General features: G+C 35.7%; 14 protein-coding genes and 1 long non-coding RNA gene across 19 annotated transcripts; 8 read left to right on the top strand and 7 right to left on the bottom strand.

The window, feature by feature from the left end:
- Positions 1–9,176: 9,176 nt before the first annotated feature.
- LOC110735853 lies at positions 9,177–10,970 on the top strand. The gene is made up of 2 exons (XM_021916032.1): positions 9,177–10,797; positions 10,933–10,970. The coding sequence occupies exons 1-2, from the start codon at positions 9,177–9,179 to the stop codon at positions 10,968–10,970; spliced, it is 1,659 nt and encodes a 552-aa protein (XP_021771724.1).
- Positions 10,971–16,843: 5,873 nt separating this feature from the next.
- LOC110736615 (DNA topoisomerase 3-alpha-like) lies at positions 16,844–44,753 on the bottom strand. Its single transcript, XM_021916881.1, has 24 exons — positions 44,279–44,753; positions 43,500–43,678; positions 43,341–43,413; positions 42,615–42,737; positions 42,337–42,458; positions 42,179–42,251; positions 41,961–42,077; positions 41,029–41,112; positions 40,682–40,861; positions 40,345–40,473; positions 38,746–38,820; positions 36,901–36,990; positions 36,680–36,784; positions 24,190–24,224; positions 22,931–23,060; positions 22,732–22,784; positions 22,370–22,469; positions 21,739–21,777; positions 20,640–20,718; positions 20,395–20,466; positions 19,356–19,439; positions 18,616–18,786; positions 17,753–17,873; positions 16,844–17,240 (listed from the first exon to the last, which is right to left on the bottom strand). The coding sequence occupies exons 1-24, from the start codon at positions 44,567–44,569 to the stop codon at positions 17,003–17,005; spliced, it is 2,763 nt and encodes a 920-aa protein (XP_021772573.1). The 5' UTR covers positions 44,570–44,753; the 3' UTR covers positions 16,844–17,002.
- A 2,692-nt stretch (positions 44,754–47,445) lies between these two features.
- On the top strand, positions 47,446–52,544 carry LOC110736617 (F-box protein At5g39450-like). Of its 2 annotated transcripts, XR_002514261.1 has the most exons (3): positions 47,446–50,103; positions 50,946–51,032; positions 52,143–52,544. XR_002514261.1 is itself a non-coding variant. In XM_021916882.1 (2 exons), the coding sequence occupies exons 1-2, from the start codon at positions 48,242–48,244 to the stop codon at positions 52,156–52,158; spliced, it is 1,878 nt and encodes a 625-aa protein (XP_021772574.1). In that variant the 5' UTR covers positions 47,446–48,241; the 3' UTR covers positions 52,159–52,544. The 2 variants fall into 2 exon arrangements, 1 of the variants encoding a protein (XP_021772574.1); XM_021916882.1 differs by lacking the exon at positions 50,946–51,032.
- A 1,269-nt stretch (positions 52,545–53,813) lies between these two features.
- LOC110736618 (farnesylcysteine lyase-like) lies at positions 53,814–58,217 on the top strand. The gene is made up of 5 exons (XM_021916883.1): positions 53,814–54,432; positions 55,601–55,774; positions 56,432–56,791; positions 56,977–57,152; positions 57,583–58,217. Exons 1-5 carry the CDS (start codon positions 53,923–53,925, stop codon positions 57,854–57,856), a joined length of 1,494 nt encoding a protein of 497 aa, XP_021772575.1. The 5' UTR covers positions 53,814–53,922; the 3' UTR covers positions 57,857–58,217.
- A 629-nt stretch (positions 58,218–58,846) lies between these two features.
- Positions 58,847–63,508, top strand: LOC110736619. Its single transcript, XM_021916885.1, has 5 exons — positions 58,847–59,182; positions 60,324–60,388; positions 60,708–61,380; positions 62,079–62,177; positions 62,802–63,508. The coding sequence occupies exons 1-5, from the start codon at positions 59,009–59,011 to the stop codon at positions 63,156–63,158; spliced, it is 1,368 nt and encodes a 455-aa protein (XP_021772577.1). The 5' UTR covers positions 58,847–59,008; the 3' UTR covers positions 63,159–63,508.
- Positions 63,509–64,509: 1,001 nt separating this feature from the next.
- LOC110736620 (RNA polymerase II transcriptional coactivator KIWI-like) lies at positions 64,510–67,530 on the top strand. 2 transcript variants are annotated; one of them, XM_021916886.1, is made up of 4 exons: positions 64,515–64,811; positions 64,907–65,012; positions 66,995–67,017; positions 67,144–67,530. In XM_021916886.1, exons 1-4 carry the CDS (start codon positions 64,686–64,688, stop codon positions 67,201–67,203), a joined length of 315 nt encoding a protein of 104 aa, XP_021772578.1. In that variant the 5' UTR covers positions 64,515–64,685; the 3' UTR covers positions 67,204–67,530. The 2 variants fall into 2 exon arrangements, with proteins under 2 accessions (XP_021772579.1, XP_021772578.1); XM_021916887.1 differs by lacking the exons at positions 66,995–67,017; positions 67,144–67,530 and having other exon boundaries at positions 64,510–64,811; positions 64,907–65,041.
- Positions 67,531–77,796: 10,266 nt separating this feature from the next.
- Positions 77,797–82,371, top strand: LOC110736621. Of its 2 annotated transcripts, none has more exons than XR_002514263.1 (4): positions 77,797–77,889; positions 78,520–80,512; positions 81,671–81,773; positions 81,869–82,371. It is a non-coding gene; the product is annotated as an uncharacterized LOC110736621 (long non-coding RNA). The 2 variants fall into 2 exon arrangements; XR_002514262.1 differs by having other exon boundaries at positions 78,520–78,743.
- Positions 82,372–82,517: 146 nt separating this feature from the next.
- On the bottom strand, positions 82,518–83,800 carry LOC110736029 (small heat shock protein, chloroplastic-like). Its single transcript, XM_021916187.1, has 2 exons — positions 83,463–83,800; positions 82,518–83,085 (listed from the first exon to the last, which is right to left on the bottom strand). The coding sequence occupies exons 1-2, from the start codon at positions 83,707–83,709 to the stop codon at positions 82,778–82,780; spliced, it is 555 nt and encodes a 184-aa protein (XP_021771879.1). The 5' UTR covers positions 83,710–83,800; the 3' UTR covers positions 82,518–82,777.
- A 6,054-nt stretch (positions 83,801–89,854) lies between these two features.
- On the bottom strand, positions 89,855–90,829 carry LOC110735854 (small heat shock protein, chloroplastic-like). The gene is made up of 2 exons (XM_021916033.1): positions 90,631–90,829; positions 89,855–90,165 (listed from the first exon to the last, which is right to left on the bottom strand). Exons 1-2 carry the CDS (start codon positions 90,827–90,829, stop codon positions 89,855–89,857), a joined length of 510 nt encoding a protein of 169 aa, XP_021771725.1.
- A 1,166-nt stretch (positions 90,830–91,995) lies between these two features.
- LOC110736622 (small heat shock protein, chloroplastic-like) lies at positions 91,996–93,343 on the bottom strand. Its single transcript, XM_021916889.1, has 2 exons — positions 92,991–93,343; positions 91,996–92,509 (listed from the first exon to the last, which is right to left on the bottom strand). The coding sequence occupies exons 1-2, from the start codon at positions 93,229–93,231 to the stop codon at positions 92,202–92,204; spliced, it is 549 nt and encodes a 182-aa protein (XP_021772581.1). The 5' UTR covers positions 93,232–93,343; the 3' UTR covers positions 91,996–92,201.
- A 1,692-nt stretch (positions 93,344–95,035) lies between these two features.
- On the bottom strand, positions 95,036–96,474 carry LOC110736030 (small heat shock protein, chloroplastic-like). 2 transcript variants are annotated; one of them, XM_021916188.1, is made up of 2 exons: positions 96,060–96,474; positions 95,036–95,542 (listed from the first exon to the last, which is right to left on the bottom strand). In XM_021916188.1, exons 1-2 carry the CDS (start codon positions 96,310–96,312, stop codon positions 95,232–95,234), a joined length of 564 nt encoding a protein of 187 aa, XP_021771880.1. In that variant the 5' UTR covers positions 96,313–96,474; the 3' UTR covers positions 95,036–95,231. The 2 variants fall into 2 exon arrangements, with proteins under 2 accessions (XP_021771880.1, XP_021771881.1); XM_021916189.1 differs by having other exon boundaries at positions 95,925–96,068.
- A 3,743-nt stretch (positions 96,475–100,217) lies between these two features.
- On the bottom strand, positions 100,218–105,418 carry LOC110736623 (NAD-dependent protein deacylase SRT2-like). The gene is made up of 12 exons (XM_021916890.1): positions 105,228–105,418; positions 104,400–104,442; positions 104,057–104,294; positions 103,769–103,834; positions 103,134–103,179; positions 102,520–102,680; positions 102,306–102,435; positions 101,735–101,899; positions 101,474–101,601; positions 101,142–101,241; positions 100,699–100,806; positions 100,218–100,589 (listed from the first exon to the last, which is right to left on the bottom strand). Exons 1-11 carry the CDS (start codon positions 105,261–105,263, stop codon positions 100,750–100,752), a joined length of 1,170 nt encoding a protein of 389 aa, XP_021772582.1. The 5' UTR covers positions 105,264–105,418; the 3' UTR covers positions 100,218–100,589; positions 100,699–100,749.
- Positions 105,419–105,935: 517 nt separating this feature from the next.
- LOC110736624 (psbP domain-containing protein 2, chloroplastic-like) lies at positions 105,936–108,392 on the top strand. The gene is made up of 3 exons (XM_021916891.1): positions 105,936–106,372; positions 106,463–106,618; positions 107,797–108,392. Exons 1-3 carry the CDS (start codon positions 105,986–105,988, stop codon positions 108,055–108,057), a joined length of 804 nt encoding a protein of 267 aa, XP_021772583.1. The 5' UTR covers positions 105,936–105,985; the 3' UTR covers positions 108,058–108,392.
- A 4,535-nt stretch (positions 108,393–112,927) lies between these two features.
- LOC110736627 (amino-acid permease BAT1 homolog) lies at positions 112,928–116,774 on the top strand. The gene is made up of 7 exons (XM_021916893.1): positions 112,928–113,172; positions 113,288–113,470; positions 114,371–114,490; positions 114,584–114,775; positions 114,864–115,166; positions 115,568–115,750; positions 115,969–116,774. The coding sequence occupies exons 1-7, from the start codon at positions 113,092–113,094 to the stop codon at positions 116,458–116,460; spliced, it is 1,554 nt and encodes a 517-aa protein (XP_021772585.1). The 5' UTR covers positions 112,928–113,091; the 3' UTR covers positions 116,461–116,774.
- On the bottom strand, positions 116,722–122,447 carry LOC110736625 (lipase-like PAD4). Its single transcript, XM_021916892.1, has 4 exons — positions 122,273–122,447; positions 121,744–122,080; positions 117,921–118,643; positions 116,722–117,835 (listed from the first exon to the last, which is right to left on the bottom strand). The coding sequence occupies exons 1-4, from the start codon at positions 122,290–122,292 to the stop codon at positions 117,032–117,034; spliced, it is 1,884 nt and encodes a 627-aa protein (XP_021772584.1). The 5' UTR covers positions 122,293–122,447; the 3' UTR covers positions 116,722–117,031.
- Positions 122,448–142,103: the final 19,656 nt, after the last annotated feature.

The raw sequence follows: 142,103 nt of genomic DNA on the forward strand, positions 1-142,103 counted from the left end.
AATTATTATCAACTCGATTTAAGGAAATTATGCCTCTTGGTAGTGTAAACCGGTTTTGTCCACGAAAAATAAAATAAATTAAATTAAGAATAAATGACGAAACAAAGGGAGTAGCATAATAGTACTCCATTTATATTCAACCTAGCTAATAACTACTACAAAAATGAATCATTGCACATAGTAGTTAATTAATTAGCTATCCATACGTAATTTACGTATTTAGTTGTTTGACAAATGTCATTTTTTTTTTTTTGACATAAGTCAAATGTCATTTTTATTGATTAGCAATTAATAAAATTATTATAAGCTAATTAATTTTAATTTGCTTAGTCATCTACGTAATAAAGTATATCGAATTATATCTTCACAACTCACAAGTCGTAATATCATTGTGAATTATGCATGTGTATGAATTTAATTATGTACGAATTGATAAAGAATTATGAAAGTGGAAAGTATTAAAGAAGATCAGATAAGATATAGAAGTAATTATTAAGGATTTAAGGTGAATACAAAAACTTAGCAGATAAATTAATTTAATAATTGTCAGAATAAGCCACCAACCATGGGATGTATAGAAGTTCATCTAAATACTATCATACAAATATCAAAAAGTTGATTTAGCATAAGTGCATAACTTATTAGTCTATTATTCGTACTTGTGAAACACCTACAATGACCATCATAATAGTTCAAAATAAAAATACACGTAAAGAATAAAAAGTAACAAAGGGAGTAAAATAAATAAGGCTAACTAACTACGAAAGCAATGTGGAAACGGAAACGCAAATTAAAGACATAGTGCGGGCTTAGAATAGCATTATGCATGCAAATTACCATTTGTCGGTGGTGCCCTGCCGCCTACGTATGACTTTCATTCTTTCTCAATCCGTATTATTTTGCCTTTTTAACAAGTTAAGAATATAATTACACCTTTATTGTTTTATAAATTAGAGTGTATCCATGCTTGTACGGGATATATATAATATGTATGTTTAAGGGAAAAAAAAAGTAGAAGTGAAAGTTATTAAAGGGTGGTTATTAGTTATTTTTTTTAATTGAGTGATATGGGTAATTATTGGTTATTTAAAAAATATAAAAAAAAAAGAAGAAGAAGAAGAAGGGCTTGATTTTTTTTTTTTTTTTTTTTTTTTTTTTTGGAGGAAAGAAGGGCTAGATTTTAATTGAGTGATATTGGTAGTTAGGAGAAAAAGGGTGGTTATTGGTTATTTTTTTAAATAAATAAATAAATAAATAATAAAAGGGCTAGAATTGTAAGGATGAGAATTTGAAGTGCTATGAATGAAAGTTGGAAAAACAACTCTTAAATTATAAAAAGATAACATTAATAGAGTGCCATTTTTTTGTTTACAATTTGACTTAAAATTTCAGTCATAACTTATTTGATAAGTTTGGATAAAGGTTGGTAAAATGGTAAGGGATATTTGACATCCTAATTCACAAATAAATAAGTTCTTAAAAGTTTGGATAAGTTTATCTAAATTTGGATAAGTTTTGATAAGTATAAATTAAATTTAGATAATCAGTGAATCTAATGACCCCTTATTTTCAATTGCCATGCAAATTTTTGTTAGCTATTCGTTTTAATTCTGCTCAACAGTCATTTCACATAATTTATCATTTTTGCTAACTTATAAGTTTAACACAAATTTTTATATATGGCTGACCACATCATATGATCAGTCATCTAGGAGTTACTTTTTTAGTATAATAGGGGTTACTTCGTCTATAGGGTTACTCGGTCAGTGTTATAGGGGTTACTCGGTCAGTATTACAGGGGTTATTACTTGGTCAGTTTTATAGGAATTACGTTGTTCTTTTATAAGTGGTCACACTGTGTGACCAACCACGCACAAGACGGGCTGTAAATTTAAATCATATCTAACCCTAGGCCATTATTTTTCAATCCAACCCTCTTAGAGATTGCTAGCTTAATTTTCTTTCCAAGTATTTATTTATTGAATACTCCGGAGTATAACTACTTAATCAAAAACTACGGAGTACCTTTAAGCTCTAAGTCAGCTTTAAAAGTAAATAACTCGTACTCTCGATCAAGCTTTCAAACACCATGTATGTAAATTCTATTTAGTTTTTCCGAATAATTTGTAGTTACTAAGTTGCCCTTTAAATTTGAAATACTACTAATAACATAGAATCTAGATTTTAGGAATTTAAAATTAGTAGTTGTAGTTTAAATATCCTACAAAAGATACATTGTTTGAATCTCTAATTTTTGAGCTGAGTAAATCGAGTGAGTTTAAAAGGTCAAATTACTGAATTCGACTATAAAAACTATTGTCAAAGGCACACTTTTAATTTATTTTATTCTATTTTATGTTTTTGTTAACTTAGATTTCATTATTTATGGATACCGAATGACTTTTTATTAATGAATTAATTTTGTGTTAAAAAAAAAAAAGGACACACTACATGAATTTGAGTCCACGAGGTACATTTTTTTTTGAAGGTTTGAGGTGAGAGAACAAATACAATCAACTTTATACTCCGTAATTTAGCTACATATATAGTGGGGATACTTTATAGGTTATTCACTTATTTGTCCCATGACTTACATAAAGTGTACTCAAATTCACCATAATTCTACTCAACCGTACCAAAATTAAAGATGATGAAATAAAGAATAACTTTTAACTTCGCTCGAATATATTATCTCTTCATTAATCATGCATGTTTCACTAAGATAGTGGAGACCCATTTTTAGATGTTATCACAAAATAAGGCATAGTTGTGTTACATGTACGAATATATGATTCTGTTTGTAAAAATTGCACATGGGAATGAATAATTATTTGAAAAATATTATATTAACTGATTTTAAGGGGAATAGAATTGATTCAATGGATCAAAATGAAGCTTCAAAAAGGGGAACCAATGAGCAATGTGTGATAACCTCCTCTTAGCAGTATAATGTTGGAATTTTGACATGAGCACTAATATATATTTAGGGGACCAAAAAGTATAAGAAATTATGGTTTCAATTACATGACTTGTCAATTTTCTTACAAAAAATCTAAACATTTGTAAAATCATGGGCCAGACAAGTATATGTACGTATTGTTAATCACTTAACCATAATCAAATTAAACAAAAAGTGATAATTAATCAACCAAATCAGATTAATAGTTAATTTTTCTTTGTCTTAGATTAATTCTTACTTAGGTGACCAAAAAGCCGAATAAAATTTAATGTATGTGTTACCATGTGTACGTATGTACATTATATGATCAAAATATAACAAGTACCTTAATTTTGTAGACATAATGCACAAACATTGCACATAAATACCGCATCTATCTGGATATGACCATATATACTGAGTATATAAACATATACTCCGCCGTAAGTATTAGAATATGGAGGATGTAAGCATATGATTAAATAACTCGATTCAATTTAATTGGCGAATATTATACCCCATAACTAGTTAACTACACTACATATGTGGGGGTATTAGAGTGCATTGTGCATAAAACAACCATAAATCGAGAAACACATACGTACAAAAACAATGGTAGGAATGCAATAATGCATAAGAATAATAATAATAATAATGAACAATTGAACAATGAAACAGGGAGTTGAATAGTTACTAGAGCCCAACAAGGCAACAACGGAACACAAGCAAGCACATGCTTGCGTACATTGCGTAGTATGCAAAAATATACAACTTGCTTTTCTCAAACTAAAAGAAAAATTAATTACTAAAAAGGATTTAAAAAATAATGTACAACTATACTAAGCCGACCGCATTAAATACTCCGAAACCAACATGAGAGGGAGGGAAGAATAAGTTTCATTTTGCATTGTTTTCTAGAAACATGATCTTTTTAAGATATGTGATTATATATTACGTTATAATTAATATTTTGTGTATATGTATATCTATGCATGTATTATACAGCTTACATAATTAATTATGAATGTATACCATATGTTATGTTATTTGTTTTTACTTAAATTCCTTAGAATTAGGGTAATCTTGGAAGCTAACAACAATTTGTAATATCTGATCTCAAAGATAATGTTATAGGTTATAATTAGTAATAACTGTATTAAAAAAAAAATAACCGTACTATCTATGTGTACTCTATAGTCACTAAGATAATTTTTGAGGTTTTTGATTAATTTACTATACTTATAAATTGGAAAAAACTGAATTGTTATGTCAATGCGATAATTAGAAATTGGAATGTATGTATATATACCATATTACACTTATACTGCTTACATGCGAATATGCGATTATGTATATCACATCCACTTTGCTATCTATAGGTCAGTGATCGATAATCGTGCAATTGTACTATTGATGCACTTTGTAGATTGTAATTGTTTGAATCACAGTTAGCTTAGGTTTAATTTGACTTTTTTTGAGTAATAGCTAATCCGGCCTCTCTTCGTCCCATATATCAAAAATGGATGATTTCATTGTTTGTTGGTTTGGATCATTCCTTTCAATTCTTTTACTTTTAGGACTAAAATAAATTTCTTCCTTAACAATCTATCCACAAAAATCCACTTACAAAAATCCACATGCTTACAAGTGAACCACCGAATTTTTTAAAAAAGTTTGTGATCAAAATAAGAAATACACTATATGACTCATAGAATGACGGTAAGAATTTACTCCATATACTTTGTAGTAAGAATACAATAAAATTGAAGTTAACAGGACCATATAAATACAAAGTATAACTCCGAGCCGTGCTAAAATTAAGGGCACAAGCGCACAACACATCTACATTAGTGACAACTTCGACAAGTACCCCAAAAAAAAAATAAAAAAATAAAAAATAATTCTCATATTAAAGGAAGAGGGGAAAATCAATAAAAGGAGAAAACAATCTAGACAGCTTTTCACATTAGGGTGATAATGTGATATCGAGACCAACTAATTTCTGGAAAGAAAAAAAAAAAAAAAAAAAGCTAATTAGCCTAATAATTTTTTTATTATTATTTTTTTTTTTAGAAATCAGTCTATTAATTTAATTCACACTAAAACTATTACTTCGTATTTTACTTATTTTATATATTTATTGACGTTGCCAGCTAATGCAATGGGATAGTGTCGACTTCAAACGCATATATCTCTCAATCCAAAAGTGATCTTGAGGTGATTCAAGTTGGAGATGATGTCTTGTTTCAAGAGCTTTCCAACGATAGGTCATATGCCCAATTCCAATAAGAAACGAAAAAATTATGGCCGTTTTACGAAAGACTGTCGAAGCTGGGAAAGGGACACGGACGTGCCCTACATAGCACGCCCATGCCTAATTGAACGAGAAGTTTTTGCTTCCTATTTTCGGGTTTTTTTATGACGACTACTAATGATATTCCTTGGGGAATAATTTATGGTTACTTTAGGGTTTTCTTATATTATATAAGGAGTCGTTGGCTGGACAATTAAAAGTGTTAGATATTGATTATTAGCCTAGCCAATTCAAGCCATTAGGTAACTCCACTTTTGAGAGATTTTGTGAGATGGAGAGTGTTGTATCTCCTTTTGTTATCTTATATGAAAGCTAATAAGAAAATACTATCCCTTGTCCTGTGGACGTAGATCGTGTTGACCGAACCACGTATATCTGTGTGTTCATCTCAATCTATTTTCTACTTTATTTCTCAAATTTACGTTTTACATATTGTTGTCTATGTTCTGTATTTTTCAAACACATAACCTAATTCAATTGATCCTCATCTTTTTCCTAACATATCTACTACTCGTAATGTATTTTATCTACAAAATATACTTTTGTCAACTTCTCTACTCGTAATGTATCATCTTAAATGGTTATTTCGAATTAGCAATTATAGAATAAAGAAACAAGCAACTCATAAGGGAACTGAAGGCACGAAGAATATCTTTCAATGATGAGAATTGGATTGAAATTTCAGCTCTTTTTACAATCGTTCCACGTACCATTGTCCTCAAGAGGTCATGCCCTTTTATACACTTCTCGAAAAGGATATATAGTTTAGTCTAGGTCGATGAATTTTTATATTTCACCCATTATACTTTTTATTGATTAACATAAATACAATGTTAAGATTTACGCTTTTGAGTATCAAATCATTCCTTAGTCATCTGGATTGAATTGGACTCACTTCCTGTCGCTAAAAAAGTTATCGTTCTTTTTTTTTATTTTTATTTTTATTTTTTTTTTTTTACTATCAGTGTATATATATGAATAATGTATTGATTTAGTATAAGCAAAATCTCAACCCAACCTAGAACATGAGTTGACATGCAATGCATCACACGTCGAGGTCATCTACATACTACGTTACATGGCTGCCTACTTCCTATCTTAAATTCATCAGAAAAAAATAAATGATCCATAATACTAACAAAAACTTCCCATCATACAAATGATAAAAAAGGCATTAACCACAATACCATAACACCATGCCATGAAAGCGAATGGTAATAATATTAGGAGATAAATATTTATAAATATTTCAGCTAATTCGAGTATCTTATCCTTTTATTTTATTTTTTTTCTATAAATAATAGTATTAATAAAGAAGGTATGTGCTAGATTACTATGATTGTTGTGTATCACGAAATTTGGTAATTTAGTAACACTTTAAATAAATTAAAAGTCGTAGTAGTTCAACCAAAGCATATAGTATTGATATAAAGGCGTAATATATTATTTGTTTTTTGACCTACCTTCAATTCAAGTCTCTTTTTGTCAAAAAAATAAAATAAAAATTCAAGTCTCTCTGTCCATGCAATTCCATGTCTTTTTTATTTTTTTATTTTTTTATTATTTTCTTTGTTTTCTTATTATTTGATCTGTTTAGACGTTTGCATTACACAGAATATGTACGTAGTATTATTCACATATTTAATTTTGGCTTTTTTTTATTTAAGAATTTATATTATAAGGAAAAAAATAGTCAAGTGAGAAATTAACAATAGATAAATTTATACATTAGTAATAAGCAAAAAGTCAATACATTACAATTTAAATTGTAATAGCTACATGCTAATTGCTACGGAGTATTATTTGTTTCACTTGATCAATTTGTCACCTTATAGTGTGTGTATATATATATACTCGTATATGTTTGGCAAAATCAATTACTTGTTCTTGTCTCTTTCATAAAAGAAGTATAGTTCCATTGAAATGGTCGGTAATAAGCAAATAATTGAACATATGAACAGTGGCGGACTTGGGCTTAGACCTGGTGGGTCAAGTGACTCACCAGGCCCAAAAAAAAATTTTAAGTTATTTTTTAAAAAAAAAAAAAAAAAAAAAAAAAAAAAAAATCAGTTAGAGGAGACTTCAAGCCCTAGCCTCTTCGTGCTCTTCGTGACTTCGCCTTCTCCGCCTAATCGCCTCCATTCTTCTCTTCGTGACTTCGCCTTCTCCGCCTAATCGCCTCCATTCTTAATCGCCTCATCTCCATTCTTCTCTTCGTGACTTCGCGTGACTTCGCCTCTTCGCTCATCTCCATTCTTCTCTTCGTGACTTCGCCTCTTCGCTTCGTCCCATCCAGGCAGCCAGGCAGCCACCGTTCTCTTCGCCTAATCGCCTGGTAGTCGGACGTCGGTGACTCGGTGGTCGTGACTCGTGGACTCCGTCCTCTTCGTGAAATCGCTACTCGAAACGTCGGTGCTAGTAAGTTGATTTCTAATTTTTATTTTTAATTTCTAATCTTCAAATTAATTCAGTCTAATTTGTTAATTTCTGTCTCTTTCTTTGCTTATCTGTTAATTACACTCCTGCTCCTGTGATCAGGAGAAACCCTGTTGCCTGTTTCTATCTACAATCTACTTGCTCATATTTGTATTTTATGCTTTGAGGATGTCACTGCAGAACTCAGTGGGTATCATCTTATCAAATGATCATAAATTATCAGCCTTCTTGATTAGATCTTGCTATTATCTGGTATCCACATTTTTGTACGAGATTTCTCTTAGTCGAGCCAATTTAAGCTGCCACTGGCGGCAATTTTTACTGTGGTGTGGTCTGTGACTAGGATTCCTGACTAGGCATGAAGCGTGCTTTAGCTGATGGCATACTTGATATGGGATATAGTATAAGCAATTTAACCTTTGTTAATTTCTTTCTAAGCATGTACAAGGAAAATGAAGCACATAAAAGTTACTTGAAGTATTAATGTCTAGATTTTTGTAGGAGATGAATGGTTTCAACCTTGGACCCTAAAATCTTTTAGTCATGGTTACATATACGGCTCTTGTGCAATATATTTAGTTTTTAAACTATGGTACCATAAATCATGCTATTCATTTTAGAGATAAAGGGGAAGAGAGTTTAATGTTTACTATCTAGATTCCCCAACCAATTTAGCTTCAGGATAGCTAGAATATCACTGGTAATATGTTTGTGGATGGTGACCTTAAGTATGTAGGTTTTTAAGTAAAGTCTTGATTCATGTTTGCACTTTTTACATCATATTTTATCATATATACTGTAAATTGGTCTTTTCTCAGAACAGTTATTACAGCTATCCACAAACCTTAGAGTTAACTTTTTTGTCTTGTGTTGCTCAACTGGAAGTTTTGTTTTGCTAGGCATTGAAGCAAGAGGTTTTATCTTTGGTCCCCCTATTGCCTTGGCTATCGGAGCAAAGTTTGTGCCATTGAGAAAGCCAAGAAAGTTGCCCGGTACTTACTCCCAAAACTTACGCCACTGGAGACTTGAGTGTTGCCGACTGCCGTGTTGCGGTGCTGGCCGACTGCCCGTGGCCCTATTGCAGTGCTGCTCCGCCTGCTCCGCTGCTCGCCTCCGCCTAGCAAGGTAGGTAATCAACTAATCATCAATTGATTTTTTTTGTGAAATCTGTTTTGTGTAATTGTGTTTTGTGTAATTGTGTTTTGTGTAATTGAAATCTCTTGAACTTATTAGTTATTACTTATGTGAAATCTGTTTTGTGTAATTGTGTTTTGTGTAATTGTGTTTTGTGTAATTGAAATCTCTTGAACTTATTAGTTATTACTTATGTGAAATCTGTTTTGTGTAATTGTGTTTTGTGTAATATGTTTATGTGATTATGTCATTATGTGAAATTGCTTGATTTAGACCATTTAGTTGAATATTTATTCAAATAATTTTTCTGGGGAATATTGCTTGATTTAGTTCAATATTTATTCAAATTTCAGAATGAAGAGAAAACGTACTCAAAATGAAATGCAAAACATTACTAGCTTCTTTGCTAAAAAGAATCCTACTCCAACTTCTCTTCCACATCCAACACAAAATGAACAAACTATAACTCCACCTCAAGAAAGTGAGCAACTTTCATCTCCATCTCATTATTCAACTCAAAATTCCCCTCAAAATGAACAAGGCCAATGTTCTCCTAATGCCCCAATCTTTGGAGAAAGATTAAGTGAACATGAATTTGCTAATCTTCCACAAGATCCAGGAAAGAGGATAAAAATGAGTCAATTTCATAAAGATGATAGAGATTTAGTGAGAAGAATTTACATTCAAAGAAAGCCTTGTCAGCCCAAAGACTTTACATTTCCTCAAACTTCTATTTTTGGCAAAAATGGTCAGGGTTATGATGGGGAAAGTAATATGCAAGGTTCTATTAATGGCCTTAGGACTCTTATAGAGAATGAGTGTAAAGAAGCTTATTTTGTCCACTGCTTTGCTCACCAACTTCAATTAACTCAAGTTGCACTTGCTAAAAAGAATTCAGATTGTGCTTGGTTATTTGTTGATGTACTTGCACCTCTCTTGAATTTTGTGGGGGGTTCACCAAAAAGGAAAGAGTTTCTTCGTGAAAATCAAGCTCAAAGAGTGGTGGATGCATTGTCTCTAGGTGAACTTGAAACGGGTTCAGGTTTAAATCAAGAACGTGGATTAGGTAGACCTTGTGATACTCGTTGGGGATCTCACTTCAAGACAATCTTGAATGTACTTGATTTATTCCCTGTAATCCTTGGTTCTCTTGAGGATATTGCAAAAGTATCTGATACAATAGATTCTAATAGAGCTCAAACACTTACAAATCTTCTGATGTCCTTTGATTTTGTGTTCGTGGCACACTTGATGGTTAGTATATTTGCGATAACAAATGCTTTGAATGTGGCCTTACAAAAGCACGATCAAGACATTGTGAATGCAATGGCCATGGTTAATGTAACCAAGACTAATTTGCAAAAAATGAGAGATGAAGGATGGCATTCTCATATGGAAAAGGTAATTTCTTTTATTGGTGACTATGACATTTCAGTTCCAGATATGGAGGCTAAATATGTTGTTCCCGGGAGGAGGTTGTTTAGAGGTAAATGCCCACAAGTGTCTAATCTACATCATTTTCGAGTTGAAGTTTTTTTTGGTGTCATTGATCTTCAATTGCAAGAACTTGAAAATCGATTTCCCGAAATAACTAAAGAACTACTTGTGTGTATGTCTTGTTTGAGTCCTGTGGATCGTTTTTCTAAGTTTGATAAGGAAAAATTGATTAAGCTTGCAAAATTCTATCCTAATGAATTTCCAAGTTCAGAATTGATAGTCTTTGGTCATACACTTGATAGTTACATTTGTTCTGTTAGAGGAGATGAAAGGTTTTGGAATTTGAAGGGTCTTAGTGATCTTTCAATCAAATTGGTTGAAACGGGATTGTCTGAAACTCATGATAGGGTCTATTTACTTTTGAAGTTGGTGTTGCTTCTTCCTGTCGCAACGGCAAGTGTGGAAAAAGTATTTTCTGGCATGAAGCAAGTGAAAGACAAACTACGAAATAGCATGGGAGATCAAATGTTGAATGATTGTTTAATTACTTATTTGGAGAATGATTTGTTTTTGAATGTTAGCATGGAAGATATCATGAATCGATATCAAAACATGAAAACTCGTCGAGGACTATTTTAATAAGTTTGCATTACTATTTAGTTGTCTTTTGTAGTATTATATGAACATTTGGTTGTATTTTGTACTGTTTGAATATTTGAATGTATTTTTTAGTACTATTATTTAGTTGTTTGGTAAAAAAAATTTTTTACATATTTGATTATCGATTGTGACTCACCAGTCGGAAAATCCTGGGTCCGCCACTGCATATGAAAAAGACCATGTTTACATTTACAGCATGATTAAACAGACAAACATTTTGCAATACATGTTTTTACGTGATTTTCATGGCCATGTCACATCACATAAACCAATCACCAATTACTTTTATTTTCTTTTTCTATTTCATGACAAACGTTACGGAGTACCAATTACCACTACTAAATAAAGGTAATTTTTAATACTATTATATAATATTCCATATTTGATTGTCGTAAGATTTCCTGTTTCCAAATCAATTCATGTGAAGCTTGTGTGGATTGTGTTTTGTTTTTTCAATTTTCTTTTATTTTATCATTACAAGCAAAGAGTCACACGCTATGCATATACAAAATAAGAAATTTATTACTCGTACTTTATTCATAATTTTATATTACCTTCATTTCACTTTTTTTTACAACTTTTCAAAATTTTCTATTATTAGTAAAAAAATTAAAATGAAATTACTAAAACACCCTTACTAAAATTTTCATAAACTCAATTACTCAATTAGTCACTTAAAACAAAACTTAATAAAATACTAATACTACCTCTGCCCACGAATATCTGCAACAAAGTACAAATGGGTGGACTCCTAGGTAAAACTTTTAGGGGAGTGTTAATTGAGTTTTGGTGGGTTTAATTAATGAGAGAGAAAGGTAAAAATACAAAATTACCCATATGATGATATATATAAACTAAACATTTAAGTGTTGAAAAATAAGGGTATATTTGATATTTATAGTGTGAACACCAATATTTGTAGTGGGTTTTAAGTAGTGGGTAATAGGTGGTGGAGAGGACCACTAACCAAAAAGTGAGTAATAGTGGGTAATTAATAGTTAAATATTACCAAAAAATAAGGAAAGAAAAAAATTTGTTGCAGAAACTCCAAGCATTCAAATTTGGCAAATGTTGCAGATATTCGTGAACTGAGGTAGTATAACTTAATTATTTTAATTATTTTCCCCGAATCTAATTCATTCCCCCACCCAACCAAATCAATTCACCGAACCAACATCCAGCTATCATCAAATCTTTCCAGTATTCAAACCCAATTCTTGAAGTTCCTTCTTCTTCAATTCCCCAATTTCTTTCTCTATCCTTCAATCTGACTATTTCTGTTTTCTCTTCTCTCGGACAAACCGTCGAGGTGATGGAGATCTACACGTGGACAACGGTGATGGAAAATTCATGCTATATGGTGGTGGTGGAACCGATATTTACGACTGAATTAAGGGCGAGGTGGGTCGGTGGGTTTTTCAATAAGGGTTGCGGGTGCTAGAGGTGGTCGCTGGGTAGGTGGTTTTAGAGGGTGTGGGATGATTTTTGATTGGCTAGTGTAAATGGTTTGGCCTGGGTTTGTGTGGGTGTGTTACGGGGTGGTTGTGTGGTGGTTGTTGGGTAGGTTGCAATGGGGTGGGTAGATGGTTTCTGGTTTTTGTGGGTGTATGGTGGCTACGGGGTGGGTTTTACGTTTAATTGTTGATGAATCCCCAATTTCTCTCTCCTTCCTTAATCACATGCTCCTTCCTTTCCTTAATCTCCATTTCTCATTTTTTGCCTAAAAGTCCATGTTGACTCCAAAGTTACAAAAAATGTGAAACGGAGGTAGTAGAAGAAATTCGAATTCAACTAATGCATTAGCAAATAAAAATTATTTCTACAAAATTACGTCACCGATTAAAAAAAATTGTAATCATCAACGTAATTAAGCTGGAATTTTAATCAACATATAAGAAATGGCAGAGGATAATCAAGCGTGATTTGTAGAAATTTTTTTGCATTCATCAACATCTGTATAAAAAACGGATACATTTGTTTCTCGAGTTACATTCAATCGCTATTGATTTGGTATTATCCATAACCAATCCTCGGCATCAATTACATGTATTAGATTAAGAGCATATTATCTTAAAAGTACGTTAAGTTACATACCCTTATATATTACAACATCTACCACTTTCCTAACATAAATTTTACTCTTAGAAAAGCAATTATAATATATTAGATTAAACATATTATCTAATATAACATGTATTCATTAGAAAATACATTAAAATAAAAGAAAAGTTATTAGCGATGTGTGCAAAATTGTATGACCTCACTTGCTATCGGTAGTACCACCTTGTACAATATGTGCAAAATGCTGGTACGTACACCGGCAACCGAAGATGATATATCGAGGAAATTCCTTCCATATTCATTTTTATATTATTTTTATTTTAAATATTACTTGTACTTTTTTTCAAATACATAATTCCTCTATTTTTATTTACTAGCACACTACTTTGGCTCACACTTTAAGGAAAAAAATTAGATTAGATCAAGGATTTTGATCAATACAAAAGCTTAATCAGACACAATGGTTGAGGAGTTGGTGGAAGTTTATGTTTAAATACCACATTCATTCTATTCTTTCCAATAGCCTGCAAGACGCTTTTCTAACTCTTGCCAATAATACCCACTCTAAGTAGTCAAAGGCCTGCCATATAGTTACCACCTACTAAGACTCCGATAACAAAAGACACGTTTGTATCCAAGTAACTCAATTAACAAATAAACTAGCTATATACATTAGTTCAAAGCATACACATTTCTAGATTAGTTCGATGCATCCATCCTTTCATCGATGTTTTTTCCTGATCACCGTGTGAAACTCATTCTTGAGTAGATAGGTCACTGAAAGTTCTGCAAAGACAACTACATCATTTTACGAAAAGACAATTTAACAAGTCTACATAGATACTCCAAGGTGGTAAAATCATACCTCACCATACCCCAATTAATCCACAAAGGAAACACAAGGAAAATCAGAAACACAGTTGTTAAAGTCAGATTAACCCCCTAACTCCCACAAGCAGAATGGTATTGAACAATAAATCCCAAGAGATTTGTTACCGAAACTTAATTGAACGGTTAAAGAAAGGAGAGAGTTCATCACATCTACAATCCGCTCAGCAAGTCTCCTTATTTCAGCAAAAATTTCGGTTTTTTATTACCCAAAATCTCTTTCTTCCACAGGTCTCTTAAACCCTAATGACTCCAATTTTTAACCCAGTTTTCAATTCTCCAATCTCATATTCCACTCCAGCATTGTCGTTGAAATGTTGTTGTTGAATCTTTAAAATATCAACATATATTTTTTAAATCTTTAAAATTTCGATTTTAATTTTTCTAACTTTGGAAATTTCAGCTTCCAACTTGGAAACCTTGGAAAGTTCCTTGTCAACCTTAGAACTTAGAAACTGATTCCTCTCTATAATACTTAACATTTTAGGTTGGACATAATATTGTAATTTCTTCACAACACAACCAAATTCCATAATTTGCTCTTCTTTTCTCTTAATAATCTCCTCCAATTCTTCTTTCAATGTCCTAACATAATAATAGTTTTGCAAATTTGGCGTAATCTATCCATACGAATAATTATAAGTGTTAACTATGTGCAATGTAATATTTACGTAGTTACACGTAATTTGTTATTTTATAAATAATACAACGTATTTTGTTAATACATAAATACTTTTAATATGATTTGTTTTATTTAATTTTTCATATCTTATTAACTACTTTTATTTCAACTATAATACCGATGCATTACACAAACTTAAATTCAGTATATACTTTATATAAAAATATTAGAGTTACCACATTTTTAGTATTGAATTACTAAACAAAGTTGTTCTTATTGAATTGTATTTATTTTGTAAGTCATTAAAATAATGTATTTATATATTTTTTTAATGAATTATATCAATAAATTTATTTTATTTGATTAAAATTTAATTTTACGGTTTTTTCACCATATACCCCGAGTTTTTTGTTTATTCACCATATACCTCTGAACTTTTTTAAATTTATCATATACTCCCGAGTTTTTACAAAAATACACCATATACCCTTGATGACTAATGATTATTAATTTCGTCAGTCATTAGGGTTAATTATGACCCGAAACCACCCTAAATGCATTCCCCTACCCCCGAAACCACCCACATTCCTTTTTCCCACCCCCAAAACCACCCCAAATTTCCTTTTCTCATCCTCAAAATCAATCAAACGGATATGGTTACAGAGATTTGGAGTGGTTTAGGTGCTTGGAAAAAGGAGAGGAGTAGTTTTTTGGGATGGGGAAAGAGATCTAAGGTGATGTCGATGCATAATTAACCAAATTCCACTCATCTTGTTATCATTAGGAGTATATGGTGAATATTTGTAACAACTCAGGGGTATATGGTAAATTTAAAAATTTTCAGGGGTATATAATGAATAAACAAAAAACTCAGGGGTATATGGTGAAAAACCCGTTAATTTTTATATTTTAAATTCACTCGTAAAAAATGCTAAATCGTCATTAAATAATGGATTTGAGTAAAACTATGTTTGGTGAGTTGTGTAAAACAAAAAGTAGAGAAAAATGATAAAACAAACATTTTGAATAACATGTTTGACTTGATTTTCATGGCCAATACCAATAGCTTTTGTTTTTATTATTAATGATATAAACATTACCAATTACCACTACTAAATAAAGGACCTTTTTATACTATTATACTAGTACTCATATTATATGATATTTAGGGGTGTTAGTTTGGGTAAATTATTCAATTTCTAGTTATAACGGATTAACATGTCGGTTTATATAGGGTTGAAACAATTAGCGGGTCATTTTAGGTCGGTTTTGAAAATTATCAGGCCAATTTGGTTTTGGTTATTTTTTTTTTATTGCGATTTCTATTCAAGTTTGGTTGTAATCGGTTAGGGTTATAATCAGATTGAGTTGAACTGGGTCAGTTTGAAAACAGATTTTGCCAATTTAAAGCAGGTTTGATTCAATATCATTTAAGTGCTAATCGGGTCGGGTTGTAATCGGTTGGGTCATAATCAGTTTGAAAATGGATTGAACTGAATTGGTTTGAAAATGGGTATCAATTCAAAACAGATCAGGTCATTATTTTTCAAGTCAGAGTCGGTTTGAGTTAAAATGGGTCGGTTTAAAAATGGGTTTCGGTTCAATACAAATAGGGTAAAATCGGGTCTGGTCGTTATCGATTTAGGTCATAATTAGTTTTGGTTAAACTAGGTCGGTTTGAAAACGGGTATACCCAGTTGTCAGAGGCTCCGGTTCAAATCATAATGAGTTAAAATCGGGTCAAATCATTATATTCAAGTCTAGTTAATCTAATAACGAATAGGAACAAGTCAAGTTATTATCGAGTTAAATTTTAAATAAGTTGGGTTTATCGAGTAGAGGTTTAAAAATAGGTCTCCATGTGAAAATTATTAATAGGCCTTTCTGCAAAAAAAGAAAAAAAAAATTAAATCTAAAAAAAAAAAAAAAGAGTAAATCCCCTCAAACTGTGGGAAGTATAATTCTCTACACAATTAGCTCGACCCAATCTCGACTATTGGGCCTAAAGGTTTGTTCGATACTTCAATGTTGTGTAGTACAAGATTGGTTGTTAAATTTGTACCGTATCCCCCTAAATAATATTGACGTCTTAAAAATTTAGGCTTTCTTCTCAAGAACTTCCCTACTAATAAAGAGTGCCAAAATAATGTTCCTACTATGTTTAGATGACGGTGTCAAAACACTCTTTCCTTACAGAATGACTTATATAAGAACGTGAACATGTCTACGAGCTTGGACATAAGTTGGTCTGCAAGTTCTTCTGTTAGGTTGATCTTGCTGATATCTGAGATGCAATCTACCTCACTTTTTCTTGACTCTCGCAAGTTAGAAACAATGCAACAGGATTATGAGCTAACCCTCCAACCATAATCTATTATAAGCATAGAGTGTACATGATATAATTTTGAATCATAGATTTGCCAGTAAATTTGGATTACACATTATACACAGAATACTGGATAAGTTACAGGATGTATGATCTAACTGCAGTGATTATCTGGAAAAACACAACCTATATGCCACGGTTTGGGCAAGCATTTGCAAAGTGAGATGGATCACCACAAGTAAAGCATCTTCTTCCGGATACAGGTTCACCTGTTGCTGAAACGAAAGTCGTATCACTTCCACGACCCCCACCACGGCGCCCCCTACCTCGACCACCCCGTCTACCAGATGTAGCATTTGAGCCTCTTCCATGGGTATGCAAAGCATTCTGTCCTCCAGCGCCACCATCAACCATATCTTCCCATCTGATTTCAGGTAACAGAAAAACATTTAGGTGTATGCATAGAACTGGATAGCAGGCTTTGACAACTATATTGTACAAGAGCAAAAACCTAATAACCTAACAAAAAATAAAAGCTCCCTCTTTATACTATTTCCTTAGATAAAATCTATAAGTGTGCTGCACCTAGTGGTTTGCATATATCTGGTTTGGATAAAAGTTGAAGCTTATCAGTCAATCACATTCTGAAATAAGGGTCTACATAAGAATAGGACTGCATATGAGACACCCACTAACCAAATCTTGGTGGGTGACTTGCTTAAGGCCTATGAGGTAATAAAAACGGGCAGCTGTTATTTACACATGAAGAAGTACTGACACAGCCAGACGCCCACACCATCTTAATAATGTTTGGAAGGGAAAAAAGGGTCTTGGTGGGGATACTGGGCCTTGGGACAAGGCAGGTTCAGGAACTCACCATTCAAAAAACTGGGAAAACAGAATATCTTAAGCACAAATTTGAGATTCGGTACATACACAAAAAATCTGCACTCCTGAGATTGACATGAATAAAACTTTCTGCCCCTATTATTTGCAGTATTTGCTGTTCGCAATACGCAGGGTTCTCCACACGAACTACATGATACTGAGGAACTCTCTGTAACAGCAGAGCATTAAAAGTCAGAAAACAGTTTATGAATATCCACATTAGCAAAAGTTGATTTTAAGAACATTTAAGACACTAAATTATACAAAAGCACCACTTGGAATAGACCCTTGAATCTTGTGAGAATAGACTTCTATCACTCAAATTTGACATTCAAATATCATTGTTTTTGTTCATTATTCCCTAATAACTTCTTGGTTAATTATTTTGCAATCGCAGGTTGAACCTCTTTGACAAAGGAGATTATTATTTTGTTTTCATTAAATAGTGACGAGAATAGTACACAGTACGAATTTACACTTGAACCAATGATGAAAACTGTCATCATTCCACATGGAAAATATAAAAGCATTAAAAACAAATAGAAGCAACAAAGATCAAATTCCAAATTACACTTGACACCTGAAGAAAGCAATTACAATGTCTTGATGCATCCAGAAAGAAGCTAATAAAATAGTCTCACAGTGAAGTTGTAAAAAGCTTGATGTAAACAAAGCCAGAAAACTATCATCATTCCATAAATTTGTAAAAATGACCAAAAGGTTTATTTTTTTTATTGGACTAGCCATCCAGGAAGAAGAGAATGCTCTGCCTACCAATTATTATAAGACACGCCGTAAGGATATCTAGTCATTAACTACAGACCATACAAGTTTGGCTGGCAATAGAAAAGCATGATCAGTACGTTAAAAGCTTGAAGAAGGGGAATAAAAAAGTAATACAATCACCATACCATCAGTGTGATTTGTTGCTCGAGACCTAGCACGTCCAGATGTTGAGACCTGGGAAGGGCAATCATTCGAACTATGCCCTGTCTGTCTACAGTGGGAGCAGACACCACACTGCACATTACTTGCCATATTTCTTGCAGAAGTGGTGGTTGGAGTTTGTCCTCGCACTGAAGCTAAATGGAAAGAAAACAGTCTGATAACCACAGATCATATGCGAAAGCAGGAAGCAAGAGTTTCTAGATAATTCCTCCCCACCCATCCAATCCTCTCAACATCCCCCCCCTCTTCATACAAACAGTTACATAGATTATTTAAATCCATATATGTGTGCATTAAGACATTCTAGCAAGCAAGGGAACAAAACATAGGGAATTTCAAGGGGATGAAGCAAGGATGTCCAATAACCTTTCAAGAAAAATTATTATCACAATTCATTGTGTAATCTTCCATTGAAATAACTAAAAGTGAGTAATAATCATCACCAACTCAACTACCCTAATAGAGGTTCCCACCCAAATCAGGATTAGGGTAGGTGAGGGAGGGGTCACTACGTCAGATGTATACAGCCTTATTTCTATAAGAAAAAGTTGTTGTTTTCAATACGTGAATATCTTTGGAGACAACAAGTACAGCACAAACATTAAACTGTAGAGCATTGTATTGTAGAAGAACCTACAGGCATTCTTAATTCTAGGAAGAATAATAAACCTTAAATATAGCAATATAAAGAGACACAACATACCAGATGTCCCAGAAAGATTGCGAGGACCAGTTCCACATATTTCTGTTAACTGCCTGAGTGTGTCATCACATCCACCAACACAGCCTGAGAGGATATTCTGAATTAGTATTCACAGTGGTTCACAAAAAATTCTTTTTAAAGGTCTAGTTTATTGTTGATGATAATAAATATATACTGTATGCAATATATCAGTTAGTCCAGTTACAGTGTTTTTGGATGAGGAGAATTGAGGAGGAAATTCATAAATTATATCAGTTAGTCCAGTTACAGTGTTTTTGGACGAGGAAAATCGAGGAGGAAATTCATAAGTTAAACTTTTTTGAAACATAGCTACGTTCAATGGGAAGGCAAGGAATAGTAGAGATCAGTGTTAGAGATCCATATCCCTTCCCTTTTAATAAATCAGATCCTTTCAATAAGGAAAAGGCAACTCTTCCTTTCTCTCTTCTTTGTGCAATCTAAATAAGAGACTAGTTCTCCTCCCCACACCATCATCCCTCTGCTCCAAAAAAATGGTTTCTTCCACTTTTCTCCTGAAAGTAGTACGGGTTTGTATGAGGAAGTAGTAATGGAGTAATGTTATATATTTCTTGGTACATAACATGACAATTCGTAAATATTTTAAAAAGTAACATTTGGTACCACTGAGATGTGAAATGTACCATTGTTGGTACAATAGTAGTGTAAATGGTTAAAATTGTCCTAAAGATTGTTACAATGGTATACTTATGAAGCTAATATATATACCACTAGGTTGTGAAATCATGCCATTGGAGTGTAATGGTATAATAATTAGTTGTTATGGTACTAAAATGACTAGTGGTACAATTAAAACCTAAAAATTACAGTGATAATATGTGGTCTCATCACCTTTTTGTTGTACTAAGTTACCATTATGCCCTTGTTATGTACCAATAGATACATAACATTACTCCCTTTAAAACTCCTCAGGTTTGTATCTCCCTAAGCTTAATGTGATGAAGGATCATCACCTAAAACAGAAAAAATAAATTGCAAAATATCTTGGCATAAAATGTACCTAAATGATCCACACTGTAATTTGGAGGAATTTCCAACTGCCGAAACTTGAACTGTATTAAGAACACTGGACCTGGATGCAATATGTGATTAGCGATACGCTATGCAAATGTGAAAACTGAAAAGGTAGCCCTCTATAAGGTGAAAAATTAAATAAAAAAAAAAAAATAGAGTACTAAGGATCAACAGTCTATACAATCTCCTAATTGACCACACATGGTTACACAATTCAAAATTTATAACAACCTGGAGAGCACAAGTTGCATATATTAGAGGTCACAGTTGCTTCTGATATAGATCCAGGTAGCCAAACAACATTTCTACACTGCAAATTGCAGCAAAGTCCAATTAGTACTTGCCTGAAACAAAATCTCCATAATGGATGAGTATAGCAACAAGAAAAAAATCATGAAAGATCACGATAAAAGGTTCAAGTTTGAAGAGCTAGTACAGAACATGGAATATTGATTCCCTTCGGAGAAAAGATTTTGGTACTCATAAAATTGATACTGGCACACCTCTTTGTGGAAGCCTTATTATGTTTCACAGTAGGATTTGGCACTCCTCTTCTGCCGAGAAGCCTTTTTACATTTCAAAGTAGGATTTGGCACAAATATTGTGGCGATAATATAGACCGGGAATAGCATGGGATAGTTAAAATATTAAAAAGCGTAAAGTGGACTAGTGGAGCTTGCGGCAATCTTACGGAGCAGGAAATAAAAAAAAAGGCATCAATTAAATTTTGTGCCCAAAAGGTTTTTTTTTTTTTTTTTTTTTTTTTTTTTTTTTTTTTTAAGAAAATTAAAGGTGATTTTTATATCCTAAAAAGAAGTGTTAATCTTGAGACATCATATAATGAAAGTGTGAAAAACATAAAGGGACAGAGGGTGTATACAGGAAGGGAATTATGGCATCTTGTTGACAGACTCCAACGAGCTACAAGCCTAGATTAATGAAGTAGTGAGTGTGGATAATCAAAACCTCAAGCCTTAAAGACAAAGAAAACAAAGTCAATTCAAATTATACCATGAATCTAAGACAAGAGACAGCCGTTCAAATATGGTGCAGTCCAGAGGTCAAAATGCCCAACCTTACTGGTAATTTCATAAAGGCTCTTCCATAGTTCCATGAATAGATAAATTGCAGTCATAGATTACTAGAGCCGGACAAAAAGTACGATCACAAGAATATTTGCAACAATGACAAAGATCCACTCAGTTAGACAATTCCCGTGCAACTAAAAAAAGAACACTTTTACTTTGATCAGTTCCAGGCTTCAAGTTCACTAATTAAATGAGTAAATGGAAATATTCAAGATTCCAACCACCATACAAAACATAATTACCAGAGGAAAGCCCAAGCACGAAACCATGAATTTTCCATCCTGCATACAAGGAAAAAACAGTGAATAAACAAAATTGATATTTTATTCTGTAAAAGCTGCCATCTTCAAATCAGCAATCTTTTATCCTATTAGCAGCTGACAAAGCCTCTATAGTGAAAAAGCACTCCAAGTGACTTGTAAGCAGCACATATCAGAGCATATCAGAATCACAGACTCATAGACATCATCCCATAAGGAAATTGATGGTTGTGGGTATATGTTAAGCATCACCAGAATGCGAAACTGGCTAACAACAAAAACAAATATGTCAAATCAAGGCTTGCAAGGGCAATGTAATGCACTGCCTTCTGTTACATTTATATGGCATGCTCGATGCAACCATGAAGGGTTCAGGGTAAGTGGCACAATCCGGTGCCCGTCCTTTCACGGATTCATTCCATTTCCATACATGTGATAGAATAAATTGCATGCATTTTTTTTGTCATGATTTCTTTAATTGTCAAATCCCACACAAAATGATTTAGTGAAACACTGCAAAACACAAGAAAAGTCACCCTGAAAAGAGGGATAAGTACAATCTAAACACAAACTATGCCTAAAAAAGAGATAATTTTTTTTTTTTATTTCTCACCGGTTTACGTTTCAGTGCCATATCAGCCTGATGGCAAAGACCACAGCAGCGAACAACACCACCAACTGTCTGCTGCTCTTCTGCCCCAGACCTATTAGTTCTACAGGGAAGAAGAAAAAAAACTTAATCAAAGCAAGGACACCAACTTGAGGAATACTCCTTCCATCAGACAATAAAAGTGTAACCTGTCATAGACCAACCCACAATTTAATCAACATTGCATTGACAAATAAGTGAGTAGTAAACATTAAGATATAGCACTAAATAAGAAACACAGTGCACTCAACAATAAACTGCAATTTAGATGTTCCTTTACTTTACATAATCAAAGTATAACGAACTTTTTGGTATGCAGGTTGTACCTGTCAAAAAATATTTCCATGGCTTCAAAGAGTTTAACTTTGTTCACCCTAGCCTGCAAATTCCCTCAAAAAAGCACCAAAAAATTCATAATTTACGTAAGAAAAAATCATATTAACACACATCATAAATTGCAAAATGTTCAATGAAATGGTGCAAAAGCATACAGATGCTGTTTATTTGAGGGTCACAGACACTTACATCTAAGAAACAAGCTTTCATTTCTTGCAAACATGAAGCCAAAATTTCTGCTTTTCTCTTGGTTCCTAAGCTAACAGCCCTCATATCATCCTCCATCTTGGATCTGAGATAAGGTTTCCAGAGCTCATATCTGAATACGAAAACACAAGAAACAAGGATGGACAATTTAACATCCGAAAAAGAGAGTAAGAAAAACCATGGATTGAATGCATTTTGCCACCGAAATCTATTGAATTAAGTATCAAACTTTACAGCCCATAAGTAGGAGATAATAAATGATGGCAACACTAATAAATTTATATGTTTTCTGAGATTAAACTCATTAAAGTCACATGGAAAGCCCATTATGGGACTCCACCCCCCAAACATGTAGTTTTCTTCATTTATGTCCATTACCACTCAATACCAACTCCAAAGTGGTACTGGATGGTAACGGAAAAAAATTGAAGAAAAAAGTTGGGGATGGCATATGATCACTGTCACGGCCATTTACCGCCTACCAAAAGGGAGGTAAGAAGAATAACTAGAACCAACCCTAAAACATGTAAGGGGCACCATTTTAGGAGGAATAGCAAGGGGTTTAATCATTTAACAATGTTCCAAGGATGAAACAATAGATGAATAATCATACATCAGTGAATGTGTTAAGACTCCAACTGTGCCACCATACTCATTATCAAGAATTGCTGCCAAGAAATCTGGCTGTCATCACTGGTCATAAAATCCTCTTTTTAGCGTCTTTAGTAATACAGTATATGGCAAAGTAAACAAGTTGTAACTTGTAAGGGGTGAGCTAGTAGCCAGTACAGAAGAGGAAACGGGTGGAAATACGATGGAGAAGAAGGTGGTCAATGGTGGTTGCATGGTCCCATGGTTGTAGGTGAATATATTTTTAAAATTTCTTTTAATTCCCTGGACAAAGGGGTTTCCTCTAGTAGGGGATGGGAGCGGAGAATTATAATTCTTGTCTAACAAAAAGAGTCCGAGTGGGTAAATACAGCAACAATAATAATATTAATACCTTAATCCCAAAGATGGGGTCGGCTTTATGAACCAATATTTGATCTTATGTCATTCAAGTGGGTAAATGATTTATACTTTTAATTTACTCAGTTTCAACAAGGTATAAACAAATGAGTCCCTATATTTACTATCGTTTCCCGACTGAAATTCCCCCAAGAGACTCAAGATAAGACTAGGTATATAAATTAAATATACTTGTAGATGGTTAGTGAAACTTGTGAGAGCAATTGACTTACCCCATGTCATCATATCCCATAACCAATGATTCGCCCTGAAGCAAAATATAATTCGAAATAATTAAAAGCTGAAAATCAAAGAACCTGGAAAAAGTTAACAGAAAGCCTATTTTCCTAATAAAGTAATCTTCATGTTGAAAATATAGGCCCCAACAGGGAAAATATTAGATAATTAAAAAGCATATACTGAATTGTCAGCAAAAGTTGGAAGACACTTGTTACCTTTATTTCTCATCTTTTCTTTTATGTACATTTCTTCTTTGGAATAACCCAAAATTCACTACAAGCTACTTAGGAGGAATATTTGACATAGATGAGGTTAGAAAGAGTAACATATACACAAATAAGGAAAACAAACTAAATCCAACCCGATTTAAACAGGCCAGCAAGTACAGAAAGAAAAATATAAAAGAAAGCTCAGTAAAGTTATATGTTAGAAATTGGCATGATAATGCAAATTCGTAATCATCAAGCAAGGCATAAGATAAACTGCACAGGAAAGAAATAAAACCATTAAACCTTCTCTTCAAAAAATAATATGTTTTGATCTAGTAACACTAATCCCATCAGACAGTACCAATCTCGCACATATGAGCTCCTGGTATGAGCATGGAAGCAAGATAGCAAACTCACGCTTACATAAACAAGGGTGCTCTAACCATTAGGATACACTTTGCATAGTAACTACAGAGCTTATGATACTATATGTTTGGGGTAAAAATACCCTAAACACGTGGCCCAATGGCCTAGTGACACGTGGCATCCAGCCGTTGGTCAGCAGGGCTCCAATCCTCTGCTGACACGTGTCCTCTAAACCCTAAAAGGGAAACCATCCCTTCCCCACTATAAATAGTGGAAGGACCCTCATTAATGGGAGGCTGGAACATTTGTTGTTCACATTGAATACTCCTCAAAAAGAAAAACACTTACCCCGAGCAATATTAATTGCAGAATTCTCCCATTACGCGAGAAGTAACTTCTACATTATGTGCATTCTACCTCCCGTATCTTTACTAACTTGATCGTCGGAGGCGGAGCTCCTACCCCCAGGAGTCTTCGTGATTTTGCAGGCACAGGCGTCGAAGGGCATTCTTGGAATTGTAACTCTCCCGCAGGACACATCAAAAAAACCCCGAAACATTTGGCGCCGTCTGTGGGGAGAGTACTTCTAAGATGACTTCTGATACTGTGTCACCGAATCAGGGCAAACGGCCTGTGGTCGAGCCTGAGGTCCAGACGGACCATGAAAGTGGAGACGAAATTGAAACATATGTGGCCCCGGATGGGTCTTTCAGAACGAAGCACCCTCGTGCTAAAGATAGAAGAGAACGGGAAATCAGCCAAGCTGCTCCCAGCAACCCAGCCGGGCAACCGGCTGGAATTGCCCAAACGGTGGAGGGCTCAGCCCCCGTTACAAGAAACGAACTCATGTCTTTCATGAATAGTTTCAAGGGTGAGATCAAGAGCCTCATCCGGTCAGCTACTCCAAAGAAGGGTCAAAGAACGAGTTCCTACCCCTCATCCCAAGCCAAAGGAGGGGGAGGGCTTAAGGTTTGATCCAAGCAGACTCCGTTTTCCTCAAGGGGAGCTGCGAAAGGCCATCCGGCACGTACAGCCGGATGGCTCCAAGAAAACATTCTCAGACGCCCGCACATTTCTCCAAGAGAAGCGAGGTCGGGCGTCTGCGTCGGCCTCAACGTCGACCTTCCCGGACAGTTTCCATGACGTCTCACACAGGCGTACGGGAACGAACCTTGGGAGCCAGACGGGCGAAGCTTCTGCCCGGTCTCTCCCAAAGTGATCCAGCCTGGCCTATTCGGCACACCGAATGGGTTGGGTGGATCCCCTTTTATGTCACCGGGTCTTTTCGGTGGGCAAGCGCAGCAGCCGTTCCAACCCACGGACTGGCAGCTGCGCCTGCTAAATTTGGGGGAACAGCCAACGGCGTTCTCACCAGAGATAACCCAGGCGGCACAGCCGCCTAAGATCAAGAATGTTTTGGTGGGGGCCTATGACGGCACCACCAACCCAGAAGACCATCTAATGGCCTACTCTAACCTCATGTACCTCCAGGGTTTAGATGATGCCGTCTGGTGTCGATGCTTCCCGGCTACCCTCAAGGGCATAGCCCAGCGGTGGTTTGGTAACCTACCAGCCGGTTGCATCAACAGCTTTCGAACTTTGGCGTACTTGTTTACGTCAAATTTCTCAATGAATATTCCTGCCAAAAAGACTAGCCTCGACCTAGGGGCAATACAGCTGAGGGGCGACCGGGAGGGCCTCCGGTCATACGTCAGACGGTTCAATCTGATGAGAATTCAGATTCCAGGACTATCAGACGAAGTGGCCTATACAGACTTCTTTCGAGGTCTGAAGGATGGGTCGACCTTTAAGTTTGACCTCGTCCGGAAGAGGGTTGCTACCCTCCAAGAGGCGTTAATTGAAGCTGAAGCCTATATACAGGCGACGGAGCTTTGTGCTGTCAAGCAGCCGTCAGATTATAAAAAGTCTGACAAAAAAGAGAGCCGGCAACAGCATCAGCCGGCAAGAAAGGAAGAAAAGAGAAAAGGGGTTTGGGCAGCTGACCGATCAGGACAGCCGGCCCAGAAGATCAGGCGGAAGTCAGAATCGTATGCTCCCAAATACGAGTTCGCAAAAGATTGCTCCACCATCCTCCTGGAAATCAAAGACCGGATGTCTCTCGACAAACCGGCTGAAATGAAAAGCCCCGTGAATAAACGGGACAAGAGCAAGTATTGCCAATACCACGAGGATGTCGGCCACGACATCGATGGCTGCTATAGCCTCAGGCGGCTATTGGACCGTCTGGCAGATGAGGGGGCCCTAAAATCCTACCTACCCAAGGCTAAGGGTAATACCCAGGCCAAGAAAGGGCAGGCGGCAAAAACCGGCCAGCAAACTCCGAGACGGATGAAGAGACCATCTTCACAATAGCAGGCGGTTTTGCCGGAGGGGGTCCTACCATCCGGGGCACCAAAGACAACATCATGATCAACTCAGTGGATGAGGGCCAGGCGTCGAAAGACATCTTTCCTGAGGTCCTTATTTCTGAAAAGGACCGGGGCAAGGTCAGGCGGCCTCATGATGACCCCATCGTCATCGAATGCAAGGTTGCCAACCAGAAGGTTGGCCGAATCCTAATAGACACCGGGAGCTCGTCTGACCTAATCAGTTATCAGTGCTTGACCAAGCTCAAGTACACATCCGGTAACATGCACCAGGCTCCTCACCCACTAGTCGGTTTTGGGGGTGGAGTTGTGCATCCGGTCGGAAGCATAGATCTTCCGATCTGGCTGGGTGAAAAGGGGCAAGGACGCCACATGATAGTCAAGTTTTTAGTTGTGGAGGAGCTGTCCGCCTACAACATGATATTTGGCCGTCCTACCCTCAACGCATCTAAGGCTGTCATCATCCCGTCCCTCATGTTGGTCAAATTTCAAAAGGATGATGGTACAGTCGGTGCCCTAAGCGGGGACCAGAAGACGGCAAGAGAGTGCTATCTCTCTGACGTCAAGACAACTATGGGTGCAGCCGGCCAGGGCGAGCCCATAGATATTGATAACTGCGACCCAGCAGTCCCGGCTCCAAGGGCAGCCGGTATGAAAAGAAAGGCGGACCAACTGGCACCCGTCAAAAAGGAGAAATAACAATCACTAGCCGGGGAAAGGTCAGATGACCAACGACCTCAGCCGGCTGGTGACTGCCTTGATGTCATCCTAGATGACAGCCGTCCTGAAAGAACAGTCAAGGTCGGGACGGTAGCCTTCGAACGGTTGGGAGAAGGCTTGCTCCAGCTGCTGAAGGAATTCAAAGACATCTTTGCCTTTGAAGTGGAAGAGATGTCAGGCGTCAGCCCGGATCTTGCTGTCCACAAGCTAGCCGTAGATCCCAAAAAGCAGCCGGTTAGGCAGAAAAAGAGGGATCATGGTGGAGAAAGATCTCAAGCGGCAGCGGCTGAGGTCAAAAAGCTGTTGGATGCTGGGTTCATTAGGCAATGCTACTACCCGGATTGGGTGGCAAATGTCGTTCTAGTAAAGAAGCCGAACGGTACTTGGCGGATGTGTGTGGATTACACAGATCTGAACAAAGCATGCCCAAAAGATAGCTACCCGCTTCCAAAGATTGACAGCCTAGTCGACTCAACAGCCGGCCATGCGTTTATGAGCTTTATGGATGCTTATTCCGGCTTCCATCAAATACCTCTGGAAGAAAGATCAGGAGAAGACGGCTTTTGTCACTGATCAGGGGTTATTCTGCTATACGGTGATGCCGTTTGGGTTGAAGAATGCACCGGCTACATTCCAGCGCATGATAAACACCGTTTTTATCAACCAGATTGGCAGGAATGTAGAGGCGTATATCGATGACATGATAGTCAAATCCAAGCTACAGACGGATCACCTAGCAGACCTGCGAGAAACCTTCACCACACTCAGGCGGCACCGGGTCATGCTTAACCCAAAGAAATGCGTATTTGGTGTTGAGTCTGGGAAGTTTCTCGGATTCTTGATTTACCAAAGAGGCATCGAAGCTAATCCGGAAAAAATACAGGCGGTAATTGACATGAAGTCTCCCCGCACTGTAAAAGAGGTCCAGAAGTTGACCGGTTGTCTGGCGGCATTGGGGAGGTTCCTCAGCCGGTCAGGTGACAAGTGCCTCTATTTCTTCCAGGCAATCAGGAAGAGGTCAAGGTTTGAATGGGGTGAAGAAGCAGAGGCGGCATTCCAGAGGCTTAAGCAGCACTTGCATTCTTTGCCAAGGCTAGTGAGCCCCCTACCCCGGGAGGTTCTGTACATGTACCTAGCCGTCTCTGATCACGCCCTTAGTGTCGTTCTCCTCGCTGAGAGAGACGGCATTCAGCTGCCGGTGTACTTCATCAGCCATGTCTTTAAAAATGCTGAGCTCCGGTACCCCATGATCGAAAAATTTGGGTTGGCCTTATTCGTAGCAGTCAAGCGGTTGAAGCCTTATTTTTTGGAACATCCGGTTGTGGTATACACAGATCAGCCGCTCAAGCGTACGATGACTGCTATAGAGTCATCCGGTAGAATGATCAAGTGGGCTGTTGAAATACAAGGCCTTGAGATAACTTTTGAACCCAGGCGGGCAGTGAAAGGTCAGGCGTTTGCCGACTTTATTGTCGAGATGACTAGGCCGGTGCCCCCGGAAAACCCTGATCAGGTCTGGAAGTTATTTGTAGACGGCAGCTCTACGGTGAACGGCTGTGGTGCAGGTGTTATCTGTCATTCCCCGGAAGGGGATAAGTTTGAATATGCACTACGGTTTAAGTTCCAAGCCTCCAACAATGAGGCAGAGTATGAAGCCCTGCTAGCCGGATTGCGCATGTGTAAGGCAGCCGGTGCAAGAAAGGTCGACGCCTCAGATTCACAGCTGATCGTTAGCCAATACCTTGGTGACTACGAAGCCACCCATCCGGCTATGATCAAATATTTGCAGGCGGTCAAAGAGGAGGTTGGGTCCTTCGATGAATTTCATCTGCGACAGGTGCCCCGGTCTGAAAACAATCAGGCGGATGCCCTCTCAAAGTTGGCATCATCAGCCTCCGGTGATGCTCCTAGGACGGTCTTTTGGGAAGTCATTGAAAAACGAAGTATTCAGAATGATCCCATTGGAGTCTTGGACAGAACTGCTACCTGGATGGATCCCATCCGGTCCTTTTTGACGGATGGTACCTTGCCGGATGACCCTTCAGAAGCATCAGCGCTCAAGAAGCGTGCTTCAAGTTTTGTTATGCATCAAGGGGAACTCCTCCGGAAGGGATACCTGCAGCCGTTTTTGAAATGTGTAACCCCGGATAGGGGGAGAGAAGTTTTGGAAGATCTGCACGCGGGGTTTTGTGCCTCGCATATTGGCGGCAGGTCCCTGGCCAGAAGAACCAGACGGCAAGGGTACTTCTGGCCCACTCTTGAAGCGGATGCCATGGATCTAGTAAAGAGATGCGACAAGTGCCAAAAATTCGCTAAGTTGATACATCAACCGGCAACAGAACTCAGGGCAATCCATAGTCCGGTTCCGTTTGCTAAATGGGGCATGGACATTTTGGGACCTTATACGCCTGCATCAGGCGGCCGCCGCTACATTCTTGTAGCAGTAGACTACTTCACCAAATGGGTTGAGGCAGAGGCGGTAAAAGGGATTAAAACGAAAGACGTGATTTCTTTCATATGGAGAAACGTCATCACCCGGTTCGGGGTTCCAATGTCCATGGTTTTCGACAACGGACCGCAGTTCGAAACGCCTGTCCTGAAGACCTGGTTGGGAGACCAAGGAATTTCCCATTGTTTTGCATCCGTTGGCCGTCCTCAGGCAAACGGTCAAGTTGAGGCTTTTAACAAGTTGATCTCAGACGGGATAAAGAAGAAAGTAGAAAGAGCCGGTGGACTATGGGCAGAGGAATTACCTCATGTCCTTTGGGCTATCCGGACAACCGAAAAGGGGGCAACCGGTGAGACCCCATTTCTCATGACATACGGCACTGAAGCAGTTCTTCCCATTGAACATTATGAGCCTACTCTACGCATTATGTTATATGATGAGGAGGCTAACTGGGAAGCCATGCGGTTGGCATTAGACGCTCTTCCAGAGCGAAGGGGGAATGCTGCCTTGCGTCATGAGATCTACCGTCTGCGTATGACTAGAGCCTACAACAAGCGGGTTCGTAAAAGACCTTTGAAAGAAGGAGATTTTGTGCTTCGCAAAATGGAGGCAACCGGTAGGGCCAATGAACAAGGCAAATTAACCCCAAATTGGGAGGGACCCTACCGGATCTTTGAAGAAGTACGAGACGGCACTTACCGCCTGGAAACTCCAGACGGAAGAAAGTTGCCTAGAACTTGGAATGTAGATAACCTCAAAAAATACTACTTCTAAGTATTGTACATCTTTTGAAAATTTTCAAATGATTAATGAGAATTACATTCAATTTTGTATACAGCCGCCATGTCTTGTGCCTACCACAAGCGGCACCAGTAACTAATTTTTTCATCCGGTGACACCCATACGGGTGAATTCATCGAAGAGAACATCTCCCATTTGGGTGGTAAATTGTTCTAAGCGATCACACAGGCGGACAAATCCGCCTGACGGTCCTTCGCACCAAAAAAGGGCAGGCTAGCAACCCCAAACTTGCAGCCGGCTCACTTTTTGGAAGGACAGCCGGTACTCAATACCGCCGCCTGACTCTCTAAGAGCAGGCCTAAAAACATTTGGTCTAGGCCATAATTCATTCAGGGGTATGCTTGCAAAAGCCCAACCGGTGAATGGACATCCTAATCTGGCGTGATCCTTTTGCGAAGTCCCGACCGGTAATTCAGTATAAACCGACTGGCTCCCGAATCTAATGTTGGCACTTAGTGTATATTCGAGCTATATCATATGGATAGTCGCCTGGCTTGCAAAGACCCAGACCGCTATCCAGGGGCAATTACCCAGACGCCATCCGGTTTGGTTTTGGGTCGAAATTTCTTCGCCTAGTTTGCGAAGACCCAGACGGCAGTGTTACCGGTGGGGTCTTCTTGGCAACCCTAGTAAATTTCTTCGCCTAGTTTGCGAAGACCCAGACGGCAGTGTTACCGGTGGGGTCTTCTTGGCAACCCTAGTAAATTTCTCCGCCTAATTTGCGAAGACCCAGACGGCAGTGTTCCCGGTGGGGTCTTCTTGGCAACCCTAGTAAATTTCTTCGCCTAGTTTGCGAAGACCCAGACGGCAGTGTTACCGGTGGGGTCTTCTTGGCAACCCTTGCAAATTTCTTCGCCTAGTTTGCGAAGACCCAGACGGCAGTGTTACCGGTGGGGTCCTCTTGGCAACCCTTGCAAATTTCTTTGCTGTTTGCGAAGACCCAAGCGGTAGTGTTACCGGTGGGGTCTTCTTGGCAACCCTAGTAAATTTCTTCGCCTAGTTTGCGAAGACAAAGACGGCAGTGTTCCCGGTAGGGTCTTCTTGGCAACCCTAGTAAATTTCTTCGCCTAGTTCGCGAAGACCCAGACGGCAGTGTTACCGGTGGGGTCTTCTTGGCAACCCTTGCAAATTTCTTCGCCTAGTTTGCGAAGACCCAGACGGCAGTGTTACCGGTGGGGTCCTCTTGGCAACCCTTGCAAATTTCTTTGCTGTTTGCGAAGACCCAAGCGGTAGTGTTACCGGCGGGGTTCTTTTGGTTATCCTCGCAGAAATATGTATAAAAAAATAACAAGAATTCTAGTATTGAAGTGCAGAAACATAAAAAGCATTCAAAAGCCGGCTCAGCCGGTGAAAATGTTAATATTCAAAATAAAAATTATTACAGCTTAGCCCATCTCATCCGGTGCTATTACAAGATAATGCAAGGCGCGCAGGCCGGGAAGTAGTTGCTACTCCAGGCGAACAGTGAACCGGTCCTCTTCCGGTTGGTTCTGGGTTGGATCAGGGTGAGCGGCTGCGTCGGCTTCAGGAACAACTTCTTCCTCTTCAGCAGCCTCCGCCTGCCGTCGCGCAATCTCCTCCCTAACCCAAGCGTCATAGGGTCCGGACCCTGGCTCATTCGCCTCCTCGGCCAGAATGGCAAGATCAGAATATTTGAAGGCGAGTTCCCAGACGGTGAAGTCCGCCTCCGGGTGGATGAGGGAAAACGCCCGTTGCATCCGGTTTGCACAGTCATGCTCATTCTCTTCAATGAGCCTCTCCTGCTCCGACTCCAAGGTGGCCTTGAAGTTCTCATTGGCAGCAGCCGCCTCTTTGCGCAGGCGCTCATTCTCTTTGGCAAGGCGGCCATTTTCAGTCTCCGCCTTGCTCAGCCGTTGGACCTCCAACTTTTTATTGGCATCATCCAGGGACGCCTGCAGTTGGTCAACTTGGTTTTTCAGCTGATCAATCTGCTGTTGGAGGGCCTTGGTCTTCTCCGCCTGTTCCATGCGTATAGATTTAGATTCTAAGCCATGCATGTAGAAAGAGTAGTCAGCAACATTATGGGCGTCATCAACAGCCCGTTTGCTTCTCCTTACCTCTTCAGACTTGCGGGTATAAGCTCGTTTGAGCCTCTCTACGCGCAGCATAGCCTGCAAAATTACAGCCGGTTAATACTGCATATTTAAAAATGCACGTCAAGAAAATTACCGCATGGTTGTTGGAGCATACGTCGGCCAGGTCGACCAGCACCCGGTCGGCATTAAAGGAGTTGATCCCAGGGATCGCCTCCTTCTCGTCCCTGGGGACGGCTTTCAGCATGGCCCGGGCATATTGTGCCCCGTCCGGCCAGCGGGGAGAATTATCTGCACCAGAAACAGACGGTGAGAAACTCGCATATGCTCTGCCTATAGATTGCCGGCTGATTGGAGAATCCCCCGGCTGCGATCGAGACTGTGAATAAGACTTGACCCGCATGGGCAGGTCAAGCAGTGTAAGGTCGAAGTTACCTTGGCGGCCCGAACGGCCTTCAGAGGGACCGGTTGCGGTCCTCAATGGGATGGCAGAAAGCACATCCGCAGATCCAGGCCCGCCTTGGACCTTTATTGATTTGCCGCCGGTAGTTTGCCGGTCGGCTGTCTTCTGCACCTTGGATGCAGACTCTTGTTGGGTCGGCGGAGGCCTGACCTGTTTTTGAAGGGACCGGGGCATTTGCTTCCCGTCCTGTAAACGAGAAAAATATAAGTTATGGGATAAAAGGATTGAAATAAACGAGAAGGATCAGACGGTTATACCTTCCTCGCCGCCTGGGCAGCAAGTTTTTTCTCGAGATTGGCTTTCCAGATGTCGGCAGCCGACCTAGCCGGTGTCTTCTCGATGGGCAGCATTTTCTTGGCTTCTTCTGCAGAGGAAGGCACACGGTTAGAATAATAAATAAGCAAGGAAATAAAAGCATCCGGTTCGAAAGAAACCGGCTGAGTTCCGAATACATACGTTTTTTAAACATGCTGCTTAGACCACAAGCGGACAAGAAGCATTCGTCCCTAAAAAATTCATGTTTGGGCACCCAGTTTCTAGGTACCCTTACTATCTCTCCGGATGAGAGGGTGTCAGGAACTAACTCAAAAAACCCGGAGTCAAGGATGGTCTCTCTATCATCCTCCGGGACAGGGGGCAGGCAGCACTTGGTCCCCAAGAGTTCTGGTTTCCGGTTGTAGATCCGGAATTCTCTGTTCTCTGCCGTAGTTGGGGCCTTAACCAAGTAGAACCGGTGCTTCCAGTCCGACCATTTGGATGGCTTGTCCAAGGTCATAAGGTATTTGGGCTGGGTGGTCAAGGTATACCAGGCTCTCCAGCCGCCTGGGCTCCTACTCAAGTAATGCATGTGGGCAAACGCCTCCCAGCCGGGGTTGAGGCCCTGCATCTCGCAGGCGGCGATATACCCTAAAATATTTACCCATGAGTTGGGGGTTAATTGCCAGAGACCTAGGCCATACCCCCTAAGTATGGCTTTTATTGTGTCGTGGAGAGGGAAGCGGACTCCGGCCACGAAGGCCGCCTCGTAGCACCCGAACCAAGCGTTCGCGTTCGGTTGTCCATCCTCCCACCATATTGTTCCTAGAGCAGCCGGGATTTTTATTGTATAGTCACCCCCCAGCGGCCGCCGTTTGATAAAATCTGGCAGCGCAGCCCGCATGAGCTCGCGGTCCTTAGAGGAGACGGCGATCATGAGAGGATCGTTCCTATTATCCCAAGAAGGCCTCTCCACCTCCTCGCTATCCTCAGATTCGGTTAAGTAGCTGCTACTGCTACTTTGAACGTGACCGGCATCAGAGCCGGCTGGGGAGTTGGAGACCTCCTTATCAGAGCCTACCTGCTCTCTGGTCTCCTGGAGGGGAGCAGTCTCTTCGTTTAAAATGCTATCACCCGGGGTGCTAGGAGCGCCCCCGGGTGAGCCTCTCTGCTCTACCTCTCCTTGCTCTACTTCACCGCCTGAAGCTGGGACCTCAGGCGGCTGCTCATCTGAGCTCCCACTTCTGTAGTTGGGATCTCTGGCAGTAGACCGGATTCTGGCCATTGTGTCCTGCACAGACACAGAGTCGGTCGATATGGGTGTTGAAAAAGGGTTGTCCCAAAGAACAGAGGCGGCAGACCCAGTTCTAGACTCAGCCGTACTAATAAACCGGCTGAGTTCACAGCTAGGTTCCGGGTATGGGTATAAGGGGTCCATCTACTTATGGGACCAATGAACAAAAATGCGAGTAAAAGACTCAAACGGAAATACATGAAAAAGCTAGAAAGAATAGAGACGGTACCTAGAAGAAAATCTGGAAATTCTTTGGGATGCTTGCGAAGACGCAGGCGGTTCAAAATCCGGCTGGGTTTCTCGGATTACCCTCTCGAAAACCTTTGGCTAGCTTGCAACGACCCAGACGGTCTGTAGACCGGTTGCTCTCAACGAATCTCAACTCCGAATGCTCTCAACTCTCAAATTGCCGGCTGCTCTCAAATTTTCAGAAATTTGGCAAAGTTTGTAAATGAGAGCTCGGGGGACATCTTTTCCTATTTATAGAATTTGTCCCAGAAGGTGAAAAGTCGTGACTCTTCGCCTTCTGCTTTTCCATCCTTCAAAAAGAATCTGAAGAGTTGTAAAAAAAAAAAAAAAAACCTTTCACCGGCGCCACGTGGCACCCTGCCACGTCAGCACCAGTGAGGGGCAAATGTTTGGGGTAAAAATACCCTAAACACGTGGCCCAATGGCCTAGTGACACGTGGCATCCATCCGTTGGTCAGCAGGGCTCCAATCCTCTGCTGACACGTGTCCTCTAAACCCTAAAAGGGAAACCATCCCTTCCCCACTATAAATAGTGGAAGGACCCTCATTAATGGGAGGCTGGAACATTTGTTGTTCACATTGAATACTCCTCAAAAAGAAAAACACTTACCCCGAGCAATATTAATTGCAGAATTCTCCCATTACGCGAGAAGTAACTTCTACATTACGTGCATTCTACCTCCCGTATCTTTACTAACTTGATCGTCGGAGGCGGAGCTCCTACCCCCAGGAGTCTTCGTGATTTTGCAGGCACAGGCGTCGAAGGGCATTCTTGGAATTGTAACTCTCCCGCAGGACACATCAAAAAACCCCGAAACACTATACATAGCAACACCAATCACTCACATGTCATTGTAAGTAGCTCTAGTATCTGTTCCAAACAATACCCCAGAATAATCTTAATAACTGCTTTCTTAAGAGTTTGTTGTGGAAACCAGCTCCCAATTTATTTCCCCCAAACCCACCTGTGTCGTGACTAGGAAAATGATTCTACAAAAAGTCCAAGCATAATAAGCATTAAATATAAAGTACATATAAGATTTTAAATAAAAGCCACACAGCACTGATTTCCGCTCTTAATCTAGGCATTCAAAATTAAGAACAGCAAAATTAGTTTTGATAGCGATAAGAGTAGCTGGATTTTGCAAACAGCTAGAGCAGAGGAAATTGAGAGAAAATAATATAGGTCAAGCAACCAATCCAAAAATGATAAAACATAAGGTAAAGATCACTCACTAGATTAGTAGGCGAAAAACGAGTATTTGCATCTTTCGTAGCATAGAAACGATCTAACAGCTTCTTGATGTGATCATGCATGGTTGCATCAGTACCAATTCCTGCCTATATGATGGCCATGATGCATAATTAATGATTAAGAATATATATATACATCATGTAACATTATAAATCAACAAATAGATTTAACGTATATAAGTTATACTATTAATCTCACACACTTTATCCATGCAGCTCAGCAAATCAGCTTCACTTAAGAGCGGAGGTGGTCTGGTCACTCCTGAATCTAAAGTCAACGTAGTTGGAGTAAACTGCAAAAGGAAATCTCAAAGTAATGATAACATTTTCAGGTAACATAAAGGTGGAAACCATTTCTTAGCACCATGGTTGCCTGATTGGTAGATAGACATATAAGATATAAAAACTTCCAATAGTCATTAAACTAAATGATTTCCTTCCTATCATGAAATGACAACAATTAGAAGGGATCGAATATGATCTTCTAAAGCGATTCTACTGTACCATAATAATTGTCACAACTAATTCTGATTCAGTTATGCCCTTATTTATTCTTAGAGGTATAAATGTCCGATGCTCCAATCATTGTTATGGGAGCTTTGGGTTAGATATTATTACCACTAACACTGAATACATTATTTTTAGGCCCCTGATATATTAAACATAACGGTTTGAAATTTTTCTTATTGGAAAATTAAGCATTTTAATGTGGATCATAATTATTATGTCTTTTTCCTTCCATTTAATTAATTTCGGAAATAATTAGTAACTAGCAGATTTTGTGAGAAGAAAGGGCATAGGGAGTTATTAGTTTATTACCATCCTGGGAAAGATTGTAATGGGAATCTGATGACCTTTCTTCTCACGAAATCTGCAAGTCACCAGATTCCCATCACAATTGGAGACAAGATTGGAGATAGAATTTACAAAGATCTTACGACATAATAGGACTCTTGTTGAATGCAACTCATCACTAGAAGGTGAAGTGCTTGAGTAAAATTCCCCAGCCTTGCCTAATATCAAGATAGAAGATGAAGCCAAACCCATTACTGATGGACCCATGAGAGTACTAAGCATATTAATTTTTCCAATGACTGCTGACTCATATCAGTTTACAAACATCCGTCAATCTGTTTCATATCACCTTTCACTTTAAAAATACCTTAAAAGTACGATAAGGAAAGGTCTTGAACCTTGAATTTCTTTCAAAAAGATAAACTAAAAAGAATTCCCCTCATACCTCCTCTCTTGAAATCACAGAATATCAAGCTGCCTCTTGGCAAGAGCCTTAAGCATAAGTCATGGTGCTTGAAATAAAACTCTGAATTAAACGACAATCCTCCTTGAGAATCAAAATGACAAATACCTTTCAACCGCATGATAATATGAAACTCCCAAATTTCATATTTATTTTCTCAAGAGTGCTCAAACAACCTAACTTAATGAAAATTATAATCATCTAGCTTCAAAATTACTCCTACAGTCTTACACAGTAGGGAAAACCCTTTCTGACATCACCCCCTGTAAAACCGATCATGCAATCTTTTTTGGGCTAATGTAACCAAGGCTTTCAAAATTACCTAAGAACAGCTTTTCATAAAAGGCTCACAACTCTTTGAAAAGCTATTTTTCCTTTTCGGCTTCTAGAGCCCAACAACACCAAAGTAAATACGTAGTAATTAACATATGCCAATTTATGATGAAAATTTTCTTCCTTCTGACAAACACTCCATCCCATCGAGATACAAAGCAATATTTCAAAAAATTTAAAACTCATCAAATTATTATCCAAACCTCCATCCAAAATCACCTACTTCAAGTGCATCTTAATTCTCATCAATATTTCATCTTTTTATTGATAAATAAGCTGGAAAAAATCTCAGCGATCTGTGGACAATACAGAAAATCTAATGATTGATCTATAAATCCTTCAAAGTAACATATTCAGCTATCTTAATATGTTCATGACAGAACCTATAAAACAGTTGATATAAAATTATAAATGCAGGATGACTTTGAGACATATCTGGTGAAGATTGAAGAGCAACCTGTTGTCCAAACATATAAGTTGGAATCATAGAACCTCCCCAACTTTCAAAGCGGTAGACATCCAAATAATTTTTCTGCAAAGCAAGTAAGCAGGACAGTTAGTAATGAAAGAAATTTTATTGTCAATATCATAATCAAGACACGTGTCTCATACCATATTCCAGCTAGCTACCAAAATTTACATGAAAAGAGTTGAAAAAAATATTGCTTGTAGAAGCAAACATGTCTACATCACCAATCAAGTCAGTAAGATTCAAGTATGCTCAATATATCATTAGAGGCCCTTGCCAGGATACGGATTATTTGAAAATGGTATATTAGGTCAGCATAAGTTACCAAGCTCAACACAAAGAGTCAAAATACTTTCTCTTGCACCAAGCCACCAACTAAGCTCTATTTTTACTATACTCCCTCTGATTCCGAAAGATCTACCCTTTTACTGTAATCCCAGTTGGAAGTGTTCAAAATTTGACTACAAATTGTCACTAATATGCAACAAAAAACATAATCACGTGGGGTGTCTTGCTTAAATCTTCTTAATGTGCAGTTTCCAATAAGTAACTTTTAATTTTTGATAAATTAAAAATACTGACGATTAAAGATGTGTATTGAAGAGTGTGAAAAAAAATGTGTAAATCAAAAGAATATAGAGGGAATATGTGTTAGTGTGTTACACAAATGTAATCTCTCTGAGCATGTACGTCAATGTAACTCTCTCCGTATCTAAATAAGTGATCACTAACTTTAAATGGCCGTATCTGAATAAGTGCATCACTTCCTTACATGGAACTATCTCTCTATATTATATAATATCTTTCCTCCCACTAGCCCCACTTGCTATTCTTTATTATTTCTCTCTTCCCATGATCCCCACACATACTCACATTATCAATTCTTAGAATAAAATACCCTCCCATGCATTTTATATCAATATATATAATTGTCAATTTCATCCACTTAAACATTAAAATACCCACTATTTACAAATATCTAAAACTTTGTGCACCAACAAGCGATGCGCTTAAATAGATATGGGGGGAGTAATTTTTTTATTATCAATGAGTATTATAAAATAGTGATATTCAAAAACTATATATTGATACGATTCCAACAAATACCCACAACAATGATCAAAGTGGATAATGTAAATAGTGCAAAAAATCCAAACTGAGGCAATTAGAAATAATAGAGGGAGTAAAACATAATAATTTCATCAAGGTGCCGTGAACACTTTAAGGCCAAAGTTAAATATGATGTTTAAAAAGGGGGAGAGGAAATAAAAGCAATTTTGGCATAAATTTAATTAATCATTGTCATCTTGTGAAGTTAAAAATTGATCTCCCACTTACATCAATAAGAAAGAGGCAACAATGTTTATTTGAATGAACTTCGGGTTCTATAAACTACAGACAATTTGAGAAGGACTAACCAAACTAAGTTTTACAGGCAATTACAGCATCCGAACGTCACCTACTGCCTAGCATGGCGGCTTTATCTTCTTGCTAGTAACTAGAAGCGCAAGCTGGAAATATCATATTTAAAGCTATTCCTTGTATCTAGGTCTAAATATTTTAAAGAAAAATGAACTACAAACTTACAGCAAGGATCACTCTTCCAGATGCAGAAAACATTTCACCAGCTATATCAACTTCTACTGTAGTCTCAGCGCTCACAGCTGGCTGTGAGACACAAGCCAGGAAATGGCGAACAACCAGCTCATATACTTTCTGCAAACATGGGAGCACGCAAAAATCAGAATAATGTATTTAAATAAATAATAAAGCTTCAAAGCCACCCTTAAATAATTACACATCAACGTTCACATTTTTGAGAATAGTGAAAAGACAAGTTTTAAAATCAGTGCATGCAATTTATAACAAGATTACTATTACAATTTCAAACAATAAGGTAATAATGTAATATAAGGGAACTAACATAGTGGTCCTGGCTCCATCCAGACTCCCCAGCAGAAAACTTTGTAGGATGAATTGGTGGATGAGCTTTGTCATCATGGCCACCACTACCAGGATTTTTCCAAAGATCTGCCTCAGGGTCCAATAACCGTTGTGCATAGATACCCCATACTGGATGCGCTTGTTGTTCTTGCACAATTGCCTAAATTTTGGAGGTTAAAAATTTCTAATCAATTCATAAACAAAATCAAAATTGCAGAAAGCAAAGCAAGAGAAAGAAACAATACGTTGGTGCATATGAAGATGTCATGTTTCTAGCGAGAAATGATGACTTAATAAAAAATAAAAAGATAGATCAGAGTTACCAACATGCAGATCAGTCCTAGCCGAGAAAGAGTCCGTCTCAGTTCGAGGATAGCTAATGAAACCAGATTGGTATAGCTCTTCTGCCACCTGAGAAGACAAGCAGAAATTTTAGAAAGTAAATGATGTGATTTTGTAGACAATAGAACCAGCATACAGTCACTAATCTAGCAAACATGTTTTACTTCACCGTTTAGAGGGTCCATGATACAGCATAATACATTGGTAAGACTAAAAAATTGGAAAGTTCTAAGATGACTTTGAACTTGCACATCCACACTTCAGACCAAAGCAGCCAAGAAAGCACTCATTTATAGCAGAATGGATATGTTAGTAAATCTTCAGGGATGAAATATTCAAAATGAATAAGAATATGGGGAAGTTTACATCTGAATAAAAAGATAATGGAATTTTAGGCAGGCCAACAAAAAGTGTACAGCTTAAGTCCTAAGGAGCTCGTGAGCCAGGATTATAGTCATACCAGGGATCCTATTTCAAACCAGAATACTTTGTCCAAAGAAAAAGAGACAAGCAAGTCATTCAGTTAAATATTTGAGTGCACCTCTATTTTTAATTCCATGTAGTAGTAAATTGGATGTAAAGTGCAAATGCCTTCTTGACATAGTGGTCATGATAAAGATTAATGGAAATATTAGCTGGTAGTAAAATAAAATGTCATCAACAATACAGCGACAAAAAACAAATTAAGCACATTACTCAACTATGACATGAACAATAAAACAAATCTAGAAAAAATATTTGATTAATTCTCCCCTTTAACAGACAATCCTTCAAAAATTTCCAGCCATTTCTGTAAATTATATTAAGTTTGCAGTATTGCTACTCTAATCTCTTAAATTAGCAGGATTGAAATATTATTTGACAATACATTTCTTCTAAGATCAATTATGATAAACAGTACTCCTGGCCATACGTACCTTCATGGTGTGTTCTGAACTCAATCTGAAGTATCGTGACGCACGTTTTTCAAGTTCAATTGTACTTAACGGGTAAGGAGGATATTTTAGTTTTTCCTGCTGTCTAACCATTGTAACCTGGCATTAGCATTTTGTGAATAATCAGCTCATGAAACTGTTGAGTGCAACTTAATTCTAAACAGTTTGCTACGAAAGCCAATTAAAATCATTTTACTCACAGTAGCAATTGGTTCCTCAACACACATCTCATAGATGATGACTGCACAGGTATAGTTGAACATATGGCCACGCCTGTAAAACAGTTCAAGATTTAATCTTTGATAGTTATAAATTTTACACAGAACGACAAAACTAGAGAGATGCTGACAAATTTTACATCCAACTGAAATTTGCAATTCCTTCCTCTGAGTTGTGAGAACAATTGATAGTCCAAAACTCTTCCGGTTCATGTGCTTGTATTTCCCAATACCTTTCCACAACAAAGCCAAGTGTTGGAAACTACAAATGACAATAGAGATTCTATGTCAAAAAAATTATAAGGAGAGGGAGAGGGAGAGGAAGAGGGGGAGAAGAGGAGGCTGACAAAAGGACATGCATACATGCGAGATGACCAATGGAATAGGGATGAGCTAATGCAGCAACAGGTGGCACTACCTGACATGGACCATAACTTAAAACAAGACTTCTGTCCTCAGTAGCAATATTGAAGTTGAAAGCATCTTTAAGAAGCATTGTCTGGAACCTGGTGAAAGAAGCACCAATACGTAGATCTATCTCCTGCAGAAGCAATGAAAATAATATCTGTAAAAGGGTATAGAGAGAAGCTACAAACAAACAAAAAAAAAAGGAACACTACGAGAATGACCCAAACGCATTACTTGGCGATTTCAACCATACAGTAGCTATTATGAAGGTCATAAAAAACAAGAAGAGCTTTGAGTTTGAACTTCACATAAGTCTGGCTCCCCCGATTAAACAAGGGGGAGAAAAAAGAAAGCCAGTCCAGAATCTGCAACTACGGCTCACAGGCATCCATGTCATTAGACTGTTCACTATGTATGTCCGGATGTAATAAAAACACCTAAATAATCTTCATTCCAACATCAGCATGTAGTTAATTCTTTCTAACTCTTTCGTTATATGTTCAATTGATTCGCAGCACAACAAGTCAACAACCAGTAAAAGGGTTACAAGCCCTTGCTCAAGCAGAAATATATAGGAAGACCAGCAAATAGGTACAAGTTGTTCAACAACATGCTTCAATTCCACCCACTCGCGTTTCCAATAACACAAAAACAAATGAATAAAGCATTTGAAAATCTGTATAACATTGAATTTACAAAACATTGAAGTTTGAAAGAAATACACAAAGAAACAAACCTGCCTTGCATCTACAGCCTCGGCAAATGATTGATTTGGTCGAACAAGGTTCTGTACTGCTTCATGGATATCCCTAATAACTCCAAGATGACAATCCATTAGTGTAAACCCCAGGGTATAATAAATCCCTGTAAGGGAACATATTATGGAGGTTCATACCTGTCAATCAAAGCAGAAAAGCGAGCCCTCCATGTATTCAAATTGGGGTTAGCTTCTGCGCAAACCTCAATTACCTCAAACGCAATATTTTCTCCTTCCCTATCACAATCAAGCCACAGTATGAGCCACTGGCAGCCCCTTGCTTCCTGTTGCAGTGTTCTCTTGATGTCCAGCTTGTCCTAAATCATAAACAACAGTTATGACCATTAACCATTCATCCTAGAATTACATAAGTTAAGAATTAAGAGAACTATGGAAGCATAACTTAGAGCAAAAGTTGAACAAGGCAGGATACCTCTATATATATCATACCAACTGTCTATAACTAAAATCGATTTAAATTCATCTTCTCCTAATTCTCATAAGACCGAAACCTACATACTGAATCAAGTATTCCAAATAATTTGTCTAACTCGAATCCTATAAAAGCCCCACTATAGAGCAATTGCCACACATACCTTTCAAATCCAAGAGTTGCAAACTCCACATACCCAACAAAAGTTAATAATAAACAAACCAATGCTATTTTTTTCATGAATAGGGAGTCACAAAGGCCATAAATTTAGACGAGATTCAGTTCCAGAGTCTCGGAACCAACCCCGACACTTTAACCAACTAAGCTAGTTAGCATCCGCGTTATATTGCACAATGCTACTTGAAACCAACTAAAACATTTACCAACTAAGATAGTTAACATCCGCGCTATTTTGCACAAATAACAATCACACTCAACCTGAATTCACATAATCAAATTAAATTAGAGGATTTCGGGGGCAAACCTGAGGAACAGTTTTATGAACGGGAGCTTGATAGAGGTCACTAGGATCACACGAATGCCATTTTCGATACCGCTGATCAAACTCGAGCTCCATTAAATGACCGGTGACGGAAGTGAAGAGCATATGAATAGGTTGACCTCGAATTGTGTAGTCGAATTCGAAGATTTTGTTGTACCTGGATCTTCCTTCTCTAACCCTAAGTTGATTTCTTGACAAAATTCCGGCGACGGCTTTTGCTACTGACGGCTTCTCCGCCACATTTAAAGCCCTAATTTGGCGGTTTCCGGCCATCGGAGAGTCGCGGCAGCGAGGTTTAGGGTTTTGTTGGAGAAAAATAAAATTGAGATTATGAAATTGAGTTGGGTGTTTAGTTTAGAGGGTTCCCTTTGATTTTCCCGCCTTTTTCATATCGTAAATTCGTAATTTATACGTGTACTTGTTTATATGGAAAAAAAAAATAGTGTAATTTTGAAAATGTCTGGGGATATGTTAGGCAGAGTAGGGCAGAGCAGATTTCAGTATTATTATTATTATTTTCTCCGTTTTTTTTTATTGCATCATAGGGTTTTAGAGGCAAAATTTGGTAGTGGAAAAAAAGTAAGAGAGAGAAACGTAAAAATACAAAATTGTCCATGTAATGTAAGATAAAATAAAAAGTAAGTATGAAAAAGTAAGGGTATGTTGGGTATTTGCAGTGTGAACATAGATATTTTTTATCCTAAAAAGGAAATGATGCAATGATAAGTAAACTTCCTAAAGTAGTAAGTGATGCGATAAAAAAAAACGGAGGAAGTATTAAATATTACTATTATCTTTAAATACTAATTTTTATTATTATAATTATTATTATTATCGCATTATTATTATTATTATTATTATTATCGCATTATTATTATTATTATATTATTAAATATTAATTATTATTATTATTATCTTTAAATATTAATTATTAGTAGTTTAATCCCATATGTTGCACGGATTAAGTAGTTATTATATGTTTAAATAATTGTCAATTTTATATTAAAAGAAAGTGTAATCATAATCTCACTAATTAATGTATTTATTTATTAGTTTTGGAATATAGGAGGAAAAAAAAAGAAAAAAAAAAGGATGATGTCAATGGTAGTTTAGGCGGGAAAATTATTAATAAGAAATTGACATGTGTCCCTTGTCAACCTGTTTTGTTTTAGTAATAGTTAATAGATAGATTATTAAATATTAATTATTATTATTATTATTTTTATTTTTAAATAATAATTATCATTATTAAATATTAATTATTATTATAAAATATTAATTATTCTTATTGTTTTTAAGCAGAGCAGAAGATTTCAGCAGAGCATAAAAAAAAGGGCCTTGTAGTAGTAGATGATCAACAAATTTAAGTGGTTAAAGTTTTAGGGATTGAACTTAAAATTTTGAAATTAAATGATTTATTCAGTTTTTTTTTTTTTTTTGGAATTACTTGTATCATTTTTAAAAAAAGTACAGTATAATATCTTCTTATTTACATAAATTAGACACTTACAAAATGACAAGAATTTGGTGTTTACAAACACTATGTTAAAAGCTTTTTGCAACTAATTTTGTCATATATGGCTGTATGCCTGTATAGAAGTAAAGGTTACTTTTTTTTTTTTCTTTGAAAACAAGTAAAGGTTGACTTATTTTCTTCATGAAAAAATTATTTGGGCTCTTTGTCGAACTTATTGATACTCATTATAAGTCTCGTAACAATTTTTAAATCATCATTTGCATAAAGATAAGTTTCTTCAGGTCTCTCAATGCACTTTGAAGTATCTAAGAGGGTTGGATAAATGTTGTGTGACTTGAATTTTTGTTGAAAATAATAAGTCTTATTTGCCAAACTTTTTGAAACATAATTCATATGGCTTTTTATAAAGTGTAAAAAAAAAAAAAAAAAAAAAACATATGTGACTTTTTTTTTAACTCTCACTTATCATATTTATCGGGTGTTTTTGAAATACGAGTAGTGCAAGATACCCCTTGTGAAATTATACAAGGAAGCAATTTGTAGAAAATCAAAGTTTAACCTGATTAAAAAAATCATACTACTTTTTAAAAAAAAAAATTGTTTTATTAGTTATGTAAAAAAGTGATAATTATTCTTTGTTTGAAAAATGAGTAATCATAATTTCAGTAATAGTTTAGGTGGGAATTTTTTTCATAAGTTATTGACATGTGATTCATGATGTTAGCATGGCCTATTTTAGTAATAGTTAATACTGTAGTTGTTTTAAGGTGATGCCAAAAACCTATGATCAAATTTTGTTTGCATCATCGTCTTTGCAGCTTTCTCTACAGAGAAAAAAAAAAAAAAAAAAAGCTAATGAAGTAGTGCAAGATACCAATATAATAGTAAAACCATATAAGCAAGATATCAAGTGGAGCATTTGTAGGCAAAAATCAATGAGCATTTGAAACTTTGAATTATCAAATTCTTAGACACAATTTTAATCATAGGAATGTTTATGTGACCATTCTATTTACCATATTAAGTCATTCACTTATATTACAGTATAAAAATAAGAATTATGATTTGTATAAAACTCAAACCCGTAACCTTAACTCCTCAAATGTCTAACACTAAGACTTATTCAACAAGTTATGCCATATCATTTTTTTTCCTACAAATTATCTACACAATATAGAAAAAAAATTGCTAGATGGATGCAATCAAAATATAATAATACGTAATTATTGTAATTATTTTTTGGAGGCATTATTTGAGCTAAAATAATTATTATAAAGAAAAAAAAAAAACTCTGTAATATGCTAATAAATAATTTAGCAATGAAAATTTAACACTATCTATTTATCTATTGAAATCATGATTAAAAATTGAAATCTTCAAAAATAAATCGAGCATAATTAGATATGGGTATCAAAATTCCAATCTTAATTAATAATCCAATTAGCCCCCACACCCACATGAATTCACCATCTCTCCACAAAATATTCCATCCCAAGAATGATTGGAATGAGCATAGCAAGACCAAACCAAAACCAATAATGTGACATATGGAATCTTTAGCTACCTTTGATGGTAGGATAGGTGTCATGGTCTGGACCCATCTTTGGCTAGGACCCACTTAGCTAAGCTAGTCTTCAAGCTCAAGCTTCAAAAAATATTCAACTTTGGCTGGCTCAGCAGTCACACCATCTGGAAAAAAAAAAGAGGAGAGAGAAAAAGAGAGGATTTCAAGAAAAGGAGGGATGACCATTCTAAGGCTAGAAGTGGGCTAGTTTTTGCTGACTATCTATCTTCTATATTTGGAATAGTGTATTTAGTTAACGTCTAAAACAGATTACTTTTCTTTCAAATTTTCTTTTTTTTTTTTGGTTCATTTTTTCACTTCACACATTTTGTTCTTCCCTAATTTCATGGGGTTCGTATTTTGTTTTGATGGGTGTATGAAATCTCTCATTTTTCTTGTGAGATTTTGTATATTGAAGAATTAGAGTAAGAATTTGAGCCGAAGTTTCAATCTTTTTTGAAATGGGTGATGAAGATTGAAGTTTGTGAGGTAAATTCATTTCGAATTGGTTGTGTATTTTTGTTGGTTTTTTGGATTTGATTGGTTGATTATTGAAAATCCCTCTATGAAATGTTACTATATTTAGTTAATTAGCGCTCATTCTGTTACTGTTGCTTGCCCAAATTGGTGTTTTGATGCAAGAATTGGCCAATTTGGGAAAAATATGCGTCAATTTTAGGTTAAATAAATCTATTTTTGGGGAATTTCTAGATGGGTATTACAATTCTCAGCTTATTTGTTGGTTGATAGTCTTGGTCAATGGTGATAGTCTGTATTTCTGGGCAATTAATTTGATTTGAGAATGTTGATTGATACTTGATAGAGGTTTGGACACATGTTGAGTAAAGAAATCAGATTGTAGTTAGATACCGAGATTTCGGTTATCAGTCACTAGCAAACTGTTATGTCTACTGGAGCTTGTGGTTCTAGCTTGCTAGTAGATCTGCCTGATGATATACTTGTTATAATTGGAAAGTCTCTTTCGCCAAGGGACATTTGCTATCTTGGTCTGTGTTGTAGGAGTCTGAATTCTCTTGCAGCATCAGATAAGATATGGCTCACTCAGTGTGAGTTGGTTGGGATTATATCCCCCAAAGATCTTGTTGAGTGGCGAAAGGCTGTTCTATCGTATAAGGCCATTTGCCGGTTTTTAATCAGCGTGAAGCCATTGTTTGGAATTTGGGTTCACCAGAATCCGGAGCTTGGAAATGTCGTTTATGTCATGCCTGGTTTTGTTTCGGTGGTTGGTTGTCGGATTATCCCTCAAGAGCTAGGTCCTTTAGGTATAGAGGGTCCTATTCTTTGGGCGCCTGTCTTTGAGGTGATCTGTGATGATAGTGGGGGAACCGTGTTTATGTTACATGGAAGAGATAAGGATCGTGATTATATTTATCCTGGTTCAGTTAAGTCGGTTGAGAAGACTTGTAATGTGTTATTGCTTGAAGTTGAGCCTATAAAAGGGAAAAAGAGGGGTAACTTGGTGCGCAGTGAGAGCTTTGATAACCATTCGGATGGGGAATCAAGTAGGAAGGCTTGTAGATCAGACGGTAGGATTTCAAAGTCACAGAGGTTTGCTGAACCAAGTGTGCTAACAGTGCCTTTCAGCAAGTTGTCATTTGGAGACAGGAGGAAATTACTTGAAATTGTTACCAGCCAAGTCCGCATGCGAGCTCCTGGATCAGCTTCTGCACCTCTGTTTCCATGTTTGAGGAGCGATGGAGATAGCTTTCCCATAGACATAGTGCACTTAATTGAACGTCGAGCAATGCTAATTAAAATGCATGGGCATGGAGAGGACAACATTGATGGGATTGATAATCATGGACCACCTAGTCTTCCTAATCAGATAGATTTGAGTGAAATAAAGAAGACTCTTGATCGTTCAAGTGGCTTTCGTAATTCTCTTAGTGGAGACGATACTCGCACACAGAGTGCAAAGAAGAAAACACTTGGCGACTATGTCAGAGACTATACTCGACAGATGCTTAGGAAATCAAGCTCATTGAACAGTAACCGTGGTGTTAGGAAGAATAGCACTACCAGCAGTGAAAATAAGCATGCTCAACTTCACGATTTCCTGAGCTCAGGAGATACAATAGGACTGACATTACATGCGTCAACCATGAAGTTGTCTTCATATCGAGCATGGCCAAATATGCATGATAGTCGATTTGCTTTGTACAAATTGCCTATTCGAGTACCTACAGTTGGTCAAGAGTATGCTGGTTTGTGGGGAGGAACTTTTGGCTGGCCTCCAGGAAAGCCTACTGATGACAAACCTGGAAAGGCTTTATTCTTTCTTGTTCTTTCTTACTACGAAGAGTCACCAGGGCAAAAACTACTTATTGCTACCAAAATATTAGAAGGCACCCATTATGTTCTGCATCCAAATGGTTCAGCTATGTTCATTGTTAATGTAAATGAACCTTCAGATGAGCCATTTCCTTGGGATTCAGGCGCAGATGCCCTGCCTCTTACTGTTAAGCAATCATTTTCTGGTGACGGTATTGCTAATGGTTATGGGTTTAGATATCCTGGCTCAAAGCCTGGTTCACTTTTTGTTCTCCAAGATGGAATGCTTGCATTTCTCTGGAAAGAATCCAGGGCTATTTTGACATTGCAGAGGCTTGATTTGGAAGAGCTTTTAAAGAAAGGCGAGAGAGTACCTGTTCTTCCGCCTATCACCAACTTTTCTTATTTAACAAAGTCCTACTCAAATGTGTTTGCAGGCTTTGCCAACATGACAACTTCTGTAACTTCACCAAGGTATGCCACATAGATAATTTTATGCTGTTACTGCGTATGATATGCTTTACGATAAACCTCTAGCTGCTGTTCTTTTAGAAACAGAAATTCATTCTGTATACTTAAAACACCTTGTTCTTGCAAAAGCTAGTAGAACCTAATTATGCATACTTATAACTATCTTTATTGGTAAAGTTGTTTTCTAATGCCTTCAGTTCAAGTGTATGTTTAACTGTCCTTTATTAGTTTATTTAGAGTTCATTTGAGGACATGAGGTTACTGTGAATTAATTTATGTTGAAAGGGGCAAAATCAATTTTGGAGATCCACAAAGGACTCCTCAAGTTGAGCTGTCTATATGCAAAAGAAGAGTTGATCTGTGAGCAACAAGAGATATAACTTATGCCCTGTGGGTGTTAGATTTTTTTTTCTTTATTTGTCCATAGTTGTATCATACATTTTGACCTTGAAATTAATGTTAGTACGTGTAGCTCCTAGTGAATGTTCTTGTTTTAGGTTTGTACTGTCTCTTGATAGGGGCCAGTATTACCATCTTGTAGTGACAGGGTAAGAGAATTATCAGCCAGAAGTAAGATGCAGGGAAGTTTGTAATGAACGGCGTTGTTAATTTTTTCAAGATTCTGGAGCTTGAGGATTGAACCTTGTTTTAGGTGGTTTGAAGCAATATGTATGGTCAATACATCTGATGGATTTATTTGAGTGTATTAGAGTGGGTTAGCAACCTTGTTTGACATAGTTGAAAAGTGTATGCCTTTACTTTACACACACACGCTTTCTTTTAAAAGATAGATATTGCCCACCATTTCCATTGTCAATAATTGAGTTTCCAACATTTCTTAACAGGTAAATAAATACAGCCAAGTATTTCACCCTAACTCAAAAGTCAAAACCAAGGAACGTGAATTTTTATTGTAGAAACAACGACTTGGGGTAAGTTGCATTAGAAGCACCGCAGTTGCAATTCCATTTTCACCTGTGAACATTTAATTGAGCATATTCTGAAGGAAAGTGAGTAGATCTTTATGGTTACCCTGTTTCTGTGATATTTTTTGAAAAAATGGTGAAGGGAGAAGAATAGAGAGGGGACGCCAGTTAGCATGTTTTTTTTAATAAGGACGATAGAAAATATGATGCAGAGTTTGACTGGTACATACATTAGTATTGCCCTTGACTTTTCAAGTCTTCATCACTGAAAATTGGTCACTGAATTATATGTCAAAGCATCCGAACTAAGGAGGAGGGGGTGCAGTGTGGTGCTTGGACTTCTTTACCAAATCAATCATAATTCAGAATCTGTCATCTAGACTTGGGAACGTGTTGGATACAGGTACGTATCAACATATCCTCGCCATAGCACAAAATTAGGGAGATACAGGACACTGTCCTCAAATCAGATGGGGATGTGGGGACAATATCAAGAATAATCTAGTTATACAAAATGAAACAAAATTTATTAGGTAAAACCGTTAACAGGAGCCCTGGCCAACAAAGCAGCTTGGTTCTATGGACCAAAGTATTGATTTTGTAAAAGTATTGGTTGATGGATCCCCTTCATGCACCTTGCTGCAATGCTGCATGTATTAGGGGACACATCAATGCTATAAGAGTATAAGCCTATAACAACATTAGGGTTGTGCATTTTAGTGTATGAATTGGTCAGTTTAGGGCCTTTGGGCAACCCAAAGTTCACAGGAAAAGTAACAGCTGAAACCTGAACCAGAAACTAAAACCATACAAAAACCAAAATTTTTGGTTTGGTTATTTGTTTCAGTTTGGGTTTCTCGGTTTTCAGGGTATTTCGTAATTCGTACAGCCCTAGTACTGGGTCAACTTACTCACTCTGTCACTTTGCTTGGCCCCTGACTCCCTGTATACGTGATTCGTCTGTATGACTGCCCTACCACCATGTATATTTTTGTCAATTGATGCTACAATCACGACTTCATCTGTTATTGCCTTATTGGTATTGCTTGGTATCTTCCACACTATTTAGCAAGCTCATCATTTTACTAATGTTTCCTTTCCTTCCTCTATCTGCAGGAGAAATCCTTCATAGAATGCTTTGAAGACTATGTACAGAAAATAAGTTCACAGCCATTGGTTTTGCTCAACCGATAAGTTTGGATGTTTTGAAGCTCTCGGCAGCCATATTGATACTAGGCTTTTTCTCATGATACTGTAATAATCATAAAGTACCTTCAAAATAGAGTTTGATTTATACTTAATTGTGTAAAAGTTGAGGTAGTATTCAAAAAAATCATGAAAAATGTATACACAAACATGGTTAATATTGCTTAGGTAATTAGCATAGTACCTTAAGACTAGTATGTTATTTTGTTGTCTGTCTGATAACTTACATTTTCCTCCATTGTTAGGAGAGCCTTTCATGTCATTGTTCTTGATAACAAAAATTAACTAGTATGTGAGAGGTTATTAATTGAAGTACTGTCAAAGTCAAACATTCAAACTTAAGCTACTTTTCAATATCAAGGGAATGAAACTCAAGCTACATTTCATTATCATGGAAAGGAGCATTTACTGCCTGCCCTAAATGTGCAAAAAATGTGATCATTAACCATTAGTATATGTAGTTATATGATGCACTCACACTCAACTTACCCTGTCCAACCCAAATGAGAACCGATATTGATTAACCCAGCGGAGATCAGAAATGAATGAAGAGACTCTGCAAGGGATTAAATCAATCAAACAGTGATAATTTAGAGAGAATAGCAGAGAAAAGTTTAGAGAGAGAAAGGGGGTTTTGTATTGATTTTTGCATAAAACTTCTTACATCCAAAACTGGCTTAAATAGCCTTACATTCACTGAATGAAAATAACAGAAATAATATAACAACTTAACAAACTCTTTACAAAATCCAATGCATCAGCATCTTTCTGTTACGCCAATATTCCCTTTCTCTAACAACCTGCCAACTCATCCTCTAGCTCATCTTTCTCCTTTTCTTCTTCATCTGCTAGCTCATCCTCCAACAATATAATCGTTGCAATGCTGCTTGCTTCAGTAATTCCCAATGTGCCCTGCTTTAGGCTGATGCTTGCATCATTTTAACACTTTGATTTCACGCTTACAAACACACAATGACGGTTAATATCTTGAATCAATCTGCAACAACATTTTTAATATGTATAAGAGATATGGTTACAAATAGTATATGGAGTAACAATTTAAGTCTTGCGGTTGGAAAATTGAAGAAAATACTACCTAAATATCACAAAAATGGTTACAGTTGCTTTTCAACGCTCCTCAATGCAATTATCTTGTTAAGCACACCAAAATTTATAAAATAAAAATGTACTCGTAATTACTATTATGAAACAAATAAAGTATATACTTGTACTAAGTTGTATCAAGAACAACATACTCCATAGCACACGATGATTGATAACTAGATAACCACATCAACACAATACAAAAGAGTTGCCTTAAATTGACTCGACTTTCTCTGCGACCTCCGCAAATTCACTTATGTGCATATCGCATTTAACATGCATCATACATTGATACATATTGGAACATGTCCGTGCTTTTCACGAGCAACCGAGCATATGCACAATAGAAATTGAGACGTTAGAAAGTCAAAACCTTAAAAACCTATCTAACATCCCAAATTAATAACTTGACTTCCACTTCCTAGTCACAATCATTATTTAACATTTAATCTAACCTCAAGATCTAAGATCTATCTTCCATTTCTTAATCAAATATTTAGTACGATGTACACAATACAATAATAATCAACACCTAATGATTTATTACACCCTCCAAAATAACCAACTTTGAACTTTCTAGTCCACCATGAAACCACCACAACTTCTCTCATATCTTCTCTCTCTCCTCTTCGTTCTTCTTCCCTCCCATTCTCTCTCCTCTTCGCCACCTCCGGCCACCGTCTGCATCATTGGAAGCGGAATCTCCGGCGCATCAGTCTCCCATTTCCTCCGCAAATACTCGCCGGAACCCTCGCCAATCGCCGCCATTCATGTCTTCGAGAAAAACTCCGTCGTCGGAGGTCGTATGGCTACGATCACAATTGCTAACAATACCTTCGAAGCTGGTGCCTCAATTCTCCACCCTAAGAATTACCATGCCTTGAAATTTACTGAGTTTCTTCAGTTGAAGAAGAAGGTTTCCGAAGATGATGATAGCGAGTCTTTAGGGATTTGGGATGGGGAGAAGTTTGTGTTTACGACGTGGAGTTCGAATTGGGGGTTTTCGATTGTTAATAAGGTTGTTTCGTGGCTTAATTCGTGTAAGCTTTTGTGGCGTTATGGATTTTCGTTGTTCAAAATGCAGAATTACGTTGAGGTAATATACTTTCTTTTCTAAAATTAGATAAGAGTTTTTTTTTTTTAAAATCGGTGCCGAATTTGTTGTTAGATACGGGTATGTGTCCAAGCGTTAAAATTTGAAGTGTCATGTACTCATGTGAGAGTGTCGAGGATTTAACACGGGTACTTGAAGCATAAGTGTAGAACTTGGACTTTGGTTCATCATTTGTTGGATAAATGTTGATTTATTTTATTACCTTGCTAGCTAATGAAATATACTTCTTTCGTGAATAAATGGTTAATGGCATGCTAATGAATTAGGTAGCTCTATAAAAGTCAACAAAGAAGTATTCTGATTTTGTGGTTTATAACTTTATATAGCCATATATGTATTTCTGTTCTGTTTATACAAACGAGTTTCTAATCAAAGAAAGAATAGCTTGAATGGGAATGAATTTCCTTCTCGACTTCTATTAAAAAACTCATAATTAGCGCAAAATCATGTATGCTTTTATACATTGCATTATTGTTTACACAGCTAATTGGGAGCTAAGTATCCTGAATTTGGGGATATAGTTCACTAAAACTGTGTTTGGAACTTTGGATAGCAATGGTGGAGGGAACTGGGAAGGGGTGCAAAGGGAAAAAGTGAGACAGATTTTAAATTTCCCTCCAAAAATTTCCAACTTTATAAGATATGTTCTACATAAGTGGAAATTGGACCCCTCCAATTGACCATTTTCCTTCTGCCAATTCGTATCTGATCAAAGGAAAGTGGATCCATCACTCTCCATTTAACACCTTTTGCCAATTCGTATCTGAACAAAGGAAAGTGGATCCATCACCTTCCTCCTCTTCCTTTGACATCCTCTCATCCAAACACATTGGAAGGTTTGCACAGTTCATGAGCTGATATGAGTATATGTTTTATGCAGCATGTTAAGTCTACAAAATTGTCTTTAATGAAGACGATTTGTGTTACACATCATTGCAAATTTTTGTTAAAAGTAGGTTGAGTGGGCTAGTTTCATTGTAGTTTGATGACTGCTCACTTGGGTGTTGGGATACAGCTCCTATCTTTTGAAATTAACCATAATCTTTTCTCATTCTCTTCAATAGCTTTTGATTTGAACTTCTTGTCTTCGAGGTGATGAGGTGTTCATCTGGTGATGGATACATCACTAAGTATTTTGGTTTTATTGCAGAGTATGCTAGATAATTTCTTGAAGTTCTATGAGGGTTTTGATACAAGGCCTGTCTTTAATGGTGTGGAGGAAATGCTCAAATGGTCAGGTTTATATAATCTCACCAGCCGAACATTGGAGGAGGAATTAATCGATGCAAACCTCTCTCCTTTACTTATTAACGAGCTTGTCACGGTAAGGATTGCTAACAACTACTAACAAATAATTTTCAGGATACCTTTTGGTTTATTAATGCTTTTTTTTTTTTTTTTTTTTTTTTTTTTTTTTTTTTTTGTTTTTTATCAAGCATGTAATGAAATCTGTCCAATTTTGTTTAAACTGTTAATGATTAACGTTTAGCTGATCATTTCTTGTTCATCTGTTTCCCTCACCATCAGTTTTTTTTTTCCTTTTCCTCTGTGCCTCAATTGGTGTAGGCTTTAGCTTATACTTCAGGATAGTGGAAACTCACACATTTGCTTAATAAGTCAATATATATTGAGCAAGCCCCTATACATTTGTTTGACTAGATATCTACATGAAAACATCCTTCCCCTATTTGGAGGCAGGTAATGCTGTCGTATGGTACTCCGTACTTTTATATTGGTGACAATTTAAGAAATGATTGTGAAACAGGGAAAACAGCTCTTTGTGCACATTATTTTCAGGACAATATTTTTAAAGTGGACATTCTTGTACAATCAACATTCAAAGTGAAATTAAGAAATAATGATATGAGAGCTTATGGTGAACCAAGCTTAGCTTGATTGTTATTGTTGAAACTTGAAAGTATTCAGAACATTTTTTATGTTAGTCTCATAGAGGCTAATTGGCTGATTAAATAATTCGCAGGTTATCACACGGATCAATTACGGTCAAAGTACCCGCATGAGTGGATTGGCAGGGGCAGTTTCCTTAGCAGGTTCAGGTGGTGGGTTGTGGGCAGTTGAAGGTGGCAATTGGCAAATGGCTGCAGGACTTATTAATAGTTCAGATGTCAAATTGCATCTAAATGAAGAGATACAGTCTGTCTCCCATGTTGGAACTCATTATGAACTTAACTCGACCAAAGGAAACAGTTATGTCTGTCAAGTCACAGTTTTTGCTACACCACTAGATGAACTAAAAGTTAAGATTGAGCCACCAATATCAATTCCTGATAGAAAGATGCAGCACACTCACACTACCTTTATCAGGGGCTTGTTAAATCCTGTAAGTTTCACCTTTTGTTAGTTCTACTTGTAATTATTGTTGCACAAAGCTGTTTGTAGAACCCTATTTGGCTTTTGGTATATTCTATCTCTCTTGGTTCTTTTTTTTTTCTTTTTTCTTTTCTTTTTTTTTTTCCAAAAAACTTAATTTGAAGTTCTTAAAAAAAATCTTTTCACGTGATTAAGGCATATATTGGCCTGGGAAGAGTTGGTGATATTCCGGACCTGGTTGGTACCCTTGAGGATTCCAAGATTCCTTTTTCATGTATATCTGTTCTGAAGAAGCACAGCAGGGAAGATATGACGTACAAGATGTTCTCACGCAAACCTGTGGATGATGCATTGCTTGATCAAATATTCAGGTCAATATTTATTCATTTCATTCTTTTACCCTATGCTTATAATTGAAGGGAGAAAGCTTGCTTCCTAAACCTTAACAGAACATAGCTACACAAATTATACAATTGCACTGCAAGGACTCGGTATTTTGAGTGTTTAAGTACCTTTTGTAGTGGCAATTGTAGTCTTGTAATGAAAATGCTTATTTGTTAGTCTTTGCTTCTATAATTGACACCCATAGTGGCATAATTTTGTTCTTTTACTGCTATTACTGTCCATGTAATCATGTATAATACGTTGTATGAAGGTGATTTGCTTCTGCTCTGCTATAGATTTCTTAAGGGCTATATGCTTTTTGGTACATTTGGCTTGTTTGCTCTTGTACTTTTTCCAATTTTTTTTATTTTTTCATCTTTGTCTTGGAATAATTAGTTTCTGTTGCCATCAATGCAGCATCAGGAAAGAGACCATTCAAATAGATTGGGCTGCATATCCTCACTATGAGGCTCCAGAGGCATTTGCACCCTTTATTTTGGATGATTTACATCTGTATTATGTAAATGCTTTTGAGAGTGCGGCTAGTGCAATGGAAACTGGTGCAGTTTCTGGTGAGAATATAGCACGTTTAATCTTATCAAGAATTTCTACTGAAGCACTCTCAAGGTTACCTACCATGAAGGGCACCACTTTCAGCAGTAGCAGGGATGATCTGTACTCCGATTTGTAGTCTGATGCATCATGTTATGAAGGATTGTGAGTTTATAACTCATTGCACATGTGTAACAATATCATTAAACTTATCTGTATCTTGTGTGTCAAAAATATCTATGTTACATGGACTCGGGTACTCATGTCCGACATGGGTATATGTCCAAGTGTCCAACTTGGCTATTTTGTGAAAAAAATCCATGGTTTTGAACCGAAAGTGAAGTGCCCATGTGTTATACCCATATCCGAGTGTTGAGGGTCCAAAAGGGGTATTTGAGGTGAAATGAAGAGTTCATGTAACATAGCAAATATGTATGACTTACATGATGTTTAATTTTCTCTTTGCCACTTTGGTATACAAATAAGACTTTGGCGATGCATTTTCCTTTTTTTTTTTTTAGTGTTTTTCACTTAAACTTTTTATTTTGGTAGGTAAAACAAAGGGCTTACTAGGTTAGAATCTCTTGGTGGTGAACTTGACCTAGGTTAGTAGGCGAGGCATTTTGAGAGTAGGGGGAAAGGCCGAAAGGGTAAGGGCAAACATGGTAGTATGACATCAGTAAAAATAACTATTCCTATACAAACATCTCACCTTAATACAAAGTATTTGTCAAAAGTTGTAAGCATTTTTTTGCTTGCTTTATTTGCAGTGTAAATTATTTGTACAAGGTCATCAGACCGTCTTATACTACGAGTAATGAACACAAATTATTTTATGGGGTATAATTTTGTCTACATTATTTACCTTTCACTATACTTTTTTAAAGAATACGGAGTAGTATTTATATAATTAATCTTAATACAGTAATTAGAAAATTAACTAAAAGAAATAATTTTTACAAGAAATATCCATCGAACAAGGACCCAATAGAAAATACTTTTGAACAGTTGGACTATGGTCTTGAGAACGGGAAATTTAAAAGAACAGACACATGTCCATCTTTCAACTGGCAACATATTTCAATCTTTCAACAAGTGGTGTTCTACTACCAGACCCCTCCAAATTTAACCCAAAATCAATGACTTTTCACTTTCAAACCTCAATATTTTCATTTTCTTGTAAGATATTCACCCAAAATAATTACATGTTGTAAATTTTTGTAATTCTATGAATTTTACTGTTAATTCTGAAAAACCCTGAAAATATTGAGAGTCTTTGATTTCTTCATTTATGGCTGCTGAAGAAGAGAAAACCAAGAGACAGAGATTTTACATTGAACTTAAACATGGTGAAACAACCATTGTTTCTTGGAAGAAGTTACTCAGAAAAGCAAAGGAGAAGGATCAATGTGGATCCCGCTTACTTCCTTCTTCAACTGCTCTTGAAACTTCCAGAAGTGCTATGGTAATTGTTCTGTTTCTGCAAATTTGCCTTACATTTTTTTTTTATGTTGATTGTGAGTTTACTTTATGTTTTAATCAATTTGATGTGAATTTAGTAGTTGTTGTGATATATACTTATATGGGTTGTTTGCATGCATTTGATATGCGAGAATCTAAGTCAATTGGGATTATAGGGGTAATATAATGTTCAATTTTGATGTAGGAATTCAAATTAGTGGTTCAAATTACAACATCAACGTGTCAATTAATTCCGGACTTGTTGGACTGAGGGAGTAGTTTGTATTTACTTTAAGCTACTACTAAGCAGACTTGTTGTGGCATAGTATAGTAGAGTGCTAGTAGTTCAGTCAAATTGGTCTATCAACGTGATAATTAATTCCGGACCTAGACGGAGGGAGTACAGTTTGTACATCCTTTCTAGCAGTCTTATTGAGGCACAGCAGTAGCTGGAGTGCTGGTACTCTGGTAGGTCCTTACCATACCATACCAAAACAAGGGTACTTATGCTGGGAATCCTAATAAAAAGCATTGGTGCTCCATTGAAGCTGTATATTGTGAACTCGTGTTTTTCCATTGCAACTTTAGCTGCGATATTGTGGATGATTTATGTAACTGAGAAAGTGAGAATATTGTGCTGGCTATTCCCTCAATCTAAGATTTAGGGTTTTACTTAACTTGGATTATCTATGCATCAGTTTCCGTTTCGCTAAACAGGTGACTGAATATTGAACCTGTGACTGATGCACAGACTTTTGCTACAAGTCTGCCAATTGTCACGTATCTGTTGAGGCACCCGCACCAAGCTTAGCAAGCCTGGCATATTGTGAAAATTTTGCATATTAATGACCTACCTGATATGTTCAAGGGCATCCATATGCATGCTGTAGAGTAAATTTATGGCACTTAGGGGGTTCTTATATAGTTATATGGGCATTAGTCATGTGGCATGAAATTTTCAATCTTATGCAAGATTCGGATTCATATTGGTAGGTTAAATGCTGGCAACTAGGTTTAATTAGAACGGCTTGCAGGGTTTTCTTGTTCACTGCTTCTGATAAAGCAAATTCTATAGATTTGCGCAAGCACCAAATTTCATTTGTTTGATGTTTTTGGTCTTGAGACATATTTCTCTCTGGATTCAGGATGGGAACCATGATGGCGGCCTGTACAATGATTCTTTCATCAGGAATAGAAGCGCCAAACATATGTATGATACTCCTCCTCCTTCTCTGTTATGGTTATATGATGGTCAATAGTTGATGCTTTGCATTTTGAAAAAGCTGTTCTTAAACCTCGTTCACCCCCAAAATTCTTCTAAATTGATACCTTCATTTAATAATTTTTTAAAAAATCCTTCTGCAATCTTTGTTTGAGATGGTTTATACTTGTGCTTACAATGTCATGTAGATGAGTGTCAAGTTTATCCTCTAGCCACAAGAAATCTTTGGGGACTATTTGACGGATTTTTTCTGTTAAACTTTTCGTGGTCCTCTTTAAGACCTTAGAATGTTTCTTCATGTCCTCAGAAATAAAGCCGTATCATCAGATTGCATGCAGCCGGGAAAGGGCAGAGTAGAAGTGGCGAAAATTGAATGTGAAAAGAATGACGGCCATTCATCAATTAAACATGCAGGATGGGAGAGCTTGAGTGCAAAAGCCACTTCCAAGTCCAGCAATCTGTTGGACGAGACCTTTAAACACTCTAGTTCACCTGCTGTGGTAAAAGATCATCGATCCAAAGAGCTGCAAGCATCTAGAATGGATGCCCCTGTCTTGACCTATTCAAAGAAATCTGCCAGATTTTGCAGTAGATCCAAGTGTCCACCTCTGAATGCAATTGACGGGGATGCTTCTATGTTTCCGTTGAATACAACACATAATGTCCTGCAAAAGACTCAGAAGATACCTTCTGAGAAAATGAAAGTAGGAGTTGGAGGTGATTTGTCTAACATTGTGAGTCAGAACTTTGAGGGTAGATGTGTTCCTGTGAAAAACAGCCCTACATCTGGGATATTGTTGCATGATAAAATACCTTCCAAAAGTTGGCATAATGACAAGAGTGGTGAATATAGGGGACTCGATGCTATTTTACCAGGCTACAAGTCTTCATTGAAAGATTCAACGAGTACCAAAGTATCTGAAAACTGTGGCGTAAAAGATGTTATTTCACCGGGCTACAAGCCTTCATTGAATAATGCAGTGAGTACCAATGTGGCATCAAAGATTTTTATCTTATATTTATGAACTCAGTTATTATTGCTCTATCTTTTGTTTTTATGGAAGGAACCTTACATAAGGCTGCAGTCATTTGAACATCCCTACGATTTTATATCTTATAGTTATGAACTTAGTCATTTGAACCACCTTAGAGATTTATGATTCTAATTCCTTTGAATTTGTGTATTTCTGGTGTACACAGTAAAAAGAAATGCATGAGGGTGTTCAGTGTTGGCACACAAGTGAAAGTGTGAAACTGATGTGGTGTTAACTCTGTGGTATTAGAAAAATGTCAGAGCACCTGTTAAATGTTAAGTCATGTCTCATGTGTAGAGCCCTTCAGTGTCGGTGATTTCCTAGTGTGCTACCAAATAAAAATCCTTCAATACCAATCAATCTGATATAGGAATTGATATACATACCTCCCAGAATAGCTTCCTGCACTCTATGTGGGAGCACAATTTTCAAATACCAATGCACTCTCTTTGGTGGCAGTGAGATAAAAATTGTAGAGAAATAGAAGGATATTCTGTACAGAAGACCGGAAGTTAGAATTACTCTTTTTTTTTTTTTTTAATTTACTTGTATATATATATATATTTTTATGGTATCGATGTGAAGTGGCAATTAAATGCATATTGTTGTATTTTCACGGGATTTAATGTTCCCTGTTTTATCAGCTTGTAGGGTTATGGCCTGAAGGAGTAATGGATCACCATACTTTGACAGAAGCAATGAGCAGAGCAAAAAGTAGAAGAGCAATAGCTGATAAAAATCCGGTAAGCTTCATGCTTCTTTCTGGTCTTATTTTGAGGTTCTTATACTTGGATATTATGTATCGTTATCTCTGCAGAGGAAACAACACCCTGGGGGTATATAAGTTTGGATCTTTATGATACTTGTTGATCACAAGAAATAGCATGATACGGATTAGTAAATGTTGTAGACTTGTAATCCCGGAAGATTTTTGTGCTGTTTCTGACAGTATGAAATTTAATTCTTTGGTTAGTGAGTTCTGATTCTTCTGAATATTTGGAATATGCTGCTTTGCCAATATTGCTATAGCCTATTCATACAAGTCTGGGTGCTAACAGAAATGCCAAATTATAGCTTTTGCATCTGTGCGTAATAAGTATATTCAAGAAACTAACATGTCGATGCACTATTACTTGTCAATATTAAATGCCAATACAAAACTAACAACTCCTTATGATGAGTGCACAATCTTAAAAGATGAGCTGCTATTTGCTCGTTAATTTTAAACTAGAGTCATTCTTTAGAGGGATTTAAAGTGGTTGGTTAGTGGGATTTGGCATCTGTTGATTTTCAATCCATCTATCTAGCTCATAAAATTGAAGGATAAGGTTGAACTGACTTGTCACTTGTTTATTTTCTTTGTTCAGGTTCGAAACATGGTGGATGATGTTTCAAGAAATTTCAGTCGTATTCCTTGCCAGAAGAGGAAAGTTACTGATTCGAGCAACATCAGTAATCCCATTCCTTATTGTCCCAGAAAGATAGCTCCTAAGAAGCCATTAATAGAGCAGCCTATCTTTCAAAGCAAGAGTTCTTGTCCATTTCCAAAGAATGTGAAACTGACTTTTAAGCAGAAGCAGCAGATCCCAGAGAAAACAAATATGAAAGTCAGATTCCTTTTGAAGCAGGAGCATGAAACTATCAAATCTAACGCGCAAGTCGCCAAAGACACATTGGATCACTCAAGAACTGCTGCTTCTCTGATGTGCAATCAACCAGTTTGATATGCATGCACATCCTGTAAATAATGCATATATTTCTCAAAGAACAGCTATCTTCGTAGTAATCGATTAGGCTAATGATATCCCTCCGGACAACACCATGCATAATTTAGGTTGGAAATGTAAGTCTAGGGGGAAGTTTTGGCCTTTTTTTTTCTTCGTTTTCGCTAACGGCAGCTTTGTGATTCCCCCTCCCTTACAGTTGTCCTGGCTGGGAAATTTTTGGTGGTCTAGTAATCTTATGATTATGAGTCTTGGGAGTTGGGACTCTTTTGAAGCTTTAATCTATATTCTGTTTATTAAACAATTAAAAAAAAAAAAACCACTAAAACCTTAAGTTAAGGTGTAGTTACTGAAACACACAACTACACAAGCACAAAAATGGGCTCAGGCAAGTCGACTACATTTGCAAAACTTGCTATTTGGACCAGCCCACATCCTTTAAATGCTTGGTACTTTATGGTCCAAAGACAAATTGTTTGACTAAATGAGTACTTAGTCCAATATACTACTGAATACTGATCAGGGTGATCAACTAACCAACAAGAGTTGGCTCAAGTGGTAAGCAACTAAGCAACTTGATGTCGCTTAAGGGAGGTCTAGGGTTCGAGCCTCACCGTATGCAAAAATTCTTGTTGAGAGACTCACCCACTATAAGTCAGGTGTGCGACTCGGGTCGAATCCGGATGTAGTTGGAGCTAAGCTTCGGTAAATTGGGTGGGCATCCTTAAAAAAAAAGAAAGTTGATCAACTGTTTATGACTTCATAAGTTCCATCATTCTCAACTAAATATTGTTACAAGTACTTTATTGTTTTAAGGAGTTCTTATGAAGTACTTCACTTTTATTACTGTATTTATTACTACCTTTATAGATTCACCTATAGGTTGGATTATAGTACCTTTGGCTTCACAAGAATATCATGCTAGTAGACTAGTACTCCGTAGTTGTCATAATTTCTAAAAATGGGTTGCAAAACTTAATGGTCGGTACTTTATAAGTTTGTATACTAACATAAAAGTTATTTAAAGCTGAATTCAAGCAATATTATTTCAAAAATGTGAATTACATTAAGATGACTATAAGGCTGACAATCCGGTTGGGTTCACCCCTAAATTTGAATCTGACTTGTTTACATAAACAGGTCAGAAGTTCTAATCCGACCCAACCTGTTTATAAACAGGTTGACCTATAACCCTAACCGTGACATAATGTCTACAAAGACTACAACTCTACAAGTACACTATTTGTACTTACGTACTATTTTTTCAAGCTTTAAAAAAATTACAGTAAATGAAAATAATAAGGTAATTTTATAAAATTAAAGGCGGCAAGAAAAGAAAGTGAAAAGCCCAAAATGTCATTTCTAAAACTTGGATCAACTTCAAATTTGAAACTGCTCCCAATTTTCACCGCTCACATCTCCACTTTCTCTCTCCTCACACCATTTTTCATCTTCTCCAAAACCGCTTCACTCCCTCTCCTCCTCCACCACCACCACAGCCGTCGCAACTTCCACCACGACGTCGAAATGTCAGGGAAATTCAAGCGAAAAGGCGACGATAACCACGCCTCCGACGCCGATTCCGACGGAAACGCTCCTCCTAAGAAGTCTGTTAAATCCAACGACGATGAAGATGGAATTGTTGTTTGCGAGGTATTTTTTTCCCTCTTGTGATTGAATTTGGAGTTGATTATTTGTTTGTTTTGGTTTTTGATTGAATTTGAATAATTGTTGAACTTAAATCCTAGATTTCGAAGAATCGGAGGGTTTCTGTGAGGAGTTGGCAGGGGAAAGTTATGGTTGATATTCGTGAGTTCTATGTCAAGGATGGCAAGCAAATGCCTGGTCGCAAAGGTATTTTTATATAATTTGCTTAATTTGGAATTATTTTCGGTAATTTTGCTGGTTTTTGAGTGTATATTGGGTGTAAATTGTCAGTTGAGATTTTTCTAGGGTTTATGTTTTGGTTGTTTCGCAAAATTGCAGAGAATTGTGAGCTGGTGGAATTTTTTTGGATTATGTTTGCTCATGTTGAGTATATATGGTGGTTTTGAAGTACTGTTATTACATGTCAGATTTTCTTAGGTTAGGTTTTGCGTTTTCATTGATTTTGAGTAGTAAGTTATGCTCTACTGTTGTTGCTATTCAGTTTTTAGTTGGTTAGGTCTTGCGATTTTAGTTGATTTTCTCATGAGCTGGTAAATTATACCCCTTCGTGAACCAAGGATATGTAGCTATGTTGAATAGAACTCTGGAATTCTCGAATATTTGACTTATAGGAAGTGCTTTCCTCGATTAATAGGAGGATTTTTTCGGGTGAGATTGGTGAATTTTAGCATTGTGAAGACTTAGGTTCTTGAAGGCAACCCCTGGGCTAAATAAAGGAGAAACTGTTCTGTAGTTTTCTGGTGATTTAATTATTGAATATTTAGCTTAGTAAGATCATTTGGATTTTCATGGTGTCTGGAATTTGGAGTGTTGCCATGCTGTAGAGTGTAGACTCTTACCTCACATGCATGAGAGGAAAGGTGCAGCCAAATGCCTTGTAGGATTTGCCTGGTTTTATTGGAACCTTGACTTTAAACCTGTATTATAATTTGTTGTTTTGTGGATTGAGGTTAGGTGGACTAGGGAGGGATAGTGGGTTGTGGAGCAAGCAGATGAAGGGGTTGAAGACAAAATTGCATGTTCATAATGTTATTGTAGTATCAATTGCCTGTTTTATTCGTGGAATAGTTGCAAACCTCTTCCCTTTTTATGTTGGAACTTGGAATGTGATAATAGGAGCATGGTTTTAGCAGAATGTTTCTATTGGATTCTTCTATAGTTTGATTTATGGTTGGTGGTTAGCGTTGTGCTGTTGCTGCAAGCTCCCCAAGTCACTTTTGGTTGATTCGAAATAATTGGCCAATAGTTACCATTTATCTCTGCCTTTTCCTCCTTAAAACTTGGTTTTTTGGATAATAGATGCTTAGACTGGTGTTTTCTCCCTTCCCTGAGGGGGAAATTTGTTCCAATTGAAGAGATTACAATTGCTGATTTGTAATGCTTAGTCTTGTAGTTGTAGTATTATATTTATTGTGCATTATTGTAAGAAACTTGTTCTGTACTCTGGAGTATTATCTAGGCTTGAGCTGCTTGACTGCATGAGCCAGGTCTTGCATTTGGCATCACTTTTGTTGATATCATGCTGATCTAGTATTCTGTAAATAAAAAAGTTACAGAATAAAATTATTTATTCAGTTTTAGAGCTTGCATGTTTATAGTTGTATTGGTAATATGAGTTCTAGCATGCCGAGTTGTACTATCAACTTTGCAATTAATTTTAGACGTTGGGAGTAGTTTGTTACTTTGTTAAGACCTTATGCCCATATTACTTGAAAATCACATACAGTATTTGCTATCATCTGATTTGTCTACATTGCATCTAATATCTACTTCCCATATCATACTTAGCACAATATGGTATTCTACTATATGTTATGTTGCATACATTTTGTATGTTCAGTCATTTCTAGTGAAATATTGTATGGAATAGTATGTTTGTGAATGCACACATGGAGCACAACTAGTTTGAAGCACCAAGGAAAAAGGATTAATGGAGATTTGCTTCTCATTTTCTATGAAATATAGTATACTACTACTGTTTATTAATGTACGCCTCTTTGCCCTAATATATTTGGCTGGGTTCAATAACTTTGTTTGGACCCCTCGGCCCCACCTAACGTTTAGTATGCCTTGCAAAGGGTTTATGTCATGTTTCTGTATGATGTTTTCTGCTATAGTTAAACGAAGCTGCGTATTTTTTACTGATCTGTAGTCATTGCTCATTTCAGGTATCTCTCTTACCATGGATCAGGTATGTATCTTTGCTAACTGGCTACAATTAGTGTCACTGATCGCTATTATCCTTTCTGCTGTGTTTTGTTTGTTGGGGAACATCTATTGGAGATGCTGACCTTTGTTTTTTCATTGGATCCTGTAGTGGAAGGTGCTTCGTGAGCATGCTGAGGAGATTGATCAGGCTATTACTGAGAATTCGTAGGGCTGGAGAGCTGGGCTTTGTTGATATAGTTGATGGATGCTGGTTTTTGGGTTGTTACATTTTGCTGACTAGGACTGCGGCAGTAGGTATTACTGATATTTTCGGCTAGTATTCTGTATCTACGTAGGGTTATTGGATAACGTAATCTGCATAGCTTGGACTTGAAAGAACAATCTTGTCTCATGTCTGTGTCCACCTGTTTATGGATGCCTACAGACTATTTTGTTAAATTAGCAGTATGTGCGTATTATGCTTATTAACGGAATACATTCATGAAGCATGTCCTTAATACGGAGTACACTACTTAATTGTAACAAAAGTTGTTTCACTATTATAGAATCATGTAACAACCAGGTCGTCATACAACTTTAAACATACATAGAAAGCAGATTTAAAAGTAGAGCTTCTTATTTACGTAGAAGAATTTCGAAGAAAAGCTCTTAAAGCATACCCAGCTCGAATTGAGTCTTCAATACAGTTCAGAAGGCATTCCACATGCAATGGCACGGTGAGCTATGAGCTTTAAATTGATCTAACTGGAATGTGGATAATTTTGTGCTCAAATTTGAGTATTTTAGGCACGGTTATGTAAAGAACACCATTCTTAAACACAGCAGTGATCTCTTCCTTCCAAGAGTTGAAAGGCAGGTGAAGTGTGGTCTCTCGTGGACTAAATACCTTGTTTCCGAAAGCATCAATTCCGCCATCTCCCCTGATCACAAGCATGTTATCCACAACCTCTACTTTAATGTTCTCAGCTCCTAGTCCTGGCATGTCAAACCACATTCTTATCTCACTTTCATCCTCGGTTGTGTTTCAGGGAGTGCGCACTGTAAAATAAATACATTTCGATATATTCTTAGTCAATGTTTGTGAAGTTTGACCACAAATCAGATCGACAAATCTACCACAAGCAATGGATAGGCAGTAGAAGATTAATCACCTGGTTATAATTACTGATGAAAAGTATATTTTAACAAACTTGAACAGTATATAGGAACAATGAATATTCACACCATGTTATTAGATTAGTTTTAGAAGGAATGGGAGATTTACCATAAGGGGAAGTTTCAAGTAGGGCAACCTTTTTGTGGAAGTGTTCAGGTGCCATAGGATCAGTCCTCTTCGGACTACCCCCGGCCTGTTGGGCTCTTACCACCAAGGAAGACCTTGAAGAAGGGGTCTTCAATGACGGTGTTGGAGACACCACAGAAGGTGAACCCAACCCAACCCAACTGGTACCGAGCTACGGACAGAGGCTGCCCTGTTGATTGACACCAGAGTTGAAGCAGAACATGCCGTCAACACATTGCTTGCCATTGAGTATGCTTAAGTAGAGCTTACTAAGAATAATTACTTCAGTTAATCAATGTAAATAATATCTCGAGTTTGTATGTTTTAATTCACTCGTTTGGATGTTATTTATAGGTATAGAGGAGCTTTGGGTCGAGTAGAATTCTTAATTCTTGTGTAGCAGTGTTTTTCACTTTTTGCATTAAGAAGCCTCATTTTGTTCCTAACATGCTGATGCTCTTTACCTCATTGAAAGCAAAGTAATTAAGATTCTCCCAACAAAATGAGGAACATATATATACTAAGTATAACAAGTACCAACATTTATATACTTTAAGAGTTGTTTATACAATGTACAGATCTTACAAGATTCAAGTTGTTTGTACTTGCATGTTATTATACTTGAAAGAAAAATGAAGATATATGCCCCTATTATTAACTTTAACTCATGCTTTATTAAGGATATATATTGTTCATATTATGTTTGATGGTGCTAATTTTGGATTACCACTTTTTGGTGACTAGGGGTTTTTTCTTCAAATTTTCGGCTAACATTCGCATTAACGTATGATCAAAATAATTTGTGAAAACTTCTTTCAATTCAAAAAAAATAATAATAATAATAATTGAATAATGTAAGTGGAAATTTGGATTAATGCAGTTATATATAAGAGCTTTTAAAATCTTGAATGCATGCAAATTTTGATCTAAGCCAAGTTCTTTGCCTACGCCTATGAGGCCACCATAATCCATGATCCAATAATTTATACTTATGTAACACCATTAATGTTAATTTAAATTTCGTTGTAATAGAGTACTATATACTTTGTAGTAGGGGTGAGCATGGAATGGGTACGTAACCGTACCGATAGTACTAATGGTTCGGATAACCGATAACCAATATCACTAAAAGTGATATCCATAAACCGAATTGATAAGTTCGGGTACCCAGATTTCGGGTATCCGGATTTTCGAATCGGTTATCGGGTACCCAATAAGATATCCAATAATGATTATTAAACTTAATAATGTAGTTATTATGATATCATTTAACACTAATTAACAACAATACCACATGATCTTGACCAAATTATTAATAATATTACTAATCATTGATATTATAAAGTGATTATGAAGTAAAGTAAGAGTTTAGATTTTGGAAAAATAGAATTAAGTAGGAAAATAAAACAAAAAATTGTTTATCGGATCGGATTGAATAACTGTTAATTTTAAAATGATACCCAATAACCATATTTGATAACAAATTATCGGAACGAGTACTTGAACCATTTTGATTATCGGATCGGGTACCCTAATTTTCGGAACAGTTACGGATCAGATTTTCGGTTTTTCGGGTAATTTTGCTCAGCCTTACTCCGTAGTATATATGGCGGCTATCTAACTATACTATGACTTGGAGTCTAGCTCTCCCCTTTTTTTTTCCTCTTTTTTTGAGAGCGATTCTAGCTCTCCTTTATTAGTAGACTAGATAGAATGAAGCCCGTGCGATGCACGGTTTTTTCATTTAAGATTTTTAATTATTTGATTTATTGTATTTAATAATTTCAGACAAAATTACAAAAGTTTAATATTTTTTTTTACTATAATTTATAATGAATTTATTAAATATAAATAAATTGTAAATATGATATTTTTTTCCGTTACATAAAATCTTTAATGTGAAATGATAAATTTTTAATAATTTAAATCCTAAATCATTATTCATTGTTTTACCATATCTTTTATTTCGATAGAATCACCAACCTCGTCCACAACCAACCTACTACATCAATGGATACATTGAACTGTGAAATGTTAGCCAAACTGAATTTGATATAAATTGAATCTTTACATTTATATAAAATAAATCAATATATTTACCAATAAATGAAAAATTGTTGTGATATAAAATCAAATCTACGTGTTGGAATTTTTTCATCATCTCCAAAAATAACCAAAGTCATCCATATATTAAGTATACAACATCTAATCGTATGCCATTAGATAAAGAAATAATCTTTAAGTATCCTAAATAAATACAATGTAACTAATAATTACAAATATAAATTTAAACATAAGATTTTAAAAATTATCCGGACATTGATGACCTAAAACTAACACAAAATTACTAACACAAAATTCGCTTGATGGGGTTTTATATTGATACAAAATTTTATTTGTGTCGTATGATGTATTAGATCTGAATGTAAAAAAAATATTTAGTAAATAAAACATAAACATATAATCGTTGAGTATCCCAAATTAATACAATATAAGTAATATTTAGAAATACTCATTTAAACATAGGATTTTAAAAATTAAGCTAAAAATTACCGGGCCATTGATGACAAAAAATTGACACAAAATTACTAACACAAAATTTGCTTGATGGGGTTTTTTTATTGATACCAAATTTTATTTGTGTCGTATGATGTGTCAATTTATAATGGTAGGTATCACAAATTTTAATTTAATTATAATTAACGAACAATTTGTATTTCTTATCATAAATACTATCAAAATTTATCTTATAATGATAGGTATCAAACTTTATTACTTCGTATAAGCGTTTATCATTTAAATATTTCTTAGTATATTTTTTTTGGACTTCTTATACTCGTAGTATTGAATTAGTAAATTTATATTTTTGCTTTATTTTTTTTCATTAAAATAATTTAATTCGTGGATTATAATCGACGTGGCATTAAAATTTTAGATATATCAAATCTAATTCGTTACTTTTACCTAGGTGGCGACATACTTTTTTAAGTTTTTTTTCTTAGAAATAATAATCATATGCGTTAGATAGCCAATATTAATTTTGTAAGTTTTTTTCCTTAGAAATAATAATCATATGTGTTAGATATCCAATATACATTCATAATTGCCGTGCATCGCTAATAATAATGACAAGGATTAATATTTTTTAAGGTTTTTTTTTTTTTTTTTTTTTTTTTTTTTTTTTTTTTGGTGCAAATTTTTTAATGTTGGTGCTGTTGTTGTCGTCGCCCACCACATAGCACCATTAAGCTACTTAATCACATTTTTTTAATTTTATATAATTAATCCTATCTTCTTCATTAACCAACCGATAATGATTGCTAATTGTCCTAAATTAACGTTTACGAAGAATGAATTAGTATTATGGTTTAATTAATTAATACGAAGTACTATTGATATCTTTTTTGAGCTTTATCTTTTTTTTTTTTTGGATTTGTTATACTCGTAGTAATGATTTAATAAATTTCTCTTTTCCTACATTTTTTACCATTAATTTATAAAATAATTTTATTTCTTGGTTTTTAATCTACGTGGCACTAAAATTTTAGATATATCAAATCTAATTTGTTACTTTTACCTAAGTGGCGACATATTTTTTTTTAATTCAAAAGTAAAATACAAATCTTTCTTCTTATTGGTCGAAATAAGTATATTTCTTACGTGGCGCTCCGAATGCTCTCCGAAAATGCCTACTTTATTTATATAATATTAGATATTTTGTAATAGCTTTTCCTCAAGAAAAAAAAAAAACTAAATAAATAAAGTTGCAATAGCTTTTTTTTTTTTTTTTTTTTTTTAGGTACAAGTGTGAGTAAGTATCCGATTCGCTAATTAAAGATGAAATGAAGAATTGTTAGCTAGTTCGTTTTAAGGGGAAAGTATAAGCCACTAATGTATAGAGTCCATTATGACTCTAATAACACAGAGTTGGTATTAAATTGTGTTTAGATGATATCATTTAAATACTAAAATACTAATTCATTAGTACTAACTAACGTAGAAATGTTTTGTTGGTATCAATATAATTCCTTGCCGGTATTTAGATGATACCATCTAAACACAATTTAATACCAACGCTGTGTTATTAGAGTCCTAGTGGACTCTATACATTAGCGTAGACAACCTCTGTTTTAAACAGACCTGACAATCCTGACCCAAACCTGATGACCCGAAATTGACCCAAAAACATTGACCCGAAAATGACCCGAAACCCGAAATTGACCCCACCCGACCCATACCTGACTCGAAAATGAAGTTGACCTAATCCTGACCTGACACCCGAACTGACCCGACCCGAAGTTGACCCGACCCAAAATTGACCCGAAGTGTTTGACCCGAACAGACCCGATGCTCGAAATTGACCCGAACAGACCCGATACCCGAAATGTCCCGAACTAAAATTACCTTATAATTGAACTTAAAATGTCTTGTACCAAAAGTAACTCAAATTGTTCATCTTCAACCGTAACTAAGCTCATAAACTGAATTGATAGTTTTTATTATAACAATAACAAAATATATACTCCGTACAAAATTATTCATTTGAGCTTGATTCACAAATGAAACAACCCGAACATGACCCGACCAGATTTTGACCTGACTCGAATATGACCCGAACATACTTGACCCGAAATTAACTCGACTCGAAACCCGAATCGACCCGACCTGACCCGAATGTTAGCTGACCCAAAATGACCTGACCCGAAAGTGACCCGACTCAATCCCGACCTAAATGACCCATTTGCCAGGTCTAATTTTAAGTGGATTGTTTCTCCTACTATCAATCGGTGTTAGGATGAAATAAACCTCACTTGGCTATGTTATCCGACCTTTATCTGCTCTTTAATTTGTTTCTCTCCCATTCCTAACACCTTTTGGCCACGAGTTTATTATTCAAAGCCAATGAAGGCAAGAGTATTATTACTTATGGAGGATATATGTACCTTTCTTTAGCATTTTAGGTCGTTGGATTCTTGGCATGCTTGTAAATAGTGAAGCAATTTGCTATGGTAATTAAGCTTCTGCCGGTCTCACACTCATCAAAACCATTAAGATATTATTGAAACTTATTAGATAGTACTACATATAATATTTTCTATGTTTTCTATTTTTTATTTTTTTTTTATTTTTGTGCTTGATTCTAAATAAGTTATGGATTAGCTTTAATTTGAAAGAAGATTTTCCTAATTTCTCATATATCTTGAAAACCAAAAGTCAACCTTTAGCGAGGACACCTAAAAAGTACTCCGTATAAACTTTTTTTTGGATCTATCTGTAATCCATCAAATACTACAAGTTTATAATCCAAAAGTATATATATTTCCAATAATATTTCGTTTTTCTTAATTTGCTGTTGTTTTTTAAGTCAAATATAATTTCTGATAGATCTTTAGAATCATCTTTAAAAGGGTTATTCAAGGGTAATATATATACTAATATGAGCATGTAATATATAACTTAGCTTGATCATTATCTCTATAATAACAAATTACTCCGTAGATTGCACAGGTGCTAATGCACAAGACACTTAAAGATTATCAACTTTTATACTTGTAATTATTAGGAATAACTCTAATTTCAAAAATATCAATACCTCCAGAAAGGAAATAATGGCTCACATATTACCAGAGTCACAACACATATATATACTTTTAAATAATTAATTATATTAATTAATGTCTTATTATATTAGAATACTTTAATAAGTCATACAAAGTACAACTTTAAACATTGAAAGGAATTGAAATGGATACTTAAGAGAGCTTCTCTATTACATAGCATCTCAAAGAAAAGCTCTTAAAACACACTCATAATACGAAGTATATAATTCAGTCTTCCATATATAGAGTACTGTACTATATATAGAAGACACTAAAGTAGATATTTATTAAGAGATTTAAACGGATCTAACTGGAACATGGATAATTTTGTGCTCGAATTTGGTGATCTTAGGCACAGTTATGTAGAGAACACCATTCTTAAACACGGCCGTGATCTCTTCCTTCCAAGAGTTAAGAGGGAGTTGAACCCTGCTATCGTAAGGACTATATATCTTGTTTCCAAATGCATCAACTCCACCATCTCCCTTGATCACAAGCAAGTCGTCGACCACGTTCACATCGATGTTTTCAGCTGCAAGTCCTGGCATGTCGAACCACATCCTAATCTCGTGATCATCCTCGCTCGTGTTCCAGGGAGTGCGCACTGCAAATCAACAAGTATCTACGTTATGGTTTGTAATAGGCAATTTAGCAATAACTCAATAAGTGAGGTCAATTGAACCTTATTTCTTTTACTTGTATTATAAAATGCACTATCACTAACGTTAGATAGAATTGACAAGACTGACTCGTATCTCATTTACTCAAATCATATTACGGAATACCCTAATCATGTATTATAAATAAATAAATTAATAAAATAAAAGAAAATCATATAACCCTAATTATATATGACATGTACAAAATATGATGTTACAAGTTTACAACCCATAAAAGATTCATGTATGTACGTTTTACCCAAAACTAGATACTAGAAATGCAAGAACCTTTTTTTTGGTAAATAAGAAAAATAAAAAAAAAGGCAATTGTTAGGAGTGGAATACTTACCATAAGGAGAAGTTTCAAGGAGAGCAACCTTTTTGTGGAATTGATCAGCTGCTATGGGTTCCAACTTCTTAGGACTTCATCCTTGTTGGGCTCTCACCACCATCGAAGGGGTCTTCGACGATGGTGCTAGGGACACCATGGAACGTTGGCCGACCCCAGCTAGGGCCGGGCTGCGGCCGGAGACCGTGTGGTTTGACACCATAGTGGCAGCAGCAGAACATGTCAATGTATTGCTTGCCATAATTGAAGAAAATCAAATAAAACTTACTAAAATGATTAAATCACTAAAACAATAATGTAATAGAACTAAATAAATATTGCAAGTTGTTGTATGTATTGTTCAATCATTGGGAGGTTATTTATAGCTATAAATGGAGGTAATTTAATTTTACTTTGCTAAGTTTTAGTCTTTTTTGTAGGAGAAGCTTGTAATCATAACATTGATATTCTCTTTACTCAAATTAAAGCAAAGTAGTGCGGCTTCTCCTAGCAAAAAGATGCAGACACAGTACAAGTTATTAAAAGATAAGACAAATATTAGTACGTACAGATTTACTTTATTATGAGTACTTACAATGTTTATATATTTACTTTTCAAAGAGTTACATACGTGATTTGCGTCAACAGGGGGAAAACATTGAGTAAATAAAGAGAATGGAATTTCTACTATTTGATTTTTCCTCCCTTCTCGATTTTTATATCGACCTTAATACTTTCCATTTTCATTATTGATTGTTAGAATATAAATGTCTTGAATTACCTAATTAGCCCCTTTCGAACGACTATGTAAGCTCGTTTTTCAGGTTTTAGCTTAGGTTCATTTTTGAGCCTATTCCATTTTAGGTATTGGGAGTACTATATATAATTCCTTAGGGTTTAACACTTTAACTAAACACTATTATGTATCTTGTACTTTCCTCAAGATCAACAAAACTCCCCACTCATTTCTTTGTGGACGTAGCTAACTATCGTAAGTGATCCACATAAAATATGTACTCTTACTTGTTTGTTGTTTTCTTTAATAGTCTTGCGTCTGTTATAACATTGATCTTTCTAATTATGTATAATACGGATTACGTAGTACTACCATTTGTGGCTTTGTTAGTTATTCATTTTCTTTTGTTCCCTTTCGCCGAAAACTTCACAGATATACTCTTTTTGTTTTCCATTAAATCGGTTTTGAAGATACAACTGATAAAAAAGACACCCTCAACCTATGTTTTAAAAAACCAAAGGGTACTGAAGAAAACAGGTAATGTTCCATTTTCTCGAACAAAATCATTTCCATGTAAATATATACTTCGTATATATGTATGTACTTTGTACTAGTATTAATTTCAGCTATAGTTTTTTTTCCCCTAAATTAAAGTGTTATAAACTATGTAGTAATTGACTGTTATTATGTAAAATATAGTTAGATAGATTAATCACGTTATTTTTTATAATATCAAAATTTTATAATTTTTGTACTAATAGAGTAACAATCCTAATAAGTATTAAATAATTAATGATCAAAGTTGTACATTTCTTTAATGTTTTCAAACAATTAATACCAAATTACGCGCATTTGAATGACAATACTTGTGTGCGCAATCCATAGAGGATGTTGTTGACTTTGTGGTACGAGAATTGGGGACGAATGAAGTTGTGGTAAAAATTGAACAGAAACATGGAGGTACCTAATGGAAGACAAGATTATGTGATGATAAAAAAAAGGTGAAAAAGCTGGATATGTCACTACGACAAATACGTTTGGAACCCTAAGTCCCCGACCCTTCGTGTCTTCGGTCTTAAACCTGGCGATTCACCACTTTGTCCCTTCGCTTCCTTAAATGACATGTTTTTGAACCTCAAACCCGTCTCCAAATAAATCTCAACATGGCTCGGTAAGATTAATCACCGTATGATTGTGCAATTGCGCTAGCCTGGTGGTTTTAATGTAGTCCTAAGTAGGGGTGTACATAAAATACCTCAGACCGGTAGATTCAGGTTTATTCTCGGTCCTTAAAAATGTCCGGACCGAAAAACCGGTTATTATTATTATTATTTGGGTATAATTAGGAAACGAAAAGTTAAACTCTTCAAAAAATTGAACCTTTCCCCTAAAAAACACCCTAAGGGGCCGTTTGGTTGGGGTTAATAATCAAAGGGAATCGGAATGAACTGATATCATTCCCTTTGTTGTTGTTTGTTTGTCACTTTTTTGATTCCCTTTACCCATTTTTATTTTTGAGTTCACCCATTTTTAGTCTACATTGATTCCCCACCCCCCCTAGACTTTCCCATTCCCTTTCCCTAGCCACCATACCCACCACCGTCTACTAGCCGGAAGTTGCCCAACCACCTCGCCGCTGACCCAGTCTCATCGCCAGAGCCCGCCGCGCTTCCCCCCACATCTCGCCGGAGACCGCGCACCTCCCCCACCTCTCCCCGCAAAAATACCTCCTCTACCCGGAAAATCGTCCACCACCCACGCAACAACCCTAGAAACACTATCCCTCCTCCGAAAAACGTCGGCCGACTAGCCCGCTAGGGTTTTGAGGATATGGGGAAGGTCGGCCGACGTTTTTCGGGGGAGGGATAGTGTTTCTAGGGTTGTTGCGTGGGTGGTGGACACTTTTCCGGGATTTTTGCGTGGGTGGTGGACGATTTTCCGGGGAGGGGAGGGACGGCGAGGGGAGGGGGAGGTGCGCCGAGGGATGAAGATTCCCGTCGAGGTTGTGGCTGGGCGGTGGGGTGGCTCGTGGTGGCTGGAAAAGTGAAGAAAGGGGGTTGTGCGGTGGTGGTGGTGATTCCCTTTGTTTTTTTGAAAACAAACAACATACTAGTTGGAAAGGGTTTCATTCCATTCTCCTACTTTCCCTTTGTTCATTCCATTCCGATTCCCCTAGGCGAACCAAACGGCCCCTAAGTTCGATTCTCTCTCTCCCCGGCGATTCTCTCACCGAAATCAATTCTCTCTCTCACCGGCGACTCCTCATTCATAGTTAGAGTTTTTTTTTCCGTTCGTTTTTTTATACTTTCTCAATTTCTCAAAGTTTCAATCCAGTATTTCTCAATCATTGATGATTATTTACTTGGTTGATGTTTGCATGTTGATTTTTTGAATTGTATTACATGTTTTGAGTGTATTTGTATGGATTGTAGGGTTCCTTTGAATCTGTGGGTTTATGATTTTTCAATTGCTTTAATTCTCGATTTTTGTTTTTTCAATTCCTTTGATTTTGGAATTACAGTCTTGTTCGTATTATCTAAAATTCTTGCTTGGACTATGAAGCCTAACTAATCCTTGTTTCAGAGGAATCCCATTTCTTGTATTCTACCCACTTGAATAATGCCCACCACCTGTTCGACGAAATTACCACATTTGCTACTAAGCTCTAGTTTTACTATGTATGGACTTGGGTAATTCAGTTAGTGATGATTATAAGGTTGTTACGCTTTCGTATTATGAGTTTATGACACTGATAATGAGCATGAACCTAATCGTACTGAGATATTTGTTAATGTTTACTCTGTTAGAAATGGTACTCTGTTAATTTACAACCTGATTGTAAATTCACATCTTCCCTGCCCTAACCTTCCTTTTTGTTTATGCCCGAAAGATTAATTGTTTCATCTCTTTTAAATGTAGATGGAGAGCTCCCAATCCAAACGAACGCCCACTTATTCTCAAAATAAACACGGCACAATCACTTAGTGAAGTGGATGTAGAAGAATTGTATGCTACTTTGCCTTCGGGTAAGAAGTTAAATGTGGGGCGGGAATATCTACTTAATAGAAAGAATAAGAGGACAAAACCTTATTGGGAAGATTATTTCATTGAGTATGTTGAAGGCGGGAGACTGCGAGCCGAATGTAAGTACTGTGACAAAACCTATGCTGCTGATGGAAACTTTAATGGTTCAAAAAAATATTAAAAAAATGCATAATCATGTCTTAGTAATCCTACCAATGTAAATAAGGGCAAAGAAAAACAAACTAAATTGTTTTTTAATACAGAAAATGATAGTGGCAAATTTGGGAATGTTAACTTAAAAGAGATTGGGGAAGCATTGATTTACATGATTATTGTTGATGAGTTACCATTTAAACATGTAGAGAAGCCATGTTTTAAGCACTTAATGCAAGTTGCATGTCCACAATTTACTATTCCCTTAGCTCTCGTGTGACCATTGCTCGTGATTGTTTAAAGCTCTACTATAGTGAGAAAGAAAGATTGAGAGAAATGTTTAAAACTTGTCAAAGAATTTCTGTGACCTCAATACAACGAATCAATTATATGTGTCTTACGGCTCATTTTATTGATAGTGAGTGAAAATTGCATAATAAGATAATCAATTTTTGTCCAATATCAAGTCACAAAGGAGAGGCTATTGGAAAAGCCGTCGAGGCATGTTTAGAGCATTGGGGTATTGAGGATAAGCTTTTTACTGTCACTGTTGATAATGCCTTTTCAAATGATGTTGCTTGTATGCACTTAAGTAGAATGGTTAGAAGAATCGGATGTATTAATGATGGAAAAAATCTTCATGTTAGATGCATTGCTCATATCATTAATCTAATTGTGTGGGATGGAATAAACAACACGGTGTGTGTATTGATAGAGTTTGAAATGCCGTGAAATATGTGAAAAACTCTCCCGCTAGAATATCTAGGTTCAAAGATCTTGTGCAAAAAGCAAATATAGATTCCAAAGCTTCCTTGTCTTTTGATGTCCCCACTGGTTGGAATTCTACATTCACAATGTTGGACACAACTTTGAAATTTCAGCGTGTTTTTAGTGGGTTATCTCTTCCTGATGGAGAGGATTTGAATGATAATTAATGAAAGACCTCCCGAAGAAGAAGATTGGAAAAAAGTACAGAGATTGACTTTGTTTTTGAAGGGGTTCTATGTTTTGACTAAACGTATCTTTGGCTCTCATTATGTGACAAGTAATAGAGGTTTGAGTGAGATTGCTTCCATGTAAAATATGCTGAATAAGTGGGAGAAAAGTGGGGATTTGAACTTTCAAGCTATGGCTATTGCAATGAAACAAAAGCTTGATAAGTATTGGGGGAATGTGAATAAAATGAACAAGCTTATTTATGTTGCTTCTATTCTTGACCCTCATTGCAAGTTCATACTTGTTGAATTGACACTAATTGATATGCATGGAAAAGAAAAGGGTTCGAAACTTGCCAATGAGGTGAAGGAATTCACTTACACTTTATTTGATGAATATAGAAACATGTACACTTCTTCTATTTCTAAAAGTAACCAACAAGGAGATTCGATGCCAATAGATGTTCGATGTTGATTTTGATGTTGGTGATGATAGTGCCTTTGGTATAGAAGGGGGTGCCGATTACATGAAAAACCTTAGAGAAGTGGCAAAAAGATTAGAGGGGACAAGTGGGTATGTGATGAACGAGTTCGATAGGTTCTTACATGAACGCATAGGGCTGGAGGAAGAAGAACTAGATGCATAAACTTGATGGGTTATTAATGGTCATCGCTATCCGGTTCTTAAGTGCATGGCACGTGACATCCTAGCAGTCCCACTGTCTACAGTTGCGTCTGAATCCGCTTTTAGTACGGGAAGTCGTACTCTAGATCCATTTAGGAGCTCTCTAACACCTAAGGTAAAATTATGTTTTGTTATCAGGTTCCGTTTTGTTATTATTATCAGGTTCTGTTTTGTTACCTTGTTGATGACTATTCTTGCAAAATTCTTTGCTCGAATATGACAATGTGTTGATATTCCGTGAGTAGATTATAGTTACTAATGATTAAAGCTAGAGCTGATCAATAGTCCTAGGTGGATTTCATGTTTAACCGACGTTTTGCCAAGATCTCATTAGGATCACTTCACATCAATATGTTTAAAGTTGTGCTCACTTTTCAAGTTTTCATCCATTTTCTTTCCTGTTGTGCTTAGTGATTACTAATTAGGAATTTGAGACTTAGGAACTATAGCATGATTAACAGGATTGTATGAGAGCAATGGAACATATTGCATAAAAAACGGGACATAATTTTTTGGAAAATTGGGGTTGCATTTGCTTGAACTAAGATCAAGATAATTCCTTAGTCATTCATTATGTCAAATAGCCTTATCACGAGATCTAAGTACATCTTGAAGCTAATTGTTTTATGTAGTAATATTCTGCTTTTTGTGTTGAATTAGACTTCAGATGCCTAATTTAGTTAACTGATATATCTACATTACTAGAAGCTGTAAATTACTATCATAACAATGATTTTTATTTCTCATTAACATATAGTATTGGATTGTTATAATAATGAGGACTTTTAGCGCTAATATTAAGCAAGCTGCTGCCACTGAGGTTATTATGCCAGTGAGCTTCAGTTGCTGCACTATATGGTAATCACTTTTGTTTTCTGGATACAAATAATATTCTCAAAATTTCCCTCGATTTGACTATCGCTACTTACTAAACACTTTTTATTAGTTATGTAGATTATTGACAATGCCTCATAATCAATTTTATGTGGAAATTTAGTTGTATAAACTTCGATTTTGTTAGTATCCAAAATTCTGATTCAGGCACTAGCGATTCAGGCACTAGCTATTCATGCAGCAGCTCAATAAACTGCTTTTGTTATGCATCCAAATATTTAATACATAAATTATAAAAGAGTATATATAGTGAAGTAGATTGGACTATTGGAGGATTGGAGAGTGGAAGTTGGCTAGTTCGTCAATGTTGCGTACTTGCGTGTGATTGTTTCATATATTTTTATTATTACTTATTAATTAATGTTGTCTTTGTATTAAGATGGTTCAAGCCCTTATTTGTTCACAAGATTGGTTAAGAGCAAAGGGATTGCTAATTATTGATGTGGAGGAAACTTTGAAAGAGTTAGAGGAAATCGAGAAAGGTAGTTATGTTATTTAGCACTTTTACTTATTTTTTTTATTATTACTTATTAATTATTAATACAATCTAATATAATCTATTTTCGTTTTGATTTAGATGTGCAATGTGGTGATGTAGACAATGAAGTCATTTTTGTACACTCGTTGGTTTGATTCGTTTGAAGCGTGTGATTGACGGGAGATAAGGGGTCAAGCATACAATCTAATATAATCTATTTTGGACTTTATGTAACTTGTTAAATATGCTTTATACTATGTTTTGATGTATATAATAAGTAAATAACTATGTTTTGGACTAAAAAGTTTGTCCAAAAGAAGGTCCCGAAATAGGTCCATAAACAGGTCCAAAATAGGCCTTTATAAAGAAAGAAAAGCAAACCGGTCTAAACAGGTTTAAACCTGGACCGGACCTAATTTTTCAGGTCTGGACCAAAACCAGACCGGCAGATTCAGGTCTATTATCGATCACCGTAAACCGGTTCAAGTTCAATGCGTTTTAGGTCCGGTCCGATCTGGATCTGAACCGGTATTCACCCCTAGTCCTAAGTGTATGCAACTATGCATGTTTCTTGTAATTTAATCATCAAATAAAGTCGTACGTATGTGGTTTGAGTGAGATGCATTCGTAATTTAAATCATGAAATGAAGTCGTTGTATGTGCAAATATTGGCCGGTTTCACCAACTATTATAATCATACTCGGTCAAATTGACCTGATTTGAACGACTCGATTATTGTCACGTCTAATAACCACAAAACATCCTTTGTTTTATTATAGTATGTGGCTCGATCAAGTCCAACAAACAACGAGCTGAGTCATACAACTTAAGTTACAAAATACATTTCAAATGTATGTAGAAAGTGTTTGAGCTCCTTTCTAAATTACAAAGTAATAATACAAAGTATAGCTCTTACCTATTACACACCATTTATATGTATATATGTCTTCCACAAAGTTTATTATTAGAAGATTTATTTCACAAGCAATAAGTTAATTATGAATAATTTTAAATGGATCTAACTGGAATAGGAATAACTTTGTGCTCAAACTTGGTAATCTTGGGCACAGTAATGTAGAGAACACCATTCTTAAACACAGCGGTAGTTTCTTCCTTCCAAGTGTTAATAGGAAGTTGAACGCTACTATCATAGGGACCAAAAATCTTGTTTCCAAATGCATCAATACCCCCTTCTCCTTTGATGACGAGCAAGTCATCTATAACTTCCACATCTATGTTTTCAGCTGCAAGCCCTGGCAAGTCAAACCACATCTTGATCTCGTGCTCATCCTCAGAAGTATTCCAAGGTGTACGCACTGCACACGAATCACTGATTATGTGTGGGTATGTTTGAAAATCTAATCGTAATCTATTCTATATTTAGGAAAAGAGCCTGAAGAACTGTTTCTAGAGACAGTTAATCTATATACTTACAACATGTATGGTAGGCAGAGATAAAATGCGGTAGTTTCTTGTTTAGTTCCAAGTACATTATTTATTGGCATAAATATTAAATATTGCGCTCAATTTCTCAATTAAAGTGACAACATATATTTATGAAGAAAAGCGCGTATTTGGAGAAATCTATGTATGCATCTATGTGGATGGTTAAAAATTTAACTTACCAACTTTAGAAAGTGATCTATTATTGTAGTACGATTACATCTTTAAGGAGACGGGGTTGAATATTTACCATAAGGAGTGGTTTCAAGTAGGGCAGCCTTCTTGTGGATTTGTTCAGCTGACATAGGCTCAATTCTCCTTGGGCCTGACTGTTGGGCTTTCACCACCAAAGAAGGCCTTGAAAAAGGGGTCTTAATCGGTGATGGTGTCACCGAAAGCCCAGAAAGTGGGCCCAACCCAATTGGTAATGGGCTGGACGAGGCCCGGCTCGACACTAGAGTTGAAGCAGCAGAGCATGTTAACACTTTACTTGCCATCGAAGAATCAAAAAACCTAAACTTACTAAAAATAAACTTCACTAAAATTTAACAATTTTGTGAGATACATATAGTAAGTTAATTATTTATTCATTGATTGGGAGCTTATTTATAGATATATGTGGAGGCATAAATGGTAACTTGTTGAGTTATTGTCTTATGATGCTTTTTCTTTTTGCTATTGGAAGCCTCATTTCTAACATGGAGGCTTCTCCTTGCAAAAAGACTCGTACAAAATATGTGAAATTGAATCAATCCAAACCGAATAGGCTAAATTAAATAATTTTTTTATGACTAATGGTACTTGGTTATATATTATTTCCAACTTATTAATGATATTGCCAATGTTACATGATGAGATAAATCAATTATTGTAAATTTTAAATGATATATATATATATATATATATAATAAGTTGTTATAAATCTTAATGCATATATATTTTCCATTTTCCAGATATATAATTTAATCTTAATGCATTAATTATAATAAGTTGTTATAAATCCGCCTAATACAGAGTACTTGTTTTTGAGTATCCAACTCGATCAATTAATTAACAGTTTAATACGATATTACCAATCCAAACAATTCAATTTTTTGCGTGTCTTTATGTTGCGAAATTGGGAGATGCCTTGTTACTTTGCTTAAGTTTGTGGTAAAGACATCAATTCCACATACTTTTATCTTTTTTATATGCCAAAACCCCATTTATAGGAATTGAATATGATTCAAGTGCACATATCACGTGTGTATCATATATAAACAATGAATGTTTTGTTGACATGCGAATTATTATTTGCAAGTTAATAATTTTACGCTGAAAAATAAAAAAGATAAATATGCCTTATCACTTATCAGTGCAGTTAATAATTACTTTTTCTTAATAACTTTTTTAACTTCTTATAAGGCTGCATTATATATCTATATCATTTTTCTATATAAAAATTATGGTGTGGGAAGAAAGATAGTTTTGCCCTTTGGACCGTGATAGAGTATAAAATATATTTTTGGGCCTCAAACTATCAGCTTAACATTTTAGTTAAGTTGATCCTCTAACAAACTATAAAGGGTTGAGTTGGTCCCTGAGATGTCTGGTGTGATTGGAAATATACTAGGGGTGTGTTCTTTAGAATTTGTATATGTATGTGGTGTTTTAACTAAGGATCTGTTCTGTTCAACTTAATTTCATAAACAATTCATTTCATTTCAATTCAGTTCAACTCCAATCAATTCAGTTTAATTCAGTTCAGTTGTTTTCGGTAAATTAGAATAGGTCCTAATGTTTAATCATTGTATTTATTCTCTTTATTTCTTGTGACATACATCGTAGTAAAATTACTACAATATAATGTTTCAAAATAAACATCTAGTATGTTTGACTTGCTAGTATTATGTTCACTAAAAAGTGGCTCACTATTTGTTTTTCATTTCTTCTATAGGTAATTATGAGACTGAAATGAGTAATGATGCTCGATGAGGTTTATGTTGAACTAGTTTGAGTAATTTAATCATTCTATTAATGTTTTAAAGATATGGTTATTTTAATTTGGAGTTGGTTTGAACTACCATGTATTCGGGAAATGATTTTGGTACACCATAAGTTGATTTTGGCATACCCTATGTGAGAAGGCGTGCCAATATCAATTCAGGATGTGCCAAAATCAAATTCCCTTATATTCATATGAGAGTATGAAATCATATACGAGTAACATACTAATTTTTTCGCTGATTTAATATTTAGGAAGACTATTCAATAGACACTAAGGGCCCGTTTTGTTCACCTTATTTTCACTTATATCAGGTCTAATAAGTTCAGTTAAGTTCAAATAAGTTCATATAAGTTTAATTCAGTAAAATTAGGTTCAGATAAGTTCAGTTTAGGAAAAATAAGTCCTAATAAGGGTTAACCAAGTTCAAATTACAACTAAAATAAGTTTTAATAAGTTTAGATAACTACAGATAAGTTCAATTAAGTTCAGATAAGTTAAGATAAGTTCAGTTAAGTTCAAATAAGTTCAGATAAATAAAAATCAGGTGAATAGAACACACCCTAAATTTATAGCCATTATAATTATTTTTTTAATCTGAGCCCATAAATTTTATAGAAGCAATCTCAATTGTTCATTTATTTGACCTAGAGACGTCGAATTATATATAGAAAACTTGGGATATTGTTCATGATTTTTGTACACTATAAAATGTAATTATAGACGATTATATCATGATTCAATTCATTGGAAAATAGTTATATGAGTTGAAGATCGGATGAATATAACTAACACTCCCTAAATAACTGTTATTATATAAAATAGAAAAAATTAGCCACAATAACACCAACTATGATAAAGGTGCGTGTAGCATCACAACCTTTTAAGGGTGCGGTCCACAGCACAAACTATGTAATTGGGTGCACATATTAGCATAAATGACACTAATGAACTAAGGTTCCATGGAAAAAAGTGGAATATTCATTATTTTATAATTATTTAAACATTTTTTAAACTTTCTTGATTTTCCATCATGCGTGACTAAATTAGCCTTCCCTTCTATTTATTTATTTATTTATTCATTTAAGCATTTCTTAACCTCCACCATCTAAGCAGATTCCTTCAAAAAAATTGTGCTATTATTTTCCTTCATTCGATTCTTCAATTACTTTTTTCTAATATTGATCTCACATGATTGACTAAGTTTTCTTTCCCTCTCCACTTAGTCAAATACTAAATTGATAAATAAATAAAAATCATTCGAAAACCTTTATTCTACCAGATTTTCGGATACATACATAAGTAACTTTCTAATACAAAACCCCGCAAAATGATTCAAAATACTTAATTCAAACAACAATTTTAGAATTGAATTTTAAGATAGGCCAAATTGATTTTCTGGTTTTTGATGTACAACATTTTAATTGTGAAGGTTGAGAGAGAATAATTTAAAGGGAAAAAAATTTAATTATAATAGAAGAGGAAACTAAATCAATCACATGAGATGTAAAAAAAGTAATTGAAGAAATAAACGATAGAAAATAATGGCGAAAACTTTTTGAAATAATTCAATTTAATGGTGAAAATTGAATAGTGTTTAAAGTAAAACAATTAATAGAAGAAAAGACTACTTAGTTACGTGAGATGGAAAATTAAGTAGAATGGAATTAAACAAAAATATATATAAATAAAAAAGCATTAAAAATATTTAAGATTCCACTTTATGAAGAAATCTAAGTTTTGCCAATATCATTTATGTTGTTATGTGCACCCAAATGCTTAGTTTGTGATGTTGAGTGTACCCTCGAAAAGTTGTGCTGCTACACACACCTTTATTAGGTGTTGTTGCGGCTAACTTTTCCTATAAAATATTGCTAGATAGATTAATCGGATAAAATTTTAAAATTTTCTGCATTTTCACAAAAGGTATTACAAAATTACTAATGATAAAAGTTATGCATTATTTACAAACATAAAAGTTAATATTTCTATAATTTACACCTAATTAAAGTATGCGTTCGCAATCCTCAGAGGATGGTTGTTTTCCGGGCTATTTAGTTGTTTTGGCTATAGTATTATGGATGGTTGTGTGCAGTGGGAGTTAAGCCCCTTTTTTAAGGACAGTGGGGTGTTTACAATGGTAAGAGAGGTTACAGGTGCGGTTGTTGGGGGTTTGAACAAGAAGTTGGCTATGGCTAAGGTGAATTGTGTAAGTTGTTGGAGTGGTATGAGTTTGTTTTCTCTTCCCTCGGATGTAATGATTTTTGTGGTCATTACTCCTGATCCTTATTATCTGAAGCAGGCGCCCAAACTTTGTTTTGGGGTTTCTCGAGCCTCAACGTTGTCAAAGCTTTCTTGCCAACAAGGAAAGCTATTGATTGGAAGGTCACTAGTTCTAGTGACCCGTTTGATGACCTTACTTGGTGATGAGTAGATTCCGCCAAGTAAGTTAGTGCTAGCCATGGTCAAACAGTTTCGACTCCCTCTGTTGCCCTCTTCTTGGAGTGTAGTATGTTTTTGCTCCTTGGTTTGTAAGAAGTCCCTAATCTGTGACTTATTATCCGGCCAATTCAAGCTTACTTTCGTCTCTAGTCTAAAAAGTTGTTGTAAAGGCTTTAGTGTTAAAAGCCATATTTTAAGTTTTAGTTCTTGTTTTGTAGATTGTAAACTCTGATTTTATGAATACATTTGCTCTTGTCAAAAAAAAAAAAATACAATGAACAGATACATCATACATGGAGGTGCTGTGCTCAGCTAATGGCAGACAATAAGAACATGTGATAACAACGGGGAAAAAGTTGAATATCCCAGGCAATAATGCAGCAGTACGTAGGCCATATATAGAAATGATAGGATGAGAATATGAGATATACAGATGACAATTCAGTCCGGATCTGACCCTACTTCGCCCTGATTCGAGGAAAAAAAATTCACTCTGAGTCTAAGAAAAAAGTAATCCGAGTCCGACTCTGAGTCGGAGGAGGGTCGGAGTCGGATCCTACAAAAAACCCATGAAAAAAATCCGACTCCGACGGATCATATCGTGGATTTGGGTGTGGGTCATGGTGGCAATGGGTGTGGGTTGCAACGACCCAAATAGCCTAATTTCTCAAAGTATATTGAATAACCGAAATAAAACTCGGAGTTGGATTGGAGTCGGAGGCCGAATATTGAAGTCGGATCGGAGTCGGAATCTCGGAGTCAGATGTCGGAGTCGGATTCGGAGTCAGATTTAACGTCCGACTTCCTATAGAGTCGGAGTCGGAGTCGGAGTCGGATTTAACAGAATCCACTTCGTGTCCGATCCGTTGCCATCCCCATATATACCTATTATGCTGTGAACTAATGTACTATTCTCACCACCAACTAAGCTAGGCATCGGCCATAATTACGACGTCCTTTGATTAGCCTGCTAAGTCCCCGGCCCTTCGTGCCCTCGGTCTCAACTCGATCTCATTAACCCCGTCGATTCACCACTATGTCCCTTCGCTTCCTTAAATGAGATTAACCAATAACCATATGATGATTGTGCTTGTGGACTTGTGGTTCTAATGTAGTCCTAGGTGTATGCAACCATGCATGTTTGGTGCACGTTTCTTGTAATTCAATCATGAATAAAGTTATTAATTGTACGTGTTCGTTGTAAAGTGAGGTGCATTTTGTAATTGTTGTGGATACATAATTACGAGTACGTGCAAGTATCGTTTCACCAACCATAATTATAACTATATATTTTAATTGATATGATCTAATCTGTATGCTTTAATTGTCTCCTTTAATAATTAACCACATAACATCTTTGTCTTATAATATACTTCGTACGAATTACTCCCTTCGTTCCTAATTTTTTGCCCCATTGTCAAAATATGGATTAAATTTTGAAAATTTTGACCGTAAATTCTTGTTGTTCTTCAAAATGAAATATAATCATGTGGGATTTTGTTTGATCCGTCTCTTTATAAATTTAATTAATTTCAAATTTATATAATTTTTACGCGTAAAAAAATGGAGATATAAACGTTTTAATACGTGTCTTGGATACCATGCAAAGTCAAATAGGGTAAAAATAAAGGAACACAGGGAGTAATTGATAAGTGGCTCTGAGTCCAACACACAACAAACTGAGTAATAATACAGCTTACAAAATATATTTCAAAATTAAAATGTAGAAAGTTGAGCTTCTTTTTATTACAAAGTAAGTAATACAAAGTACATTTCTTATTACACACCATTTTTATAGGATAAATTTATATTGGTCTTTTGAAAAATTCACCATAATTGTGTCAAAAAAAAAAAAATCACCATAATAGATTAATAATGCATTATTATGCGTGATTGATTGGTTAGTTTTTCCACATCATTTTGGAAATAATAATAAGAATTTCCAAAGTAAGAGTGTAAGACATTTTGAAAATAATAATAAGAATTTCCAAAATAAGACATTTTGGAAATAATTATAATAATAAAAATTTCCAAAATAACAAAGATGATTTTTAAAATTTTGTATAAGAAAAGAAAAAGGAAATGAAAATGATGATATGGACAAACAAATTTAACCAATTATAATTCTCTAATATTAACCCTTTTCAAATGATGATATGGACAAACAAATCTAACCAATTATAATTTTTAATTTATAAATGTAATTATGAATACTATTAAATGGATCTAACGGGAATATGTTGAACTTTGGGCTCAGATGACTTGGTAATTTTAGGCACAGTAATATAGAGAACACCATTTTTAATCACAGCTGTAATTTCTTCCTTGACAGTATTAGTGGGAAGTTGAACCCTATTATTATAAGGTTCAAAAATCTTGTTTCCAAATGCATCAACATCCCCATTTCCTAAGATGATGAGCAAGTCATCTACAACTTCCACTTCTATGTTTTCAGCTGCAAGCCCTGGCATGTCAAACCACATCCTGATCTCGCCCTCATTCTCGGAAGTATTACAAGGTGTACGCTCTGCAAATTAAACGAATTATTGATTAATTTGTGGCGGTATGTTTGGAAATCTAATCTTAATTTATTTCAAATTTAGGAAAAGAGCCTGGACAACTATTTCTAGGAAGGGATAATCTATATATACTTATTACTACACGTATGAATGTATGATAGACAGTAATAAATTGTAAGAGTATTTTTTTTTTTCAGCATAAATAGTATTAAATACCGCTCATTAGTTAATGCATGATAACATAGATTTACGAAGAAAAACACAATTTTTTTGTATAATATGGCTAGTTGAAAAAATGACATACATATTTAGAAAATTATCTAGTACTCCGTATTTTTTTTTCCAATGTTTAAAGAGCAATAAGGACAAGTAATAAGAATGATATCTTATTAAAAAAAAGAAATAAGAATGATATCTAGTATTATGACACAAATTAAATACTACGTCTTTAACATGTATCAAGGAGATCTCACCTATATACGTCACCATTGGCTCAATTCTCTTTGGACCTCCTGTCTGTTGGGCTCTCACCACCAAAGAAGGCCTTGAAGAAGGGGTCTTAATTGGTGATAGTATCATCGAAAGCCCAGAACGTGGGCCCAACCCAAATGGTAATGGGCTTGTTGAGGCCCGGTTCGCCACTGGAGTTGAAGCAGCAGTGCATGTTAACATTGTTAACACTTTACTTGCCATTGAAGGAAAAAAAAAAGTTAAACTTGCTAAAAATAACCTTCCCTAAAAACAATTTTTGTGAGATAAAATTAGTATGTTGCTTGTTTATTCACTGATTGGGAGCTTATTTATAGATATATGTGGAGATATAAATGGTAACTTGTTGAGTTATTGTCTTGTGATGCCTTTTCTTTTTGCCTTTTCTCAAAGTTTTATTTTACCACAAAAAAAAAAAAAAAAAAAAATCTAAAAATTGTTTAATTTTAGATGAGATGGATATGCTCTTTACCACCAAAACTTCTCAAAGTTTTATTTTACCACCAAAAAAAAAAAAACTAAAATTGTTTTTCACCACCTGTCAAAAAAATCATTAAATTTAACGGAATTTCAAAAATTCTTTGATTTTTGTGCCAAAGACATGCTCTTTAATGGTTTTGGGGGTTATTTTATTCCTTAGGTTCCAATTTGAGGTCAGAATTGACAAAAATTTATCACAAAATGCCTCTTTTTGCCTTCTAAAAAATACCTCGATTTGTGTGAAATATGCAAAACAAGACACTTGCGAGCATTTTTTGTCAATTCTGACCCCTTTCAAGATCGTGTGTAGCGCATTCCCTTAATTAGTACTCGTATGTAATAAGTTAAAAACATATCTTATACTTCCTCTTTTTTTATTGCACCGTGAGGGATTTTACGTTTGCCAATGCATTACTTTAGCTATTAATATCTTCGATTATACTTTTGTAAAAATTATAAAAAATTTAATATTTGAAAAGTAGATTTCGAGACGAGTCTAATTAGATCCCATATTAATTTGATATTTTTCCTAATGGATAAATCACAAATAATGGTCAAAGAAATTAAGTGAATAGTGTAAAAGTCCTTATGGTGCAATAAAAGAAAAACGGAGGAGGTATTATGTCATAAGATACCTCCTCCGTTTTTATTTAGTTGACCCCTTTCTATTATCACGCTTGCCAACGCATTATTTTAACGATTAATATATCTGATTCTCGACATTGTAAAATTATAAAAAGTAATTATTAATAAAATATATATTGAGATGATTTAAACAAGATTCTACTTGACTATATTCTATCGCGTAGCTATAAATCACAAAAGTTAGTCAAAGTGTAGTTCGTGAATAGTGTTAAAGTCAAATGACGTTAACTAAAAAAAACAAAGATAGTATTAATTAAGCAACAAAGTCATACAACTTGAAATATTCAAGCAAAGAAGTATGTAGAGAGCTCTCTATCATACAGTAATTATTCAAATACAAGTTTTTTAAACACACACAAAACCTAGTCTCCCATATAGAGTATTGAAGACATTTAATTCATAAATATGCAATAACTTGTGAGAAAATTAATTAAACGGATCTAACAGGAACATGAATAATTTTGTGCTCAAATTTGGTGATCTTAGGCACAGTAATATAGAGAACACCATTCTTAAACACGGCCGTGATCTCTTCCTTCCAAGAGTTAAGGGGGAGTTGAACCCTGCTATCATAAGGACTAAATATCTTGTTTCCAAATGCATCAACTCCACCGTCTCCCTTGATCACAAGCAAGTCGTCAACAACATTTACATCGATGTTTTCAGCTGATAGTCCTGGCATGTCAAACCACATCCGGATTTCGTGCTCATCCTCATTCGTATTCCAAGGGGTACGCACTACAAAAAAAACAAAAAAAAAAAAAAAAAAAAAACACAAATTTAATCGGAGCCTTGGATTTATAGTCTTAACTTATTATCGTAATCTTATGGTATAATTTAACCTAAATTATATATAGACAAGTCCCCCCGCCTTTTTTTTAAATAATTGGACTACAAAAATAGATTGATCCGTACCTAGCTTATTAGCTAGTATAGAGTAACATAATACAACTATATGAACCGAACCCCTTTTTTATATATATATAGACAAGTCACATGTGAGAAATAAAATCAACTAAATAACTCCTATGTTACTATGTACATACAATTATGTTGTCAAAGTTGGTAAAAAAAATGTAACTAGTTAAATATAGAAAGATTCACACAAGAATAACTTACCCACTGTGGTAAAAAAGAAAAAGCAACCTTTTTTTTCATGCAAGTATAAGAAATAATTAAGAAAAACTTCAAAAAGCAGTTGAAGGAGTGGGATACTTACCATAAGGAGAGGTCTCAAGGAGGGCAACCTTTTTGTGGAAATGGTCTGGTGACATTGGATCCATTTTCTTAGGACTTCCTCCTTGTTGGGCTCTCACCACCATTGAAGGGGTCTTCAATGATGGTGTTAGGGACACCCCGGCACGTTGGCCGAAACCAGCTAGGGCCGGGCTGCGGCTGGAGACCGTGTGATTTGACACCATAGTGGCAGCACCAGAGCATGTCAATGTGTTGCTTGCCATTGAAGATAAGTTAGTAAGAGCTTACTAAGACTATAATCAGGATATATTTAGGTAGCTCACTAAAACAATGTAAATAAATGTAACTGCAAGTTGTATGTTTGTTCACTAATTATTAGCTTATTTATAGTTATATGGGGAGATATATTAATTATAAAACGGTTGAGTTTTAAGTCTTTAACTCTTTTTTGTAGGGGAAGCCTCATTATTTCATCATATTGATATATATTCGATCTCTATATACTCAAATAAAAGCAAAGTATATTTCCTAAATAAAAATTGAAATTAAAACATTTAAAGTAAAGTAGTAATGCAGCTTCTGCTAGAAAAAAGATGTAGAGTACATTTTATATACTACTATTATAACATGTTATAAGTGTCGTCCTATCTATTTACGAAGCACTTTAAAGAGTTCTTTACAGTTTGTATTGTCCAAATCTAGGAAGCTGAGATTTGTTTGTCAATGTGTTTGAGAAATTAATGGAGTAATTATGGAGAATGGAATTTCTCCTCTTTGATGATTGAACACAAATTATTTAATTTTACGTGAGAATCTATATTTAGGCAATTTAGTTGTAGGGTACATCTAAAGCTAGATATATATATCCAATATTTATATTTTACATCATAAATCATGATTACAAATTACAATAATTTAATATGTAGATCAAATACTAACAATTCCTACTCTTTAATAGTAATTGTTCCTTCATTCTGAAAACCTCTAATTGCTCTAGAAGCTAAGTGGCGTTTCACGTATAGCACGCTAAAATGATATTGAGGGTGCCCTAATAATGCAAATTGAACAATAAATTCATGCAGAGATTAGTCCGACTTGAGAGTGAGGGATAGCTCAAGTGATTAGAGCTCCCCTCCTGGTTCCAGACGATCGATCATGGGATCGATTTTCATAATTCACCCTTGTGACTCTCTAAAAAAAAAAAACGATAAGGTTCGCTAGATAAGTCAAGTTAGTTAAATTCAGGACTATTAAGTGAAGATAAGATAAGCCAACTTTAGAATATAAGTTAACTTTAAGGTCAATAATCTCGTGTAAAGTGAGCTTAAGTGAAAAAAACATACGAACCCTAATGTACTTAATTAGCATAAACTTTGAACGCAGTAATGTATGATGTATATTCTACACACAATACATGGATCTGTAAGCTTGTCATGAGCTAAAGTAGGATGCGTCGGTGATAAATGGATTGAGCCATGTGTATATCTCTATCCAAAGTTAATAAAATTCCATTTTATAGTAGTATACTTCCTATTAGTACTGTAATACGAAGTATAATTTTGGCTTTATTTTTAGCTTTTGGCTTTTACATAGTATACACTGTATAATCCTATATGCTTTAAGTACATTCTAATTATTTCCTAACTTGTAAATATTTCTTAATACTCTTACGTGGAAAGGAAAATTGCTGTTATGCTTTCCAAATGTTGATTTCATGTCACTTATTGAACTTATCCTATCTAAACATAAGGTATTGTCGTGTTGAGAAATGAGAATATATCAAAGTTTAAACTTATTATTAACCCTAAATTTATTTAACTAGAACTTATATATAAAATTATGTTCACTTACCTTCTTACAATCAAACCTGAAATTATAATAAGTGGACGTAAGTAGGTAAGGAGAATAAAGAGCCTAAGAGGGAGGATAACGATCACATTGAAAATATGCAAGTAAAAGTCCTTGTTGATTGGAAAACATTTATACACTGTTATTAGCAAGCAATTTAAGCACCATGATTAACCAGCAGAATAATGATGAATGAAAATAATTTTCACAACCACATAATATCGATCATTTGTATAATTTTATTTATTATTAGTATAGGTAGCTCCAACAAGCAACCAATTTATATAACTTTAGTACATACAATTTTAACATATGACTTGAGCTTCTCTTTTACACATTTATTCAAAGCATATTTCTTATGTATGAAGCAATCCATAAAGTTCAGAAGACCAATTTCACTAGCAAATGATTATAGTTATGAAATGGATCTAACAGGAACATGAATAACTTTGTGCTCGAATTTGGTGATCTTAGGCACAGTTATGTAGAGGACACCATTCTTAAACACGGCCGTAATCTCTTCCTTCCAAGAGTTATGAGGAAGTTGAACCCTACTATCGAAAGGACTCAAGATCTTGTTACCAAATGCGTCTACACCCCCATCTCCTTTGATGTAAAGCAAGTCATCCACAACCTCCACTTCTATGTTTTCACCAGCTAGTCCTGGCATGTCAAACCACATCTTGATCTCATGCTCGTCCTCACTAGTATTCCATGGAGTGCGCACTGCAAAACAAGTTACAGTTTTTTCAGTAGGGTTATGTTTGAATATCTAATATTGTCCTTCTCTTTTTAAATTTCAGGAAATCAAAGGTGACTAATTAGTATATGTGACTCTTATTTCGAGATAGATAAAGTATGCTTATAGTCTATTTTATAAATTAAGTGTGTGGTGGAAATGAAGCGATTGGGTTCTATTTTATTTTATACCAAGAGAAAATTTTCATGGTATCCAATAATATAACACCTTACACCTTTAATTTGAGGTACATTTTTTTTTCTTAAATTTTTAATTACTTGTATCACTTTAGAAGAAAAACTGAGTGTAATTGATATATTATAAAGAAAATAACACGTATGTGAAAACATAGCTAAACGTTGAACTTACCAAATTTAGAAAGTGACTTATTATCATGGTACATCCATAAGAGATGGAACGAGTAATGTACTTCATATTAAGGAGAAAAAGAATCCTCATCACCTGTGTAAGATAGCAAAGCAGTTGAAGGAGTGGAATATTTACCATAAGGAGAAGTTTCTAGTAGGGCAACCTTTTTTGGGATTTGTTGTTCAGATGAGATTGGCTCAATTCTCCTCGGTGTTCCACTTCCTGCTTGTTGGGCTCTAACCACCATAGAAGGTCTTGAAGAAGGGGTCTTAATAATTAGTGATGGTGCTGTCGAACGGGGGCCCAACCCATTTGGTAATGGACTGGATGAGGCCCGGTTCGACACGAGGGTTGAAGCAGCAGAGCATGTCAATAATGTGCTTGCCATTGAAGAAGATTTATGGTGAACTTAATAAGAAAAAACAAACCTTTGGAGCTTATTTATAGATATGTATTGAGATATGGTTACTTGTTGAGCTTAATTATGTATCTTCTCTTTTTGCTATGAAAAGCCTCATTTCCTAAAGTATTGAGGCTTATCCTAGCAAAAACATGAGCTTCATGTTCGTACACTTTATGAGTATGTACTTATATTATACTCGTAGCTAGCTAGACTGTACCGATTATTGTTTAAATATCCTTATACGTATGATGTAAACTAACAAATATTCTACATAAAATTGAATGGACTTAAAAGAAATTTCCAAACAATATGGCAAAATCTTGTATGAGACAGACTTATAATAATTTATTGTGATATCAAGGTGACTTCTTCCCGTTTTAATTTATTGTATATACTTGTATAACTTTTACAGAAGAATACATTACTTTATAATGTTATCCAAGCATGCACTCCAAGTTTGTGCGTGCCTTAATGCTCGGAGTGTGAGATGCCTCGTTACTTTGCTTAGGTTTGTGGCAAGACATCAATTCCTTCTTGAAGTACTTTTTGTGTTTCTAAATGCCAAATCACCAAACATGTGTTTTTACAAAAATGAATTTCATGTTGACATGAGTGACATGAGAATAATTTATTTGCAAGTTACACTTCCTTGAATATATATATATATATATATATATATATATATATATATATATATATATATATATATATATATATATATATATATATATATATATATAAGCACTCATGAAATAAATTTGAGAAATGTCAATTTCCCTCCATCATATGAAAAACGAAATACTTTACTAGACATTAATGTATCAACTAGACACCAAATTAAAATAGTTAAACCTCTAAACTAATCAATTAGTAGAAGCAGAATTTTTACAAAGAGTAATAGCCTCTTTCAAATCCTTCTCCCTGATAACTTCATCACTACTAGTTCTCTTATGAACTAACGTACCACCTTAATTCTTTAGACTAGTTATTGTTCTTGTACCTAGACTTAACCTCGTGCCATAAACCAACACGACACCTTACCAAGTGAATTAAATTGGGCATCATACAAGTATTACTCGATGTCAATGATGATTTCTTACATTTGCTAGAGCAATTGTTATTGCTTGGTGGCGATGAGAATGTCAATGATGATGGCGATGATAACGACGACAATGATGATCGTAATGACATAGGTGAATCGTAATCACTAGAAGTCGTAGTGGATGTAGACAATGTAGTATTGGAGCATTTACTTGCTCTCTTAGTAGAAGGATAACCTAGATGCATCACATAATACATCTTACCTTAACCCTAATGATGTATATTTTTTTAGGTGAAACATTTTCTGTATCCCTTCCAAACAAGTTTCTAGCTATATGAATTGATCAATTTATAAAAGGAGAAAATTCTTGCTCTTCTATTTTTACTGCTTAAATTCAGGCTAATAGTTTCCATTCAATTTAAATTTAAATTTGAAATAAGTATATGTTTAAATATTTTTGTTACTATATATTTTCCGGATTGGTAAAGCTAGAGTTATGGAAAAGGATAGACTTTTGATTTTAAAATGATATGTTTTAAAGATTTTTGAGCCTTAGTTTAAATTAGTTATTGTTATGAATGTAGATTCAGAGTCCATATTATTAGACTTGTCAAAAATCCACCCAAAACAATTGCAATTAGCTTGATTTTCATATGAAATTTATTTTTGTTGACTTAAATGACCTTTTATAAGCACTAAACTTAATTTTTTTTTTTCTTAAAAAAAGTCTTACTATTGTTGGATTTACCATGGTTTAATTTGAATCAAACAACATTTTTATGGTTTTGACTATGGATGATTATATGTATTATGATTTATGACTACTAATTGGGATCGAGTTGTTATTTGACATATCACTTGTAAACATCTCTTAACTTGTTAGGTGGATGGAAACCCTAATATTTCTAGGCCTCTACAAGCATTCAATCGTCAACTCAAAATTGAAATCAATCATCCAATTTGAAAATTGAATTAACCCACTATTTGATTCATATTGACCGATTGAAACTAATTCTCACCTCCGAACCAACGTTTTCGATGGTGTCATCCGGCTCATCCAAATATAGTTGACACAATAATAACAACTTCAATTAAAATTAATACTAATTTAAATAAACAAAGTACAAAAGATACAAAAAGCACTTACATTATTATCTCTAAACACAAAAATTATAAAACCTAATCAGTTAGCTCTATTCAATCAACTAAAAGCAGCAGATCTCTTACAAAAATCAATAGCCTCTTTCAAATCTTCCTCTCTAATTTCATCACTTCCTTTCCTCTTATGAACTAAAACTCGAGAAATATTAATATCACTACAAACTCCTTTACACTTGCTTTGTTTCTTGTTATTAGCCTTAAAACATCCCATACAACTAGACTTAACCGCGTGCCACAATTTGCCATGACCGTGACACATTGCCAAGTGAACTAAGCAGGGCACCTTAGACGACGATGATGACATTGACAATGATGATCGACCTTTCCTTGTAGATGATTTCTTACTCTTACTAAAGCAATTATTTTTGTTACTACATGGTAACGACGATTGTAATGGTGATGGCAATGGTGATGATGATGATGAGACGGGTGGGTCATCGTGGCACGACTCATATCTAGTGGGCGTACTAGGAGCATTGGAACTATTATTACTTGGGGTGCTTACATTAGTAGAAGAAAAAGATGTCATTAAGTCTAACACCCATTCATCTTGTAATACGTCATAAATCAACCCTAATGATTTCACCTCTTCCATATCTCCGATCTATTAAAGATTGAACCTTTATACTTGTATTTTTTGTTTTTGTGTATTTTTTTTCTTTTGATTGTTGTAGTTAAATTATTATGATGGAATAGATTTATATAGTGTGTTGGTTTAATACAGTAGTTCTTTTTAGGTTGGTTTAGGAAAATAGCAAAATAAGGTGATTAATTTTACTGCTAAAATTGAGGTCTTTTGTTTCCATAATTGAATATTTTGTGCTGAAAGAAATCTTTTCTCGCTATTTTTTTCCGGGTTGGAACTTGGAAATCTATATTTCTGGAAAAGAGATAAACCTCACGATCTTGAGAAGTGACTTGAGTGTTTAATACAGTAGTTCTTTTTAGGTTAGGTTTAGGAGTATCCGAGTATAAGGCCCTGTCCTTTTGAGCTTCTGGGCAAAGCAAGAGTCAGCAGAGTAGATTGCAGCATAGCAGAGCAAATGTCATTATTATTATTATTATTATTATTATTATTATTATTAAATATTAATTATATTTATTATTATTTAAAATTAATAATTATTATCTTTAAATATTAGTTATTATCTTTAAAATATTAATTTTTATTATAAAAAATCTATTATTATTATTATTATTATTATTATTAATAATAATTATTATTATTATTATTATTACTATTATCATTACTATTATTATTATTATTATTATTACTATTTTTATTACTATTATTATTAAATATTAATTATTGTTATAATAATTCAATATTAATTATTATTTTAAAGCAGGACAGGGCAGAGCAAGAACAGAGCAGCTTTAAAGAACATGGCCTAAAAGTGCAACAATGGCATGAGAGCCTACTTCATAGATAAACAAAAATTTGAAACTATTTACAACATCCATATCAAACAAGAAATAGTATAACGTGTAGATCAAGGACATGACCAAATAGTCAAATACGTATCAGTATATAGTGTAAACTTCAAAAACAAAACAGTGAGAAAAAGTGACGAGGATATTTTGAGGCAATGTTCACCATTGATTTAGAAATGTAACTACTTGAGATGTTTTTAATACAATATTGTCAATTAACATAAAACTTACATTCCCGTCTATAGATCCTTAATTTTACAAAGAAAAATGGACTTCTTAATTCATACAAAATACGAAGTAATTTCAATGAATTTCATTGAGTTTACAAAGTTTACCCCTAGAGGCCTAGACTAAATTACTACCACATGAATGTTCATATTTGTAACATGGATCCAAGTTTGTTGATCATAATACACTAATACTAATATCATGGGCAACATCACTAAACAATTTTAATTTATCTCAGAATTTCTCCATTGCGCGCAGTGAAAGCTTGGGAAGCAAACCCTCAATTCGCAAGAATACCGTATTTCAACGTCTACCATGCACTTGCAGATTCATGGGATATTAACAAAATGTAAGCCAATGGATACAGACATACAGTCTACCACTTCTGCAACAGCCGCTGAAAAAGGAAATAAAAAATGTATATTGCAGTGTGCAAACAAAATTTTTGAAATTTTTTAGTAAATTTGCAAAGTTCATTACAAAGTAAAAGAAAAACTTATGATTACCTGTTCACTGAAAATGAAAATCCAAAACGTTCAACCTGAGTCACTTAGGTGTCATGATTGAACAGCCGGAATACTCAGAGATCCAGTATGCAGCAATCTCGGAAGTATCTGCAATGTCAACGAATACATCAATGGAAAACATTCTATACTTCAAAACAGCAAGGACAATACATAAGCTAGCCAATTAGATCAGGTTTGGTTCAGGTTTGAGCTAAATCTTAATCAGGTCATATTCAAATCTATTGTCAATTTACTTATGAAAAACCAACCATATTTAGCCATTTTAATTTTCAGGTTGGATCAGGTCAAATTGAGTTATGTAATTTTGGTTTTGGGTCAAATCATTTCAGGCTGAGGCAATTTCAAAACTTTCACCAGGTCTCACTGGAAGCAATAGCATCATACCTCTTCCATAAAAGTATGTAATTATAAAAAAGGCATACCTCACCACATCGAGCACTAATCTTCAAGGGCACAATATCATCAGCCCTGGTAGTACCAATATTTATAATTGCCGTAGCTGCACCTGCCTCATGTGCTGCTCTGCAACATTCATACAGAAAATCCTTCTTAAGTAAAGGTAGAAGTACTCTTCATGTTCACCGTTCAGTGCATAGAATAAAGTTTTGTTTACATTGAACTTTATAGTGTATATTAATAGTATTATAATAAACATAACTATTAGCAAATAGCTTGCTGTATACGGAGGAAACTAGGTCATCATTCTTCAGCATGCTTATTAATGTGAAATCAAAATAATCATATTTAGTACTACCTCACTAATCTGAGAGCAGAAAATGTCATTAGAGAAGACCCAATAACCAGAAATGCATTACAACTTTTAGCTGCTTCCATTGCTCTGTCAGCTCGGTCCTTGGGTACATTGTCACCAAAGAAGACAACCTATAAATGAACAGGGCCACAACATAATCACAAATATGCTGATATTGCAGAAAATGACTTCTCATCAGAAAACTCAGTCAGCAAGGAAAGGTGTTCTCTAGCAGGGGTTAGAGTATCACGGAAACTATGTTACCTCAGGTTTCAGTACTCCATCACAATCAGGACAAGTAGGAATGTGAAAATCTTCTTCCCAAAATTTCTCATCTATGTCAATATCACCATCAGGCCTCATCCGCATTCCAAAACTTTTGTCCGACCCAGGGTTTTCAAAAGTCAAACTATCAAGTGCTGCTGCCCACTGCAATATATCATCATCTTAGTTTCCCTATAATGACAATGCAGAGTATCTAATACCATCTCCAAGGCCATAAAACTTCCTCCATTAGAGTCAATATAATCACATAGCATTGGAGTAGAGCAAGCCCAATCAATGTCAATACATCAGTATGATATGTGATGAAAAATCACGAAAATCTCCATTGAAAAAAAAAATGTCATAAGCAAACAAATTTTTCTCTGCTGTTCCCATCACTGCTACTCTGCTAGACATAATATGAACCAATAACAAGATGCTGGTTTAATAATAACAAATATATTCTCTGAGGGAATTCCTAGACATCCTGGTAGCAATATACAGCCTCCAGAATACAGCTTATATAATCATTGAATCAATATACAGATTCAATATATAAGTAAGAGCTGACCTTAGGATTAAGTGCCTTCAGTTGGTCCTGGAATGAGTGCCGACAAAATGAATAGCCACATTCAATACAACCCACAGTATATACAGTGCCATGTAACTCGAGAGGATTGCTGCCAGCTCGATGATGCAGCCTGACAAAACCACAAGCACTTGCATCAAGAATTACATATCTAAGTTTCTACATACTTTAAAGCACAGGTTGGGGATCAGAATACCTATCAACATTTTGTGTGATTATATAACTAATTCTTCCAGATTTTTCTAGAGATGATAATGCAAAGTAACCAGCACCTGGCTGCGCTGAAGTGAATCGCCTCCACCCAGCATAACTCCTTGCCCAGTAACGCTTGCGAGCCTTGCCTGAGCGGATAAACTCCTACTTATATAAAGTAGCATATAATAGGGAGTAAACAGAAATCAATTGTTTGAAAAATTAAAAGCATAAACATTTTGAGATGAAAATCAAAGAAAAGTGAAGAACGGAAACATATACTCAGTCCTTTCCGACAGAGAACACAGCTGATTCCCTTCAGTTACAATTTTAGCTTAAGTGATAAAAAACACTAGAAGATGATAAACCTAATTGAACGAAATCGCCTACTGTAGTTGAACTAGTTCGAATATGACAAACAAAATTGTCATTTGCCAAACATTCAGCATAATAGACCTAGACACTTGTTTAAACAAATTGTGACCATTGAGAACCAAATGAAATGCACTCGTGAAATAAGCTACAGTATATAGGAGTAAAATATAAAAGTTATGTGCTTAACTATGAAGTTCTTGAATACTGTAAATTAAAAAAACATGTCTTCAGAATTCAGATCACCTGATGGGTAATGGGTCTGAAACCAGAACTATATGCTCCATTTGGGCTGCAAGTACGTAAACTAGTCAGTAGGTTATCTTATGAGGATTGGTATAAGTGCAAAAAAATCCATATATTATATTCCTTTGTAAGATGCTAAAAAAATAAATCATCAAGATATTAATCAAAATGTTGCACAATTTAAATGATTATGGATTAATCATCTTCTCAAGATTCAACCACATCCCTATGACAGCATGATATCCGTATCTATATAAATTAAGCATCAAGAGATAATCAAAGAATCTCATTCGAAAAAGCCAAACATCTACCATTAAAAATTACAGCAGGGAAATTTCTAGTGCCACGGTATCATAATCCTCATAAACCATTAGATTGCTCTCCGTCAGCCTACAATTGACCTCATTCCGCAATATTACAGGCACAACTCATGTTTCCAAGTGTAAAGATAAATGTTAAAGAACACAATCAACAGAAGCAAACCTGAGTGAATACCCATCAATGCTAAAGTTGGAGGTCAAGCTATATTAGGGCAACCCCTCATACAATTAGGGAGGTTTTCGGAAAGCACATATAGGCATCAACTCTAGAGGATAAAGAGTGGGAAAGATATATACAAGAGAAACTACTTGTACCTTCTATAATCTGGGATTCCACTCTCAGTACTCATTCCAGCTCCAGTCAATACCACCAGCTTATTACTGCAATGGGCAAAGCAAGCATAAGTGTCACGGTCCCGGATTTGAAAGGAGTTGGGTTCTAACAATAAGGCAAGACAAAACTTTTCTACAAGCAAACTCATTAGTCAATTTTATATTACCCTGCATGGTCAACCCCTGCCACACTAGGTAAGGTTACTGACTCATGCTTCTCTAAAAATTAGTCCTAATAAGGATTGCAGATTGAAGAAAATTGCTGCTGACCTTTGATCAAAAAATTGATATAAAAGGTCGATGTCCTTACTGCTGGGAGCAGATGCATCGGGAATCATTTTCTTGTCCCTCAGATAGTCCGGAATCTTATTTTCTTTGATAACAGGTGAGGTTCCAGGGACTGACATCCGGTTTGTTGTCTGCACAAATCTGACCTGCTTTTTGAAGAGCAAAATGTTTCTTCCTCCATTTAATAAATGCCACCTTTGGCTATTTGATGGAATAGCATCTGTAAGCATGACAGCAACTCAATAAAAGGCCTCGCAAACAACACAAAGAGAAATTGTAAAGAAAGACAAAACTCAATCGAAAGAAAATAATGTACAAGGCTTGCCTGCCAGAGAAGTCCCTATAAATTTTCTTGCACTCTTGAAAGTCTGAAGGTTCAAACAACAATTACCAAGTGACATTCAGAATGGGAGTTAATACTTAATAACAGCTTCTCATATATAAGTGCTACAATACTACAATGCAGATGTTTTTATAAGCAAAAGGAAAAGTTTATGAATCAGAAACTCTAGAAATTACCGAAAGTTGCAGAATATATCAATCACGATGTATGTAGTTCAATTGTGTAGATATATAACCATTGACTCAATTTGGTTAAGAAGATATAAAACTGACTTGTTAGGTTTGGGCTATGCCGCGTGGTTCCATCCCAAAATCAATTGGTATAAGTAGCTCCCTAGGGATATAAGACGAGTTGTTTTCTCCCTGCTCCTCCAATGTGGGAAAACTCACATGGGTACACAATAGACGCATGTGATTCAAACATCACTACCTTCAATCAATATATAATGCCCAATTTCAACAGTCTTGTTTCACATATGCAAAACCCTTATTCCAATTTTCTTAATTGAGCTAAGTCAAGGTAACATTTTTCTTTCATCATTTTTTTTTTCATCAAATGGGTACCCATATAAATGGCAATCACCTGAATTTGAAACATTGGAATTCAGAAAGACTGTCCAAACCCATATGGGTCTAAATTTTTTCTTCGTGATAATTTAAGTTTGAATTGTGAAAATCAAACAAATCACACCCAAATAAAATTAAAAACTAAAATATTAACCAATCCAACTCAGTTTGTATCAACAATCAATCAAATAACAGAAATGCACAAAAACAAGTAGTTGGAATTTAAAGAACGGATTAAACTTACAGAACCAAAAGGGTGAAATCTCCAAGCGAGAGGCATGATGTGAATTTGGAGAATGCAATAGTTTCTGGGTGCTTCTCGTTCTTGATTTCTTAATTCTTCTGTTCCCACAACTGTTGGCCGTTTCTCAGCCGCCAAAATTACAAATTACAACCTTTTTTTTTTTTTTTTTTTTTTACTGTATTTTATTTTGGGGTGGGGGTGTTTGGGTCGTTGGGGGTTTGGTTTGAACTTTGAAGTTGGGGTTTGGGTTTGTTATATGGGCTAACAATGTACTCCCTCCGTTATCAAAAGTGTGACTTATGTTTTTTTTTCTAATCTACAAGATATGTCTCTCGTTTATTCGTTTTAAGTTTGGATCGGATCATATTTAGGTGATGAGTCTTTTAATTATAGTACATATTCAATCATGTCGAATTGAGTCAAGTAACTTAGAAGTCTATGCCACGTTACTTATTAAGAGATGTACCTTTATGTCAACCAAATGCTAATTTCAATTCAAGTATGGCTAGATAATTAGAGCGAGATTAATTTTATCAGGTTTACTCTTCACCACTCCAACTTCCATCTATATACTGATATATGTTTGAAAATAAAGATTACTATTAACTTTAAACGACATCACATCTTCAAATCATCTTAAATCAACATACGTGACTAATAATTTCGGACAAAAATAAGGGGGTGTAGGGATATTCTAATGAGATCTTCATATCCTAGCACGGTAGCACCCACTCCCATAAACAAACACCTCCCTCCTAATGGCACTCCAACTAGAGATAAGTCCATGGAAGAAAACAGGGGGAAAACACAAACAGAGATTTCCAGCCATGGAGTTATTCACAATTCACCTTCCTATCCCAAACCAACAACTCCCACATTCAAAATCCCTTAAAATACTACAACCCTTAAAAACCCATCTCCCCAAAACACCAAATTCAATCCAATTATTACCACATTCTTCAATTACTACCAATAGAAGAACCCTAAATCTCTCAATTTTTGCCCTCATTTTATCTTCTTCTCTCCCATTTACTATTCCCAATGCAATTGCAGATGATATTCAAGAAAAATCAGAGCTTGAACTTGAAAGATACACAGATTCCAAAGAGGGTTTCACTCTTCTTAAACCTTCTTCCTACATTAAGGTAATTTCACCCCCATTTCTTTCTCTTTTTTCAGTGGAAATTTGATGGAAATTTTGTGTTTTTTATTGGAATTTGTTTGTTTGTTCAAAGGTGGATAAAGCAGGAGCAACTGTATTGTTTGAGGAGGAGAATAAGAAAGCAAACAATGTTGGGATTGTGGTGAACCCAGTTCGGCTTACAAGTCTTACAGAATTTGGGACTCCTCAGTTTGTGGCTGATAAGCTCATTCAAGCTGAAAAACGCAAGGTTAATTTTGCCCTTCTTTTATTTTAATTTATGTTGGTTTATTGAGAAATTTTGTGTTTAATGAGTATGGATTAATGGGTATTTCCTGGAAATTTGAATGGGGTATGTTTGAAATGTTGATTGAATAAATGATTATTCTGTTCTAAGGTGAAATGGCAATGTTTGCAAGTTACTTGGATTGGAAAGGTGGATAATTGTGAGGATTAATGGGTGTTTGTTGGATTGGAAAAAAGGATATGGATTGATTAAAGAACATATTGTAAGTCCAATTACTTGTGTTTGTGTAGTAATTGTTTTGTTTGATGTTCCAGGTATGATAACCTGCTCATTCTTTGAATGTTGTATGTAGTATATGTTTGGCATTGGATAATGAATGTGGATTATAGTTGCTTGATTGAATAACAGTCAAATGTTTAGTGCTGTCCAACTGTCTGGTTCTTTTGGTATTGAAGAACATAGATGTGGGAGGTCGTTTCTTTTGAGATACTAAGAACGGTGTAGGGGTCTGATTGAAGAGGGTATATAGTTTGATTATTAGAGGACTTAGCTACAAGCCTACAAGTTTAAACACATCTACATGTTCAATCGTCATACTTGCCATGCTCCAAAAAATGTGCGTGGTGTCACCTGTTTTAAAATGTTTATGCTTCCATACCCATTTCTAGAGTATCAGATTTTGGACACAGACTCTTAACACGTAATAAGAGCCTAAGTAAAGTAACTTCAGTTCTATTTCTTGAATCAGTGGCACATACAATGATACAACTATACAAGTGTAGAACACTCAAACTCTATATGGTAAACTGAAGTTTCCTGGTGATGCTGATTTCTATATTAATAGTCTCTATCTAACCATTACGAAAAGACTTTTATATCATCTTACATCTTCGGTTGCCCAGCTTTTCGTGGATGGGAGCTAACCTCATTCAGTGAGCGGTAATTTCTTGAATATCTAGATCCTTGTGGATGTTATAGAATAGGAGGGCTAAGTTATAAATAACTTGACAATGGATGATGTCTTGCAATTTGAAATGTCTGGAGATTGGTTTTCCTCTTGCAAAATTGAGTTTTGTCCCACACATCAAAAAGTCTAATACATTGCATTTCTCAATATGCGCTATGAGTTTGTGACATGGGTTTTCTTCTTTCTGGGATAAAATTATTTTTGGTGTTAATAGGAAAGCACTAAGGAAGCTGAAGTCATAGGAGTAGCAGAAAGACCTGGCCTCGATGGCTTACCAGTATATGAGTTCGAATATGTAGTTGATAGCACAAGAGGAGGAATGAAAAGGATATTCTCAGCTGCATTTGTCTCTAGAAAGAAACTCTACTTGTTAAACATATCTCATGTCGACAAGCCAGACAGTCCTCTTGACAACCATACGAGAACAATACTGGAACAAGTACTTCATTCCTTCGATGCTGCACCTTCTACATAAAACTCGTTTGCACATTCTTCTCACCCTGGTTATAATGTATATTCTCATACATCCTTGAAATTTACAGCTTATTGCTCATCTAATTACATTCTTTCTGAGAACAACAATTTGGAAACAAGATCCAGATTTAGCATTATTTGCTCTATCTCCTTTGTGTGCTGCTAGTATCTGCATTATAACAAGTTTTCAATTCTACTAGCATGTATGGCTCTCGGTGCCTGTCACAAACTACACAAGATCTCAATGCAGAGATAGTACTTAATCTTCTAGTCTCTGTATGTGATGATATATATTACATGAATCAACTGTTGAGGAAAAGTGACTCTTGTGTCCCAAATTTGTGTTCTATAACGTGTCCTCATTCTTTTAGATCATACGTAGTAGTTACATTATTGGCTGCGAAATTAACATGAACCAAATGGTAACTTCTAGTAGTGATGTTAACCATTTGCCCTAACTGGAAAAAAAGGATGACCATTCTGGAGATTATTTGGGGATTTTGCATTCCTCTAGAAGGAGACATGGACTTTGTGTGTAGTTCTTATGTAAGATCCATAGATCTAGTGTAAAGTGAACCTCCTTACCAAAGAGATTACAGCAATACAAACATCAGTCACTTTTTTTTTATGAACAAGTCCATATGGGAATTGCTTCCTCGGTTTCTCCTACCGGATATGCACCTATTCGGACTCATGAACACCCTGAAACCTCTTTAAAGAGATAGAACAAGTCTCAATTGATAGACAAAAACATACACAACAAAAGTCTAATCTATCTCAATCATTATTTATGTATGGATTTCTTTTAGTAAAAGTCTTTACATGGACATTTTCAAATAATGGCTAAAAGTCAAAAAATACCCCTTTGGAAGAGAAGCATATTACATCATTTACATTAGCAACTTTAAGATCCCTACACACTTCAACAAGGAGCTTATTTTAATGACATTATGTTGACCATAATATTTTTATGTTGATGAACATGTAAAGCTTCCTAAAATAAATTTCCTACCCATATTTATTGGGGCAAGTAGAGAAGTCCACATGATGCTTGTCTTTTAACCACTTCCGAACTAGATTAATCTTATTTTTATTGTAGCGTAAGACTAACGGTGACTCATTATACTAGTAATATTGTTACATCATCTAGTAAATTTAGTACTCATTTTTGACTAAATGTTAGTATCACAACTCCAACTTTTTTTTTTAAACATATCTATATATACGTGCACGGAATTCAACCTTAAATTATTAAATTGTCTGCTCAAAATGACAATGTCTTAAACAATGTTTGTCCAACCTCAAATGTGTATATTTCATGAAATACATGAACGGTAAACTTTATCACTTATAGAAATATGTATACTAGTAGATCAGTAGATGTTTTATTTCAGTACTATTATAGTCATCTAAATGATTTGTCATTAGTGTATGGGTGATTTTAAGGGGGACTTCTAATGGTTTATTCTTTTAGTGAGCTATAAGGTTTAGAGTATCTCCTTACAAATGCTCTTTGGAATAAAGGACAGGTAGATATAGTTCTAGTCTACTTAGACAACAAGCTTTTGTTACTATGGTCTACAAATTAAAGAGGTTAACTTTAAACAATTTGTGCAAGTGCTATTGATGGAAACTAATTGACACTTTGGTGCCAAACTGTCAACCACAAACCCAAAACATAAAAAGCATATGGAACATATTCGAGAGAGGACATTATTAGCTAATGAATGAATTTTTATTAATAGTATTTGAAAAGAATCGTTTAATGGAGTCGGAATTTTACATCAATTCACCTCTAATTTGCATCTCATCAGACCTTATGGGAGTGGAAAGAAATGCAAGATATCTGCACCCTAAAGTACCCTTAATGAGAGAATTGAACTTTATCAATAATCTTAAAATCGAAAGGTACAATATTTATTACTCCGTAATAGATCAAGTTGAAGTCAAGTGGAGAAGTACTCGTAAAGTTATAATGACATAATGTATGAGTATGTCCATTAACCACTCTCTAATAACAATATTCTCCTTTTGATTGTTGCGTAAGACTAACGATGACTAGTGACCGATGTTACAAAGAGGTTTATTTATTGCATCATATGGTTATTTGTTCTATGATGATTGAATAATAGCCGCATTGGCTGACTGATTCTCAATCATCATCTGTCTACAACTCTATACTAAGCACAAAATATCTAAATCTCTTATGTTGAATTTGATATGAAATGGATAGAAATTTTGCTATACATATATTCTCCCTAAAAAAAATTTAGTGCACTGCACATTTGTGGATCCACGAAAATTATTCATTCTATTCGAAAGTAGTATTCGTCACATTGGCTCAAGCCCAGTCTCAATCCTTTATAATTAAATAATAAGGCCTTGTTTGGTTGCATCACTATTATGTAGGCACTCAAAATTCCTATACATTGATGAAATGTTGTTTGGTTTAACCAAAAAATTGCTAAATGAAGGAAATAGAAATTCCTAGGAATTCCAATTTCTCACATAATGTGGGAATTCATTTACCTATGTTCTCCCTAGGTCATTCAAATTTCCTAGGAATTGTGATTTTCCTAATGCTAACCAAACAAACTAAAGCAACTTCCTAGGAATTTTTGAGGAGGAAAATAATTTCCCATGAATTGGAAATTACCATGGAAAGTTAATTCCCATTACAACCAAACGAGTCCTAACTTTGATTTTACTAGAAAGTTGTTTATATGATAGATTGCTTTTTTTTTTTTTCTTTTTTTTTTTGAATTTCTCTTTTATGTCTTCTTTGTCCATCACTTTATTTATATGATGTCAAAGATACATTGAAAATCTAATCATTCATAATATTCATTATTATTTTTCATACGTGAGCGAATATCCACCAATTAAATGTAGTTATTAGAAAGTATTGATTTTTTCCCCATAGGAAGCAAGTAGAAAAAAATCAATATATGTGACTATGTGAGCTTGGGGAGTGCCGGTTCCCATTAAGTTGTTGATCTGAATGTTTTTTAACAGTCATTTTAGCAATAGAGTTGATTGGACCGTTAAAACCAAATCTTCAAAAAAAAGCCAAGTAACGACTTTTCAAATTTGGCAGCATGGTGAAAAACACCTCGTTTCCCCACGCTATTCCATAAGGGGTTTGTCAAACGAAGCTAGTAAGTAACATTATATTTTTTTATAAGCTAGTACTCCGTAACAGTTTTTAAGGTGGATGAGATTAGATCTATCAGTTTCTAACCCGAATCATTAAACTCGATTATTTTGAACTAATTCGTAAAGGAACTGAATGGTTTTTAACCTGTTTTTTGGAAACTGAAAATTCGACCCCGACCCAATTTTTTCTAACCCGAAACTAAACTGACCCAAATTTGTGCAAACCGTTACTTACCCGACCCGTTATCAAGCCAAATCGTTACAACCCGAAACTGAAAATAACTCGAACCGATTACGTCTAAACTCGATAGTAACCCGAGCCATTCTAAACCAAAAACCGTTTAAACCCAGCAAAAATCCGATAAACCTAAACCGGTCCAACCCGTAACCCATTGTGATCGAACCATTCATAACCAGTAACCGTTATGACCGAACCGCTTCCTCCCGTAACTCGTTGAGACCGAACTGTTTATGACCCGTAACCCGTTGAGACCAAACCATTTATGACCAGTAACCCATTATGACTGAGTCGTTTACAACCCGTAATCCAATATATTTATGATCTGATCCGTTTCAACCCACTACTCGATAAAACCAACTTATTTATGACTTAACTTGATCATAACATGACCCATTCCTACCTATTATCTGACTAACTCGACTCGATAATGATTCGACTCGATTTTAACCCAATATGATTTAGACTGAAACCCACTTCAAATTGGGTAAACCCATTTTCAAACGGACCAAATTCAATCTAAACCAATTATGACCTGATCAACCAATAATGTCTGGACCCGATCCATTTTGAACCGAAATCCATTTTCAAACCGACCCGATTTAACCCAAACTGATTATGACTCGAACCGATTACAACCCGACTCGATTAGAACCCGAACTGTTTTGAACCGAAACCCACTTTAAACTGGCTAAACCCGTTTTCAAACCAACCCGGTTCAACCCAAATTGATTATGACCCGAACCAATTACAACCTGACCCGAATAGAAACCGCAATAAAAAAAACCAAACCGAACTGACCCGATGATTTTCAAAACCGACCCAAACCAACTTGCTAATCATTTCAACCCGTTATAAACCGACCCGTTATAACCTGAAACTGATAAACCAAACCCAAACTCGAACTGTTTACCCGAATTGAATGATCCAATTATGGAGTAGAAGTGTCCCTTTTGTTTTTTCTTAATATGGTATAACCGTATTCTAAAACACGGAAAAAAAATCATTGGCAAGGGGTAACGCCGTAACGGTTAGATTAATCGACAAAGGTCAATATGGGATTTTCATTCAAGAACCTTTATATACTCTTTCAACTTTGTCTCTATTGAAGTTTAATCCCATGACCTCTAATCTTTAACATGAATTTAACCGTAATTGGTAACAGTTACATATTAAAGAAATGTAATACTTCGTACTACTTTTAATTTTCCTTAAAAAATATACTACTCCATAATCCATATAATTATAACTTTGAGTTCACGAGCTCGAATTTTTTCATTATAGTTAGAATAAGTTTTATAAATCTTCATAGCATGCATATCAATACAATCATAAAATATAGGAATAATACGACAATTATTTCAATTAGAGAATAATATATCTAGTTATTATGAGAATCAACTCAATCTCTTAAAATTATAATATTATTGTATTTTTTTTTATTACTCTTATGTGTCAAGGTGGGACTATTATTAAGAACATTAAATGAAGCGCAGCAAAGCTGGTCTCAAATCATTTGCATCAGTCAACCCTTCTCTCTAAACTCTTTCTCTCTCCTCTTAACCGAAGAAACCCAGCTTCAAACTCAACTTCTAAAGCTGGGTTTCTCAAATTTTCTGTAAAAAACCAAGTTTTAATCCAATGGAGAAACACCCAGAAATTGATTCTGGAGAAAAACGGCTCAATGAGCTTGGTTACAAACAAGAACTCAGAAGAGAAATGGTTAGACCATTAAATTTTACTTCAAGATTCAATCTTTAATCTTGCATGCCTATAAAATATTTGTTGAAATGCATCAATGAAATTTTAGAACTAATTTTTGGTTTTGAATTTGCAGACTTTGTTCAAAACATTGGCAATATCATTCTCAACAATGTCACTTTTTACAGGGATAACTCCCCTGTTTGGTTCAAGTCTTCAATATGCTGGGCCTGCTAGTCTTGTTTGGGGTTGGGTTGTTGTTTCCTTCTTTACTGGATTTGTTGGTATTGCTATGTCTGAGATTTGCTCCTCTTTTCCGGTTAGTCAGCGTATATTTTCTCTCTCCTCTGTTTTTCTCTTTCTGATTCTTGTTCTTGCATATGATTGGTTCTTTTCACTGTGTAAATTACTGTGTTGTTTAGGATTAATGATATGTATGACTTGTTTTACTCCGGACTCTTCGTTTCACCTCGAGTACTCGTGTCAAATCCTTGACGGAAAATCCAAAATAGAATGCTAATCTTCATTTTGGACCAAAATCATAATTTTCATAGAATAGCTGAAACAAACACTTGGACAAGTATCTGTGCCCTGTAATTGTACCCGAGTCTGATTAATATAGTATGTAACAGTCTATTTCTTCGTAAACAATTTCTATATTAATCTTAACTGAGTTAGGAGTGGGAGCAAGGCTGTCTTCTTATCAGAAAATCAATAAATTTTCTTGAATTTGTTTTTTCAACAAGGAATTGAATATGTTGGACTACCCTGACTTTCTAAGAAAATATTTTCTTTTCCAACTGTTTCAGAAACCCTTGGACTCGGTTGCAAAGATCATAGTATCATACTTATAGTGTGTTATCCTGTTAAGTAGTTCTATTTTTGGATTATGAACCGTGGCTGATTGATGTCACTCACTACTATAGTTTAGACTTGGTTTAGGGTATCAAGTATATGCCTATAATCAGTCTTGATACAAACAAAATTAAGAGCTGAACTTAAGTTCAGTTCGTAAAAAATAAGTTACTAGAAAGTTCTGTGTTCTATTGTCATGATTTTTTCACCCCAAAATTATCCATGAAGGTAACAAGATGTAGTACTTATGAGCAGGTTGTAAACTATTAGAATATATACACATAGTACTTCATATTTTTTTTTAGTCTCATGCACTGTCCTTGAGTTACAAAGACTAACAATCTCTTGATTATCTATTTAACAGACAACAGGCTCTCTTTATTTTTGGGCTGCACATTTAGCAGGGCCGAAATGGGGGCCATTTGCATCTTGGTGCTGTGCATGGTTTGAGACTATAGGTCTTATTGCTGGCATAGGTACTCAGGTAAGTAATTTACTCTGAAACCTAAGAGCTTCACTCATCAAAAGGATTGGTTCAAGACCTCAGAACAAGTTGTTTTCATGGGTTGTTTTGCAGGCTTATGCAGGAACAGAAGTTCTGCAGAGCATTATATTGCTGTGCACTGGAACAAACAAAGGTGGAGGATACTTTGCCCCAAAATGGCTGTTTTTATGCATTTATATAGGACTCACTCTCATATGGGCTGTGCTCAACACATTTGCCTTGGAGGTCATTGCTATCCTTGACATAATATCATTGTGGTGGCAGGTGAATTCCATAATCTCTTGCTATGTACAAAATAATCACAGAATTTTCATCATCATGAATTTAGCATAACAATATCTTTTTCTTGTAGATGATTGGTGGCGCGGTTATTATTATTATGCTTCCTCTGGTGGCTATGACTACGAAGCCAGCCTCTTTTGTTTTCTCTCATTTTGAAATGGCAAGCTCAACAGGGGTAACAAATCATGCATATGCAGTCATGTTATCCCTACTTGTTAGCCAATATTCACTTTATGGATATGATGCAGCTGCTCATCTTACTGAAGAGACCAAAGGAGCAGATAAAAATGGACCCATTGCAATTCTTTCTAGTTTAGGCATCATTTCAGTTATTGGATGGGCATATATCCTGACCCTCACCTTCAGCATTCAGGTATATGTTGTAACTTGTTCTAGTTCACAAGTATCTTTTTTCAAGTATTTATTTCTGAGTAACTGAATAAAGAAGATAGTACAGTAATGAGTAGCACTTGCAAATTCTATTTCTGGATACAGAGAATCAATCAAATTGTTGCTGAACACCTTTAAATTCTAGTCCACCAAAAAATGGAACTTTCTAACTAAGCATATGAAAGAGAATAACTTAAGATCTGCATTCACTTTCTATAATGGAGTCTGTTAGACTTTAGTAGGATCTTAATATCTTAGTTCTATTTGATTTTGACTTCGAAAGTTAAATCTTTCAATTAGTCCCTGGTTGAATATTTTTCTGATATTGTTAGAAATGTGTTATCATTTCTAAAGTGTAATCTTGGACCTTACCTTACCATTCAGGATTTGAACTACCTATATGATCCAAACAACGAGACTGCAGGAGCATTTGTACCGGCCCAAATACTTTATGATGCTTTTCATGGAAGATATCACAATGCTACTGGAGCAATTATCATGCTTATTATCATTTGGGGATCATTTTTCTTTGCTGGGCTTTCTATCACTACAAGTGCAGCCAGGGTTGTAAGTAACACAGTCCTTACTTCAATGCATTAGTAAAAGAACGAGACTTCTCTTAGCAGTCTATTAAATGAACTTACAAAAGACATTAATTCTGTTTTTGTAGGCTTCCTCTTTTCCCCTTCATTTCTCATATCCTCTTCATAAATTCATATTTTCCATCCAATTTCTTCAAACTTTCACGAAATACACTATATAAATGTTCATATATTCTTGATCAGGTATATGCATTATCTAGAGATGGAGGAGTCCCATTTTCAACCATTTGGCGAAAAGTGCACCCAAAGCATAAAGTTCCCTCTAATGCAGTGTGGCTCTGTGCAGCTATCTGCATTCTTCTTGGGTTACCCATACTCAAACTCAATGTTGTCTTCACAGCCATAACATCAATTTGCACAATCGGGTGGGTTGGTGGCTATGCAGTTCCAATCTTTGCAAGGATGGTTATGGCGGAAAATGACTTCAGACCTGGGCCATTTTATCTTGGGAGAGCGAGCAGGCCAGTTTGCTTAGTTGCATTTTTATGGATTTGTTACACCTGTGCAGTCTTTCTCTTACCTACTTATTACCCTATCAAATGGGACACTTTCAATTATGCACCTGCTGCTTTGGGTGTAGTTTTGGGTATGATTATGCTTTGGTGGGTTGTAGATGCTAGGAAATGGTTCAAGGGGCCAGTTAGGAATATTGATGGCCAAAACGGCAAATTTTGAAAATCTTCTCTCTTCTTGTAAGCAATATAGTTTTACACGTATTCTACTACCTTTGTTCTCCGATCAGCCAACAACAAGATTCATACGTGAAAATTGTTGTATAATTTTGTTAATGCCTAACAGATCTTGTAATAGGGGGGAAAAAGGGGGTATAAAATTGTTACAGAGTATGATACTTCTGTTGGGTATGAGTTGATCTGGACTTCATTTAACAAATGAAAATCATGCTATGCATTTGTTGTGTAATAACTACAGTGGCAATTATGCGAATTTACGGTTTTTATTAGTATAAACATTTGGCCAGACTTGGCATGAATCTGATCATAAGTTCTGCAAGTAGTATTTAGACAACAACTAATGAGTACATCATAGTGGAAATTGAGTTTGCTTTCTATTTACTTATGTTTATACATCGCACTAATATAGAGCTAAGTATTGGCCTGAGAAATCAGGCCATTCCAGAAAAAGGTCTGTCAGAAAATTGTGATCAGGGTCAGGCCACACCACCACACCCCAGGATATGGTCCGAATGAGCAAAGTTTTGGGCCAGACCATACTTGATCAACTATGCCTACTGCCTAGGAACCATTTCAGCATCTACAAAACTCGGCAACTGTGGGAATTGCTGCATTTGTAATCTCAATTCTCTAACCTCCTCTACCCACATGCTGTAGCTTGAATTCTTTGCTAGGACATCAGATGAAACCTCTTTGTTGCCTATCAATTTTTTTGCATACCCCTCAAATTCATCAATTCCCTGCAATAATTGAGCCACATTGCTTGAATTTTTCTCTTGCCTAATCTTCTCAAGCAACTCCCTAGCTTCTTCCACATGTGCCCAAAAACGCGAATCTTGTGTTAAACTCGCAAGCTTGCTCCTCTTGCTCTCTTCTTCAACAGCATTATTCTTCTCCCTCCACCACTTTGAGAAAAGCTCATGTCTTCTCTCTCGCCCATTTCTCAGGTAATGTCCTTTCTTCAAGTGCTCACCACTTCTGTAATACTCTGCAATATCCAATGGCTCAACCAGAAGCTGATAAAAGTGAGAAGCATTCACCCATTTCCGCCTTTTGTGAAAATCATGAGGAAGTTCATTGTTATCAATCTTATTGATCACATTATCCCAAAAACTTGCTAGCTTGATTCTGAACAAGTTAACTTGATAGTCTCTTTTCGACGCTCTTCGCTTGAAAGAGTCGTAGTATCCCATTTGATTCTCCGACTCATCACAGGATGCTTTATACCACTCTATCTGTGCTCTGTGAGGTGTTATTTTGGCAAGAGCTATAGCAAGTCTTGCACTGTTGAGACTAGGAGTCAAACCTGTTTGCTTCACCATTTTTAAGCTGTCTTCGGCTTGTCTAGAAACTGATTCCTGCAAAGCAGGCCAAAAGTATGTAAGCTGAAGGAAATATATGATGTTAAAATCAAATTTCATGTCAAATTTATAAATCAAGTACCTGACTTGCTAATCCTGATGACTCTACTGCCAACTTTAACCCTGCATCATAGCTCGACGCAGGAACATCTTCATGTATAAACCCTCTTCTCATCAGAAATTGGAAGGACATTCTCTCTACACAATCACCATACTTCAAATGATCCTCGCAACACGATCCTGAGTTGCCCATTGCAAGCATCAAATACAGCAACTTAACAACAGCATCAGCATTGTCAACACAGACAGTCCCTTCTTCCGAGTAGAACAAATAATTTCCAAAAGGCCAGTATAACCCTGCAGGAATTTCCATATTTTCTGCAGATTCTTTTGCTACTGCCTCAGTATAAGCCAGTACAAATCTAAACAACTGATCCTTTATTTCATCAGTTACATTAAAAGGTAGTTGCTCAGATTGAGATGTTATCGACAACTGGATTAACTTAAGCAAGCAATGGAGTTGAGTGTTGATGGGAGCTAAGGGTGCAAAGAGAAGCCTCGGAATTATATCATGTTTAAGCACAACATGGCAGAAGTTTCCTGCCCATCTTTGTCGGAGGAGCGATTTCAAGAGGGATTTGTTGCCTAAGAGGGGTGAACCAAAGGTGATACAAAGGATTTGTGGAGGTGAAGGAATGGTTTGAATGTAGGAGAGAAGCCATAATGCTGTTAGTGATGCTATTGCTCCTCCTATAGAATGTCCTGTGAGTATAATTGACTTGCTTTTCTCCAGTAGTGATTTCATCTGCATGTAAAACTATATGATTAATTGTTTTTTCCATATAATTAGAAAATTTTGGGTAATTGGGTTCAAAGAACAACAAAGGTCTCATCTTGCCTTGTTTCGATTACACAAGACTGAACTTATAGGGCTGTATAAGTTAATTTAACCCAAATCTTTAAAAGAACTCGATAAATTGTACGCAATTTATATACAACCCCGTTACATTTAAAGGTTAACATTTATTATCTGCACGATAATTAAGACAACATGAGAGTGTGTAAAGGTGGGACAACAAGTGTAAAAAATGAGTGGTTATTAATTATCCAATAATGTAAATGTCTGTTAAATCTATTTACGATTTTTTGGGATAAGTTGTGGTAGACCCCAAAATTTTCAAATCAATTTGTATGAAGTACCATTTCGTATCAATGATGCATGATTACGTTGAACTAAGAAGATCACTAAGTGGGTCAAGTAATGGTTGACTTACGTGTTAGGTGGCTATTGAAAAATTGTAAAAGTAAAGTCGTCGCACGGAATGAATGTCTTGAACGTGTCCTTTACTATATGCATAATTACCGTTACAATTTCAACCTTAATTGCATAATTACAAATCACTAATCTAGAAATCATTTTCAACCTCGATGAAGAGAGTGTGAACATCTCATCAAGCGTTATGTCCACTGAATTTACTGAATTATGATTTAAGGGATATCGATTTAGTGCTAATTCTAAACTTAGCAATATCTAAAGTTGTAATAAGTACACAACTAGATATTTAGAGTATTGGGAAGTGGCTTTTATCAATAGCCTTGGTCTATATTGCTTGAATTCTTTCAACGAGGCATGCGTTAGAGTAATTGACATATACAAGTATGGAGACATTTTTTAAGTTATAACTCCGTATAAAACAAGGATTACACCCAAATTATCTTCTAGTGAAGTTATTTGGAGAGTTGTAAAGAACAAGTTTACAGAAACTTGTATCGACTTTTCCAATTAAGTCATGGATAATGTATAAAATCATTCCACGATAACATCAATAATTTTTCTTAACGATCTCGAAATTCCCAAGTCTGGATAATGAATAAAATATTTCAAAACAACAATTATTTCCTATGGATCTCGAAATGTTCAAAACTTCAAACGTATATAACTTTATTTATATTGATCTTTGACTAATAGAGAGATTATTTCCTAATTACTATGGATTTACAGCTATGTTCACAGAAGCTACAAAATATCAATATTTAGTCAAAGTAGTAGCAAACTAAGAGATTCATTTTAATTTCATTGTTGTTTGATTATCCAACAACCAAATCTAAAATTTACCATCAAAACAATAATAGTTAGTCTCTCCTATAACAAAAACCAAACAACGTCACTCTCTCTTCAAAATTCAAGCTTTGCCTCTTTGACCAAAGACTCAAGTTTGTGCCTTGTTCTAATTTTTGCAGTCCTACCACGAGTTTCTTGACCACTACAATCGATATGACAAGAAAAAGTATTGAACCTTTAAAATATGAACACAATTTTTTTCTAAGATTCTAAGTCTAGTCAGTCAATCAACTCCCCTCCATATATCAAACAAGATTTAGTAATTTCATTTTATTAATATTATTGTTTATCCAAATAAACAACAAGGTCACTTATTATACGTTATTTATAGAAAGGAGAAGTTTGAACCTATAACCTATCGTACATAAGCTATCAATTTGTGCTACTAAGCCAATATCACATTGGTTTCATAATCTCATTATGATAAGGAAAGAACATTAACTAGTACTCGTACGTGGTGTTTCAATGTGAAAGGTGTTAATTTTACAAAGAATTGGCATTTTCCAAGGTTAACTAGCTTCTGACAAGTGTGTTATAACAATGTTGTATGATATATCAGTAATTGAAAGAAAACAGTTCCTAAACGTGTCTAACTCTTTTAAGTTACAATTAGGTTTGTTAGAAAGTGATTTTTTTTATGCATGTCATTGTCCTCCAACATTTTTCTTTTCTTTTCAAGTGTGATGTACTAAAAAAGTTAGGGATGCTTCTTTGAAACCAACTATGTAGTCCCATCACTATCTTACTAAGAATGTGAATAGATTCATTTCTTTAACCTTGTTAAGAGGATGAAGTCAATGAAGGATTTAAAAATCTTATTGATAGCTACTACGCTTGTCTGCTTGATTACTTGGCTAGTATAGTGGTATTGCATGTAGGTTTCACACAATAGAAACACCCTAATATTCGGTAACAGTACAATAATGTTTCATATCATATTCGGTCACTTTTTTTGTATCTGGATGGATGAGCATGAGAATCGAATCTTACCAATTGATATAATTGACAAATTTATAGAAATATACAAGGAAGCTTGCTAACCAATTAGAACATCTATCCCCCCGTCCCATTAAACAAATTTGAGATTGTATAATAACCCTCCTAAAAATGCTAATCATTAAAAAAAGATTATTTAATACGTGAAATTATATTGTCACATCATTTGTTAATCTTGCTTTAAATAACCCTGCTAAAAGTCCTAATCATAAAACAAGAATGTATAATTGTACTTAAAAAAAAAAAAATAGATTCGAAATATTATCTAGCAGCCCTATGAATCTATGATCAATACTCAACAGTATCTAAACAAGTAAGATAGAAACTTACCAAGATACTAGTATTTGTGAAGTTTATTTAATTTTGAAATTTATAAGAAGCATTATTTACTTAATGGTATTTTTGAACACTATCTATATATTTCAAATTCACCTCAAAGAAGAATATAGGTAGTACAAAATTTATGTTACACAAACATAGAGGTCTAATAAAAGTATGTGTCTATGTATCCGATTAAGTTATTTTGTGAAAATTTCTCTTAACATCAGCCCAATATAAAGGGTTGGAATTTAGAAGTGTTTTCAACCCATATACGAATGTTAAGAATCCGATACAAGTAGTTGAAGTTAAAGGTGAATTCTAGACAAACTTTTTTTTTTTTTTTTTTTTTTTTTTTTAATGTCAAGTAAACTTTAAGCCATGCAATAAAATACACGTACATAACACGTAAAGTTGTTTATCTTAATATGGACGATCCAAAACATAAGCAAGATAGAAATACACAAACCTGAGCTTGAAAACTAGGGCAGCCATAGATGACAAGGAAGAGCTGCAAAAGGCCAACATGAACCATAACAGGAGCCTCATCTTGATCATACCGGCCCAGCCCGGAGAAAAGCCCACCATTCTCGCCATCTTGAAGGGCAACCATGTCGTTCATGTATGAGCCCGACCCTAACCCGAGATCATGCATGCCAGAGAAGGCAACGAGCCCAACGGGCCCATTATGTTGAACAAGAAAAGGCCCGGATGCAGGGGAGTTAGCTTGGTTGCATAATCTCCATGAATCAAGTAATAGGTTTGTTGAAGCTAAGAAATTTGCCACCATTTCACTTGTTTCAAATCTGTTGTAAAATTACAAGAAAATTATGTATGAGAAAAAGAAAAAAAAAAAAAAAAAAAGGAAAGGAAAGAATTCAAAGTCAAGTAGAAAAGAATGAAGAAAAACAGGGGGGAAAACAGAAAAAAAAAACAGGGGAGTTTATAATTGTTTTTGTTAGTGTTAATGTATTTTAAAGTTTTTCTAATGAACTTACATTGAACCTTCGGCTTCCATCTTCTCAGACTATTTTCTTTCTTTCTTTTCTAAGAAATGAGGTTCGAAAAGATGAAGGAGAAATTATTGACTATTACTAATTTATTTTTTTTGTATATTTAATAGTATTATTGTAATTTTGTGGATACTATGTGTTTGGGTCCAATTTAGTCCAATTGGGCCTAGGCATTAAATGATCCAATTAAAAGCCCAAGGTCAAGGTTCAACTCTCCAATTGTGCTAAAGACAAAGGTCAGCCCTCAAAGCAAGCCAATTGGGCTAAGGCCCAACTTCTCCATGTATGAAGAGGTATAAAAGCCATCAATATTCATATATACACATATTCACATATACATTTACATATTCTCATAGATTCCCATACATTCTCATATATTCTCATATATTCAAGAAAAGCCTCAAGCAACAAATTCTCTTGCATAGTGTTCTCTTTCTACACATTGTACTGACTTTAGCATCGGAGGGGCCTTCCTCGGCAACACCCCCGAGGCTAGTTTACGTGTGTTTACTGTGCAGGAAACCTTCGGCCCAACATTACTTGGACCGAATCTAGTCTTCTCCGTTTCAGCGGACCTTCGGCAAGGTCCCATTGTTTTCACCCGAAACACTATGATTAAAGTAAGAAAATGAATGTTGAGGGTGATAGTTTCGGAGGATTGATAGGGTCATTTGTTGTCTATGTCAAATACTGTGGGAGTGTTGGGACTTGGAGTGTTGTTATAATGATTATCATTTTATTAGTTTAAATTATCATAATATGATTATTCATGGTAAGTGTATCATCATATGCATGTCAAATTGTCAATAATGATAAGATATAAATTTTTGTTTTAGAATGTATTAATTCTCTTTTTGCTCCATTAGAAAAGAATAATAAGTACTCATAGTACATTGAATTGGTGACAAACGTGTAACCATTATTAAGTAGGAAGACAGGTATGAATTTGAGATTTTGCTCTTTGCAATTTTAGCCGCCCCGACTCACATCACCTCACTCGTCATAATTATGACTAGTTTCTTTTGAAAAAAAAAAATGTACATCCAATGATTTACAAATGCCTTTACGAAAGTATTTATAATAATTGCCCTTCATTTTGTAATTAAGTACTCCATGTAAGTTGGTTTAGTAGTACTGTAATAATAACTCTCTCGTCTCTCTGTTCATTCTTTTTGTGTGCACAATGTCTTTCAATGTCTTTTGTGATCTACATAGAGAAAATTATAATCATGGAAGAACTAGTCCAATTCATCTTTTTTTTTTTTTTTTTTTTTGACAAAGGCAAAGGGAAAACATATAAACCTACAACAAATTAGACTGTTCCATCCAACATTTCCTAGCAATGTCATCTCAATATATACAAAATATCAACTTTTAACAATTTTTTATTATTCAGGATTAACTATATTTACAATCAAAATAACTTGCTAGGAGTGGGTGTCGATGTAGAAAAAAACAAGGTTTATATTTTAAAAATTAAGAAGAAGCATTCCGGTAGTACAAAATCGCACACCGGTTTAATATGTAAGGCCCCTTGAGAATAACAAAGAAAAAAGTAAGAATACTCGTAGTCTCCAACTCACAAAATGCCTCAAACAAGAGTTAAATTTTCCAATTATAAACCTTACTTTTAGATCAAGTACTAGTTGGAGTAGCTTGGTAAAAAGACAAATAAATTACACGAAGAGCATAAATTATTAATTACCCATAAAAGGTGAGACAAAATATTTTAATTGTATACCCTACTATCGGGTAAGGTAGGCTATAATAATAAGATCCTAAAAAAGAAAAAAAAATCCAAAATTGAGGTCTAAAACGTGTAATTTGGGAATGTGAACTTGTGAAGTGAGAAAAGGGGCAAAAGTCAATCTTTCAGAGAGTTTGATACTTAAGCAAAAAGTATTTTTGATGTTGTGGTGGATGTTTTTTAGAATTTAGAGTGGGCGTGACAACTACTAACAAATTAAGTGGGCCTCTTAATTAGTAGGAGAACCCTTTATTATGATTTGAAATCAGAGGTGCTTTGTATTTGAGTTAAATATTGAAAGTATTGTCAATTTGTTAGACTTGAATCACTCCCATATTCACTACTCACTAGTCACTGTAGTGATTTTTATGAATGCTCATTATAAACGCGGTTCTATGTCTTTTAGGGGATAATTACATCATAATAATCAAGTTCGCCTCTTCATCTTAATTTTTCAAGTATGCTCAGTAAAAACGCGTTTCTGTTGGAATTAAATGCTAAGGAAAGTTTTTTGTTGTTTTGGAGGAAAACCCTTTGTCCCACATTGGTGGGATAAGGAAGGATTTACTTGTTTATATATTGGAGGAAAGGTGTTTTGTCCTACATTGGTGGGAAAAATGTATTTTACATGGTTTAAAAGTGAGTGTTTATACTTTAATGTTTGAAGTGCTTTTCCTATTGTTGTGGGCTAGAAGGAGCATCCCCGCGCATGCTTCTAATTTGAGTGTATTTTACATGGTTTAAATGTGAGTGATTGTCTTGAATTGATTTGTGTGGAATTTTAGTCTAATATGACATTTCACCTTACCATTAGCAAATACTTCGTGTAATATTGTATAGAAAGATACTCTGTAATTAAATGAAAGTTCATTGTATACTTTGTAACTAAATTTTTAAAAGGGTTCAGTGTGAAATGATGAGTTTTTAGACGTGAAATTGCTGATTTTTCACACAAAAGCAAAAACATGTTAAAGTATATACATAATTTTGAGTGTTATTGAAGAACAAAAATTCATGCTAGGATGAAGTGACATACAGGTGATATACTAATCATGATCATAAGGACTTAGCCATATTGGGTTGCCCATACCTTGTGATTGGAGTTTTTCTCCTAAAGATTTACGAAGACGTGCACTCCAATACTATGGATGTCCAATAGCTTTGATAATAATAGTTGTATCTACATACCTAATATATCAAGTATTGTTAGCAAATGATCCATATACATTGGACAAAGCAGAAGTTGAACTAGAGCTAATATAATCTGCATTCCTTGCAGTAGATTCTACCTGTACACAGCAAGATTGAAGCAAAGGCAAACCTTCAACCCGTCTATCTTTTTCTTTGTTTGAGGGTCCTCCACTTCTGCAACAAAAATTCAGCCCCTTCTCTCAATGAAGCCTTCCTATCAAACTCGTAGTTCCACAGTTCTTTAACAGGAAGCCTCCCATTAGGATTATACTCATTAAGTTCCCTCAGGGCATTTGTCACGGCAATAAACAAGTCCTCTCCCCACTCATCTTTAAGATTTTTCAACCTTTCGTCCTCCATATCTATGTCAACCTTCATTACAGCAAGAAAATCGACGGGAGTAATTAGATTACAGTAAATGTAAAGAACTATGAACACAAGTTATATCTATATCGCTGAGACAAAGGCAGGACTTAGCATCATAAATAATAAAAAGAAACGATTACTCCATACAAAATGATATCAGCAACTCATAAGTTAAATTAATCGTATTCATTAAGTTAAGATAGTAGTACAAAACTTAGGTAGGCCAAACTTTCAGCTCTTTACCTCTTCATCATTATTAAGCTAGGTTTGTTGTCATGCCTTTATTTTATTTTTTTTTGGGAGGGGGGGGGGGAGGGGTGCTGCTGAAACCCAACCATAAAGCTACAGAGCTAGACTGACCCCAGGCCTCTTTACATGATTAGCTGACCCACTAACTGGACCGTTCAAGATGGACTCAGCTCAATGACTAAAAGATTTTCAATAGGTCTGCTAAAAAGTTTGAGGGGGACCATAAGCTACATGAGCCTGTCAAAGGTTGCATTATTGTCCGTATCTTTGCCAGGTGCAATTGATGGATGCCAAAAAGATAGACTTGTGATAAAAGCATGGAGACAGGATGATGGACAGAGTCATTTAATAAGTACCTTTATTATTCCTCTATCAGAGAGAATGGCCTTAAAGGGATGCCAATCAGAACGATCTTGAAGATTTGATTCCCACAATGAGCATAATTCTACAGCTTTAACTTCTGCTATTTCGATGGGATACTTTCGCTTGCAAGCTTCCAAGAAACACAAAGAATCAAGCTCCCCTAGTTTCTTAACTCCAATGGTAGGATTTGGAAAATCTATCAACCCCTGAAACTCAAGCATACAGTAAAAATAAGCTTTAGATTTTGAAAGTTAGCATGAAAATGATTATCTTTATGCCAATTTAATTTCATGGCTCTGCACGTCAAAACTTCTTGAAGTGCAGAGCCGACGTGCAGAGTCATGAAGGAAACCCAAAGCTACTATAACTAGTTCATGAAATCAATACGAAAATAAATAAGCTAACCAGACTACCAGAGTATGGATTTCAAAAACCTACATTCATCAACGCTTCACAAGCTTCATGCAGCTCACCCGTATCCCTTTGCTCTTTCACGAGTAGAACTGTTGCAAGGTTTTCTAAATCCTCTACTTGTTCTTACTTCTCTTGAAAATCTTTTCTCATTCCTAGAAAGCATTTCAATGCCTCAAGTTTTAGCTCGAGTCCTTGTCTACCATCCAGCTGGTTTTGGAGGTACAGTATTCTCTTGTGAAGATCTTCTAGCTCCAACTGTCATAAAATGACACCTCCAATTCAGATAAAAAAAATCATGAACTCTTCGAAGTAATTAAATATAATAACCAAGCATTCAATAGATATTGTTCCAAACCTTCTGCTTTTCTGCCAGCTTCATCAAGGTCTCATCAACCTCTTGTTGCACTTTTTGGGGAACTTCAGGATGAGAGTTACGATCCTCGGATTTCTGAAGAATGATACGAAGTACTAAATAGAATTAATGTTGATAACATACATGCACAACGTAAAAATGTCTAATGATGAATAAAGAAAAAAAATCCAAGCATTCTAAAAGCTTGATTATACCATCTAACACAAACTTGAGCTTTTCATGTAAAGGCATAATGCTGTGGAGGTGGAAAGGGAAGGGTCAGCAGGGGCTTTCCCTTTGGCCACAGAGGATGACAGAGCAGAAAGTTCATCGGAGGATAATTCAGAACGAAGTTTCCAAGCTCCGTCAGGAAGGCAATAAATGCTAATTTTGTTAAACGACTCCATACCAATCTTCGGAGTCCAGTTTCTCTCGATGTCCTCATTCACAAGAGGAATATCAAAGAAGTCGAAAATTATTGGAAGGAGATTGGCGTATGGAAGAGGATAAGGCCGAGAAGAAGAAACACAGTGAACCATGTGGTTCAAGATGATGTAAGGCAGATCAATGTCATAACCATTAAGCAGCAGAAAAATCAATTCCAGGGTTTGATCAGTGATGAGCTCCCTGGAATTGGTGCGGGGAACGATACAACGGACAAGATAAGTAAAAATAATCTTTGGTTCAAGCTTCAAAGAGGAGTGGGTCAGTTGTTTGGACTTGGGAATGTCCTCAAACAAAAATTGTTTCCTTGCCTTAGAAACGCAGTCCAGGCGAGAGGGGTAAGAATCCCTAGAAAAATCAGGAGAAGTGTGTAAAATTTGAGCCAAGGTAGAGACATTTAGGGAAATCTCTTTCCCTTTGACCAAAGTATCAAGGGTGATCTCCCCTCGATTCTTTTTAACAGACATGTTGATATAAAACAGACGAGTAAGACGGGGAAAGGCTATGTCTGAAAGAGACGACATTTTAAACAGGGAAGACTCTCGAAAGACCTTAAAACAATTGAGGGAAGCAGAATTAATGAGGTCGATGTCCATTTTTTCAGAAAAACAAAGCTTTCGGGAATGGAATCCATCTTTCCATTTCCCAAAAGTCTCGTTATTTCGAAACCAAGAGGAGGGAAGAGAGGAATTTACCTCGGCTTCAGGATGAGATTCATGTTTCTTTGATGAAGCGCCGGTCCGAGCTTGCTTAGAGGATGAAGCTCTGGTAGCGTTGGATTTTCGTTTGGGCGCCATTAGAGAAGGTACATTCCAAAAGATGAAAAAGAAGTTCAGAAATTTGAAAGTGGACGAACAGATGAGAGGGAAAGAGAAATAAAGAGGGTATAACAGGAGAGAGAGAGGAAGAAGAGAGGGAATGTGAACGGGTGAAAAGAAGTGGGAAGGTGAAAAAGGATTTGATGAAGTGACGTGATGCAGTTTTCGAAGAGAGGACTCGAATAACGGTTGCATGCAGAGCATTAAATGAGGGAATAGCGAGAGATTCATTGAATTTCATTTCGAGCTCAGGGTTCTTGCTGTACTCGAAACAGTGCACCGCATTCTCAATCGGGGGAGCAAGGAAAAAGTCAGGTGGGATATGGTTGTTTGGGTTTGCCATGGCGGAAGGGAAAGAAACAATGTCAGGAAATTTAATTTTTTGGTAGTTCAAGTCTGTGAAGGAGGTGTAGTTGGTATACTTCAATCAAACAGGCCAACCAAGTAAAAGGCTAAGTTTGGTACTCCCTCCGTCCCCATAGAACAACCTTTTTGGGTTGATTTCGCGGGTATTAAAAAATATGAGTTGAAACTTGAAAGTATTAACAATGTATGGGGAACCTAATAAAAGTACATTGAAAAGGAAAAATTACATGGAAATTGCAAAAAAGTAGAGAGAGAAAGTAATAAAAGCATATAGAAAAAACAAAATTTGCATGGGGAAACTAATTTTGCACAAATATTATTGCAAATTAGAGGGTATTTCAATGCAAATGGGGTCTTCATTTTGGGACTAAAATTAGGCCAAAAGGGTCATTCTTTCGGAGACGGATGGAGTACTTTTTTGTTGTACAATTTGCTAAAAATTTAATTGATTCTTGTGCATTGATATATGGACAACAACCCCTACTATCCCTACAACCCCCCCCCCCCCAATAACCCCTACGGTACATGGAAACCCTCTAAATCCCCTCAAAACCCTTAAACCCTCAAATTCCGTACTCCAAATTCAAAATTATAATCACTAATTCTTAGGGGTGAGCAAAGACCCAGGGTATCCGGTACCGGACTCGGAACCGGTTAGGATCCGCCGGGTTCGGACCCGGAACTGGTTTCATCGGGTTCGGACCCAGAACTGGTTTCACCGGTTCCGGGACCGGGTCCAAAAATTCGGAGCCAGTTGTAACCGGTTCCGTAACCAGGTCCTGAAATTTCGGACCCGGTACCCGATGGGTACCCGGTTGTTTGAAATTTTTAATTTTTTTTTTTTTTTTAAGTTCTTAATTTCTTATTTACTAAGCTGCTAAAGTACCTCAGTTCTTCATCAGAGATCTTATAATTCCAAATAAAGCCATCTTCCTCATTCCAATTTTTTTCTTGATCCTAAAGTTCCAATTTGCTAAGATGCGAAAGTACCTCAACTCTTTGCTTATTATTGGCTCCGATACCCATAACTTCTGGTTCCAAAAAAATTCAATTTGCTATGCTGCTAAAGATCCTCAGTTCTTCGATTTTTATTAGCTCCGACAATCATAATTTCTGGATCCAAAAAATCCAATTTGCAAAGCTGCTAAAGAACCTTAATTCTTCAATTATAACTACTATAACCCAAAGCTACTATAACAAGATCATGAAAGCAATACGAAAATAAATAGGCTAACCAGACTACCAGAGTATGGATTTCAAAAACCTACATTCATCAATGCTTCACGAGCTTCATGCAGCTCACCCTTAGCCCTTTGCTCATTAACGAGTAGAACTGTTGCAAGGTTTTCTAAATCCTCTACTTGTTCTTCCTTCTCTTGAAAATCTTTTCTCATTCCTAGAAATTGCTCACATTCAGCTTCAAAGCATTTCAATGCCTCAAGTTTTAGCTCGAGTCCTTGTCTACCATCCAGCTGGTTTTGGAGGTACAGTATTCTCTTGTGAAGATCTTCTAGCTCCAACTGTCATAAAATGACACCTCCAATTCAGATAAAAAAAATCATGAACTCTTCGAAGTAATTAAATATAATAACCAAGCATTCAATAGATATTGTTCCAAACCTTCTGCTTTTCTGCCAGCTTCATCAAGGTCTCATCAACCTCTTGTTGCACTTTTTGGGGAACTTCAGGATGAGAGTTACGATCCTCGGATTTCTGAAGAATGATACGAAGTACTAAATAGAATTAATGTAGATAACATACATGCACAACGTAAAAATGTCTAATGATGAATACAGAAGAAAAAAAATCCAAGCATTCTAAAAGCTTGATTATACCATCTAACACAAACTTGAGCTTTTCATGAATATTTGGAGCATCCTATTGGAGAAAGTACTTCCAACACTTAAATAGTAAAACCTGTTTCTCTGTTTAATCCAAAGTTGAGTATTCAAATGAGATGGGAGGGATTAACACCTTTCTGTTTTCCGCTGAAAGCTTCTCTCTGACACTTGCACATTGAGCTAAATGCTTCTTTGACTCTTGTCGGAGTTTCTCAAGCTCTTGTTTCCCAGATTCAAGCAACGACTGATGCTTTTCACATTTCTGAATGATCTTCTGAAGATGATTTTCAGCATTCAATAGTACACTTCTGTTCTCTGACATATTTAAAACCCATGGAGTATTAATAGTCTTTAAAGCTATCAAGTGTTACAAGATAAGCTAATGGAAAAAAGATATAACAATTCAACACTAATGCTTTCCTAAAATTGTCATTAGTTGCTGTTATATTAACTTCAATCTTAATTAAAGCTAATGATCGTTTTTCTTTCAAAAAACATAAAACAAAAAAGTATATACTCGTATTTCATACCAAGAGGACAATGATTTCTATTTCATATCAAGAGACAAGAGTAGTAATATTTAGCTGTCTGTAATACACTCTGGTGAGATGATTGGTTTACAACTGAAAATAAGAAGGCATTTTCAAGCTCCCCTAATTATCTGACTACTATCAGCATTACCTAGAATGCAAGTTATGCAACGCAGTACATTCTTATTAGTTCAGGTTAGAGTGATAAAAATAATATTTACTACGCTATGTCTCGACTAATGTGTCAGTCAAAGTAATGCAAATTTAGTCATTTTATAGAGTACAATGATTGCTCCAATCCCATAATATATCATGAACCTAACTTAAAATAAGTGACTCAAATTGAAAACTTCAACTGGATCTAAAAACTCTACATACACAATACATCATAGAGCACTTGTGAATAGAGGTGTCAATTCGGATGATCGGATGGGTTTGGTGAACTCGGGTCGAGTTTGGTCAATTTTAAAAGTTGAGTCATGCTAAATTATTGTGTTCATACGAGTCAATCTAAATCGGATATTTTTCGGATCAAGTCGGATGTGTTTTTGACACCACTACAGTTGCATATCCAATGGTTTATTGGAGTAAGTGCCACCTTAGTGGCCACTTAGAGTATTTAGGTCTTGTTTGGTAAAGTGCTTTTAGCTTATTTATTATGCCCTATTAGAGGTTTGACTATTTAAAAAGGCTAATTTGGGTATTTGGTAAATAGCTTATTATAAGAGTTTTTTAGGCTCAAAAAGCTCTTTTTAAAATGAGCTTATTGAACAATTAGCTTTGATATTAAATACACTATCAACTAACAATTAACAGATATTTCCAAAAACTTTTACATAATTAGCTATTTACAACCCACTATTCAAACCAACTAGTTAAATCAGCAAATACAACCAGGTATATCAATCAACTACCAACTAATTACCAAACAGAGCCTTAAAGAGAGTTACATAAAGATTTTCCCTTTTATTTGTTACTTTTGATTGTAGGGATTTGATTATACTTGAATCGATTTTTGAGAATTCTGATTTGATGGTACAATCATGAAGTACCCACATCGTACCAGGGGGGAGAATGTTTACGAGCTAGCAACATCATCATACGGGATTGATACCTATCAAATATACTCTACATAAACATGTTATATCATCATACTAGTTGATTCCATATCAACATTAGCTTGGTCCCAATGACAGATCCTACATTGTTTAGTATTCCATTCAATTGTCCTCCCGTGTGCAATTCTATCAAGGTAGATCAACTATAACCAAGGAGCAAATGGTTAGTTCCAACAAACCTATGATCTTGCAAGTGAATATATAAAGCACACAATGTTGAGCCTTTTGGTTTTGATGGACAAATTGACAAACTCGACTAATGAATGTTTTGAGTCTTTGGTGAATAAAGGGTTCAAGCAAAGTTTGTTCCGGAGTAGGAACTTGGATGCGGAGTAGCATTCTCTAAAAAGTCTCATGCAAATCTCACGTTCTAGTTTTAATTGTGAGCACTCAATAATATAAAGTCGGAAAGGAACTCAATGACTTATGTTATTAAAAAGATTACTGGAATAAAAGTTATTTTTAAAAGATAATTTCTTAAGGAAAAAGATAATTTATACAAGTTTTATCTAGTAATTTAATTTCGAATAAATATAATTATCGAAGATAATTATCTAGTGGTTTAAATATAAATAATTAATTTATCTTTTCAAATAAAATCCTTTTTAAAATAAAATCTTTTTAAAACAAACTTTTGATAAAGTTAGCAAGCAGTTTTCTTTGTGAAAATCGCTGATTATACGGTTTATCATAGCTAATGTTTATCAAGTTGTTGAGATAGTGGATTAGTGAGATAAGGCTAGGAAACCTCCTTCATGATCACCATCTGTCAAGATAATTCCACAAGTTGTTAGTGGGGTGTTGGCATGTGGACGTGATTATAGTGGAGGTTAATGACTAAGTCTTCTCTATAAATCATCATGCAAACTATCTCAGAAAATACAACTCTTGAGCATAAAAATTCCAGTAGCCATCTAATAACATAAAGAGAGTTATTATCCTTCTTATATTCTTGAGTGCAATAGGTATTTGTAATCACAGGTTGTATTCAAGTACTTTGGGGTTGGGATTGTGAGTTTGTGTAAGGTGAGGTCAAGGAAGCTTCGCTGCTGAATGCTTCTGTGAGAGTTGGGAACAAGTTCCTAATTTGTGGAACTTGTTAACGGGTTTGAATCTTCACTTGTAAAGAGTTTGATTACATAGTGGAAATTTAGAAAAGCCTATATCTTCTCTCGTCATTATTTCATTTAGTTAAATTCCGCAAAAGTTTTTAGATTTCACCTCAAATACAATTCACCCCCCCTCTTGTATCAGCCAGTTAGACTTTCACACAATCTACCCACCCAACCATCTCATCGTCTACTAACACTGATAAGTTGTCCCTTACCTTAAGCTTTGATGATTTGGCATCAAACCTTGACATAATCCAAAACCCAAACCTTGGTTCGACTTTGGTAGTGGCAAGCTTGAGCAGATTATGGAACCCCATATCTTTAACCCATTTCCGTTCTAATGGAGTCAACTTACATATGAGATCAAAAAATGTGGAAAGAGCTTTGGTTAAGTATCTAAGCCTGACACTTAGTAAGTACTCACATCCAATATGGATCCAAGAGTCTAAGTACCTAATTTCAAAATCTAAAATTTTCATGAAAATGTAGTGCATCATAGGAAAATAAAGAAACATTAGCTAGGAGATCCTCCTCACAAGGGAAACACCTAATGCAATAGAGGAATAACCGAATAAGTAATACCTTTATGTTGTTTGCTGAAAGCATTTCAATTATATTAGCACATTGAGTCATACACTTCTTTGAATTATGTCGTAATTCCTTCAGCTCTCGTTTTCCAGATTCCATTAATGATTGAAGCCTTTCACAGTCCTGAAGATGATTTTCAGCATTCAATAGAATGCGTCTGCTCTCTGATATATATGAACAGTTTTTTAAGTTACCAAGTGTTGCTAGAAAAAACAGATGATATAGCAAAAAAAAATCACAGTACAGTTGCCATATATGTACAAAATAATTTCACAATAAAGTAGCCAAAATCAATGTTATATCGCCAGTTCTAACAAAGTCCCGGCAATTTGCAAAGCTTTTCTTTTAAGGCGATGAGCTTATTTTTTTCCTAAACTTAATAATTCCTCGCTCTTTTTTTCCTGTTTCCGAATTTAACTTATATCTGCTTGGCTTAACTTATTAGCTGATACTTATCTTCATGAGCTAAGGTGAACTGTGCCTAATTTTCCTTTTATGGGCTTTAATTCTTCGATATAACAGAGCAATTGCCACAAAAAAGAAAGAAACAACGAATGCGTTTTAGAGTTTTTCATCCATAATAATACCTGCTTGTACATCGAGGGTTGAGACTGATACGAAAGGCTGGTTATCATTGTTAATGGACCATCTCAACCAGGTTCCTCTTGAATATCTAAAGAACGCTTCATACTCTTCCTCTCAATAATTTCTCTACCAGATAGGTCAGTAATACACTTTCCGCCAGGATATGATATTTCTTTCTTACACAACTTTTTTCCATCAAAAACAGAAACCTTAAACTGAGAATTGCCTATGACCTTGAAAGTCAGGATGTCCTTTTCTTGTAAGGAATAAGCATTGATAAATTCTCTCCAGCCATCTCCATGCTAGTATCGTGATTTGTCGTGAGCTGCACCTCCCATTCATTTAGGTTGCCATTTGAGCTTATGAAATCTGCACCTAACTTTTCCGAAACTTCCTTCGGAATCATCTGATGTTCAAATAAAGGTTAACTTTAGTCATTCAGCATCAAAAACTTAATCATGAAACAGTCTTACAACCAACTAACCAAGGCACTATATGTTCACGTCAATTTGCAAGTAATCTATATAACAATCAATACCAAATTACTTAAGTCCTTCACAACCACAAACCATTGTTACAAGTCTTACAACCCAAACAAATGCCAACTTTGTTCAATTTGTTGTCCGATGTAACAAAGTAAAGCACGGCGAGTTTATAATTATTAAATAAGTCAATCGACAATATTATTATAATAACAATTTACCCTCTTATCTAAAAATCACAATACATATATCAACTCAAAATAATGGTTTCACTTCGGTTTGCCTCCCATATCATGACACCATCTAATCAAGAGAACACTTACCAAAAGGATCTTAACTATATACAGGCTGCATAAACGGAACCAAAAGTTGAAATACACTATACACCCATTGATAATCGAGCGTGATTTTGTCATGCATTCCTAATTAATACGAAGTACCAATTTTAGAAATGTATTAAAATTAGGGTTGTATATAATGTTACTCTAATTATTCATTTTTTTAATCAGCTAAACTGAATGTCGACTAATCTAAGTACTTAACACACTTAATTTAATCAACTAATTGAATTAAAACTTAAAAATATTGTTGATGGATGTAGCTTTTTGGTGGCTTAAGGGCAGAATAAAAAATTGGGGCCCTTATTATCGAGTAAAGTAAAAAAATGAAAATAATTTTATTTTTTTTTTTTTTTTTTGCTTTAAAATGATCGAATTAAAGAAAAAAAAAAACCATCGTACAATAAAGAAAAAACAACAAACTTAAAATTAAGTATACAAAACATTGTCTACGAGTATTTCTAGATGCAAAATCACCGATAACAGTGTCAACATCAATATGCTCAAACATAATTTTCTCGATACTTAAAATGGCAAGACCGTTTAGTCTCTCTTGTGACATTGATGATCTCAAAAACGTTTCCAATAATTTTAACTTCGAAAAACTACTTACAGCAGATGCAACGGTGTCCCGGATCCCATTAAAAATCAAAGAAGAAGAAGAAGAAGAAGAAGAAGAAGAAGACCATTTGCTCTAATTGAATTAGAGCTGTTTTAGGAGATTAATGAGGTTGAAAATTGCAAAATTAAATTAATGGGAAGAAGAAATCAATTATTCTGATTGAGATGAGATTATTTTGAAAGGGAAGTTGAATAACCATAAATCATGACAATTAAGATATTTTTGGAGAATTAATTAGGAAAGAATAAAGGAATTGAAAGTTAAAATTTGGGAATATGAACATAATATGAATAAAGGATGCATGCGTACAGCGTATAGTACTTTAACATTAATTAGTTAGGATATTTATTTATTTATTTATTTTTTAAATCTGAAGGACTTTAATTAAAACTTGGGCCTCCTTCATTTGGGCCTTGGTCGACGGCACATGATGCTCTGCCTTAGGGACGGCCTGAATTTAGGAATTCAAATCTCAAACTACACAACTTATAATTTTTTTTTGGAAGAACACATCTTTATAGAATTATAGTGGTATTATATTAATAACATAAAGACTAATTAAAAATTAATTAGCATATAAATATTGACTTAGTATAACATAAAGTTTTGTAAAATAAAAAATAAAATTCATGTTTGAATAAGAAATAGAAGAATAAACTTACAGTTTGGGAATGGAAATCAGAGGATAGAACAATTGCAAACTCAGTTTCTTCCATGTTTTGTATCAATTAACAACTGAAAGAAAACAAAATTATGATGATGAAGTGTAAATTAGCAGAAAAAATGGAATAGTGAAATGAGTGTTTTTTAGAGGGAAATTAAAAATGTCAGAAGCAACACCCTCTTTTGCCCTAAAAAAAAAAAATAAAAAAAGGCTCTTTAGTTTTCACTGGTCATTTCCAAAACCTTGAAATTGCAGCATAAGGTTTACAGGTAATTATTACTAGTAGAAATTGATTTTATTAGATTATACAGTATACTTGCATGAAATTTTGAAATTACGTATACTTGCATTAGGAGTAGATAAATATTTTTGCAAATAGAATTATTACACTTGATGCAAAAAATTTAATAAATGGAGATAGTTGCATGAAAATTAATGTGTATATATGATAGAAATGTGTATTAAAAATAATTATTTTAATCTAAGATATAATTGAAAGGTAATCATTGAAGGCAAATGCCTAAAATGACAAACAACTTTATTTAGTACCAATCAAACATTAATGTGTATATATGATAGAAATGTGTATTAAAAATAATTATTTTAATCTAAGATATAATTAAAAGGTAATCATTAAAGGAAAATGCCTAAAATGATAAACAACTTTATTTCAGAGACAAAGAGAGTACCAATCAAACAAACTAAAGCAAGTTCTTAAAAATTAAATCAGGGAAGTAAAACCCATAAATTGTAAATTACTATGGGAACATGGGAAGTTAATTAATTCGACATCATTATTGCAACTTTGCAACCAAACGAGGTCTAGATTTATATATTTATATTATACGGGGTAATATACTTTGTATCAAACTGTAAATAAGAAGTGTTGCGATATTTTGATAGCAGAGGAAATATGTACATTAATTTTTATTTTTTTTTGGCAGTAATGTACATTAATTGATGAGTAAGAAATGTATTCTATCCCGTCAAAAAAAAAGGTACTCCATACTTCCATAGTCCATACTCTATTGTAGATGGTCAAATGAACGTGTGTGAATAGCGTAAAATTTTATAACATTGCGATAAAAAAAAAATAAAAAAATGCAAAGGAAGTATATACACCAAAAGAAACAAGGATTCATAATTCATTTATTTCTTCAACCAAAAACACCAAACCATATAATAGATATATCCAACATAAACAACCACCACCGCATAATTTCATATTCTCAATTCATGAGAACTCATGCTCATTTTAAAGTAAACATCTAGAAAGTCTAGCACTACACTTTAACGGAGGACAACAGAATTTTAACCTGTGAGAATCACAAGATCTACCAGGCTTAACACAAGGTAATTTAAACAAACTAGGATTATAATTAGTTGGAACACCATTTTTAATCTCAGCACCAACATCAACAGCATTATTATTAGTTGATTTCGGAGTCGTAGTAGTCGCAGCAGAGTTGGCTGTTACGATTAGGAACATGATGCTAAGTATGACCACCAATCTTTGTACCATCTTCATCGTCATAATCGATCTTTTCCTCTAATAATCCTCACACTAGAGGTACGAAATCAATAGATTTACGAGAGTTGTGTGTAAAGTATTGTTTTTTTTAGAGTGGAGATGAGATTATTTGTTCTAAATGTTAAAAGTGTTTTTATAGCACCGGACAATTGTCGGTATACTACTATACGATACGATATTACAATTGATTAGAGGATGTTTCGGGTGAAAACAATGGGACCTTGTCGAAGGTCCGATGAAGTGGAGAAGACTAGATTCGATCCAAGTAATGTTGGGCCGAAGGTTTCCTGCACAGTAAACACACGTAAACTAGCCTCGGGGGTGTTGCCGAGGAAGGCCCCTCCGATGCTAAAGTCAGTACAGTGCGTAGAAAGAGAACACTATGCAAGAGAATTTGTTGCTTGAGGCTTTTCTTGATTGAATGAACAAATGTAATATTGATGGCTTTTATACCTCTGCATACATGGAGAAGTTGGGCCTTAGCCCCATTGGCTTGCCTTGAGGACTGATCTTTGACTTTAGCACAATTGGAGAGATGAACCTCGACCTTGGGCTTTTAATTGGATCATTTAATGCCTAAGCCCAATTGGACTAAATTGGACCCAAACAACTTGCCCCCCAGACCCGATTTGGAAGGATGACAGGTCGGGTTTGATTTAATCAGAAAAGGAGGGAAGTGAATGATTTAATTAATCCAAAAATTTGAATTTAAACCATAATTAAACCATAATTAATGAGATAACAACAGTTAAGGCGGATAATTGTGGAAGTTGGACGGATAATGGGCAGTTTAATCGCAAGGTCGTGTGTTTAACGGTTACTTAGTGGGGTATTTAAGAGAAATTGAAACGCGGACTCCCCGTATTCCCATTTCTGGAGATATAATCAGAGGCGCGTCATCTCTCCTCACTTATTCACCAACACAAACCCAGAATCCTCGAGAGAACCCAAGAACCCGCATCGAAACTTCGCAAATTCCCCGAGCATTAAGCTTAGAAACTGAGACTTGCCACTACCAATTCGTAAATCGGCAACTTTCGCTTCAGATTAAGGTAAATTCCTTTGATTTTAGTTTATTTTTCTTCGAATTTGAACTCCTTCCCTTTTTTTCGACTTTTTTCTTCGAAATTATCAATGGCAAGAGGAGTTAGGGGTAGAGCCTGTGCTCCAAGAAGAGCAAGGCCAATTCCCGATCCCAGGAACAGGATTGGGACCTGGAATGGACGAAGAGCAGAGTCTGACCCTGCTGAAGGGATCAGGGCGACTCCAGTTTCCTCGGCTCCTCCTCAGAGAACGGAGGGGCCGAGCGCTTCTGGGCGGGACGATGAAGTTCCCGCTGTCCTTTGGGATATCCTTCCCGGGTTTTCAGAGTGGGAGGATGCCGAAGTAGCTTCGGCCATGATAAAGAACCGCCCCTACTCATGGTGGGTGGAGAATGCCGAACAGTATCGGTTTGCCGAACAAATTGAGTTGCATTACGGCATCCTTGAAGCTGATGGGTATTGGTGCCGAATGCCCGTGGCATCCGATAGAATCCATCGTCCACCCCCGGGGTATGTGGGGGTGTACACAAGACAACTTCAGTATGGGCTGAGGTTCCCTTTGGACGTATTCGTCCGAGACTTGCTGATCCATTACAATATTTCCCTATGTCAGCTAACTCCTACTAGCATCCGAAGGGTGATGACATACTTATGGGTCTGCAAGTTCTTCAGGTATGTGCCGAACCTGCACTGCTTCAAAAAGCTTCATCGGCTAGTGCCAAATATTCAAAGTGGGCACGGAAGTCATGGTTCTGGGTGGTACCGAATTGAGTCTCGGCCCCAGTACCTAACCATGTGGTCGAACGACTCTTCAGACAAGGACTGGAGAGGTCAATGGATTTGGGTTAGGGCACCCACGGACCCGGGCCACCCTTGCGTCTTCAGCGCTCCCCGATACCTTGCTGAGCCTGATCCCGACATGGGAAGTTTAGGTCCCCCCGCAGATAACGGCCCAGATCCAAACCTTAATCAACAGAATATCTTCGGCAAGCTGCCGAACCGGGGGGGGCAGCGGCCGAATGCAGCATATCCCGGAGACTTGGCTCCCCGATACGCATTATGTTTTCCAAGAGAACATGCTAGCAGCTGTCGGCCTCAGCCGAAAGTTTAAGGATGGTAAGCTTCTTCGGCTGGGGCCGAGGCTTTTTAATTATCTCTTTTTCTCCTCTCACTTCGCTTTTTTATGCTGTGCCAACCTAACTGAACTGACCTTTCCCTTTTCTTTTTCAGAGCGGGACGAGACCAACGTCGGCATTAACTACGCTCGTCTTGGCGTCAACCGAGAACGAGTTGTAACTGATCGGGCCCCCTCTATCACTGAACCGAGGCATAGGGAAGTTCATCTAGACTCTTCCCACTTCCAAATTGAGGCTGTTGCTCTGTATCAGAGGCAGAAGCCTTGGTGGAAGAAGAGAGATCCCTGGTTTCAGCTGCTGGACGAAGAAGCTGAAGCTGCCCGTACGGCCGAAGAGGTTGCACGGGTTATTGAAGCTTGTGAAGGAGGAGAAGGGTCCTCCAGGGCTGCTGAAGAAGAAGCTGCAGCTAGGGCAGCTGAAGAAGACGAGGCTTTGCTGAAGACCTCGGTGAGCTTTCAGACTTAATTTTGTCTGTTTCTGTTTGTTTTGTTTTTACTCACATTCTTCCTCCCCCCTTGTCTTTTACAGTCTGAAGAGAGTAATAGACACAGAGAAGGGAAAGCCCCTATTCGTCCCGAAGACCAGATACAAGAAGAGTCCTCAGACTCAGACATGGACGGGCAGCCGCTTCAGAAAAGGCGCCGAAGAATGGCCATCATCGGCCCCCATGACTTTCAGCGGAGGCCGATGACCATCGGCGTCGAAATAAGGGAACCCGAGGAAGGCAATGGATCGCCGAGGGTTCCCCGGCCACCACCTCAATCACCACCAAAGACCCCTCTGCCACCTCCCGAGATGGAGGTGGATCAGAAAACTCCCGAACCTAAGGGAGGGGTCCAAGAAGAAGTTCAAGAGAGTGCTGCTGAGCACAAGAATGAGGATGTCGTGATGCCCAATGCTGAGGGTTTCACGGCAGACATTGCAAGAGAGGTTGAGGCTTTCGTCCTCACCCCTGAAGAAGAAGAGGTCATAATAATTGACTCTTCTGAGAAGGAGGATGTTGAGCCATCCAAAGTTAAAGAAGCTCCGTCGTCATCCTTTCCTTCCTTCCAGACTCTGCAATCTGGAGAAATGGGTTTCTCGGCCCCCCGAATTCCAATCCCAGATCACATCTGGGACCTCATATGGGGTCAGAACCGAGAAGGTGCTGCAGCCTACTTTGGCGATTTTGCTGGCACGTCCGAAGTAGATAGGGCAAGAATCTGGTCGCTGAAGGCCACTGCTGGGATGGGCGAATCCAGCAGATCAGTTCCTGACCCAACCAGGTCTAACCAACTGCTGATGATGCAGGTGATTTTCCTTGCCTTTATCTCCTCTAAAATTCAGCTCTATTTTTTATTTTAACTTGTGCTCCTGTTTTCAGTTCGTGCACAATCAGACTCTCACTGTAGAGCTGATAGATGCCCTACAAGATAGGGTAGACACTGCCGAGCACGACAAAAAGGTAGTCGAAGAGGAGTTAAAGCTTGCTAAGTTGAAGCAAGCAGCAGCTGAAGAGAAGCAGCAGAAAGGTGAAGAATACGAGAAAAAAGCTGTTGAAGCCTTCAAAACCTTCTGCGATGCTATGGAGAAGGAAGTTTTTCCCCCACTGATAGAAGGGGAAAAATTCCTCCAAGAGCACATGGGAGTGGACATCTCCAAATTCAAGGCTACCATTGAGAGCCGAATCCAGGAAGGAGCTGCTGCACAAGCTGAAGTGCAGCAACGGCTAGAAGCTCTTGAAGCCAGCAGAATGGCTGCTGAAGAGATGCTCCAAGCCAGGGATGTCCAACTCTCAGAGGCTGATGCTGCCGCTGAAGCTCAGAGAGCTAAGCTCCAAGAAACTGTTATTTTCCGCTTGTGGGCGGCTGCCGATACAGTTTATTTGAACTTGTAGCTCAATTTCTGAGCATAAATTATTAATTTGATGTTCTTTT

Source organism: Chenopodium quinoa, unplaced genomic scaffold (genome assembly GCF_001683475.1).
Source record: "Chenopodium quinoa cultivar QQ74 unplaced genomic scaffold, ASM168347v1, whole genome shotgun sequence".
Taxonomy (NCBI): Eukaryota; Viridiplantae; Streptophyta; class Magnoliopsida; order Caryophyllales; family Amaranthaceae; genus Chenopodium; species Chenopodium quinoa.

Excerpts from the sequence above, each read along its gene's own strand:
- LOC110736622 (XM_021916889.1), bottom strand. The coding sequence starts at position 93,231 with ATGGCAAGCAACACATTGACATGCTCTGGTGCTGCCACTATGGTGTCA. Across the intron at positions 92,510-92,990 it reads CCTTGAGACCTCTCCTTATG|TGCGTACCCCTTGGAATACG; the intron begins GTAAGTATCCCA and ends TTTTTTTTGTAG.
- LOC110735853 (XM_021916032.1), top strand. The coding sequence starts at position 9,177 with ATGAAGAGAAAACGTACTCAAAATGAAATGCAAAACATTACTAGCTTC. Across the intron at positions 10,798-10,932 it reads AGATCAAATGTTGAATGATT|TATTATATGAACATTTGGTT; the intron begins GTTTAATTACTT and ends TGTCTTTTGTAG.
- LOC110736029 (XM_021916187.1), bottom strand. The coding sequence starts at position 83,709 with ATGGCAAGTAAAGTGTTAACATGCTCTGCTGCTTCAACTCTAGTGTCG. Across the intron at positions 83,086-83,462 it reads ACTTGAAACCACTCCTTATG|TGCGTACACCTTGGAATACT; the intron begins GTAAATATTCAA and ends ATTCGTGTGCAG.
- LOC110736620 (XM_021916887.1), top strand. The coding sequence starts at position 64,512 with ATGTCATTTCTAAAACTTGGATCAACTTCAAATTTGAAACTGCTCCCA. Across the intron at positions 64,812-64,906 it reads ATGGAATTGTTGTTTGCGAG|ATTTCGAAGAATCGGAGGGT; the intron begins GTATTTTTTTCC and ends CTTAAATCCTAG.
- LOC110736617 (XM_021916882.1), top strand. The coding sequence starts at position 48,242 with ATGTCTACTGGAGCTTGTGGTTCTAGCTTGCTAGTAGATCTGCCTGAT.
- LOC110736615 (XM_021916881.1), bottom strand. The coding sequence starts at position 44,569 with ATGGCCGGAAACCGCCAAATTAGGGCTTTAAATGTGGCGGAGAAGCCG. Across the intron at positions 42,078-42,178 it reads TTGAGGAACCAATTGCTACT|GTTACAATGGTTAGACAGCA; the intron begins GTGAGTAAAATG and ends TGCTAATGCCAG. Across the intron at positions 21,778-22,369 it reads TGGCACTGAAACGTAAACCG|GATGGAAAATTCATGGTTTC; the intron begins GTGAGAAATAAA and ends CCTTGTATGCAG.
- LOC110735854 (XM_021916033.1), bottom strand. The coding sequence starts at position 90,829 with ATGTTAACATGCACTGCTGCTTCAACTCCAGTGGCGAACCGGGCCTCA. Across the intron at positions 90,166-90,630 it reads GCCAATGGTGACGTATATAG|AGCGTACACCTTGTAATACT; the intron begins GTGAGATCTCCT and ends TTTAATTTGCAG.
- LOC110736627 (XM_021916893.1), top strand. The coding sequence starts at position 113,092 with ATGGAGAAACACCCAGAAATTGATTCTGGAGAAAAACGGCTCAATGAG. Across the intron at positions 113,471-114,370 it reads AGATTTGCTCCTCTTTTCCG|ACAACAGGCTCTCTTTATTT; the intron begins GTTAGTCAGCGT and ends TCTATTTAACAG. Across the intron at positions 114,491-114,583 it reads TTGCTGGCATAGGTACTCAG|GCTTATGCAGGAACAGAAGT; the intron begins GTAAGTAATTTA and ends GTTGTTTTGCAG.
- LOC110736030 (XM_021916188.1), bottom strand. The coding sequence starts at position 96,312 with ATGGCAAGCACATTATTGACATGCTCTGCTGCTTCAACCCTCGTGTCG. Across the intron at positions 95,543-96,059 it reads ACTAGAAACTTCTCCTTATG|TGCGCACTCCATGGAATACT; the intron begins GTAAATATTCCA and ends CTTGTTTTGCAG.
- LOC110736625 (XM_021916892.1), bottom strand. The coding sequence starts at position 122,292 with ATGGAAGCCGAAGGTTCAAT. Across the intron at positions 118,644-121,743 it reads GCCCTAGTTTTCAAGCTCAG|ATGAAATCACTACTGGAGAA; the intron begins GTTTGTGTATTT and ends TTTTACATGCAG. Across the intron at positions 117,836-117,920 it reads CATCAGGATTAGCAAGTCAG|GAATCAGTTTCTAGACAAGC; the intron begins GTACTTGATTTA and ends CCTGCTTTGCAG.
- LOC110736619 (XM_021916885.1), top strand. The coding sequence starts at position 59,009 with ATGGCTGCTGAAGAAGAGAAAACCAAGAGACAGAGATTTTACATTGAA. Across the intron at positions 61,381-62,078 it reads AGCCTTCATTGAATAATGCA|CTTGTAGGGTTATGGCCTGA; the intron begins GTGAGTACCAAT and ends CTGTTTTATCAG. Across the intron at positions 62,178-62,801 it reads CAATAGCTGATAAAAATCCG|GTTCGAAACATGGTGGATGA; the intron begins GTAAGCTTCATG and ends TTCTTTGTTCAG.
- LOC110736624 (XM_021916891.1), top strand. The coding sequence starts at position 105,986 with ATGGCACTCCAACTAGAGATAAGTCCATGGAAGAAAACAGGGGGAAAA. Across the intron at positions 106,373-106,462 it reads AACCTTCTTCCTACATTAAG|GTGGATAAAGCAGGAGCAAC; the intron begins GTAATTTCACCC and ends GTTTGTTCAAAG. Across the intron at positions 106,619-107,796 it reads TTCAAGCTGAAAAACGCAAG|GAAAGCACTAAGGAAGCTGA; the intron begins GTTAATTTTGCC and ends TGGTGTTAATAG.
- LOC110736623 (XM_021916890.1), bottom strand. The coding sequence starts at position 105,263 with ATGCCTCTCGCTTGGAGATTTCACCCTTTTGGTTCT. Across the intron at positions 104,295-104,399 it reads TATAGGGACTTCTCTGGCAG|ATGCTATTCCATCAAATAGC; the intron begins GCAAGCCTTGTA and ends TCATGCTTACAG. Across the intron at positions 101,900-102,305 it reads TGAAGGCACTTAATCCTAAG|TGGGCAGCAGCACTTGATAG; the intron begins GTCAGCTCTTAC and ends GATATATTGCAG.
- LOC110736618 (XM_021916883.1), top strand. The coding sequence starts at position 53,923 with ATGAAACCACCACAACTTCTCTCATATCTTCTCTCTCTCCTCTTCGTT. Across the intron at positions 56,792-56,976 it reads TCAGGGGCTTGTTAAATCCT|GCATATATTGGCCTGGGAAG; the intron begins GTAAGTTTCACC and ends CACGTGATTAAG. Across the intron at positions 57,153-57,582 it reads TTGCTTGATCAAATATTCAG|CATCAGGAAAGAGACCATTC; the intron begins GTCAATATTTAT and ends CCATCAATGCAG.